Source organism: Platalea leucorodia (assembly GCF_965183815.1).
Source record: "Platalea leucorodia genome assembly, chromosome: 7".
Lineage (NCBI taxonomy): Eukaryota > Metazoa > Chordata > Aves > Pelecaniformes > Threskiornithidae > Platalea > Platalea leucorodia.
Window position 1 is genome coordinate 52,860,664 of NC_138829.1, and position 126,488 is coordinate 52,987,151.

The window sequence follows — 126,488 nt, forward strand, 5'->3', positions numbered from 1 at the left end:
CTCAGAAAAAGACTAAATTGATATGGACAGCAAGAATATCCAGATTCATTACAATTAATGGCAGTAAAAATGTCAGCAGGTGTATTAAACTTCCCACTTCAGGCTGCAGAAAACACTTGAGTCGTTAGATCCAGCTGGAGTGGGCAGGAGGAAGGCAGGGAGGCAGGTCCAGCTCCAGCCCTTCTCCAGCCTCCATCAGAGGTTCCTGCTGCAGAAAGATGATGTGAGGTGGGCAGAGGGCTGATGTGCCTTGCTTTGGTGTTCCGTGTGTTTGGACACGGAGCCAGGGCAGAGCCCTGCAGCCGTGGTCACCTTGGCAGTGCTGCCAGGTGCTTGCCCTTCCAGTGCAGCAGCCACCCCCCAAGGTTCAGGGAGCAGCATCCTTCCCTGGAGAGAGATGTGTCTTCCCAAGCTGCACGAGAAGTTGCCTCTGCACGGAGGTCAGGGATGACACACCACCCTCGTGCCTGCAGTGTTGGGAGAGGTGTTTGTGTTCAGTTTTGGGTTGGCTGTACTGCCAATGAAAGCCTCTGGCTGGCGTCTCGGAGTAGTGATGGGTGGTACTTTCCCATTAGCAACTTGTCCTGGGCAAGCATGGTGGTGCTCACATCAAGACAGTTTCACTCCAATAGCCCCAGGGCCTCCGTTTTCACTCTTTCTGTAACAAACTTGGAAGTCCTAATAAGCCAAGCCTGGGATGCTACTAGGAAAAAAATGGTGATGGCTTTCTGAGGTGCCGGAGGGGATCTCAATACAAATTCAAGCTCCCAGCTACATTTCCCATTTGAGCTTAGACAAATCAATTAATCTTTTAGTCCTTTTCTATCTTATAAATAGGATCATTGACTCCTCCTCCTTCCCATCCCTTTTTGCTCTTGTTTATTCATAGTGAGCACTTCAGGGCAGGCTCTATTTCCTTCTGTAGGTACAAACTTTTTCCAGCTCAAGGTGCTGCTGAAACCCTGCTGCTATTGTAAAGATGACATGGGCTCAGCAAACATGAAAACCCCTTTCCCTACCAGGAGCAGTAGCAAGGAGTGGGAGAAAGCCAGAAAAATTATTACCTCTGTTCATGTCTTAGGGAACAAGAATTTCAGGCTCTGACCCATCCTTTTTTTAGATATACCCACTGTGAGTGCTGCCTTGGCTTGTCTGTGAAAGAAAACCTGGCCAGACTCACCACGTCCAACTGTTGCAGAAACCTCCCCTCTAAACGATGATGCCATTTAGCTACAGGCTGCTGGATGGACTTTATCATGAGGTCCCAGTGGTCAGCTGCTTTGCTCGCTCTTCTCTTCCCCAGGGTGGCCTGTCCAATGAGATGCCTGGGGTCTGAGTCCACTTCATAAATGGAGACCAGGACCATGCAGCCCCATGCTGGAGGCTCAGGCATGTGGAAGAGGGAAGCGTGGTTGAAGATGATGAACGGTGTGTGGGCCTGTGGCCTGGACTTCTGGTGCTTTTTTCTGTGGCATCTGCAGGAAACATCGAGAAAGGAGAAATGAAACATTGGGGTATCTCTCTCTGTCCCAGAGCTGGGCATTTCAAATGTGGACATAATATTGCATAAGATAGTCATGCTGGAAAAGGGCTGTGTGTTGATTAGAGCTGTATATTTCAACTGTTCAGGCTTGATCGCACATTTCTCAAAGCTGGTAACAAAGCTTCTGCTGGCCTCAATACTGCTGGAAATCAGACAACTTAGCCAAGGCAATTGCATCTTGGTAGGTACATAGCTAGCAGGACCTAGTAGGACCTCACCATCCTATAATAGTAGAGCATGATCTAACAAGGACTACCTCAGAGTAGTCTCTGTAGTTGTGGAACAAGCTCTGAAGTTAGTAGAAATGGCGATGGAGGAAAGGATTTACTCCTATTAGCCCTGTAAGTGCTTATGCTAAATCCAACACCTGCAGCAAAGCTCAGAAAGAAACAACAGAGAGGAGCCTTTGCAATTGCTTTGCCTGTATTTAATTAGCAAAATGGAAAACAGTGGTTTTAGAGGTACAGACAAGAAGATCTTTTGAGCATTTAAGGCTGTGGGAAGAGTTCAGCGCAGGAGAGACCAGCTCAAGAATTTGAAGTCTGCTGTGCTTCTCCCAATCCCAAGGGGAAACCTTGGACATACAACTAAGAGGGAGAGCAGGACATAAAGTGAGGCAAGCAAAAGGGCTGCCTACCTTCTCACTGTTTGCATGCTAAGCACTACAGAAGGAAAATGGCTGGATCTTCCCCTCCCTCCATTCCTTCAACTAGCTGGATAGTGCAGGGGAGAAACCCAGATAAGACAAGGGTCCAAAATTTGAAGCGTTGTTGTGTTGTGCATCGAATATTGGGTTACGGGAGAAAAAGGTCTCTCTATGTCAGCCATCTCCGGGTAGGGAGCTGTCTACAGCTTATCTGCAACACAGAGCATCTCTAAGGCTGCACTCAAGTGTCCATAGCCTCAGAGGGCCATCTCATCAGCGGAGACTGAAGGACGATAGTGATGCTCTGGTTACATCCCCAAGGAGCACTGTAGCATCCCTGCACCGCCCTCATCCCAGGGCATCCTCAAGAGGAAAAACAAATTGGCTCTATACTGAGGGCAACAGGGCTGTGATGAAGTTTGGTCTTCAGGTCTCTGCAGGGCAGAGAAATGGGATTCAAGTCCTGTGATAGAGGGGAGAGGAGTGGAAGGCATTGCCTGAGAGAAGTAGCTGAGTGTTTCATTAGTGTGATGAGCCAACAAAAGCAGCTCCCATGTCAAAACCCATGGGATCTAACCTCAGTGTGGCAGCTTTCTTGTGAGCAGCAGATGGAGGCAGCAAGGTCAACGCTACCAAGGGAAGGTAGTTCTTCACAGAAGTGTAGTTTGGTGTGGAAGTCCCTGCCACAGGGCGCTGTGGATGCTAAATGTTACCGTGGGCTCAAGGGGAGACTGAAGGAGTGCAGGGAGGAGAAATTCTAAATACACAGAAGCCAACCCCAGCTCAAGAAATCTCTAAGCCATGAATTGGAAGAGGCAGGGTGAGTACAGAGGGGGAGTATCAGTTATCGCCTGTCTTCTTTCCATACTACTTTGTCCTCTGTCAGAGACAGTCACTAGGCTAGACAGACTCGGGGTCTGATTCGGCAGTGCTTGTTAGGGTGCAATGGGCATGCAAGGGACCTTTCTCTCCAACACCTCCCCATCCCTCTGGGTGCGTAAGATAAACGTAGCAGGCAGCAGAATAAAGACTGGAGCGGCAACAGTAGCAGATATAAAACCCTTACTCTTACCTGCAGTGCTTCAAGGGGATGTAGTTTTTGCCTTGAGCAGCCCAGCCTCTATCCTCTGAGAGATGGGAAGCCACTTCAGCGACACAAGCACTTCTCCCACAATGTCCTGTGAAAAGTTCTGAGCAGATAGCCAGCGCAACAACCTCTGCAGCCACCAAGGCCACATATCAACCTTCCTGCAGCTCATGAGTGTGCTCTTGGGGCCTCAGCAGCAGAGACTGAAGGGCCACCACAGTGTGCTGGCCATATCCTGCTCTTCAGTGTTTTTCTTGAGATTGAATTTTAGCTTTTTAAGTTTTTAATAATTGCCAGCATCCGCTCTTTATTTGTTCAGCGTGGCAGTTTCCCTTTCTCCTAGGGAAGAATGGAAGAGTCCCTGTTCTCCCGTGTCTGGATAACCTGGATGTAAGGGCGTCTTCTGAGTTTTGAGTCCAGTGAGACATGACTGCATGAGGTAGTATGGTACAGACTACATCCACATGCATCTGTGCTAATTTTATGGTACTAAAGTACTAATTCTTATAGCACCACGGTATTTTTTTTTTTCTGGAGGGCCACAGGAAGCCCCACAGGCTGTAGACTTTGCCATGTTAGGGTACTATGAGAGCTAGGTCTGGAATTAAATTCATGTTGCTCACATTTTACATCAACTTCCCATGTATAAGGAATGAAGAGATGTTTCTTACAAACAGTTAATTGTTCGGGTTGCTGGACTTGAGATGCCACTCCACTTGTTCTCTGTTATAAAATGCACAACTGTCGTTAGCAACCACTTAAAATACACGTCTAACATTTTTTAATTGCTATTAGTTCCTCATTGGAACACATCACATCTTCATTTTGGGCCATCAGTCTCTTTAAACAAACCAAATGGCCACCAGTGTGATGCGTGGTGAACTCTTGTCTCTGTGGGTGGAGAAGGGAGAAGGTGCTTCAACATAAGCTTGGTCATCAATATGCCTTCATCCTTCCCCAGAGATCTCACCTTTAAGATGCCATTTCAAACTCCACCCCTCTTAAAGTCCTTTCTTCCTGCAGATCCTACCTGAGAAGTGAGCTGGGAGCAGATGGGATCTGCTATCATGAATATCACACAGACGGTCCCCAAGGATGCAGGTTGGGGATTTTTCATTAATAAAATGAAGGGATGGCTGTACTGACATGCAGCTCCCTGGCCACTGTATGGGCACACGGGGTAAGGCCATGTGATGGAGTCATCACCTTTGTAGTCTTCTGCAGCTCTTCACATAAAACCAAGCTTTGGGAGGCCTTTAGCTCACTCAGGGTGACCCTGACTTCCCCCAGCACAGCATTTCTGGAGAATTTGTCAAACCGTTGAACCTATGGGAGAGAGGGGGAAAAAGCGTGTCCATGAGCGTGAGGTGCAGGATGGATCTGTGCCACAAGTGCATCCACATGGACCAGAGCTGAACCTCATTCAAGGGGAGCTACCTGTCTTTAGGGTCTGTTTTCATGTGTTTCCATTCTCACCCATGAGTTTTTGGGGAACTCGGGATTGGGCTGTCATGATAGCAAAGGCCCATACCAAGGAGTAAAATTCAGATGCTTTCTTTCAGTGTTATCACCTGAAAAAACTCTTCTTCTATGCTTCCACCTCTGCTAATGCCCTTCTGCTCTTGGACATCTGCCTGCTGGAACATCAAGCAGCATTCCCTTGCCCTGTACCCTTTCTCAGACCAGCTTCAACAGGCTGTGTGAAGGCCATGGCCCCTCTGATCTTGCTGAGTCCTGCCCTTCCTCCATGCAAGGTTTGCTCCCTGCCAGGGCTGGCCAGAGGAGTGGGTGGGTGCTGGAATCTCCTTGCACAAGGGCATGTCCTCTGCCAGCTGCCCACACTTGCTTCATGGCAGCTTGGGGCCGTCACTGCACATGCTCACACATGGCTTCGGTTCCCTCTGTGTCCCACCTCCACAGCTGTTTCTACAGCATGTGGCTCTCCAGCATGCTGCCATTTCCTACATCTGCTCTAAGCTCCCTGGCTTTGCTGCTTGCTACCACAGGAAAACTTGATGGCCAAATCAAAGGGGCTTTGAAGTAATGTGCAACTGGACACTTGTCAAGGAACATGAGATCTGTAGCAAAACATGAGAATCACCATTCAGGTTCAAACCTACAAGCCATCTAGTCCACTGATGTCTTTTGAAATAGCAATCGCTGGCTGCTCCTGAGAGGGAACAAAACCTGCCAGAGACCATTAAAGGATTACATGCCCCCAGGAAAGCCATCTGTCCCTCGTTGGTTACACCTCTAGCTAACACCTCGCGACCTGTGAGTTTGTACCAACTCTGCAGTACTGGTTTGTCTTTATCTTGCTGTTAGTGCAACTCCAGATTTCTGGGTGATCCACTTCCCTCTGCCTCCAGCTGAGCTCCTGGGCACCATGGTATAATGTGGCAAGAGATTCAAAGTACAAAGACTTCAGCTTCATGTCCTTTCTTACTGCTGGCTCATGGTGTCTGCTGATCATTCACAGGGAATAGCTGGTTTGAAAATGACCTGTCTGCTGTGGATTTCACCAGTAATGTCTTCACTGCCATCCCCTCAGCACACATTTTGAATCCATCCCAGTCCAGAGGATGTCTCACAGCTATCTGTTGCCAAGGCATTCAAAATCCCTGGGCATTCACAGGTACATCTGCAGTGTTATATCTGCAGCTAGACCCAAACCAGCTCTAAATGAGGCAAGTCAGAAGCAGCCAAGCAAGAGTAACAAAGAGTTAGGGAAAAGAGGCTAACAGTAGTTGTAGGCTGTTTCTGCTCACCATGTTATCTCTACTAGAGCTAGCTCGGCTCTCCCTGCACTGTATGATATCCCTCAACTTACTCACTGCAGTGCCATGCATTTACCCCAGGCCTCAGTTTCTGTGCTGCATCCTGCTGCAGGACTGTGCATCCAAGCACATTTCCACAGGGAATGCCTGTGGCAAAGGATGGGAGAACACAGAGCACCAGGAAACACAGATTTCAGGGAAATCAAATCCCCCCTACACCAATACTGCAGAGCCCAAAAATAAAATGCCCAAGAAATTAGTAGGGCACCCCTTTGAAAGCTAAAGTGTTTTAGGGGTTCTAGGCTTTCTGACCCTTCTGGCTGCTGCTGATGGTAATTGGCAATCTTGGTCTTATTCGTGTTGCCAAAGGCCAACCTCCCGGCTGGCTGTACTCTGAGAGGACCTAGTGACTAACCCCCTCTATGTTCCTTGGAGGGGTAAGAGAAGGAGATATCTCCAGAAGCCATCACACATTTCTTCTCTGGTCAAGGCACCCTTTTTTACGTCTACTGAGCTAGCACCCCTTCTCACCTCCAGCTTTAGGGTGCTCTTCTGCACCTTGGCATCCTGCAGGGAGCAGACAAAGTGGTCCCCAAAGGCTGGCCTGCTGCAGTTTTTCACCACCTGGCTTTTCCACTTCTGGACCACACACTGGAGCGTGGTGATGTGGGACGGGACCTGCCTCAGCAGTCAGACCTGGATGGTGGACTCAGCACACCCACGGCTAGGCAGCCCCCAGACCTCCAGGCCAGTCAAAAGCAGCTCACATTGCCCTCTGCAGTAGAGGAGGGAGAACTTCAGTGTTCCCCAGGAGCGGGGCAGGAGCCCCAAATTGCAACTCCTGCTGCTGAGGTCCTCGGTCCTCCTGGAGAAGGAGATGAGGCAGGTGCATGGCTCATCCAGCTCGGTTCATAACACCTCCACCTAAGGAAAATGAGGACAAGAGGAAAAGAGAGATATGGGTCTTTTATAGTCTGGTAGTGTTGAACCTCCCTCCTGTTCCTACAATGGCAGGAAGAGAAGTAGGTGTGTTTAGACCTCGTGCCTTTGCAGTAGAGCCAGGGGACCTGTGAGGGCTTGTGTGGTACCGCCAGCACCCTGCGCATTCCCCTCTCCTGGCAGGTCGGCTCTCTGGCATAGCGCAAGCATCTAGTCATGGTTCAGATCATGGGGAAGAAAGAGCTGGCAAGAGCCTGGCCTCTCTCTGGAGCCGAGTGTAAGCTCAGGCTGGACAGTGAGTGAAATGCACAGCAGAGCCCAACAGCTGTGTTGCAACAGGGAGAGCAAGCACAGCGAAGCAGCTGCTTTCCTCGCCCCAAGTCATGCAGGATGGGCTCTCTTTCAGCCTTTTCCCCCTTTTCACTGTGCTTTCTTTCCGGCGTTGTCTCTTCTCTTAATCAGAAAGGAGCAGCTGCAACCCTCTAATAGCCATTTTGTACTTAGCAGCTGCCAGTGGTATTTTGGTGCTGGCTCCTCTCTCCTGTTGCTGAGCCGGTTCTCACCCCCACCATGGCGCTGCGCAGCAGGGCTGCGTGTCTGGGCTTCTGCCTCTTGCAGTGAGCCCTGGCCAGCTGCGGGAAGGTCACCAGGAACTTGAGGAATTCATTTTACTGGAAACCACATCCAGTAACAGAGACACAGGCTGGAAGTGGAGAAGAAACTGTGTCTCTTCGGTCTCGGGGGAGGGAGAGGAGATGGGAAAGATTTGCAATTGTTTCTTTTGCAGTAAAAATTTGAGAGATGGATAAAGGAGAAGCAAATAGAAGTCCAATTTTGCTCAAGTGAGAGGAGAGTTTTTGCAACATTTTCCTGAGGAATTGCTCTGCCAGTGTTTTCACTTCCCTCAGCAATGGACTTCATAAACTCTGCAACTCTCCTTAATGCACTTGGAAACAGGAGCAAAGGTCCCTGTTGCACACTGTGATACCTTTCTATCTGCTATGTTTTGCTTCCAGCCTGAAGAGCTGAAGCATCCCAGCAGCCCTATTTATGAGAGATCAAAATCTGAATTTGCCATCCAGAACTTACCCAGGCTACTTCTAGTATGCTCTGGGAGGCTGAGGGGCAATGGAGGATGGGAACTGAGCGCACAGGTGCTGTGGGCGGGCTGCAATACCTGTAAAAGCACGGCAGGGGGGCTGGCTGCTGACCTAATGCATCAGTGCTTTGCTCCCCCGTTCCCTGTTGTGTGTCTCTGTGACTGTCTAGTCCTGCCAGGGAAACGGGGACGAGTGGACGTGTGGCCCTGGTGCACACGTGGCCCTGTTACCACACATGAAGAGTTTCTGTTTAAATGGAAGAGCAGTATTTTATATTACATAGATATAAGTGGAAGACCAATATTTTATTTTATATAGAATGTATTGTATTGTATTGTATTGTATTGTATTCTATTCTATTCTATTCTATTCTATGCTATTCTATTCTATTCTATGCTAGTCTATGCTAGTCTATGCTATTCTACTTTGCTTCTCCCTCCATTCCTTTCAGCCAGAAAGTCCCTCTCTTTGTATGTTTTCTTGCCACACGTTTTTGGGTCTTGTTTTCTACCGGACTGTCAGTCAGTTCATTGCCTGAGCCTGTTGGTTTTCTGAAAATGAGAATGGCCCTCAACTTCGCCCTAGCATCGGTGTCCTTGCCTTGATATCTGCATTGCTCTGCTTAGTGGTGTCATGCAGAAGAGATGGTGTTTTCTTCCCCCAAATGCCATTCTCTGCTTTTATCCTAACCCAGCCTTTGCTGTGGCATCTCTTCTCTGTGGGAATAAAGAAAAGCTGAGTAAGTAAGTGCCATCCAGCTTGGAGATGATGACATTTGGAGATGATGATGAGAGTCTTGGAGTGGGATTTTTATTTGGTAGTTTGTGAAAGCCTTTAGAGAGCCCAGAGTTTAAAAACCCCTGAGGATCCTGTCTCTGGAAAGCAGAACGTTTAGATAGGGTACTCCAAAAATTAGTGCAGTAGATGAAGACATTGCTGTCACACGGTCTTTCTTACACTTACATTTGTTTTAGTTCATGCATAGCCCTGTCCTGGAGGGAAAGGTTAGTCTAGCTGGGAAAGATCCCAGTTCAGTGGGAAGTGTTTCTTCCCCCAACACCTGGGGCATGGGTAGGAGGACAGTCGATCCTATGACCTCGCTCAGCCTGTCTTCCTGCAGGGACAGTGTTGTCACCAGCAAGACCTTGTTAGTGGGACCTGCTGATGGGTCCAGTGTTAACATTGCCATCATGCTGGCACTGACTACCTGGTGTGAATACCATATGTTTTAGACTTCCTAGGACAGCCTTGCAACTTGCTTACAATAAAAATCCATCTTGGAGCAGTCTAGCAAGCTGTGCTCAGATGGTGCTCAGGCCTGATGTTTCTGGATGAGAGAAGTGAGGCGATCCATGGTCACGGCTTGTGACCTTGCACAGCTGAGAAGCGAAGAGGAGGAAGAAGCAGCTGGGAGAGATAATTTATTTTACTTTATTTTATTTTATTTTATTCTATTTTATTTTATTTTATTATCATTTCATTTCATTTCATTTCATTTTTCTTTTGTAAAAGCCATCCAAGCAGAGTGGGGCTGCTGAGGCTGGGTGACAGGGGGCTGGGAAGAACTGTGGACAGCGAGGAGGAGTTGGTGAGCCTGGCATCACCTGGGGCATGAGATAACAGTTGGGCTGGAGAGGACAGACGTGCTTATGTGTCTGGCCCAGTGAAGAAGCAGCTGGCTTGTAGCAAGGCTACAACATCTGTATGGGCAGGACGTGCTTGTGGGATCCTGTAATGTGTGCCTTGTTCCTTCCTCTTGCAGGTAACAACCAGGGGAGATGACCTGCCCCAGTTTCCCACCTCTTGTCTTCTTGCACACAGAGCCAACTTCATTTTAACAAGAGGAACCTGCTCCCTCACCTGTCTCGAATCAAGTAATGGAGATCTTGGACATGCAGCTTGTCACAGAGTGACTATAACAGAAATGGTGGCAGCTGGAAGCATAAAAACTGAGGACGTTGCTCGCTCAGCTCCTGTGTTTGGTTCAGGGTGGAAGATGCTTGTTGAGAGGAAAGGGTAGCAGAAACACAGGTTCCTGGTGGCTGCTGAGCACTGTTGCCCAATACTTACTTACTTACTTTTTCCAGTACTGTTGCGTTTCTGGAGTTGACACATCTGGCAAGTTAAGATGGCCAGGGCCACCAGGAACAAGAGGATGGCTAATGCCAAGATCCCATACTTCCAGGCATTGGAAAAGGGCATCTGTAAGCTGTGCAAGTTGAGCATGACAGACCTCTTCTGTATTGTGTCTTGCTCCTCTGAGAGAGAGAAGGAAGGCTCAGCATTTCTAGCATTGGCTCATGTTGTATGAGCCAAGCAGGAAAAGGTAGACAAATAAACTGGGCTGTCACTTACACCCCATCCTGTGAATGACAGCCTACAGCAGACCAGGCGCTGCTACACAGATAGATACAGAGATACATAGACAAACTGCAGTTCAGACCCATACATACAGAATTAGTCTCGTTGCCCTCATAGGGACTTGTCAGTAACATCATTTACCTTTGCTTGTGCTCACAGGACCAGTACCACATTATCATAGATCTGTTCTCATCATTGCCACACAGACAGGCATCTGCTGGATTGCCCTGCTTTTGTCCAGAGCAATTCACAAAGCAGCTTATGGTCTTCCCAGATGAAAGGCCATGAGAAATGTGATGCACTTGTGATTTTTTTTTTTCACTTCCTTGATCTCCCTATATCACTGTTTCACAACCGCTGGCTGCCTCCTGGTTACTTGCCCTTCTGCTTATTGCCTTCTGACAATGCCTGACAGCAGATGCTCGGGGACAGTATAAGACTGGGGTAAACACCCAATGATACTTCCCCCCAAAATGTTCCTCCAGCCTCCTGCAGTATGCAGCTAAAAGGGCCTTACTTGCTTCTGATAAGCCTCAGTGGATTTTTTTTTAATTTCAATTTATTCATCCAATTGCCACCTTAAGCTATGTGAGATGCTAGCTTCCACAGAAGCTGTGGGTCTCAGTCTAAATAAACACTTCCCAATAATTTGCTTCCTGAAAAAAATGAGACTAAGAGGAGCCTTTAAAACTGCCCAAGAAATTTAACTCACTACTAACCTGCAACAAGATACTGTCTTTAGACTAGGAAAGCTTCTCCCTAGGAGGGGGCCTTACAACACCACCTCCTCCTGTGCTGACCAGTCCTTACACTTGTGCTTATGAATCTGAGCCTCCTTCCACTAGCAGGCTTAGCAGATCCCCAAAACCTCCAGGCAAAGAACATAGCCAGGTTTTGCCACAAGTACCCATAATGACTCTCTGCTCACCCAGCAGGTACAAAGCCGCTGGTACAGACGGCTGCCCAAAGTCTCATGCATCTGTGATCCTTGGGCATGCTCTCAGCTCACACAACAACAGGGAGTTGAAGTATCAGATGTCTGTCTTGGGGAAGGGAAATAGTAACCGAGCCGAGGGCACCATCGCATCAGTGAGGGGAACAGCACATTTCTGCTGGTGCAGAGTGGGCTCTCATCAGGATGGGGGGATTTTTTGAGAATCTGTGAGCTAAAGACACCTTGGCATTACCAACTAGACCCTGACATCCTCCTGCGATAACATCCTTAAGGCAGAGGAGTCTTTCCTGCTCCCTTGTAAGGGCATGCGCGAGCAAGGGAGGGACAGGAGACCCATGCACTGAGTGCCTTGTCCTAGAAAAGCCTCCTAACACTGTTAACCATCACTGACTTCTCTGTGTGGGGAGTGGAAACTCACATTTTTCAAACTCGTTAACTGGCTGTCATTCACCTGAGAGAAGTTACTTTTAAGAACCTGCATCTGAATTACATAGCAGATATTTAACTAAGAGCACACAGTGTAGTTGAATGCCTCTGTAACCATCACGCCTAGCCCAGCACTCATGGGTAAAGTCAGCTTCCCCTTGCAATAGGTCTGGTATAAAGCAAGCCGCTGCCCCAGCATCGCTAAGTGAGCCAGACCACACTAACATAAGCAACTTCTCTGCTGGCACACACAACAGGGGCAGGACAGGCTTGACACTGCACAAGCATCTCCCTGTCCTCCCCATGGCCCCATCACCTAAACTGGGCTGTCACTTACACCCCGTCCTGTGAATGACAGCCTACAGCAGACCAGGCGCTGCTGCACAGATACATTTGCAACTCTGCCAGTAAAAGAAAACATCTCACCCTTCTCCTCTTTTCCCAAGACCCCTCCAAAAGCGCTGCAGCCCCATGAGAGGCAACCCCAGAAGGTGCTTGGCTTCCCTACTGGAGCACCAACAGCCCTGCCAGGGTCCTGCAGGCTGGGGACATCATTGTATTTCCCTGCAAAACCAAGAGGATCCCCTTCCAGTTCCTCCCAGGTGCCTAACTCAACACTGGGCAACTTAAACAAAAATCATACCTTCAGAAATGGTGTAAAAGCAGATCCTTGGGATCCCTCTGAGAGTGTACGCACGCCACACTGCCACCAACGTGGTAAGAGATTGGTTTGCTGTACTAGAAAAACAAGTTACCACCTGCTCAGCAAGGCAGGAGCCAGTATTGACAAAACTGGCCCAGAACAGGGTGTACATGGGGAACAATGTGGTGGAGAGGCTGCTGCTTAATTCACTCCAGCAAAACTGCAGAGGGCTGGTGTTTTGGGTGCCCACTTGGAAAATCTGGCTGCCAGGGTCACAGTGAGAGCTGCTCGACACCGAGCTCCCTTGCAGCTCCCAGGAGAGGTCCAGCAGGCAGGAAGGAGAAAGGCTGAGCTTCTAGATGCTTGTAAGAGAGCATTTATAACCCCTTGCTGCTCTTGGTGAAACCAATCCATGTTGGTATGTGATGTCCTCTCAGCTCTGCAAGCTCATAAAAAGCACAGGATAAATGAGTGGGCTAAGAGTATGCACTTTTCATCTGGTTTTGCTATGCAGTTGTTTTAACTCTTCTTTCTCTATCCAAAGCAATAGGATCTGTAATTTTTGACAAGTATGATGTCCTGTGGATGTTGGGGCTGGGGCTGTTGCAGCTGGATGCCAGCAGTGAATGGGAAGTCTTTGCATGCACTACTGGAGCTAGTTCCATGATCTCAGCTGTGCCAATGCCATCCCATACCCTTCCAGGGCTGCCAGGCATAAAATCCAGGAGCCTAAAGTTTAAACACTTAGAGGCAATAAGCCATCTGAAAAGCAGGAGTGGTTCTCTCTTTCAGAAGATGGTGCTAAGTTACAGGGAGATTACAGGGCGAAGAACTGTGGAGGGAGGTGGAAAAGGAGGTAGAACACCATCCTCCAGTGCTTTCCTTCCTCCCTCATCTGGTTTTCACTCCTTACCCCACCTGAGCTTTGATGATTTTCCCTGAGAGGCCTTGGATCAGTCCCATTCTGTCTCTCCAGCCTTGGGAGATCTGCTTGCTCTCTATCAAGCCATCCAAATCCGGGAGGATTTCTTCCCCAGAGCATTCATTAACTGACTCTAACCCACCTCGTTGGGATTATAGCTGGCTGTCTTTGATCCTGCTGTAGTCAGGAGACATGGCTGCATGCCATGTAGCATGTCTAATTTAGATTTGCTTTGCATGCTGTGGCACAGAAGGGGGAATGGATCCCCTGGGAGCCTGCTGTGAAGAAAGCAGCAGCTCCCCACTGCAGTCAGGGATGAACAAACCAGTCTTTTTTTCCCTCTTTGTGGGCAATGCCACAGAGAAAACTCTTTGGTGCTTTATATTCTAATTATCTCAAAGTGCAACCTCACTACTTGATTTGTGGATACTGCACATTAGAGATGAGCTGATGCATCTAACCCAGCTACAAGGAGCTCAATTAGCTAAGTTACACCTAGAAGTCATGGCAGGCAGGCAATGTTTCCTAGACAATTACAATATGGCCTGGGGAATATTTCTGTACCCAGAAGCAGAGGTGCTTTAATCATCTGCAAAGCATAATTAGGGTCTGAACTAAGCATCTAAGTGGAGTGTGAAACAAGGCAAAACCAATATGTATGGCATAGAAAAATAAGTTAGGGTAGGAAATGCTGGCTTTGCAGGATACTTTGGGTCTGTGCACTTTCCTGATGACACATTGTGGTTCTTGGGGTCTGATAATTACCAGCAAGGTAGGAAACAGCAAGCAGCACTGGAGGATTTGCATGAGTTGCTTGTAGGGAGCATGTGCAAACAACAGCCGTGCTGGTGCTTTATTTCCCTCTGCGGATATTATGGGCTGCTGTGTGCCAGCCTGACAGGCGGGCAGCCTGTCTTAGGACTTTTTTTGAGTGTCTGCTCTGGAACATCTTCAAGGGCTTGGGGAATTGCCAACAATGCACCTCTCCCATTGCATACCTGCCTTTAATTGCAAACGAGATAGGCCATGACACAATATTGGCTGGTTAAAGTTTCCATCCCCCCAGCTACACGGTCCTGAATCCCATGTGCCACTGATTTGGCCTCTAGCTTGGAAAGGCTTATCATCTGTGCAGGCGTCTGACCCAGTGTGTTTCCTCCTCCTGCTGGGGGCTGCATTTCCTTCCTGGGTGGATGCAGCTGGCTTGAGCTGAGAGAGGCAAGACTAACCTCACGTATTCATAAAGCTGGCAAAAGTCCTTGCCAACCTGGTAATGCATTTGACTGGCTAGCATTTATGGTGTGGGTGCCAGACGAGTGGGAGAAGCGAGGAAGGAGGGGGCTGTGATGCTGTGCCCCAGGAGGAGAAATGCAAGATGTCCGTGGTTCATTTGCAGCTGTGAGCAGGGAAACGGGTAAAGTAGGTCAAAACTCTTCCTGCCTTATGGGGAGAGGGACTTTCCCCCTTAGTTTTGGGGTTTTTTTTTTGTCAGTGTGTGTTTTCCCCGTTGGTAAATGAGATGAAATGGAAAGGAGGTGCTGGGGAGGAAGGGCTGACTGAGGAACTAAGCACACAGAAAGAAAGAGATATGTTGGAAATTATAATGAAAAATCATAATTTTCTGTGCAAAAGGGAAATTCAGGCAAGAAGTAACTCCCTTTCAGACTATTTTAGTAGGGGATTGGGAGTGACTCAGATGGCAAGCACTGTTTTCAAAGAAAGCAGGGCACTGTGGTTAACTCTTCAAGCACAGTTGGCTTGATTTCCCCTTTCAGATTCAACCGGAGCACTGAAAATGCTGTTAGCATCTGTATTATTTGGAGCTGGTGCCTGGGGCTTTGCTGTGCTGGAGCTCCTTCCCGAAAAGCCCAGACAGCAAGAGAGCAGTCAGGGATGCCAGGGCAGCCTTGACATGACGTTCTTCCAAAGCAAATAGCAGAGTTAGCTGGGGTATAACTTGTTTGCATGGCCAGTAATGTTTACTTAACTGCTTCTGGCAACCTTAACTAGAACAGTGTGACCTCCCTGCTCAAGATCATATGCTGTGATGAGTCAAAAATTAAGTTTATTGCAGAATCCTAAACTACTAGCAGAAACCTGAATTTTTAACACCACTGTTGCTGTTACTGACATCTAAAAATACAAACCTGCTCTCTCTGGATTTGAGTTCTTTCTTTGCTATTTGATCTCAAGGGGCATGTTTTTTAAGCTTCTAGTATTTGCTTAAACTTGAAAGTCATACCTGGATTTCTTAACCTTCTATTTTGGCTGCATAATTCTATCTTTAAGCTTCATTATACTAGGTGATACTCAACCCTGGTAAGTAGAAAGTCAGTATTTGCAGACCACTGGTACAGCGGGTCCAACCATTTGCCCTGACTGAGAACCGGAATGTGACTGCAACATCCCAGGAGCTGCTGAGTGCTCCGGCTGTGAAGTTGGTATGAGCAAGGCTTTGACTGCCAGCCTAATATCTAGTCCACATGCAAGGTTTGTGACTCAAATATACTGCCTACTCCTTTTAGCTTAAAATGGTGAAGACCCACATGTCTAAAATGCAGGAGCAAATTTCTCTTTCAACTCTCCCAAGTTCATGGTTGTGCCAAAATTTGTCAGGAAAGTGAGCTGGACCAACTAATAGATGAATAAAACCAGATGAGTTTTAGGAACACAAATCCTCGCTTGAGTCTTGTTTATGAGCACAAGTGCCTCTTGCTACAGTGGCTTGCTCCTGGATCCCAGGATTTTTATCTGGTTTTTAGAGCCAAGCACAAGAATTCACATTGTCCTAAAGCACAGCACATGGTCAGAGTGCGCAGGTTCCTCCCCATCCTGGGTGGACCTGCAGAGCTCTGCTGGGCTGGGCTGGCCTGAGATGCTCCAGGCTCATTGAGATGGCAAATATGGCTCCTGTGGTTTTTCTTGCTGAAGCTGGTAACTGGACAAGTGGCACGTGCTGCAGAGACCTTTCCAAACCCTGTTTGCATTGTTGCAAGGAATGTAAAACCACCCCAGGAACCAAGGCAGGTGTGAGGTTTATCCCCAGGTAGGAGCGCACTGTCAGAGGCTGAATGCCCACGGTGGGGCCATGGTGGTCTGTCTCAGTGCTCCTCTGCCTGCAGCCAGGGAAGAAGAGGCACTTTCCAGGCATTGCAGTGCCGGGGGCCAGCAGCAGTGGTGTCCTGCACTGCAGTGCGAGGGGAGAGTGCCACCCCCTGGGTAGCTGGCACAGGGGATGCTGCGGGGAACATGTCCTGCCAATGTGCAGGTGCTGGCTGCGGGCAAGTTTGGCCCAGGTTTGACTTCGGTTGACGCAATCCTCAGCCCATCCTGCCGGCTAGATGGGGCCGAGGGAGGATTTCCCTGCAAACTATCTCACCTTCAACCTGCCCGACCACAACCTGCTTTGGAAGCAGCCCAGGAGCACCTCCGCTTCCCTCTCGGACATCCTCTTCTACCCACCACACCAGGTACTCTCAGAAATCCACTTCTAATATTTGCTTAATTTTTTGAGAGTGCTGTCTTTACACGCAGCCAGATGCCTGACTTTGTGGCTCCCCCTACATGTGCTCTTGCCCCTCTTCAGCCCTTTCTTCTCCCTCAGCTTGAAATGAGCCTGTGCATGCCAAGTCCAGGAGAGAGCATGAATGCGAAAAGCCTATTTAAGAGCCCCTCAAGATGGGTAGGTTTCTAAACACAAGAACTGCTTCTGCGCTGGACAGAGAAGACCAAATAGCTCTTGAAGCAAAAAGGAGTGTTTTTTTTAGCATTTTGGGCAGCCTCGAGAGAGATGTGTTGAGGAAAAAACAAATCCTATCCTTCACACCTGCCTGAAGACACAAGTAAGCTACTTCTCGGGCATCATTTGAGATATGTGAAGGCTACTGTAGAAACTATGCTTAGGTCAAGGCTTTCCTTAAGTCAAAGAAAAGCCAGTTACAGCCTCTACAGGATGACCTGTGAGCATCACAAGCCAAAGCCTGGAAGACACCTTTAACTTGGGCACCCAGGCAGGATTTGCAAGTGAACGAAACACCAAGTGACTGCTCTAGGAAGAGAGATGTTGGGGAACGGGATTTTTTTTCAGCATTCCTCCTGCAAGGCCACTCCAGGGCGATGCCAGGTTTGTCTCCTACATTTTTAAAGCTACATTCGTACTTTAGTGTTTCCGGTGTGCAACAGCTGCATTTTCCCTTGGAACAAAGTTTATTGAAACTCTGACTGGGCAAGAAAACCCAGTCAGTGTCCCCTGAAACCAGGGGAATGTCTTCTAGGCTTGCTGTCCACCTAGGGCTTTGACTAAGATCCTCTCCTGACATGCTTCAGCTAGGAACTTACCAAAAGCAAACATGTAAAACAAAGTATTAGTAGTATTGTAGTTCAGAAGTGATGGATTGGTCTTAAAGGAGAAATATACAGATTTATCTTATTTTTCTTTTTGTAAGTAGAAGAATGAAGCATTTAATTATTTGAAAAGACTTTTAATAAAGTTCCTGTAGAACCACTCTTGCCAGAGCAAACTATCAAACCATTTAATCATTTCCCATACTAACAGAAATGTACACAGCATCTTTTGTTTGTAGGGAAATAACTTTTCAAGGGACACCAATTTTGAAGTTACATGGCTGAACAGCTGCTCATTTCTTTCTTCTCTAGTGCCTTGGCCACCACTGCTTTTCCAAGAACTCTTCTAGGAAAGGCAGGGGAGAGCTCCATTTTAGATTAAAAAAACATTTGTTTTTTTGGAGAGCCTTCCCCAGAGACCTGGCAAAAGCACCACCCAGTAATAATACAGTAGGTAGTTCTCCTCCTGTCTTTGGAAAGGAGCTCTCTTTAAAGCCTGACTAATGCATTAGAAAGGATTATAGGATTAAAGAGCTCCTAAAGGGTAGAGACCCACTTCTAGAAGATGCCCAGTAATTGTTTATTTCAAGGATAGTAATGCTGCAGTGAAAATGTACAACGTTTTCACGAGCCTCAGAGTTAGTACATCCAGAGATGCACAGAAGGTTGATCAGCTCTCCGGACACCCACTCAGGGAATCCACAAACGTTTTTGGTACAAGCAAATTCTCTATTAAGTTAATTAGCTTTATATATGAAAGAGTTCAGATTAAGAAGAGGACGTTGCTTTGACGTTGCTCTGTAGGCAGTCACCTCTCATGAAATGATCTTCACTTCAGGCTTGGACTCTTCCAGGGCTCTCAGTTCATCATCCACTTCAGAACTCCAGAAAATGTCATACAAACTACACTCAAACAAAAAGGCAAGCTGGTTTAGTGAGCATCCTTCCATTAAGGAAAGAGAAAGACACACAAATGGCCGGTTGGAGAGTGTGGCCCAACAGCCAGAAACATGCCTTATAACACAGGACCCTATTACTCCCTCCCCCGCACCACCTTCTCCTTGTTCTTGGTCCCTATGGACCAAAGCAGATCAAGGCACTGTGGTCATGTTACTTGGAAGGGACAAGGAGCGTTTTGCAAAATGCAGATGGCATTTGACCCCCAGTTGCCCTCAGGTGCAATTCCCAGAGAGCCTGTGCTTGCAGCCCCCCTCCCCGCAGCCCCCAGCTTGCTGGAGCTCACCACCTGCCAGGGGGAACACAAGCAGGACCACAAACATCTCTCACATTAACTGCTGCATGTTGCAGCTGGGATTCCTTAAGGCTTCACAGATCTTCCTGATGCCTTCATCTTCCAGAGAGTTGTAGCTCAGGTCCAGCTCAGTAAGGCACTGCTTGGTAGCCATGACGGTGGCAAGGGTTGCACAGCAGGCTGCCGTGAGATCGCAGTTACCCAGCCTGCAGGGAGAGGATGGAGAGGCCAGTGCAGTGAGCGATGGCTCCAGAGACCAGCCCACCAGCCCATACTTGGGCAGCAGGCGCCGACATCCTTAGCATGGACCAGAGATCCCCGTTAGGCTGGCATCTCTGAGACATCAGCAGGGGCTGGTCTGTGGTCTTCTCACAGAGACAGCCATCCTCATGGTAACTGCCGAACACCTAAAAGTCCTCCCTAAAGCTTAACGGTGTGTGGCTACAGAGGGAGAAAGAATCCTAAGAAGATATTCTCAACTTCAACATCATGCATAATCTTCTCTTTGATTTAAACTGATCATAAATCATCTGTAAGGTTTCTTACTTGAGAATTGCAACCATCTCTCTAAAAAGGGCAACTGAGGCCTCTCAGCTGAGAGCCAAGTGGCTTTAACTGGTCAGCAAACATATCTTTCTGGGCAGAGACTTCAGCTCTTACTGATGTCTCCCACGACTCATCTGCTCAACTCACTCACTGAGTCTCAGGCATCGGAGCACAGCTCTGCCTTCTGTCAAATTGCGTGGAGGAGACAAGTACAGTGCCCTGAGCATCACACAGGCCATAGCCACATCAGTCCAGAGCTCGGTGCCCTTCTGAGAAGGGAACAGGCAGATGGGGAAAGCGAGTCCCACTACAGGGCTGGAGGTGATGCTGCAGCTGGCCTCCTGCTCCTACTGGTGAGGGTGGACCAGCACTTGTGCTGGCACCCATAGAGACTACAGAAAGCAGGAGGCAACTGGTGAATTCAGGCAGGCTTTGCACTGCAACGGGCAGGCATGGGAATTAATGCGCCAGACCTGGACCAGCAGTTCCTCCATCTCAGGGTCCCACCTGAGACAGGCCCTGTGGGCAAGTTCAGAGAAGGGCACAGGAAGCTCTACAGTGAGCTGCTCACAAAACAAAGCAAGATCCCAACAGCCTCCCCACACTTTGCTTTAGATCCTGAAGGTACACTGCACTGTGAACTTACAGTTCTGCATCTGGGAAAGCACCTGTGGATGGCTATGAATGCACTGTCGCATGGGTGACAGCCTGTACTTGCAAGAGACCATGAGTAACAGGATACATGGAAGCACTTGTGGCTTCCATTTACTTGCTAGTGGACTAGTTAAACATCAGTTTGTGGTGCGAATGGTTTCATGTGAGCAAAAAAATACCATGCTACCATCTATTGCTATCTTCTTCCCTCTGCACGCCATTCTTGGAAGGGTAACACAGCAAGAGAAAAGACGACTTCTGAGGGTGAACCTTACCATAGGGACTGGATGTTGCAGTTGGGGTGCAGCAGCCCTTCACACATGAGTTCAACACCTGCATCTCCCAACTTATTCTCACCCATGTGCAGTACTTTCAAGTGCTTGTTCACGCTGAGAGCAGAGCTGACAGCCTTGCAGCAAGCAGTCGTGAGCCCACACTCCCTAATCCTGCAAGGCAAAAGTGACATGAGATCTAGATGGGCATTCTAGAGAGTATCAGGCACCTTTCACTTCTTCACATTTGCTTCACAGGAGCCTGGACAGTGGGAACAGAGGAACCAAAGCCTTCCTACAATCGCTATACTCCTCTCAAACCCTCGCCTGCTCAATCCTTTCTAAGCAGCACCTCTCCCACTCTGTATTTGGGATATCTGTCTCGGATCATGCACCTAGGAAAGGCACCTGCCCAAAAAGCACAGGAATGATCAGAGATGAAGCGTGCTGCTCTCACAGTCACTCTCAGCTCCACTGTGCACTCCTGAGGCACCTCATCAACTCCTAGGTCACCAGGGCAGGGGAAGAATGCAGCTGGGGGCAGGAGCTGAACTTGCAATGTATGAAAGTTCAAGTGCTGCTTGTTCAAGTTCTATGTGAAAGAACAATTTTCCTCTCCTGGCCATGTGATACCAGACCATTCCAGCCTGAAAGGTAATGCTGTCAGCAGAGAGGATGCTGAGAATGGTATATGCCATTAGAGCCTTCTTTTGGCTCATCAATGAGAGAGCTTGGATCCAGTGGAGAACCCGAGATATCTGATCACAGCACTTATTTTGCTATTACATGAGGCCTTTCAAACTTCAAAAGTCTCTTAGCTGCCATTTGTTGCACGATAAAATATATTAGACAGCAGCTCTGCAAGTGATGCTTGGTCTCCTATTGCTTATAACAGGATGACTATGGGGCAGATCTTCAAAGTGTCTACAACTTTAGAAATGCAAATCCATTTAGCTCTGTAAGTCTAAATCTGTTAGGTAACAACTGGCACAAGTTGTTTGTGGAACCATCGCAACTGAGGATCTACCTGGTGGGCATTACTTCACCTACATCTTTCTTCAGTGAGGTCTCCACAGAAGGCAGTGGGTATGTGAAACTTGACAGCAGCTCACCATAGCTCCTGGAGTTTAGATTTGGGATCCTTGAGCGCCTGACACAGCATTTCCATCCCCGAGTCTCTCAGGTTATTGTCTATCAGACTGATCTCTGTGAGGGTCTCTTTTGTACTGATGAGTCTGGAGAGGTCTCTACAGCTAGCACTTGTGAGATCACAGTCCCATAACCTGCAGGGAAGAACAAAATATTACTTTCCCCAAAGAATGACTTAGATTAGAAACAGAGTCCTATTTTAGTATTCTGAATTTCTGGTTACATCATCTCATTTTCTTCTATCCTTTACAAAACCCATTCATGCATCAGACCACACAGCTTTCTCCTTACTTTCCATCTGTTGCACCAAAAGCTCTGTTTGTAACACAAAAATAGGAACATGCAATTCTAGTAGACAGATAACTCAACAGGAAGCCAAGACAACACCATCACAAATTTCCATTCACCCTCTCCCCAGATTTTGATCCAAGCGATTTCAGTGTGGTCCCGCTTGTTCATGGTATCGTCCACCCAGTTTTGAGAACTAATTTGCAGTAGAGACTTCTTGTTTCACTAGGGGGTGTAACTGAGAAGCTTTCCACTTAAGAACAAACCAGCAGCACAACGTAGATAGCTCAGAGGCTGCAAGAGGGATTTAAGTAACCTCTGCCTACCCTTACCATAGCTTCTGGATTTTACAGTTAGGATGCATCAGTCCTTGGCACAGCAGAGCCAGACCAGAGTCCCCGATCTTGTTATCCCCCACAGAGAGATCTATCAGTGATGACTTGTTACTGAGAACCGCGCTAATCTCCCGACAGCTATCGCTGGTTATGCCACAGTTCTCCAGGCTGCAGAAAAAAGTATAGTTGAGTCAGTTGCTGCTCCAGACCTGCTGTGTTAGATACACCCCAACACCCCCAGTTCAGACTGAGAAGGGGCTATGGGCTGGTCCCTTGCTGCAAACCAGTGCAGCTCAGCTGGGTATTGCTAGACCCTGCAAGGCTCAGAAATGATACAGGTATCCTAGACAGGCTCTGGGTGAGGCAACACACCGCTTCTGCACTCCACAAGGCTGCAGGGCACTTTTACTCTGACCCAGCCATTCGCATCCATTAATGCAAGGATCGTTTTTGCCAAACTCCCCTTTTATATCGACCGTCCTTTTTAAGAGGAACTTTTGGCTGTATCACACAGTGAGTCCCTGGCAGCCAACCCCTGCTGAAGCACAGGGGCAAGATAAAATGAATTGTGCTTCTCCTCTAAACCCCCTTCAGGGGCTTTACCCCAGATACGAGGCCAAATCTAGCATCTCTGTTTTGAAGCAAAAAAGCTATCTGAATAAATATACTCAGCTGGCTGGTAATTCAGGGGTAAGAACTGTAGCCACTGAGGGCGACTGCTCCTCTGCTCTCAGATATTGGCGAGCAGTCGTCCCTTGTAATTGCAGGTTTAACCTGGGGTACATGCTCACATTGTACCAACAGGCGTTAAGAGTGAGCTCAGAATCACATGCTAAAAAAGAAGTCAAAAAACCCCAAAACTGAAAGCCCCAGACATTTGCTTGCAGTTTCCAGTTACAGAAATCTGAGCCAGCAAAAAATCTGGCCTAAATTTCAAGCATTCCTGACAATAATTTTTCCTGTCTTATGGATGGTATGACTAGCAGCAGGACTAGTTGCAGTTAGAGATGACCAGCTCTTCCTTACTGTAGTAACTCTAGGTTGCAGCTTGCCTCCACCAGTCCCCGGCACAGCTGCTTTACAGCTGTATCTCCCAGTGTGTTGTTACTCAGGCTGAGCTCCTTCAGGGTGGGCTTGCTTTGCAGAGCGGCATTGAGAGCTTCCACAATATCAGCTGTGAGTTCGCAATACTCCAGCCTGCAAGAAGAAAAGAAGTCCAGGGGAAAACCAACCATCTTCACCACGTCCCGCTACCCTCAAGACATCAGCTGGGCAGAGTGTGTGTTAGCCAGGGCAGAAAACATGCCAACGTGAGTTGAGACCAGGCAACACATGATGAAAACAGAGATAACTGTAAGAGTTTTTAACAGCATCTCCCTGCTCATTTCAGGAAGTGTTAATTCTTAAACTAGACCCCAGGGGACCCTAGCAAGACTAATTACCCACCCCATTTTTACACTAGTCCTCTGTTAAACCAATGCACAGGCTGCCTTGGAACACACGACTGAGTTTTGCATTGCGACACATCATGCAGCCTTGCCACTGAGCCTTCCCAGGAGGAGCTGAGGGCTGCAAATAGGCCTGGGTCCCACTCAGCCATGAAACAAGGACCAAGCGCAGCAGAATCAAACTTTCCCTGGGTGTCTGAGAGGGCCCACATTAACAGCCACCACTGCCGGGGGGCTAAACAAAGCCTATAGGAATAGACACCCAGCTCTTACAAACCCAGCATGAATAAGCATGACACAATTTCAGATAAAACAGGAAAAAATCCACATCTGGCAACAAAACTCCTGCTTGCCTCAAGGGAAAGACAAGCATGACCTGTTTGATGACCAAAAAAGCTCAGTGACTACTTACTGCAGCTTCTGCAGCTTACAGTTGGGGTTCATCATCCCTTGACACAGCACCTTCACTCCAGCAGTTCCCAGTTTGTTATCACCTACGTGCAGCTCTGTCAGGGATGGCTGTGCGCTGAGGACAGAGCGGAGAGTCTCACAGCTGGCACTCGTCAGATTGCAGTTTTGCAGCCTAAAGAAGAGAGGCAACCGGGGTGAAGGAAATGCACCCCCAGCATTACGGAGGCCCTTCTCAGAGAGGTGCATCTGCTGAGGTTTGAGCTTGGAAAGGACACCGTGGCACTGACAGCACGTAACCCTCTAGAAAGCAGTACGTCCAGGTTAGTACTGCTATTTTACAGGTGTGCCAAAATATTTTATCAGCTTGTATTACACCTGTAGCATGAACAATAGTTCCCATGCTTCCTTCAATGTAATCGCTCATACAGCATCTCTAGCCGAAGAAGGATCCACCCCACATTAAGTAGCACTGCAGCTGCTTTATAGAAGTGTTCTCATCATCATGAGACTTATCCCAGAGATAAAGCAATGGCATCTTATGATTTCTTGCCCTCTCTGGAAACGTGATCCAGAGTAGCTAGAAGTAAAAATCTCATCCAACTTGGCTTAAATCCCTGAATATCATTTAGAAGTTTAATGGTATACTATAAGAAGGATCTATGAAACTGATCCTTCAGCACTCAGGCTGGGAGAAGCAGTGGAGGAACCATGCTGGTATTGCTACGGGGTGTTTAGAGTTATCAGACAAGACTTTTTGGCAACGCAGAGGTGCTGTGCATGGTGGTACTAAGTTTGATTTGTGTTTGGCTGCTCTTTTATTCCCTAAGGCACCTTACCAGAACCCCAAAAATGGACGATTATGTTTCTACAGAAGCAAAACAGCCTAATCCAGGCTGTTACTTGAGCATCTGGAGAAGTCTGAAGCTCAGGACAAACTCTCTGAAAAATTACTTGTGTTAGTCTTCCAGTACAGAGTATCACAGTTATTTCTTGAAGGCCCACAGAGAGTTGCAGTTTCATTAGCTTCACAGTCAGCTCTCCCTCTATTTGTCAGTGAGTCCTCATTGCAGGGGGTACAGGGACTTTGAAGCAGGCATATCTGATCTAAAAGGCAAATGATTTTTACAAGGTAGTGTCATGTAGATCCTAGACTCACCTCAGGAGCTGGAGGACTCCAGTACCCTGCAGAACAGATGCTGGACAGAGAAGGCAGCATCATTTGAGGGTCACTGAGGAGCAGGGGCAGCAGCCACTGCCTTTGACTAAAGCTCCTGCACCATGGTTGCTGAGGGAAGCCCACTAATGCTATAACGTGGTGCTGGTGCCTCTGCAACACATGCTGTCTTGAACCAAGCTGGCCCTGCCCAACTGAGAAGACAAAGCTTGAGGCAGAGCCAGCCTAGTGGAGTGCAGAAAGACTGACAGCTCTTGAAACACCAAGGCTCATGAGAACACCCTTTTGCTTGGCTCCTAGAGAAAGGAGCGAGCAAACTGGACCAGACATGAAACGCTGTGCTTAAAACTGGCAGAAGAGCCCTCTGAAAAATGCATTTGTGAAAATGTCAGGTATGTGCTAATAGCAGAGTGGGGCCCTCTGTGGTTGTCCTTTTGTTTAAACTGGACTAAACAGATAATCCAGCTGCCTAGGCTGCGGGAAGATCTCCCACCTCTTCTAAAGAAAGTCTCCGGAAAGCCTTTGCTTGGCTGGGAAAACCCTACCTGTCCTTCCCTTGGTGCTGGAAGACAAAGGAAGACAGACTGATGATCTGGAGTCTTCCAATAAATATATCACATAGATAAAAACTTCTGGAGTTTTCCAGCCACCTGACGTAGGTAATTGCTGAGATGCATCAGCATGGCTCTTACTACCATCACATACTAGTTTGCCTCATGACTTCACCTGCAGCAGACTGCAAGCATGTTACAGCAAGACAATCAATGGGGCTTTACCATAACTTCTGTAGGCTACAGCTTGGCATCAGCAACCCTTTACACAGGTATTCAATGCCTGCATCTCCCAGCTCGTTGTTGTTCAGCTTCAGCTCTGTGAGGGATGGATTCATCTTGATGATGGAGGAGAGATCCTCACAGTTACTGCTGGACAGATTGCAGTCATCCAGCCTGAAAGAGAAGGAGCACTTTAGTCTTCAGGGTTGCTCTGTTCTCCCTGGCTGGAGCATTCCTTGTGAAAGCAAAGTGGGAGATTTACTCCTCTGCAGTCCCTGGGACTCCTCTGCAAGCATGTCTGTGGCCTGCTGGGTGATGCATGGCCCAAACCAAGATGTGCTCTCTCTGCAGGGCTGCAGTACAGGAGGGGCTGGATGGCAGTTCCCCAAGCTATGAACCTCCTCTGTGTTGCGCAAAAGAGGGCACATGGCTCAAGCCACCCTGCCTTGGCAGGGCTTCAGCTGGAGGATGCACCTTCATTTAAACATTGATAGCGACAAACCACCTGGTGTCTGAAGCCTTGTCTAACGAGAGGCCAGCTTACAGGCTGTCAGACTGGTTCTGCACTGATACCAGCCAGGCTGGGTCTTCAGCCAGCCCCAGAGACACCCATCACCAGTCTGGTCTCATGTGGGTGAGTCACGCCAGTCTGCACTGTCTCTCTCCAGCGTGACTCTCCGTACACAAACTACGAGTTTGCAGTGTGGCAGTGCCCTCTCCCACTGGACATCAGCATTTTTCTAGTTGTTGCTAAATTGATGGGGGGAACTGAATTGGAAGGACAGCCGAGGAAAGGATCAGGAGCCCAGGACAGGCAGGGAGGTGTACAGGGAGGCAGAAAAGACATGGGGCAAAAGGAAGGTGTCATGAAGAACCCTACAGCCCCAGGCACAGCCACAGCCAGGACTGCCAAAACTTGCCGGGTCATTTCTCCTTAGACAACAGTATGAAAACTGAGGCTCTAGTAGGCTTCTCCTTCCCTCCCTCCCTCCCTCTGGCAAGAAGACTTGGCTCCCAATGGGATCATGTTCAATACTGATTAAAAATCCCTGCCGCAGCCGCTCTCATCCACTATGTCTTGAGCAGCCCAGCCTCTGCCCAGGAGACAACCATCCCACTGCCTTCTGCCACCCAAGGCAGACCTTGGGATGTCAAGGTCAGGCCCATGAAGCTTGCCTGCAAAAAGCTCCTTTGCAAAACAGAAGCAAGTCACCTTCAACCTGCCTGACTTCCTCCAAGCCATCGCTGGATTGATGCGGCCCACCTGCTCCAGCCCAAGCAAGATGATGCCAGCCTGTGGGGTGTGAATTCCCAACCAGAAGAAGGGGAAGAGTGCAGAAGCCACTCTTCTGAACCCTGTCCTACAGCTGACACTCCAGGAGATGGTTCCCTCACACTGGTTTGCTCAACACGCAAGGCAGGTACTCTTGAAGGCCAAGTGAAGAATTAAAAGTCAATGGCATGTGGCTTGCAAGTGACTATTAAGTAACAGTTACTTGACAGCATCTGACCTGCAGCCCAGTGCAACCTAATGAGCACAGAGAGACATCTTCCCTTTCTTGAGGGAGAAAGACAGAATTACCAAAAAAGTGGTCAAATATTTAGATAACCACATTACCTAGCTGAGTTCTATGGCACGCCACAGAACAAGGGCAGCAATACTTCATACCAAAGGATGCTTATCTGTAGTTGAAAACATTTCACAAGAGGGTGGGGTTTTTTCCCCCCTTTAAATTAACTTTCTTGATAAAAATAGGCAGAATCATTCCTGTTACTGTGCAATTTCTAAGTCACAGGCCAAAAGCTCTGCAGCTGAAAAACACAGGAGAGAAACGCAACAGTTCTTACTTAGAATAGATGATACGCAACTAGTTTCTACCTGATGGTTTTACAGGACTTCATTGTGGACAGAAGTTCAGCCCATCTAGATGGGCTCATCTCTTCACACTGGATGTCAAGCTCCATTTTGACAGTTGAGATAAGATCTGAAAATAAAAAAATATATTAAAAAAAAATCAAACTTATTTTTTTCATTGACTGAGAAGCAACAATCCTCTTCAACCCCCCCAGCTCTCAGCCACAAGTTACACTGTGCAAAGAGGGCAGATTGTGTTTTTCCAACACCAGCCTGCTGCAAGCACCAGTACGAGCCAGCAGTGTTGGCATGATTTTGTCTGGGACTCGGCAAGGCCCTCCTCCAAGAGGCAAAAAGCACACGGATCCTGGAGAGATACGGTAACAGCTTGTTATCTGGAGGCTGCGTGTGTGAGAGTAAGATGCTCCCCTTCCCTCTCCAAGGGAGCTTAACCAGAATGAGCTTTTCGGAGGCACTGGTGCTACTCTCTCACTATCGCAGTACTGAGCCACACAGCCGCTGAGTATTACTAGTGAGGCACACCTGACTGATTGTGGGACCTCGAGCTATATTTAAAATTAGGGTACTTTTGAGAGAATGAGGGTGAATGAGGAAGATGAACATTGGAACTGCCAGGGCTTAGAGTAAAAATCCTGCTGGCCACACGTCTGTATGTGAGAGGCAGGTGGGAGAAGTGTTCCTCCACGATTTGATATCCAAGCTTCGAAAGGTCACGCTGGTTGGGCAAGTCCAAGTACAGAGAAGCTGGTAAGCAGGAAATTTTTTTTTGCTCTGCAGTCAAACTGCCTTTCTGAACTGATGTAAACACTGCACCTTGCAGAGCAGCTCCAGATAAACATGCACAAAAATACGCTAAGGCCAATAGCTGAGCTCTAGGCTGAGTCTACAAGGGATAGTATTAAAGGCAGCACTCCAGTAGGTGGCGAAATGCAGTCTTGGTGTCTTGGCTTTGCTAACGTGACTCAGACTATAGGGTATTTGTAAAAAAAAAAATAATCTCCTGAGCCATCACATTGGCATGTGAACAGTAAAAAAAACGCACCAGGCGTTACGGACTGCCGTTTGTCACTGTCTTCCCCCATCGCAGTCGCCTCCTGCTACCATAAAACCAAGGGTATCCCAAACTAGGCTTTTCACGGAGGCGAGCTCGGTGTCGGAGCACGCACCAGGTCGCACGGCAGCACGTGCCTCGTCCGCGCGCGCAGAGGCGGGAGGTGCCGAGCACGCGCTCCTGGAGCGCACGAAGGAAACCTGGGCGCCGCGCACTGCGTCAGCAGAGCTCCTGCACGTACTTGGAGTTTCCCCTTTCAAACCCAGAGCAAGGCGCTGTTGGAAGTCACGGGCCACCTCCTCAGTGGGTTCGCATCACAGCCCCGCGTGTAAAAGGGCTTGAGTCACGCGGTGTTAAAAAGCAGTGCCGACCCGAGCCAGTGGAAGTAAGCGGGAGAACAGTGCAAAGGAAACCAATTGCGTAATTTAGCGAACACCCCCCGAGTTTGCTCCCTGTATTTTTCCCCTGTCTCACATCCCTCAGATCAAAAAAGGGTTCCACCCCCAAGCTCCGCGCCCCCCTACAAGCTGTGGGAGAATCCCGTTTCGAGCACGGGCTCGGTCCCACGGCCGCGCGCACACCCGCCATCGCTGCCGCTCCCTGCCCGGTCACCCGGCTGCAGGCAGCTGCCCGCTTTGCCCACGAGGCTTCTTCCTCTCCCTCCCCCCCGCCCCGTTCCTCGCTCCGCCGCTGCCGCCCAGGGCCGAGCCCCCCCGCTCCCGCTCCCGCTGCCGGCCCCCGGCCCCCGGCGCCCGGCTCCTACCGCCGCTCCGCCCGCACGCCCCGCGCAGCCGCCGCCGCCCGCCCCGCCCGGCTCCTCCTCCCCGGGGCGGCCGGCGGCGGCGCCGAGCCGAGCGGGGCGGGGCGCGGTGGGGAGGGCAGAGCCCCCAGCGCGGCGGGGCGGGGTCTGTTCCCTTACTCCCCCCTTTCCCTTTCTTCACCCTTTTCCTCTTTCTCTCCCCTTTTCTTCCTCTTTTCCTTCCCTCTTCCCCCTTCCCTCCCTTTTTGCTTGCCCTCTCTGCCACTTCTCCCCCTTTCCCCTCTCTTTCCCGCCTTCTTACCTTTCCCTTTCTTCCCTTTTACCTGACTTCTCCCTGCTTCCCTCTTTCCCCTTCTTTTCCCCTTTCCCCTCGTTTCCCTCTCTTTTTCCTCCCTTCTTTCCCCCCTCCCCTCTTCTTCATCTGTTTCCTCCAGATCCTCTTCCTTCCCTCTTTTTCCCTGTGTTCTCCTCACTTCCCTCTTTTTGCTCTCTTTTCCCCTTCTCACCTTCCCCTTTCTTCTCTATTTCCTGTGCTCTCCCCACTTCCCTCATTTGCCTCCCTTCTTTTCCCCTCTTTTCCCTCTGTTTTCTCCCTTCTCCCCTTCCCTCTTTCTTCTTTTTCTTCCCTTCCTCCTCTCTTTCTCCCTTCCTTCCCTCTTCTTCCTGTGCTCTCCCCACTTCCCTTTTCTCTCCCTTTCCTCCTTCTCCCTCTTCCCCCCTTCTGTCTTTTGTTCCTTTTCCACCCTTCTGCCCTCCTTTTCTCTCCTTTCCCTCCTCTTTCCCTGTTTCTTCCCTCTTTTTCATCTTCTCCCTCACTTCCCTCTTTTCCTCCCTTTCCCCTTTCCCCCCTCCCCTGTTGCCCCTTTTTCCCACCCACCCCTATCTCCCCCCAGAGCAAGAGCACTGGGATATGCAGGAAACAAGACAGGAGAGGGGGAAATCCCTGTAGCGAGGGCATGCACACGGGGTGGGAGGATCAACCATTAAATGGGAAGATGTCCCCCCTGGGCTGGCAGGGTAACCCCTGCCCCACGCTGGGACCTGGAGCACGATGGGGATGCATGCAGGTCACCCAGGGGAGAGGCAATATGGGAGGGAGGGGTCTCAACCAGGGGAGACAGGACCCCCACTTGTACTGCCCCGGGGAGGTCGGAACTGGGAACTGTTTGAACTGGGAACGACAACAAAAATATCCATTCCTTAGTGGTCTCCCTGACTTCCAGCTTGCCAGGGAGCTGCGTATGGGGGCCAGCTTGGAGGGCCTGGGATGTTCCCCCTCTCCATCCCTTTCACCAGTCCTATCCATGATGCATCTTCTCTTATATTCTGTCTCCCTCATTAGCGCAACACGTTGACAAGCAGACGAGCTGCACCTCACTGGCGTAAAGGCCTCTCTTCTAAGCTGTTTGAAATGAAGCCGTGAGAGCAATGGAGGATGGGCGCGTTGGAGTTTTGCTGCTGCGATGACTGTTGCCCTCCCTGGGCTTTCCCCGTGCTGCTGCACCCACCCGATCCCAGTGACCAGCAGCTTGCCTGCACACCCGTCCCGCGGCGGGAGCAAGGGTGCCAGCGCCTGGCCGGCGCTGGAAAGCATTCGTCATCGCTCGGCTGGCTTCCTCCTCCGGCTGCCAGCTACTCCCTGTCTCCCTATTGTTTCCCAGTACTTTTAGCCCCAGTAAAAGCTCATCCAGACTTTCACAAGGCAGAGCGAAGAAAGGTTTTGAAGTGCCGAGAGCTTTCTAGGCAACACGTTGAGTCGCCTCCCTTCCCCGCCCCCGCAAATCTTAGCTTCTCCCCCAGTTTCTTCTTCCCACAAACACCCCATCCCCCTGGCTCACACAACAGTTCAATTAAGCACAACCAGCCGTTCCCTACAAAGCAGCCTCTGCGATGTACGGCTTTAAAATCACTATGTGCTCCTCCCCGGTAAGCAGAAGGGAAAGTTTAGGGAGTTTAAGAGCCCGGTTTTGCTGCAGATACATACCTCGCTCTTCTCGGCGCTCTGCGGGGAGCAAGGAGGGCAGAGCTGACGCCTTCCTGCTGCCGTTACTACGCAACCTCTGCTGTTGTACACATGGTGCCTGCTAGAGGGAGAAAAGCAGTTTTGGGTTGTGATGGCTTTTTTCCTCCCAGGGCAGCTCTTCAGGGGCTCACAGAGCCACACTCCATACACGATCGTACCTGGCTTAGTGACGATGCAAACATCCCACAAAACTTGATGACGGCTTTAACTTTTTACCCCTGATCATGTAGCCACTTGCCAGGGTTTAGCCCAGAGCAAGGGAGTAGTTGCCATTGAAGGATCCATCCGAAAATGAGGCCGCCACAGTGTTAAAGTGCGGATAGAGATGCTGGAGTTTGCAAATAGTTTCTCCATTCCTCAGACAAGCCCTGTCCCGCCTGGACGGGGAGTGATGCTGAGCACATTACTGCCTCCCTGCCACTTCTCCTGGGAGTTAACCCCCCGGGCAGGGGCTAGGGCATGGGCAGCCCCCTGCTCCTGCGCATGCTGGATGCTCACACAGCCTGGAAGGGTCCCCTGGGAATAGCCCTGGTCATGCCTCCCTAAAACTGCCTCTCAGCAGCAAGCAGAGCCCCCGGTCCTACACCTCCTCCTCCCAAACTCCCGCTAGCTCTTCCCCTCCCTGAGGATTACCCTGCCATCGCTCAAGCTTCATTGCACGCTAATTGCAGGTTGAAGTAACCCACTTTCTCCCCCCCATCCTCAACAGCATGAAGATTAATTAATGTTGCAATAGACTGCAAATGAACCAGAGGCAGAAGGCCAGCTCCGTTTTTCCCTCCCGCGGCTGCTGACGCCAGCAGAGGAGATGGCGGCGCAGGCTGGGAAGCACAGCCTTTGTTGCACCCCAGGGGGAGAGCTAGAGGTTTTCCCCCCAGCTGCCTTTATTATCCTTCTTCTGGAGGAGATGGGAACCGACCACCAGAAGAGCTCAAAGAGCTAAAACCCACCTTCCTTAGTGCCCAGAAGAAAGCCGAACGCCAGAGGGTGCACCTCTTCCCCATTCCCTCCCAGGAAAGACAGGGTCGTCTACACAAAGGGCCTGCTAGAACAGTCCTTGGGGCCCTGGGTCTGACCTGAAACCTGCTGAACCCCAGCCACGAGCCTGGGGATGGCACAAGCTTCTGGCTTCGGTGCTTGCCAGGACGCTCCGTGGCAGGCAAACAGGTGGGGTGCTGCGGCTGGTGAAGGATGTCTCTGCCCTTCTTGCTTAGCGTGATGCTCTCAGGAAGAGCACTAGTGTTAGGAAGTAAGTGAATGCTGGCAAGAGGTTGCATCAACCCCTGGTCCACCAGGTAGTTTGAAATCAGATTCCTGTCATTCAGCCCAACAGCAAAGGTGTCATTTCCACTGCTGGCACCCCACTGCTCTCGGTTCCTGCTCCGCTGCCAATGTCAGGAGTTGCCAAAGGACAAAGTCTAGTGTTTGTTAGAGGTTTCAGAGTTGTTTATGTCACGTGGACCTTTGGTAGACCTCCTGCCCTGGACAAAGCACCCACTACATGCTGGTCTACGCTGGTGAAAAACTAGATTTACAAGCCAGGTAGCCATGCCAAGATGTTATCAGCTTCTACCTCCCTGTCATACCTTTGGCTGCCCTCACTGTGGGGACAACAAAAGGCATTTTGGGAAAAATCTATTGCCCTTTCCCCAGCAAGCAGGGCCAGGCTGTCCTACTCATCGAGATACACACAAGTCCAGAGGAAACTATGCAAAATGGGGCTGAGAAAGCCAACAGCAAACGCTGATGAGAAATGCATGTGCATGTCTTTCCACGGAAACAGTGGAAGACTCCTGGTGTGGAAGGTACATCCATTTGGGCATTTGCACAGACTCAGGTCTGACTCCCTGAGGAGTCTGATGGTGACGTCTGCCCTGTGTTCCCTTCTCCTTTATCACCATTTCCCCATGTCTTTTTTGAGGTCGCTCAAATTTATCTCCCCTTTTTTAGGGCCTCCCCCTCCTTTAAGCCTTTGTACCAGGAAGGGAGACCACAGTGGTGCCCGCCTTTCCCCTGCCACTTGTGGGCACGGCTGGCATGGACCCAGCAAGGGGAGGTCTTGCGTCCTGGGATCTGGGGAAGCTGAGATGTGTCTCTATATTTAAGATGACTTTGTTTTAAAACTAAATTTACACACATAACCCTAGAGCAAACTTACAAAAGGATACTTAAATTTAGCTCATTAGCATAAGCTGAAAGCTTTGCCTTTTCCCCCTCTAGCAGTTTCCCATTCTGTCCTCTCTGCTCTCATGATGCCTCTGTGCATATGCTTAATTGCAATTAAAGACAATAAAATTTTCAGGGTAGTGACAGATCTTTTGCTAACTTGACCATGCGATGCAATGGTCAGCAAATTCATGTAATGAATTCAGCCACAGCGATCAAACAGCAAGTCATAAGCATGTGCCCAGCTCCACTTGTTGCACTAAGAGCCTTGTTTTAACTCCTACTTGATCCATTGCTGGAAGCCATTTGTTCCTTGAGCTTGTGTGTGACTTGAAGTAAGGCTTTGTAGGGGGAGGAAAGGCAAAACTTGGGTCATTCTTGAAGAGCCAGCAGGCTGATAAAGCATTGGGGAGCAACAGCATCTGTGGAGCCAGAGTGGAGAACCCGACGCTACAGCTTAGCTGATGCCTCAGGAGCAAAAAAAACAGCAGGTCAATAAACAGATGCTGGTAGCGTGTGGCTGGGAGCTGCGAGGTGGCTGAGCAAGTTTTGGGCTCCTTGGCAAATACAGGCAAATGCTCACCCTGACTTGCATGTGTGCACGCACACATATGGATGCTTCATACTGTGGCAGCTCATTATAGATTCCCACAAGAAAGGCATTAGGGAGGAATTTTTAGCTGTTCTGATGTGGTCATCTTGTTCTTGTAAAAGAAAAGTTGGTCTCTTCATTTCATGCTGATTTTATTTTTTGGGAGGTGGGAATCATTATAATGAAATAGTGCTGTGAGTGTATGTGTAATAGTTTATCCCTGCATATACAGTCTTTCACTGTGGGTCCAGTGAAAACGGGGCCCCAAGAAAATGGGGCCTTCCAGATGTGTTCATCAACCACTGCATTGCACTGACCTGCAGAAAAAGTATGGTCAGGGGACTTTTATCGCCCAACCCTGCTTTTCGTTTGCATCTTCTGCCTCAACACGTGGCAGTTGTTGCCTGCCAGTCTGCAGAGGGCGATGCAGCATCAGTTTGACCAGACTTACGGTCCTTTAGTTTTCTGTCATCCCGAGGTTGCCCGTGGTCACCAAGATATTGCAGGGGTTGAGGGCTGAGATGAGGCCAAAGCTACAGGGGAAAATGAGAGGACCAGACCATAGACACAACTGTATTTCACAATACAGTCTTTTCATGCCGGCTGCGTAGCAGCTGATGAAATAGGAGACTGCAATGGATTTCACTTTCCTGTTAAATCCTGCTGCATAGGGAAGACTCGAATCATTTGTCGAAGCTTTGAAGACCATTGTAGCAACAGCTGGTTATTTCATGAGTTTGTCTGGGACTCAGAAGGCTGAGTGTAAATCAGCTTTAAAAGTCAAGAATGACATCTTCAAGCTAAAAAAAACCCAGCAACCATACACTCATCTGTTTTTCACACTTCAATTTGCATGTTACCATTGCCATTTTCTGGAAAGGACTGGTAGATGTCCACTGCCAGTGGAGACATCTCTCTCTAGTCTCCATGCGACTACCCATGAGAATTCATGGGTATTTGTGGCAAATAATCACTTTGAAAAACCACTGCATCCTCTCTTCAATACAGTTCTTCTTTGGGCTATTGGGAATTAATTGGGAATTATCTTTTTAAACATCCATGCTGCCTATAAAGAAGAGCAGTGGGGTTAGAATGACTTTCAAAGACCTGCAGAAGTTGAAGAGTAAAATAGACAGGACTTGAGCCTGGGGTATGGCGTGGCTATAGATGCACAAAAAGACCATAGCTAAGTAGTGCTGCTCTGCAAAAATCTCTGCACATGAGATTTATTTAGACAAAAAGAGTTTCCCCAGGTTTATTGTTTTTAAAAGGAGACCCAGGAATATTAAGGCTTCTTACTCTTTCTGAAGATGCAATTTGATGGAAGGATGCTGCAGAAGAACTTGGTCAGTCTGGAAGGCACCCACTGCTGTTCTCCACCGTGCCCCCAGTCCTGCTTGGGGATCTGATGAACGTGCTGGGAAGTCCCCTGGGATTTAAAAGCATGGGCTCCAAGCCAGATCTCTTCCCTCATCAACACTCCAGGGCTCGGGCGTGTGCTCTGCAGGAGGGTGAGCCTACCCCAGGCCCACTGCAGAGGTCTGGGGATGGGATGTTCTGCAGTTTGCTCGGGTGTAGGCTGGGGGCTGTGAGCAGCTTGAAAGCTGAATTCCACTCTTTGCCATTGAAATTTGTCAGAAAGGTAATTTCCTCACACATGTAACTGGAGAAAGTGTGCGGAATTGTTTTCCACCGTTGGTTTCCAGTTCAGCCTGTGACTGGGATGGAAATGCCAACAGAGTGTACTCCTATGGGGTTGGGGTTTTTTCACGATACACCTTCAGTTTTTAAAATCCGCTGTCTTTTTTTAAAGCATTTGATTATTCCTTGTGACTTGTTGCAGTAGAATAATAGAAGAATGTGAAGAATTTTAATATTTGCCTGAACTTTGCACCTGGATAAATTCACTGGGCAAAATCTTGCTAGTTTTTTGACTAAATGGCACAAACATCAATGCCTCCTTGAGGTATTTTAATTCCTTCGCAAATTTACTACAGTCAAATGAGTATTTTGGCTCTGTCGGAGGCTCCCAGGAGAGGGCATCTCTGCGGCTCTCTGGCTCCTGGATGGGATGAGCAGGTGAGGGCTGCGGCCGCAGCTGCCGAGGGAAACACCGGCGGGAGCGGGTGCTGCTCCCTGTTGCAGGCCTTGTGCAATATAAAATGAGCAAGCAAACGGCCCTCTTGCAACGCCGTGCATACAGTAGGCAGTTCTCTGCTTGCCTTAAACCACAGGTTAAGTAAATGTACCTTTAGGAATTTTAAGGAAGCAAATAAGAATTTAAGGAATTTTTAAGAGAAAAGCAAAACGCATTGGTTGGGTCGCTAAAGCAGAGCTCTGCGGCCTGGCCACCAGGGAGGAAAAGAGACTCTGGAGAATGCGGGCATCGATCCCGCTACCTCTCGCATGCTAAGCGAGCGCTCTACCATTTGAGCTAATTCCCCTGCTCCGCCACAGCTCCTCCCGCCGTGCCTCTATTCTCTTCTCGCGAGACGCCGCGCGGCGCCGCTAGTTGCCCGCCTCTCTCGGGGCTTCCACTGCGCCTGCGCGGGGCGCGCCGGCTGGGGCTTGGCGGAGGCGCGCGGCGGGCCGCGCTGGGCGCGCGCTGGAGGATGCGCGGCGGCGCCAGGAGCTCGCGGCCGCCCGCGGGGCGCCCCGCGGTGAGCACCGGAGCGGGCGGCGTGGCGGGGCGGGAGAGGGTTTGGGGCGCGGCGGGGTCCGCCCGGGGGCACGGCGGCGTGCGGAGCCAGCGGGGAGCGTGCGTGGGGAAGCACGGGGGGGGGGGGGCGGTTGCGAAAGGTATGTGTCTGGGGGCGACGGGGGGGTTGCAGGGGGCTGTAGGCGTGGGGGCATCGGGGGGGACGCGGTGTGCAGAGGGCTGTGTATCCGGGGGCACCGGGCGGGGTTGCAAAAGGCTATGTGTCCAGGGGCATGGGGGGGGGGGGGGGGGTTGCAAAGGTCTGTGCGCCCAGGAGCATCTAGGGGTTTGCAGAGAGCTGTGTGTCTGGGGCACCCCCGAATGGGAAAGCATGAAATGCGAGGGGGTGTCCACAGGGCTGCACGAATGGGGGCCTCGGGAAGGCTGCAAAGGGCTTGGTGGGCACGGGAAAGCATTTTGGGAGGTGAAGGACTGCAAAGGGCTGTGTGCTTGTGGGGGGAGGCTGCAAAGGGCTGTGTGCTTGGAGCGGGGGCTGCAAAGGGCTGTGTCCCCAGGCGGGGGCTATGTGGAGGGTCAGAGCATGGGGCTGTGCACCTGGCAGAGAGTCTGCCAGGGGACTGGGGGGGTCCTCTGAGTCGAGGTGGAGTTGCATTGAGGTCAAAACAGAACAAACCAAAACCCAAAGACTGTTTCCCCCCCACTGGATGAAGCAGCGTAGGAGCTGCCCGTGATCACCTTGGTTGCTGTTAGGGGAGGCTTTGCCTTCCCAGCAGCCAGGCATGCTCCTTGGGGGGACTGGGTGGTGAGCCTTCACCTGCCCTCCCCAGCCCTGCTGCTCCCTGGGGACGTGCAGGGTGCAAGAGGTATGGCCTGGGTGCCCAGTGGGCAGCTGGGGGAGCCCCCAAAATGCCTGCTGCCTGGGACGTAGCTGGCAGTGCTGGTGGGACAGCTGGGTTTGGTCCCTGTGGGTGACAGGGGCACTTGGAGATGCAGCAGCTCAAGTGCCTGAATTAGTGAACCTGCTGCTTGCAGTTGGTTTCCCCCCTCCTTGCCTTGCAATACCTCCTTTAAAAACAACACACAAAAAAGTGAAATCTGGCACCATGGTGAATCGTGAGGTCTTTTCCCTCAAGAAATGGTTCCGTTTGCTCTTGTGCTTCAACTGAAGTTGAGTTAAGGGCAACATCTCCTTGTTGGACAAGGAAGGTGATGCTGGGTCTGGAGCAGGGATCTTCGGGTGCACATCAAAATGGCGGATGAAGGCATGTGCTGGAGCCTTCTGGGGAGCTGCAGACCAGCTGGGATTTGGTGCCCTGGTTTTGGCAGGAAAAGGGGATGCGCTCCATCAGGGCATGCATAGCAAAGCGTGTGAGAGTGTTGGGACCTTTCCCTGCCAGCGCTGTGCTGAGAAAGAGGAGGCTATTCATGGGCTTGATGCTTTAATTTAAAGCTGTGTTCAGCAGGGGCGATATCCAGGGTTTAGTTAAAAACCTGTCGTTCTAGTAAAGGGCTTGCCTTGTGCTCAGTCAGTTTTCTTCCCCTCTGATGTTCTTGAATAAGAAAAGGCAAAACCGAACAGCAGTGAAGGCCAATGCAAAAAGCTTTCTAAACCAAAATGATTACAAAATCGCTTCTGTTGTATAACCACAGTGGTGGCTGCTTAACACCTTGCTGTTTGGAGAGCAGCAAAGTCCTGGGCTGAGCTGGCAGGGCTGCAGGCAGTGATGCCTGTCCCCAAATTATTGTAATTCACTGAGCAGCAGGGAAGTTGGAGCGAGCGATGGGACCTGCTGCAGCTTTTGCTCCATCGAGCTCCTGGGTGCTTTACACTGTTTGCTCTCCTGAAGTACTTTTGTACTTCTATCTCAGCTGTGTTCAAGCCATTGTTCTGTTGGATTCAAAAGCACTCTCTTGTCAATTTTATACCCTTCTGAAGGGATTTGCCTTAGTTCTTCCCCTGATGTATAAGTTACATTTTTTCCTGGATGCATTTGCTGAGCTAGCCTCCTTCAGACTGTGAACTTCTGATGCAATACTCCTATATATCAGCAGCTTTACAACTGAAAAATAGATTTTTTAAAAAATTATTTATTTCTTTTCCTTGACAGGTTCCAGTCTGTGAATGGGCTCTGCCTCTTGCAGAGTTTGTTTAATAGCTTCTCTGAATGATATGTTACCAAACTACTTAGAATTTTAAATTTGCTCCTCTCTCATCCCTTTCAATGTACTCGTATGTTGCATCTTCCTTTAAAGGGCCTGTGAAGCATGATCTTAGCCCTTCGGAAACTGTCCTGCCTTTCATGGATCTTTTTCACGGTTGTGAGCTTCCTTCTTGGGTTTTTTTTTTTTTTCAGCAGAGGAAAGATTGGCCAATAAACATGTTCTAAAAGACACATTTATCTTTTAAAAAAACCCCAACAGCAACCAAACAAGCAGGCAGCCGCACCCATCCAGCAGTATGATTTCTTATCTTGGAGCTTGACTCATAAGTCTGACAGCTTCTTACCTTTATCATTATTTTAAAAAGAAAGTTGTTTTCTTAGCTAAGCTATTCCCCTGGGTGCCAGACTGAAGAGTGTTGCACGTGTGTCATTTCTTCTTCTGATGTCCTCCTGTCTCTTTTACATGACCCTGAGCTGCAGGACCCCGTAATCTTGCCCATAAGCTGCTTTTTTTTTTTCCGATATGCAGAAAATAGGGAAATGCTTGAAAGTATCTCCTGCTGGCAAATCTCACCGTCGATGCAAGCGATAGTGTTTCACCAGCTCGGTTTTGCAAAACATCAAGTCGACTCTGTGGAGCTGGAAAAAATGTTTCAGGCTGTGTTTTGCATAGATGCTCTCAGATGTGAGGTTTCACCGCCTGGGTGTTACATGTGTTTTTCCTGTCACGGGGCAGTCTGCCTCCCTGAATCATTATGTTGCTGAGAGCAACTGGCAGAGCAAATGCAGGGGCAGAGGGGAAGAGAGGACTGCCTTCAGCCTTGCTTCATCAGCCCCAGTCACAGTCTCCCTCATTTGCTCCTTGTGTGGTTTAATAACAGGGTTGTGCAGGATCTTTTCTCACAGCAAAACCGCTTTTTTTTCCTTTCTTCTTTTTTAAGAATTAAAATCACACTGAAGAGTGCGTGCTAAGATCGACTTTGAAACTCAAAGCCTGTTAGTCCTTCACAGTTACACTGGAGTAATTCTTGTGCTTTCCTCTCCTGCATTTTAATTACAGGAGAGAGTAGTTCAGCTCCCACAGCTCAAGCTGTTGTAAGAGCACATCTATACTCTGCAATTAAGCTTTCCCCTTGCTATCTTTTACTTGCTTTGGCAGTGCTGTGCACCTGGGTCTCCATACCTGGGGCAAACATTGTCCAAGTGCTGGTGAATCTCTGTTTTCTCCTTATGCTTCCTCCCTGCCAAGGACAGAGAAGTCCCTTTGCAGGTGACTTAGAAAAAACCCCACCTAAACAAACCTACTCTCTGCAAAGAACAGCCCCCAGAGATGCTGAAGTTGCAGTGTTATCGGTGGAGCTTTGCGGTAGGGTTGCTTGCTGCATCCCCTTTAGCTTTCGGCAGCCTGTGGCACTCAGTTGTCCGTTTTATTGGGTAGTACAGGGGTGGTTTAAGGGGCTGGTTCACGCCATGCTGCAAGTCTCTCGGCATGGGAGTGCAATAGCTGCCGTGTGATGGAAGGTAGTTTTATAGCCTGTGCAAGATAATCTCTAGTGCTGAGGTTAGCAATCTTGGCTGTTTGCTACGATATGCGTACCCATTTTATGTAGCAGTGGGTATTTCTGAAACAACTATTCAGACTCAAGGCTTGCTGTGTGATTTTTGAGGTGGATGGGTGCTCTTAGCTGTGGGTTTGCTTTGACACCCTCAGCATCAGATATTTCCAGAGGGACTGGTGCAGATTCACCTCCCTTAAGTGCCTGCTTGAGCACCAGCTGTGCTTCCCGGCTCAGCATCCTACCCGGTTGCTCCTGCACATGCCATCCCCCTCTGTGCTGCAGGAGAGCTAAATTGGGGTTGGAAGAGAGCTGGCAAGAGGCCTGGGTGTTCCTAGAAAGATATTGATTGCCCTGGACAGTCCGTGTTTATTTCTTTTGTTTCGCTGGCTCTCGTCACGGGGTCGGGCTTGTTAGGGCAGCAGCTCGTTGGAGGATGGAGAAATAGTGCAGGCTTTGCGGGTTGAGGCTGGAGCAGTGCCATCCCAGCCCGCCTCTCTCAAGTGTTAAGTCTGAAGCAGCCTGCCTGGTAATTCCATTAATGGGAGTCTAGTTCCGGAGAGATAAATGTAATTCCAGTGTAAAGCCAATGCTCGGGCTCAAATGGAGAGGATTTGCTTGTTCTCCCGGGTGTGCCGCTGTGAGTAATGTACTCCTGTATTACCCACAGATGATGTTTAAAGTCTAGATATCAGCATAAAGACCGGGCAGTGATAAAAAAAAATTGCTGATAAATCTGCATGTGAAGAAATCCTTAGCTCCGGAGCCTAGCTGTCTCTTTGCAATGGGTTTTACCAGGAATAAAAGTTTCCTGCTTAACTCCTGACATGCAGGATGACACAGAGCTAAGCAGCCATCCGATTCAGGAGACAGCTTGCATGGGATATAGCCAGAATGAGCTCTCTGTGTGTAATCAATGCAGAGCAAAAATGATACCCTGTGTATATCACACCAGAAAGCTTGCAAGCACATCAGAGCTAGCCACCACAATTGCAAGTAGCACAAGCTCCTCCACATTTTTGGGTGGCGTGGTCCACACTTGAATTCAGAGATTACTGTCCTGGCCAGCTGTTTTCCCAGCTCAATTTCTTTTTTTTTTTGCAGACCACATCTTCCTGTTTGCAGTTGTATAATACCCTTGTGGCACCATCAGCGAGTCTTGTGTTGAAAAGGAATGGTTAATTGGGATATTTTTAGCTCTCCTTGTGGCTCGGATCCTGGAAATCAAACACAGGAGCCAGCACCGTTCAGCTTTATGCAGAGGAGTTTCCTGTGCTGCAGGCGGCTGTTGAGCAGTTGTGTCCAGCAGGGTGGGAGCTCACAGTGCCAATGAGCCCCAGTTCTGTGGTACCCCAAAAATCAAGCAAACAAGGCACTTGCCCCCACCTTTTGGAGCTCAGCGCAGTATTTTCCATGTGGGAAACTACTTGTCATCAGTCCAAGGGGGGGGAAAAGGTCTGTGAAGAGGAAGCAGGTGCTGGGGATGCTCAGCCCCCCAAGTGCCTCCATCACACCAGCTTTGCCTGTGTTGGTACAAATCTGATCTCCTTAGGACTTGGGGCCCTGCTGGCATCCTGACAGCAGAATTAAAGCCAGCTTGCTCGGAAATGCTTGTTTGTTGGTGTATTCAGCAGCTTGCCGATGCCTCCTCTGCTGTAAGAGGTGTGGGGGAGATTTGCTTGTTAAGCAAAGTGGGGTGCATGCTTTGCCAGTGATATAGCAGCAGCTGGGACAGCTGTCCAAAGTCCACAGGCTGCTCATGCATCTCTTACTTTTCTTTGCAGTAGCTGTTCAGACATGCCTGGCTTCTTTACGCACACACTTTGGGCCAGCTCCCTCACCAGAAATTGGCAGGATCTCATTAAGACTCGCCACTTGGCTCGAGTTTTTAAATCTCCTGCCTCCCCTTCCCTTCAATTCTGTTCCCCAATCAGTGAGTATCATGCTTTGCATGCCTTTCCCCGGCTGCTAAAGCTGCAGCCTGTCAGGTGCATGGAGGGTGTGCTGTGGAAAGCCGTCTGGCAGTTGCCTCAACCAAGTGTGCGAGAGCCATGGCTGCTGCTCACCGCCGCGGTGGCAGGATGTTGGAGGGATGCAGCTATCGGTCTGAGCTAGTGCAATTGCTGTTCACAATTTTTTTCTTCAAGTTTCCCCCATTTGCATCGTAGCTGACTACTCAAGTTTTAGTTTAGTAGCATGGTTTTCTCTTCCCAAGATAAAATTTTTGTGTCTCCTTTCCTGCTTTCATAGCTCTGACATCTGATTTGAGCTTGAGTGAAGCAAACTTGCACTGATAGTGAATTGTGTATCTTGTGAAACTTTTCAATGCAGAGTAGATGCGGAGGGAACAGGTAAGAAAATGACCTACATGTTTAGAAATTCAATTTCTCAAAAAATGTTGTGTCTGTGGTGTCTTGTTCTTATTGTTTCTCTCTTTCCCCTCCGCCCCCCCCCCCCCCCGGTTCTACGAGTCAAAACTGGTCATGAGAGCATGGTTGTCTGAATGGGGGGGACTTATCAGGGAGGATGTAATATGTTTGTTTCCTTTGGGTGGTAATAAAGTGGGTCAAAAGTGTTGCGTGTGCTATTGCTGCTGATTACAGTGCTAACCAGATAAAATTACTGAAATTGTTTCAAATTATCACTATTTTCTTTGCTCCCTGACTTGCTGCATGACTTTCACAGGAAAACATGTACCTGATCTGCAAAGCATTGATTTTCTTGATGGCTCTTCCAGCCGAGGTACAGGGTTGAGCCACCTTCTTGCTGCCTTGGTACAACAGTTTGGGTGGCCAAGCACTGAATTTGTTCTTTACCGAAGTATTTTTGAGCCATATCTGCATCCTAATCTCATTTGCTGTGTGGCTGACCAGGCAGTTGTACCAGCACAGCTGTGGAGGAGCGGCCTGAGCTGCTGTGGACTGACACCCCTCACACTGCTCCCTAGCAGAAAGGGCTGGTAGGACCATTGCTTGGCCTCCTGGAGACTCCAAGCCTGTTTGCTCTAGATGTCTAGAGGCTGAGCAAATAGAGCCTGATAGCATTGTCCTTCTGACTGTCTTGAACTTATGGGGTAAATCCCACAGCAGGCTCTGCAGGTCGTGAACCAAGGATGCTGAGCAGTGCTAGAGATACCTTGAACAGCACGACATTTGGTGAGCAATGTTGCCTCAGTGCTGGGCTCTATCAAGACACCTGTTGAAAAGCCACAAGCAACTGGACTTGGCATTAATTCATGTTGTGGTATCAGGGAGTCAGCTCCTCTGGGTCTTCTCTGAGTTTTTGAGGCTGGAGACTGTCTGATGCTGTGTTTGCTCAGCTTTGGGGCGTTTCAGAGGTGACCTGGTGGTTGTGCTTTGGTACCTCTGTGTGGTGAAGAGATCTGGCTGGAGGCTGCTCAGAGTCTCCCATACTGCAAGAGAAAGACGCCATGAGATACAGCAGGTGGAATTTGAAGTTGAATTGGGAATGGGGGATATATAACATATAGCTGAGAAAACCAATAAGCTTCAGAAGACCTTAACCATTGAAGGGTTTGAACTTGTTTCCAGCTGACATGTTTAAAATGTGATTAGCTGCCTCTTAAAGTGGGATGCTGTAATCCGGTTTCCGTGGAAAAAAATGGCATGGTGCATGTGTAGAGACAAGGGGTGGACTTGGCTCCGCAAGTGTGTGTTGCTTTTGGGCTTGGTCTGTAAATCCCCTCATTTATTCTGGCGTTTTGCAGACCAGTGAGAGTGCAAAGAGCTTTCTTCCCTGCAGCGTTGCCGTCACCATGCTTTTAACGTCTGAGGGTCCAGATGGACATCGTTGTTGTCCTGCCCTCTCATGCACCAGCGCTCAGTCCAGTGGCGGGCAGAGGCCTGGTGGCAGGCAGAGCTTTTCCCTCCAGCGCAGAGTGGAGGGAACAGGAGGGAGACGGGGGGATCTCTGCCCCTCTTTGGCAGTGGTGGACTGTTGTCAGCCCCCTGTGTGCCTAAGAAAATGGTTTTCAAAGTCATCTGTTGGGATTTTACAGGGACCTCTTCCCTTACTGCTTTCCTGCCTTGAGCATGGATGCCGGCTGGATCTCCACTGTCCTCTTTCTGCGGCATGTCAAAGTGGTTCAGTCCTTGCGGGATTAAGCAGTTATCTCCTGCAGGGTGCTGGATCTGGCACGGGGGCAGCTGGATGGACAGGGAGGTCCATCCCCAGAGAGGCTGGGCAGGAGGGGTAATTGCCCCTCCAGCCCTTGGCTGGGAAACACACCCCTGATGTTTAGTTTTTGGCTCGAACAGTGCTGCTAGTCCATATTCTCCGACTGCGGGAAGTGTCAGGCTTTGAAATGAGAAGATTGTGTTAGCTGGTATCCTCCTTGAGCTGACAGAGCATGAATTTAGCTCTTCTTGTTTAATTTCAAGAAATTATATTAAGAAATGAGCAAAAGAAGCTGTGCACCAGAGGCTGCTCCTGCTGCAGACGTCTGCTTGCAAAGCTGTGTTGCAGAGTGATTCCTTGTGGTGCTGCAAAGCCAGTGGCACCAGCCAGGAGGCCTCTCGGGAGGTGCAGCTGAAGGGCTGTCTTGATTGCTTTGGCAGCTCATCTTTTGAGCCAGGCGTGGGCATTGCTTCCATCTATTCTCGGTGGTCATTTGCATCTTGGTGAGTGCAATGAGCTGCTTTTTCCTGCAAGCCGAGAAGCTGTGCTCTGCCCCAAGTCCCCGCTGCCAGGAGGTGGCATGCAGGTAACTGAAAGGTCCCTGGCATAAATGTCGCATGCGCGATGGCTCTTGTGTCCTGCGTAGCATAGCTCTGTGGTTACAGCTAGCTGCAGCTAACTTCCGAAACTCTGCTCTGTAAAAATTGGCCTGAGTTAATCCGTTGTGGTTTGTTTGTTTTTTCTTTAAAACTAAGATAAGATGAATTTCTACACAGGTGAAAGCTTGAGGTTTGTAATAAAGTCCATGATTTTCTTAAGGATGCTTTGGGATATTTCTGGGGTGTGCATGTGCTCTGCATGGTAACAGTTATCAGGAAAACTGAGAACGGGGCAGTTGGAGATGCGTAGCTGGGTAATTGATTTTAGTACCATGGAAACTCAATTTGAGTAGCTTTGTGCTTTTTCTGGTGCGGGGAAAAAAAAAAGCTGCATTTAGTGGAAGAGCAGCTCTGGGTGTTTCTGTGAAGGGTGTTTAAAGGAGGCTTGACTGTGAGGGTTTTAACTGTGCTCGTCTGTTCGTGTCGAGAGCTGGCGGAGTTGGTGGTTTCGGTGAGGAAACAGCAGCGATCTCAGGGAAGGCTTGCCTGGGGGCCCCAGGGCAGCTTCATCAGGAGCTGGTGTGACTAATGCTGTGTAAACTTAGGAAAACAAGAGAGGATCAGCTCTGCCTCTGTCACCCCTGTAAGGAGCTTGGGGTAGGGGAGCTCTGTCGGACTGCTGCTGGGATGTTTGGATGGTACCTCTGGGGATGCCGGTGCATCAGCTGCCTCCACTCAGCACAGCTTCGTGGTGTGTACTTCTTTAGGTGGGGATTGTGCTCTGGCTGGTTTTAGAGGTGAGGTGGCTGGCTGGGTGGTGAAGGCTTGTGCTGGCAGCCCCTCCGGTACCCTGAGCTGCACCTGGGTCCGTTAGGACCCCTCCATCCACCCCTGTGCCAGAGGAGGAGTGGGATGGAGGTGGAGGGGGCTTGGACAAGCCAGCCTGTGGGGACTACGCAGGGCTGTGCCACGCTCTCCCTCCGCACTCCTTGTGGTGTTGAAGGAGGTCACATCTGAGGATGAAGGGCTGGCTTAGAGTTTGAGCCTGTGCTTGTGTTTTTCCGTCCTTATTTTCCAGCATTTCTCTGCAAGGAATTGGAAAATCCCTTCTGTAGGCTGCCGTGACAGCCTCAGGAATGTCCAGATGGATTTGAACTTTGGTGCTGCAAAGGGCTTTGCGTATTTATTTTCAGCATCCTGCTGTCTGCTTTGCTTAAGAGCTTTTGCTAGATCCTTCGCATATGCTTGTCCTTGCTCCTCTTCTCCTGAAAACCTTTCAGCTATGGCAAAACACACACAAAAAAAAATCCCCAAACCTCTTGGAGAAATCTTGTTTTACCACTATTCCTTAGTAAGCTGTGAGGCTTGCATAGCTGTGGTGTGTTGCTGTTTGGGTGCATCAGCCTAGTTTGGAGACCTCAGGGAGCACTTCATCAGGCTGTTTTGGGTGCGTCTTTAGAAAAATGAGTGGCTGGGCACATTGAGCAGTGAATGGAGCCATTAATGTTTTTGAAGTGACTTACCACTGTGCAAAGACAAAGCTATGATGGGTCGAAGCACTTGAAAGCCTCATCCAGGTTTCTAGATGTACTGCTGTGCCATCTTCCTGAGGTCGTGCTCCCCATCAGCTTTAGCAGATCTCAGGCTGTTCTCCTGCCAGAAATCCTTCCCCTTTACTTTCTTCTTTCTGGGATGGCTTCCAGTTGGATCAAGCAAGCGATGGTTGCTACCACAAGCGTAGAGATGACTGGGATGTGTAGACAGGGGAGAAGCGAAAAGGCAGGACTGTCTGTTTTGGCAGCAAAGGATAGTTTTGGATCAGTTAAGCTGACGTGGGAGTGGGCATGGCTTGCTGAAGGGCAGCCCTGTAGCCCCTGGTAGAGCATATCCTGCTTCTGCCCCAGTTTCTCTCCCTGTGAAAGAGGAGTAAGGATTGCAAAGTGTGTTAGTATTTCTGGGACGCTACAGTGTTGGTAAAGTCCTTTGAGGTGCACTGCTGACTAATGGCTTCATGTACATACTGAAAACGTTCAGCTTCCCAGTTAACCCAGGGGAGGTATCCCTCCAGGAGGAATTTCAGCACAGCTTTTAAATAAAATCTTCTGCTGAACGTATCAAGGAGAATATTAGATTGAATATAAGGGAGAAATTTTCTACGATGAGGTGGCAAGGCACTGGAACAGGTTGCCCAGAGAAGTTGTGGATGCCCCATCACTGGAAGTGTTCAAGGTCTGGTTGGACGGGGCTTTGAGCAATCTGATCTGGTGCAAGATATCCCTACCCATGGCAGGGGGTTGGAGTAGATGACCTTTAAAAGGTCCCGTCCAACCCAAACCACTCTGTGATTCTATGATTTCTCTGCTTAAATATGCTGTAGACCAGGGCCTGATGTGTCAGTGCCTCTCTGGGAGCAAGCAGGACAAATCCTGCTGTCCTCTTCTCCTCTAGCCGTACAGCTAGGCGTAGGTTTATCTTCCTGCCTGACTTGTTAAGGGTCTTTTCCAACCTTAACGATTCTATGATTCTATGATTTATCTGACCCATCTTGGGCTGAAAAGCTGTTGTGTTAGGTGCTTGTTGCAAGTATGTTATCGCCTTGATGATGACTTCTCAAGGTCTGTTGACTGGGGAGCTGGCGTGGTTTTGGTAACTCTTGACATGCTAGCCGCATCTGAAGAGTTCGTCGTGTGTGCTTGTGTCGAAGGGGGTTGTGCCTCTTCCTGTTAAAAGCAGTGCAGACACTCAGCCTTGCTGTTGGTTATGAGGGGCCAGAGCTGTTTGCTTGAGCTTGAAATTGCTGGTGTTGCAAGCTCATCACGGGATGGGGGGAGAAAATTCGCATAAGCCTCTTAAAGGAAACTTTATTATTTCTCAAAGCTGGCAGGAAACACCCCATCCCCCTATTCAGGCTTTAAAGTAGGGTTTCTTTTATGGTGGGTGTATCTGCTTGTGACAGGGGCATTAGCAAAGCTGCACGGTCAGGCTTGGGGCCTGGCAGGTCTCCCAAGGTCATGCGCCTGCTCTCTTGGCCAGTGCCACCCTTCTCTTTTACTGCCTATGGCATGGGGGACTTCTCTGGCTGCTCCTGCTATGCAGAGCTCTCCTATTTCTCTGCCCCATTGTTTTGCTTGCACCTTTCACTCCTGATCTGGTGATGCTTCCTTCTCCCTTTGTAGGTTGCCCAGTATCACTCAATCCTCTGCTCCTATGCTTCATAACTTTTTTTTTAAAACTCTGGTGAATCTTTATTTGCTGCATTAGATGAAATAAAACGTTATCGTGTCTCTGCAGCACTAGTTCAGTCTGACAACAAGCAATACGTTGTGACATTGAGGTCAAGGACAAAAAGAGGTTGCTGGGGTGGTGACACCAAGAAATGCATATTTTGGTGAACAAGTTGGAGCTGCAGGAAGGCAGCAGAGGAGCTTTGCTGACATGAGTGTGTCATCCATGCTCTGCATTGCCGAGAGCATGGTCATGTTGTGTCTCTAGGGAGGAGCAGCCCTGGGGCAAGTGACAGCGCTGGGCACTGCGAGAAGGGAGTTTGGGAACGAGGGGCTGATTCCCTAGGACTCAGCTGTGTTTCCAGTATCTCTGGCTGCTGTGGGACAAAATGCTTTGCCTGAGAGCTGTGGTTGCTTTGGGAAGGCAGGCCAGGCCACCCTCATATGGGTTTGATTAAATCCAGCAGCCAGCAGCACTTAGAGAAGCTACAAGCATCTCTGTTTGCCTTGCTCAGCAGTACCAGGAGGCGAGGAGTTTGAACTTTGCTAGTGATGTTTCTGCAATGTTGTCTAATAGTAGCCATCGCATTGAGAAATTTGTTAGAGGAAAAAGGAGCTGGAGGAGGAAGGGAGAAAAGGTTGTCTGCACAGCAGCCATGCTGCTCTCCCCCACATGCTGAGCCCTGGTGCAGGAGTGGGTTGATGCCAATGCAGATGAACTCCTACAAAGCTATGCAGCCCCTTTAGACGTAAGCCATGTGAAGCTAAGGTATGAATTTCCTTGCTGGGGGAGGAAAGTTGTCTTTCCATACTTTTATAAATAAACTGTGACTGAAGATTATTGGCCAGGTTGGATTTGTCATGTTATTTCTGTCCTTGTAGAGACTTTATATTCTACTGCAGAATGGTGTTCAGTTACTGCCTTCAAAAGAAAAATAGAAGAGCTTCCTGGAGGTACATAACTTGAGTAAATAACTTGTGTTTTGGCTAGAGTGGTAATATAAAGCAGCAGAGAGAGCAATTATAAATGGTGATGGAAAATTTGTGCTTGAGGCTGGAGTCCAAGGTCTGTGCTGTGGTCTTGTGGTCTTCAGCATTGTTTTCATCCTTAAAAATGCCTTCAGCCCTTCTGTAATGGGAAAGGAGAAAGGGGAAAATGGGGGGCCGAATGGATTACGGTTTTTCTCAGTTCTTTAAATACCAGCTGGCAATGGCTGACATCTGTGAGTGACCCACAGAGACTAGGGAAAACAAGCAAGTCTCTTTTTCTCAGTCCAAGGTAAACCAGTGCGCTGCATGAGTAAGTTTTCTTGCAGTTCATAACGAGGTCCAGTTGGCAGGAAATATGTGAGACGTTGTCAGGCTGATCCTGTACCTTCCCCTTGCTGGTTTGGTGTTTTGACTGGAGAAGTTGTCCCACCCTGTTTCCTTACCTCCCCCGGCTTCCAAATCCTCTCTCTGTTAAAACCCGCTTGAGGATGGTTGTTCATCCACCAGGTCGTTGCTGTCCCCGAACTGTTGCATGAACAGAATGGGAAAAGTAAAACCGTATTAGACGTGGTGACCTTTGTATCAGTTGTATCATCAGAAAAACGTCTCCTTATGGCTGCTTAGATTTGTTTCCAGTAAAACATCTTTTTTTTCCCTGATATCTATTCTTTGGCATGCAGCAGGCACTTTGCATGCCTGCAGCGTGGTGCTTCTGCAGCCCACGGAGGTGACTTCTGTCACAGCTTTTGCTCAGTGCTGCTAGGTGTCTTTTGTGTGACTCATGTATGAAAGCTTTATAAAGCAATCAGTGGGAAATATAAAACCGTTTATATTATGAAATCATAATGATGAATCAATAATAATAATAATGAAAAAATGGAAGCAGCCTGGCTCTAACATCAGATGAGGTTAATTTGCTCTGCAAACTAGAAGAAATTGCACAAGTGCTGTGGAGCAGATCTTCAGCAGCATCTCAGAGAGAGGAGTAGGGTGGTCGTGCAGGTGACTGCTTCCATCCCTTTATCAGCCTCTTTTCTGCCCTGTACTTAGACATGAACTTCAGTTGAGGAGGCTTTGCTGGACAAACAGCCTTGGTTTGGGACTCATTGGCTTGCTTTTTACATTGGCTTCCTTCTGTGATTTTGGAGAATTCCCCTGACAGCCTCATGCTGGGTACCTCCGCTGTGGTGCCAGGGCTAGGCAGGAGTGTGTTCAGGGCAGGGATCTAACACCCTCCCATCTCTCGCGAGGTTGCCTTGGCATCCTTGCCTTTCACCAGCCAGTTGTTATTAGTGTCACTAATTACTGTTCTCTCTAATGCTTAAAGGATTTGCCAGTTCCTGTATGCCGATGGGGATCGTGTTCTGGCTCCTTGTCAGTGCCTTAAGAGAAGCTGATGCTCTGAACAGGTATGTTTGCCACGCTCTTGGCGAGGGGGAGAAGGTCTGTATGTGTCCAAGAGTGAAATGTGTGCAAAGTCTGCCTTACGGGTGTGGATTGACAGATACTGTGGGAGAGACCACTCCGCAGTGAATAGTTTTCTTCCGTTCAGATGTGTTGTGAAAACATCCAGGCAGAAGGTAAGGTTTGCACTTAGCTTTGCTGACAGCCCTCTGAGGAAAGCATTGGAAAACACAGCATTGCTGCAGAGCAGCTCCTGGGAGGCCACGCTCCCTGCTAATGCAGGCACAGCCTTTTCCTTCCCATAGCACCAGCTGGGGAATCCCGGTTGAGCTTGCAGCTGCGCACGCTGCTACTGCGCCCTCCTGCTTTGCTGGCCTTTGGTAGCTCCCCTGTAGCATGTGTCTGCCCGCTGCCCTGAGTGGGGGTGGGAGGAAGCTGTTTTCATGTTGGTATCCAACCATGAACAAATCTGCTGTTGTTTTCTTAATGTACGGCAAGAACAGCCTGTAGCAGCTTATTCCTTCCTGGATAATTACTGCTCTGCTCTGCCACTGATTGCTATCAGAAGCAGTGGAGTAGTGTCTCCACTGCACTGCCCGGTGCATCCTTTTGCCCGAGTTATTTGATATATTTATTGCTTTAAGGCATCAGTGCTCAACTGAAAAATCTCATCTGTGCTGTCTGCAACTGTTCAGCACTGTAAGTGGGTTGCTTGATTAAGTTGTAGTCACCGAGATGCCAAACATGCTTTCAGTAATGCCCCTCACTGTACTAGCAGCAGGTCCGCTTGCACCTTGATTTCAATTCCTGCGTTGCTCTGAGGAGGAGAAAATACAGGGCTGGATTGCAGGCTACTTTTTTATTACCTGGAATTATGTTCCCAGCTGACCAGAGGTGTGTGTGCAACTACTGGAATTGGAGTGGAATATTTTGCCATTTGTGGTCGCTCAGGGGAGGTCTAAGAAGTGGGTAGATGGATGCTACCGCGGGAGCATTGATGGACAGGGAGGGATTGGACTGGCACACCAAGCTCGAGCCTTCAGCTTGCCATAAGAGCTTACAGAGCAAAATAAGCTCCTCTGCAAATGTCCATCCCTGATGGATCTCATCCCAAAATGGCATTGCCTTGCATTTGGCCTGCCTGAATGGTCCATTTGATTGTAGGAGGACATAACCGTAACTCGCTGCATGAAGTTTTCTTGATCCCTAAAAAAGTGAAATGGATTCATTATGGAAAGCAACCTTTCTTGAAAACCTGGTTCATCCAGGACTGTCTGGGCGGCATGGCGAATGCGCTGGAGGAGTAGGAGTCAGGGCGGAGCCGTTTCCACCTCATTCCCCTGCATTTCCTGGGGTTTATTGCACCATGCAAGCAGACTTGCTCTCCACTTCGGAGCTTAAAGCAGAGCTGGTTAGTAGAGCACTGCCTGTGCTTCCCATGCTAGCCTTCTCGTTGTACTTTCCTTTTCTTAAATTAATTTTCTAGCGTAGAAGGCCTCTTTTTTAAAAGGGAGAACCATAATGAGAAGGGGAACAGCAAAGGCGGGAGTGCCTCCATTTGCTAGCAAGCTGTCGCAGGTGCATCTGAGTCAGAGGGAGCGAGCACTGAGTCAGTGCCCCAGACTCCTGGTGACTCAGGTGGCAAAAGCGCAAGTCATTCTCCTACACACCTGAATTGCAGTGAATTTCCTGTAATTCCTGAGGGTTTTGCATCATGTAGTGGCCGTGTAGGGAGTGGTGTGTCATCCTCTTCCTCCGCTATAGGTTATGAGCAGCTGCGTTCACAGGGGGTACAGGCAGTGCCTGGTGGCACTTCTCTTCCTGCCAAAACAGGTGGAAACTTGAGGACCCTCAACCCTACCTCTCCCTCAACCCTACCTCGCTCCTTTTTTTCCCTGTTTTTTTTAAGATGGGACAAGTCACAGTAGTTGCAGCTGTCTCTATATTGAGCTTGATGAGATTCTCATGCAAATATGGAGGTTGTGTTCTCCTGGCAGGTCTGCTTGCATGCATTATCCACTACATCATACTGGGAAGGGATCTATTTTCTGAAATGTGGTTTATTTTTAGTCAAGGCTTTCCCTGTCTAACTGGCAAAAGTTCAGCATTTGCAGTGCAATTTGCAGAAGAAGCAATTTCACCAAATACTCGGGCTGGGGGAAGGGAGAGGAAATGTCGTATTAGGTAGTGAAAAAGCTAAATGCTGACTTGAAAAAATAGCTTGAGATGCTGTTGTGAGAGCATAAGGATGGATAATGGAGGTTGAGAACAGTGTTGCGTTTGCTGCAGTGAATGATTCAATCTGGGTTGCTCTTGGTTTTCCTTGCCACGGCTGCCACAGAGGTTAACCAATAGTGGATGGATGGGAACTGCTGTTCATGGTCTGGTGGTCAATGTAGCCAACCTCTTGGCCTGACCCTGAGCAGTGAGTTAGCAAACTCACCTTAACCGCAGTATCCGTGGGAAGAGTGCATCCATGCAGTGCATTGCACTGTCCTGTTGCGCCCGCACTTGGGGCCACTGGAGGCTTGCTGAGGGTCAAGCTTTGGGATGATACAGGCACTATCATCCCCATGTTTGAGTACCTTTGTCAGATACCCTGAAATGAATAGGGTGGCGCGTGGGATGTCCTGGGGCAGTGCTGCAGCTGTCTTCCTCTCCTCCCCAGCTGCTGCTCCAGGGAGAAACTGTCTTCATATGCCTCGTTGCTTTCACCAACTGCTCCTAACCATTCTGGGTCTTGAACTGGCTTCTCACATGAACAACTACCCTTCAGAGGTGCAGAGATCTTTTCTTCTTGTTCTTGCATCTCCCCTGACATTTCCACCACTCCTTTTACAGAGGCATCTTTGTTACTGTTAGCTGTTAATGCTGCAAACACCAGACGTCTGAGGGTGACACCAGCAAGTGGATGACTGTGTTCAAAGCCTTTGATACTTACTCTGACAAATTAGGCTTGGCTCCACGTGTGGGCACATAAATGATTCGTTTGCTGCTGCAGGTTAACTCCTGCAGTTTGCTTTATCCTTCTTTTTTTCCCCCCATAGCAGGTAATTGCACAGCAGCTTTGTCACGGTTCCATTAAGAAAACAAGGAGAAATTGTTGAGTTTCAATTTTCTTCTGAATGTTTGGAAACCAGAAGAAACAGGGGAAGTACTGCTAGGATTTTAGGTGTATTCTGCATTCAATCCAAGTGGGTATACATTGCCTGCAGGTAACAGAGCTTTATTTTTGTGAAAGAATTTAAGTGCTGTTTCAGTCACTGCGGTAGAAGCACCAGGAGAATCAAGGTAAGAGCACCCATCAACTGTCTAGAGCAGTAATCTTCCCAGGGGGAATTAATCTAATTTAACCTCATAAAAGAATTTATGCAGTGGGGGAAGTCTCTGCCATTTCCTGCTGAGCTTCCTGAGAAGACTGGGAGAAATTAAGTGCCAAAATGACCCTCTTCTCTCTGGGGGGGCTTATGGTTTCCTAAGACATGTTATTATCTTGCTGTTGAAAGACCATCTGTATCAGCTGGCAAATTAGGATTGTTGTAGCTACTCAGTTTTCCCTGGTTCCCTGGGGACTTGCTCGTTGCGAACATATTTGCAAATCCCCTGTGCATGTGGGATGCAGAACATCTTGCATGTGTCCTGGTGTTGCTGCAGCACTCGGCCCCATGCTTGCCATACCCCCGATGACTTGTGGATATAGAGGTTTCATAAGTTTGAAGCTTTTCCTTAGGGAAAGTTTGTGTGTGGTTCTTTTTTGGGGTGTTTTTTTTCCCCTTTCTCTTTTTTTCCTTATATTGCTAATTATTTCAGGGGAACTCCTATCTTATTAGTGCTTTCTCCCCAAAAAGTATTTCTCTTCCTCTCTGTCTCTTGCCCTCAGAGGCTGGAAGAACCCTGATATGTTAGGAAAGCCAGTCTCTACTTTAAATGGCCTTAAGCATGTGAATATTCAGGGACAGATGGAAATCTGGGAGGGCTGCTGGTAGTGGGCAGGGGGAATGGTTTTAGCCCTGATACTTGCATATTCTTCAGGCAGATCCCACTGTGACTCTTGATGAAGTTTCCCTTTCCTTGGCTGACTTGTTGGAAAACCCTTTTCACTCTGAGTTTCGTTTGGAAAGAGAAACACCCACATAGATGGCTGCTTTTCAGTTGTCATTCACGTTGGGATTTTTTATGTTCCTTTTTGCATTATCCTCAGGTGAAACCCAGGCTTGCTGCCAAAAAACATATCCCAGAATTAGAAAGAAACTAAACACTAAGGATATTCTGTTTTTTCTCTCTAAGCTAGAAATGCAATGGGCTATCTAATATTTTATCAGTTCACAAGGGATTGTGTTGCTTTTTTCTTTTTGGCTGAGTTTCCATGTAGTTCACTTGTTTGTTTTCCTTGATAAAAGATACAGCTTTCATTAAGACTTGTTTTGGCTATGTTTTGCTCCTTGCTTGAGACTGTCTGAGCAGTGCCGGTTTTTGTAGACAAATGCCAGTGCTCTGCTTTGGAGACCTGCTGGTCTCATCTGATAAGGGTTTGGTTTTTTGGGTTTTGTTGTTTTTTGTTTGGTTTTTTTTTTTCTTTTTTCTCCATCCTAAGCAGCTCTCAGAAGAATTGCTGGATTGTTAAATAATAAGAAGTATTTTTAGGTCTCTGAGATATTGTAACTGAAGGCAAGGGAAGGAGAGCAATAGTGTTGCTGGAAGGCTTGGATTCAGCGTGCTGGTGGTTTATGAAACTGAAGTTACAGCCTCTTGCTTGGATCCCTTGTTGGGATCCAGGATGCTATGGATGGCGCAGTCCATGTGAACTCCAGTTTTCTGGCCATACAGGATCTTTGGTCTTGCATTGCTCCTGGCTTTTTAGCCAGTGGAGGAGAAGCAGAGTTAAGTCATGGCTGGCCGGCGTGCAGCTGTGGTTGGACTTTACTCTCTAAGTGCCCTTGAGAGTATGCTGGAGGGTCCTGCACCGGGCTGCCAGGGTGCAGGAAGACAAGGCTGAGGAAGAAGGTGGAAATGGCAACCTGAAGGCAAAGGTTTCTGGTGGATTTCTAGAATTGCAGCTTGCTGTCCACTTCTTTGTTTATGTTCTCTAACCCTTCAAGATTGCTGTGGCAGGGCCTGTGGTAGGCTTTGGTAGGCTGGAAACATGCTGGTGCAAGGAGGTGGCCGGTACTTCCAGGTGTATTATCTTGTTCCTGAAATACTCTTTAAATTCTAGGCTAGCTGTTTTTGGGGCCTTGCTGGCCATGCTTTGAGTGGAAATAGGACTGTCAGGAAATAGGCTGCTTTAGGAGGACAGGGACTGGTACATGCATGGCGTGCGATGATGCTTATAGTGCTGCCATCAGCCCCCATGTGTTTCCATACCTACGTGTTGCACGGTGAGGATCACACTGAGGAGAAGCGCAGTCTCCCAGTGATTTAGCAGGTTGCATTTGAACATGCAGAGATTTATCACTGCAAGACAGGTAGTGGCGTAAAAGATGCCCCCGCTGTTTCTCCTGCAATGAGGATTTTTTTAAAGGAGGGATCTGTGGAAGAAGGAGATGAAGCAGCAGACAGAAATTTTCTTTAAGTAATGGGAGGGCAAGTGAGATGTTTGCTGCTGTTCCTGTCCACAGCCCCATATTTATTCCACGTGCGTGCCGTTCTTGGGAGGGCCCTCACCCTTTATGTTAGAAAGTGTAGCTTATTTCTGAGACATGGGAGGATGGAGAGGGGCTCACATGGCTGATGAGGCTCCTCCTTCCCTCCACAATCATTCCTTCATTCCTTGTTTTCTGCCCCCAGCATGGTGCTAAGCAGAGACAGCCTCGAGGCGTGGTGCCAGCAGCCCAGGCGTGGCAGCTGGGCTGGTCCCACGCCTGGGTGGGAGCCATGGGAGGAGCAGGGTGGGGAGGACTGGGGGCTGCATCCCTGTGTGGCACGGGTGCCAGGAGCTGCCAAAACCCCCATGCTGGGTTTCTGCTAAATGCACTCCTGGATTAAACCAGGCGAAAACCAGGCTTGTGGGAGCTGGGATAAACAGCTAGACCATGGTGATTTTCTCTTCGGTCTTTATTTCCTAGCATGCAATTTCTGTAATTCCTCTGTGTTACTTTTATCATCCTTGATTTCTAAAAGTATGTTTTTCTTTTTCTTTCTTTCCTGAGGGTTTTGGGCAGTGTTTGCCAAAGCTATTGTGGTGGGCATTTCCCCTTCTCTCCCAGCAGCAGCTTTCATTTATGAATGAATAGCTCTCAGCATTGTTCACATTGTCTTCCAATTTTATGGGCTCCCCCCCCCCCACCTTTTGACTTCGACTAAAGCAGACTCCTAAATGCTTCTGGAGTCCTTCGGGTCACTATGCAGAACATATTTTTTTCCTGTTACAGAAGGTCTCGTATTCAAAGCTCCAGGCAGAAAACTGCTTTTGTAGTGCTCATATTTGAGTTTCTGAAAGCATGATTCTTGCAGGCTTTTTGCTTGGGTTTTGGCCAGGTTTTAGTTAAGATCGTGCTAAGTTCAGCTTTAAGCAGGACTTCATAAGCTTGATGGAGCTGACTTTTGTTGAAACATTTCTAATGACATAACAAACCCTGATACTTCTGGTTTCTACATGGCGTCCCACATGTTAAATCTGTTCTACTCTTCCGGCCCAATGCCTACTTCCCCCCTCAATTCCCTCCAGAAATAAAAGGTTATTATTAGGATCTGTATGCATGTGCATTTACCAGGCTTGACATAGCTTTGCACCCAAGTTTATCACTTTACCTACGTTGAACTCAGAAGATGGACCCTATGCGTTGAACTCGGAAGATGGACCCTATGGTCAGCATGGCATACATCTGCAAACCTGCCTTGGTTTGTTCAGAGCATGCTCTTACGGCTGTGCAAAGACTTAGGTTTGCTTCCCTGATTTAAAATAAGCTGCGATAATTTCTCCACTCAGATTTTTTTTTTGTTTTTGAACTGAATATCTTTTAAGTGAGAAGTGGGCTTTATTTGCATTTTTGGGTTTTCCCCTTCCCCTTTCAGCACTGAATACCGGTGAAAGGCTTTGGGTTATACCAGACCGGGTGGATGGAGACTAGGATATGTCTGACTTCTTCCCCTCTCTGCTAACAAACATTGATCTTGTCAAGGGGGACAAGATCTCGTCTCCCGTTGGGTGCTGGGAGTCTGCTGATCCAGCAGTGGGAGGACTGCAATGAGCAAACTGCTCAGGGACGGGATGCAAGCCACCCACAAGAAGTCACCGAGATCTTCTCAACCGCCAGCGAATTACCATGACCTTGCAGTGTTTGCAGCTTGTGATCTGATGCTCAGGAGATAAGTTTCCTGAGTGTTAACCGTTTTGAATGGTGCAATCCCGGTACTTGCCATAGCTGACCTATGTTCTGGTTACCTGTTACCTGTGTTCTAATGAACAACATGGTCCTCAGCTATTGTGCCCCTTAAGATAGAAAAAAAAAAAAAAAAAGGGTGGAGGGGGAGAGTGGGACACATGTAGAGATTAATAACCTTTTCTCAAGTCACTGTTATCGTTTATCCTTTGAATTAGCTTTTTTCCAGTGTAACACCAGAATTTTGCAATAAAATCCACATGTGAGAAACCAGTGGCATGTCTTCTAGTCAAAACAGCCTCTATATAGTCATCTGGCTACTTAAATGGTCATAGAGAGATGTTTGGATTAAGCAACTAGAGGCCAAATACATGTTGAATGAATTAGTTTCTCCCCTTTATACTGTAATGACAATGCCATTAGAGAAACCACGAGAGGACCATTTCTCAGAGCATCTCTTCTGAGTTAATGTGTTTAAAATTGCAAACTTGAGAACTTTTAATCACAGTTAAAACCTTTCTGGTTTTTTGGGAAGACGCTTTTCCTTGGTTAGGTTTTGTGGCAGGGCAGCTGTAGTATGCGTGTTTGCTGCTGGTGATGGGTTGGTCTTAGAGCAGAGGAGGTTGTGTCCTCCTGTTTCAGCCCTTGACCTCTTTTCAAGTCATGCCTTGCTGTGTCAGCCCCTCTGAGAAGCTTGGTAATAGGTGTGGAGGGATATTAATTACTTTTCTTCAAAATTATGCAGTGCTTGCTTCTATTGACCTGGAGTAGTACTCCAAGCATGGTAATGACTTTTATTTCCATAGGAAAAGATGCACTTTTTTTCCTTCTTTAACATCATTTCACTTAAGGTTGCTCTAAGCAGCTGTTTCTTTGGCTGTTTTCAGATACCAAGCGAAAAATACTGGTGTTCAGCCTTGAGAAGGCTTTATGTGTAGGTTAAATGAAGGAATAATTTAATGAAGGACCTAACCATGTCACTGCAGCATCCCTTAGATAGGAGTAGTCATTTTTAGCTGTAGTACCTAAAAATGCAAAAGGTATAAGGTAAGAAGTTGATTATGCTTCTCTTTGAAAAACCTGGTTAGAATTAGAGGTCAATTAAAAAAAATGAAATTTTCAGAAGGGCTTGTAATTGACAGTTGCTTAAATCCTGAATTCAGATAGTTGTCTGAGTATTATTTCTGAGTGAAAATGCCATTTCCTTCTCTTTCTGCCACCAAAATTGGGGATGGCCCTTCAGGCCTCCAAGACTCCAAGGTGAGTAGTAGTCATCTCTGTGCTGCAGTGGTTTCTCTCTTTGACTCTTTTTGCCTGGTGGCTGGGTTGTGTTTAAATTAGCTGGTCCTCTACCTCAATTAAGAAGCTCTCTTGGATAAATGTTTAGTGTTAGCACCGAGAGAGAATATTTCTGTAAGTAGCCTGATGCCAAGGCTATTGGTATGTTAATTGGGCAAAAATATTAAGGAAAAAAAAATAATATCAATGGACTATACAGCTTGCTTGAGCTTTCTAGCCTTAGAGGTTTGGCAGGCGTGTTGTGAAAGAGACTCCTGCTTTCCTGATGGAAACCCTTTGGATTAAACTTTGAGTCTAGGGACTTTGTACGTCTGGTATGGAAAAGCCTGCAAGCATACCCAGCTTGCAGCGTCTGTGGAAAAACCAGCTGCTGTGTCTGCTTGTGAGTGGTTGTGCTGGGGATCTGCCCGAAAGTCTGTTTTTTCCATTGCTCGAGCACAGTATCAGGCTTGGCATGCTTTGTCATGCAAAATAATGTGGATAGGGTTTGCAGTTGGCACACCTTTTAAAGAGCCTATTATTATAACCTTGCCATAATGCATTAATTATGCTGTTGAGGTAATGATAGTCATATAGCTAAAATGCCACCTATACTACCAAGGATCACTTTGGTTCTGTCCTTCCAATTTGGCATGCTGCAGAGGTACAAGGCAGTTCTGTTCTGCTGTACTTGCTCCCTCATCATGTTTGTATTGGTATCCATGATAAAATAATGCCCTGCTACCCGTAATAACATTGCAAAAGCTGCAAGGATGAGGTGTGAGAAAACAGACTTGCTGTTAATAATTTAGAAGCTAGATGCCTAATGCTTTCCTAATAGTTGCAGTTGCACACATGAAAATATGATTTATGTATTGATATGATACAAACACCCTGCAAAGTGCATACAGTGTGAATTTTCACCTATGTAAAACTGTATTTGTAGACATAACTATTCATGTTATACTTAACTATTAATATATCTAATGAAGAATTGCCCTGGATATTGGACTGAACTTGAAAAGTCACAGCGTTCGTGCTTACTGAATACTTTATAAGCTGTATTGATCTGCAAATTGGGCAATCACCTTCTTTTTGGTGGGAAATGTGACCTACCGAAGACAAGTCTTTGGATTAATTTCAGTTGCACATTATTTTCCTTCCAAATCTAGAATTACGATTTATAAAAGTAGCAAGGAGATGGATGCTTATTGGATGCTCTTGAGTTCTTGAGAGGATTTTTGGAATACCCTCCGCAGCGAAGAGGTGAGGAGCCGTCAGCCTTCTCTAGTTTGGTGAGCTTGTCCCCAGGTGTGCTCTGTCTCCAGAGCAGATGCTGGAGGGCACCAACTCATTGCGTGTTTTGCAAGCTCTGCGCTGAAGCATTCTACTTGGTTTGAGATATATGAAATTGCTGTATCTTTTCCCTGAAGGCTGAGCTATTTGCCTGCCCTGGAATTGAAGAGAAAAAAAAACCAGCCGTTCGTTATTAGCAGATCAAGAGCAGTCTGCCAGCCCACCTAATGCATGGGTTATGCCACAGCCCAGAGCTGGGCTTTTTGTTAAGAGCAACTCAAATAAGAGAAGCAAGCAAATCTCTGAACAAAACAGAAACCGAAACTAACAAAGGAAGCATCTGCTATTCAGATGAACTGATATAGGTGAGGGAGGAAAAAACAAGTCATCAGAGACCTCCAAAGGCTTGCTACTTTGGCCAAAAACCTGCCGTTTGGAGATGGCAGGCATTTCACAGTCTGATGATGGTGATGCAGGTGTTCCTATGGCGCAATCCTAGGCAAAAGCAGGCTGGGTGATGAAAAGCAGCGGAAGATGCTGAGCCAGGATGCAGGAAAGCCGTGTCTTGGGTCTTGCTCCGTTTAGACGAGTTGAGATGCACCTCTCCAGGGCAGCTCCATTTCTGCTTTCCACCGTGGTGTCGATGCAATGAGAAGTACAGTGGGCAGGAAGAGAACCTGGTCCCAGCAGTCGCCTCCATTTTTGGCTTGCATGGTAAAGCAAGAGTGCAGCGCCAGTGTGTGGCAGCATGGAGGGACTTGCTTGGCTGCTCTGCACGAGCATCTCCCCATGGCGGTATGGTAGGAGCCCTGGTCTGCAGGACACTTAGCGTCGTGCTGAGGTGAGTTGGTTTATTTGAAAGTCTGACACAAGGCAGAGATGCTTAGGTTAGTGTTTTTATTGCTATAGAATTGCTAATACTGGGTTAAGGATGTGGCCCTGCAAACACGGGAGCTGGAGGGCTGTTTGTTCTGGTTACTCTCCTACCTTGTACCAGTCAGGCTTCTGGCAACTAGGAGAAGAAACAAGAGGAAGGGTTGTTTTAGGTGGATGCCAAATGTAAACAGCAGGTACAATATGGCCGTAGGCTGCATTGTCAGTACGTAAATCTAGTGAACAGGAGAGAGGACAGACTGCTTGTATTGGCACTGCTGCTAGCTCTCATTTTCTTGCAGCTAGGGCACCCCATTGATGGGATGTCCTGGTTTTAACCTTGTCAGTGAAGGGATTTGTCTGCCCTGAAGCATAACACATTTCTGCATGCGCCTTTCTGTTAGCGAAGGGTTTCACACCCATTTGCTGAACGGACCTTGCCAGCCCCGGAGGTGGCTAGTGCCACATCGCTTATCTTTACCTCTCTGTGGAGTGAGAGGTGCCTGGCCCAGTTGTTAATTGTGATCATCACTCTCATTATTAGTCTGTAATGTCCGTAGAGCTCAGAGCAACTGGTGAGAACATCCTCATAAAATTTTAGTAACCTATCATTTTAATACCTTAAAAGTCTTGGCTCCTTGTATTCAGAAGTGAGTAACCTGATGTGAGAGTGCCTGGTTGCTCAGTGTGTATGAATGCTTGAAGCAGCTGCTGAGAGTGGGAAGTACAGGAGGAGCTCAGAGAAACAGGAAGATTTGGTCAGCCTCGTTGGAAAGTAGCTACAGCGGCGAGTGAATGCTTCCTCTTACGTGCACACGCAATTTCTGACATCAAAGCAGAAGGCTGACAAGGTGCCATGGCTCGGAGGGCAGGTTCTGTGTAAAGTCCTTATGATTTCCCCTCTTGAGGCAGAAGTGGCTAAAAATATTCAGAAGAAGAGACTTCCACCTGATTTTTGTTGCTGCTAATTTGTTCTGGATGGTTGGTTGCCACAGGGAGAAGGATCATTGATCTCTCCGCTCTGTATTACTGGTGTTGCATGTGCTCCTGGTTCAAGGGAGATGGAGATGTCCTCTGTGCGAGCCATTAACCTGTTTCCCGGACCTTGCTGTGTTCATGCATCTTCTGACAGAGCAACCCTAAAGTCGAACTGATCAACTTCCTCCTTGCCGTGAACGTTTCCGCTATTAATGAGAGACATTTTCATTTTGGAGGAAAAACATACCCAAAGCCGCCGTGGCAGGTTTGCTTGTGCCAGGGTTCAACTTGGACACTTGGTCAAACAGAGGAACAGCTTGGAAACAGTGCCCTGGTCCTTCAACTGCCAGAGGACAAGTGCAGGAATAAAGTGGCTTAAAACTCCCTCTATTCAGCAGTATGACACAGCACTGTCTTCTTATTCCTTGTGTGTGTACTGGTTTTTACAGCCTTCCAGCATCATCCACTAATTAATGGTTTTGGTAAGTGTTTGCTGTGGAAAAGCTGTGGTGTAGAAAGGTGATCCTGGTGTTTCTTCCTGGAAGCTCATCCTGTCTGGTGGCATGAGAGTTTTGTAAGCATGATCTGCTTGTTGCAGTATCTAAGATTGCAGTGGTCAATGTGGCAGGGATGTCCAGGCAGATGGAGATGCCTCTTGCCCTCAGATTTCCTCTGTAAAGCTTGTGGCCCATTAATAGTGAGAGTGGATGCCTTTTGTAATGGGCTGATGGTTGTGGATGCAGGATAAATTTTGTGCAACTCGTTGGGGATCTCAGTCCTGGAGTCTGAACTGCCTTTACGTTGAAGGGTTGCTGCACTTGTTCTTGTCCATTTGAACACTTGCAGTTTCTGTTTCAGAGTGACAAACTGTGGAGAAGACAGGACATGTTGTGTGTCACTGCTTGGGGCTCTGCACCAGAGAAAATAACATTTCCCCTCCGAATCCTCTGCCCAGGAAAGGTCAGGTGGTGGTTGTTCTCTGCAAGGACAGTTAGAAGTATTTGTGACCCCTCCTTGGTCGGCTCATATTGCAGAGCCCTAGCAGAGATGGTCTGTTAGGATGCCAGGACAGAGGGCTCAAATGCTGAAGCCCAAACCTTTCCCAGCTTTGCTGTAATGCCAACGTATGGTAGCTCAAGGGTGGAAGACCTGCCACGTTGGCTCCAGCCAAGATCCAACTTGGCCAGTATCCCCCCCATAGTGATGACCAGAGTGGATCCTCAGGGAAGGAGAATGAGTTGCTGGGTTTAACAGCTGCAGACGGTCTTGGTCTCCTGCAGTTTGCATGTTACTTTGCAGACACTTTCTGTAACTTGCTCTGAGTAGCAGAACACGCCACAGCCCAACTGTGGGTCACTTGGAAGTATTTCCTCCTTCTGTTTGACTTTTAATCTGCTGTCTCATGGTCTTTCACTGTGAACAGTTGTTCTTGGTTCCTAACATGGCTTACATGACACCAGTGGCTCCTGCAGGTTGTTTTGTTTCTTGCCTCCGTACATAGATGCCTTTTTTTGTGATACCCATGGCCTAATACTTCATGACAATACACTGTCTGCCTTGACTGTGCTGCTCTGGAGCCTGCATTTAGGGAAACGCTTTGTGGATACTTTGAAGAGGATTAGAACTGACCGTCTAATTGGAGAGAAAATAGGGTAATTGCAGACTTTGTTGAAAAAGCGTCCTGTGCTTCATTGCATTGACTTTCTTGCTGGAGGAGTTGTTGAACATGCTGAAGAGAAGGAATTTGGAAACATGCCCACATGACCCCACATCTGTTACTCAGCAGGCATTTTTGTTGCACATCTTGCATTTATTCTCTTGCTGAAACATTAGGCAATTTATCAGTCTTTCCATTCTGTAGCTGGACACCCCTTTTGCGCTGTCTGTCTTTCCAGCTAAAAATGAAGTGAGAGCGATGCTTGCTAACAGCATGATCTCAGCGGTTCATCTAGAGGAAGACAGAAGTTGGCTGCTCTCTCCATTTAATCACTCGGTTAAAAGTACTGAAAGCTGCAAACGAACTCGTTTCAGTTTTCCATATGCTATGATAAGAAAATAACCAGCCCTGTTTCTTCAAAATTGCCAGAGTTGATGTCCATACACATAAAAATCCAACACATCCAAGGCCCAACTCACAGGTTCCTATTCAAGAACACTACTGCTTGAGATGGCATGATGGAAGTAATAATGCATCCAGTGAATTGATTGTCATGCTTCACAATAGATAGTACGCTTTCCAGCAGCTTAATTTACTGTGGTGCATGGGCAGGATAGGTCTGTGTTGGCTGTGGGTTTTTTCTGGTCTTCCTTCAGCAAAGATTTTTCTTGCATGTCTATGGATTTCTGCTTTGTGCATAGAGAGGTATTACTTGGTATGGACTTTGGATGCAAAGGGGAAGCTGTGCCAGTTACCATGAACAGTGAGGCCTCTTGCTCGAGGGGACTGATGAATGGAGCAGGCTAGAAGTTAAGCCTCTGAATCTCTACTTCTGTGCCAAGTCTTGTGTTTTCTCTGTGCTGGTCCATGTTGAGAGGATTGGAGATCCATCAACAGCAATAGAGTAGAAAATGCGTGCTGACTAGTTTTGGTGAAACTTTTCCTGTGTGTCTTGGTTTCTCTTTCCAATGGGATTTCCTTAAAACTCTTCCCCCCCTTCCCTATCTTCTGGTGGCTGGTGCTAGATCAGATTGAGAAGGGCCTTTGTCCATGGCAAGGGCTCCCAAACACTAAGATGACTAATTTAATTGATGATGGGTCTGAGCAGAAGTGATAGCTGTCTGTGTGGCTGAGTGCTGATGGCTTGGTGGGACTTCTCCTCTCCTCTTGCTGTTTGGGTCATCCCAGCGTACAGGTCTTGGTTTCCTGGGAGGCTTGCATTTGCTGTGCATGCGGGATTTGTTCTTCACCTGGGACCAGAATGTGACTGATGTTACTTTAGGAATATCAGCAGCAAAACCAGGCTGCTGTCATCTGCTCTCCAAAAAGCATTTGGTTGCTGTTTCTCCCCTATGCCACAACAGAGCACAGCAGACTTTTCCATCTCTTGCTTGAAATGCAAGTAGCTTTCTTTGGTCTTCTGTGTTCCTGAAGAGCCTTGTGGCAACACAACACCAAAATTCTGCCCTTCAGGTTGGGGTATGCCCTGAAGGGAGGAGGAAAGCATGGACCAAAGATGACAGATGTTATTCATTAAACAAGGCGACTTGCCACAGTGTGGTTGGCATTAGGAGCTGAACTTCCATGGGGCTTGGTGTGCCCACGTGCGATGGAACTCGGCACAGTCTGGCTTTGCAAAGCAGAGTCAAATGCTGTTGGAGAACTTTCTCCTGACCTTCTGCCTTCCTGTTGGACCAAAGCCTGCCAAGTGCCAGCCTTTGCCAATCTGAAGTCAAGGGGCTGGTGTCCCACAAGGTACATGGCGCAGGGGACGGAGGAGCCTTGTGGCAGGTTGGGAGCAGTGAGGATCTGCGGTTGTGCTGAGCGTGTTACGTACCCGTGTGCCAGAGAGTGTCTGTCAAGGCTTGGGTTTACAAACAGAGGAGCTCCTTAGTTAGGGCAGCCAGATGATGTGGCAGGGGGCCCAGGTTTGGGTAAGCTTTTGGGCAGCTGCTTGAAGGAGGAGGCAACTGCTGAAACATTCATAAACTTGACTGTGAGCAGACTCTTCCCAGTTGCCTCATCCGCAGTGGAGACAGGGGAGCACAGCCAAGAGCTGCCGTACTCATGCCAGTGGAAGCGGCAGGGAGCAGCCTCAGGACCCTGCTGCTCCCTGACATGCTCCTCTAGGTTAATTCTTTTTGTTAATTCCTGTAACAAACTTCTGCCTTCAAAAGCCTAAATGACCAAAGGTCTGCCAAAGCAATGCCAGAGTGGTAGCTTTTTCTGTGTGTCCATCCCCCCCCCCCTTTTGGGTTTTTTTTTTTTCCCCCTCCTGTAAGGTTCATATGAAGGAGAGTGCTCTTAGAGTCTCAAGAAAAATAGCAACAAAACAATGCTAAATACTGGCCATAAAAAACATACTTATTTGCTGCATGCATGTCACAGTGGCAATGGGGGCGTCTCATGCAAGCCCCTCGTTATTTTAGCTTTTTTTTCTTTGCTGCTCACATAAGTTTAAGACTCTTTTTAATATTATTCCCCTGTATTTAGAAATAAGGGCACAATAGTTCAGGCTCTGAACACCTTCAGTCTTTGCATGTCTCACAAGATGGCTAGAAGGCATGCTGGTACCTGGTTTTACAGCCCTATGTCCAACACGAGCTAGGCTGACCCATCTGGTTTTGAGCATTTTGCCAAATTGTTGTTGTCTTGTTTTCCTTTACAAGCTTTCTCCTGTTTTCCTCCTGAAAAATAACACAGTGGATGGTGGCAGGAGCGGAATCAGGGAATTCAAAGTTAACTGCTGAGCTTGTCCTCAGTTCACCCCTCTCATATCTCTCGCCATGGCAGCCCACGTTAGCAAAGATGATGTTTTGTTAGCCAGAAGAAATAAATTTTCTGCTGCGTGAGGAATCGGCTAATCATTACATGCCTTGGAATCGGCTAATCATTACATGCCTTGGTTTCCCCATTTAAGAATATGTTCTTTAAATCTTTAAAACTGCCTGTCTTCTCCCAAGCTTGCGTCTCTGTCAAACGTGCATGAATTTTGTTATAAAGTCCTCTACAGCAGTGCTATCGTGAATCTGATGCTGTTTGCTGCAGAGAGGCGCAAAGTGTCTTTCTGTGCACCATTTGGGGAATAGCCCCCTTAACAGGATAGAACTTGAAGTTTTCAATTTTTTTAATTTTTTTTGTGGGGTATTTTTGCAGACATTGTGGTTAAAGGCTTCTGTTTTTAAAACCTTAAATCTTGGAACATGGCTCAGTAACAGTATGTAGCGGAATTTGGCAAAAAGCCTGCTAAAATTGTATGTAAGGGATAGTGGAACAGTTAGGTCATGTTAAAGTTGTTAGACTTTCTGCTGCTGGTGTGTGTAGTTTGTTTTTGTTTTTTTTTTTAATGAATGCAGAGCTATGAATGTTTTTCTTTTTTAAAAAACAAATGATGTGCCTTCCATCTTAGACAAATGTCCCTTTTTTTTGATGGTGTTTTTTTCCTAGTTAATGGCTTTTTTTAGTGGGAGCTGCCCTGTTCTTTCCATCTGATCTCTGTGCCCACACCTCTGAATGTTTCCATTTCAGAAAGGAGATGGATGCTGGTGCCAGCAGATGAACTTCAAAAGCTGCCATGCAGGGAAGTGTTACAGTTCTGAGGCGCTGGGAATGAGCAAGGAAAAAAAAAAAAAAAAAACCACCACCACCAAAACCCCTTAAACTTTTACTGCCATGCAAAGATAACAGAAAAACTTGCTTCTTGGTTCTTCTGGTCCTTGTCATGCTAAAATACTGGCACTGAATAATCCTGTCATCCCCTAAAAAGAATTGGAGAGATTTAGGAGCCCTCAATAGAAAATATGATGTTTTACCTATTGAATGCTGCAGTTGTGCTGTTGTGCTCAGTGACTTAAAATGGGACTTTTGGGTGCTGCTTAGCTGCAGGACACAGGTAAGGTCTGTCTTTCTCCATACGCCATCATATTGCTGGTGTTTTTCACACTGCAGATCCAAGTGGTATCCAGTAGCCATGCTTGCCCCCATCCCTGGTGCCCAACACCAGCCATCCTGGTGGAGCCGAGTTTGAATTAAGCAATGTTTTTCTGTCCAAGCCTCCTAAGAGTCTATTGAGAGGGAAGGGGAATGGCTTTTTTTCAAGAGCAGCTGAATGCAATGCCTTAGTTACCATGGTTTTTTAAATGGAATACTTCAGAGGATGTACAAAAGCATCTTTAGCACTTGCAGTACAAGGAGAATGAAAGGACCTAGATTATGTCAGCACTGCAGCGGAGGCTTAAATGAGTGTCATTCATTTATTGTTAGGAAATGACCCAATATGGATTGTATTTATGGAGTGGGAGGGGAGAATGGACCTGTTTCAGATGACTTCTGAGCCTTAAATGTACTTACAGGCTTTGTGTAGGCATTGCATTGGCTCCCGCTGGGTAAACAGAGCCCTTTGGATGGTGTTCCCCGTGTACTGCGCGGTCACGCGTCCTGCCCTTCCTGGCTAGACGTGGCGCTGCCAGAAGGGCTTGATTCATGCCATGTCTCTCTGCGCAGCGTTGATTGGATGGGGAAAAAATGAGTTGTCGGACAGAACCTGCCCAGCTGATTTTTATTTATTTTATTGCATTTTCTTGCAAGGCTTTTAAAGCCTCCAGTTACTATATAATTTGCAGATCAGTTCCAGCCAAGCAGATCCTTAGCTGAACGTTTTGGCCCTGCAAAGGACTGGTGAAGGTATTAGGTCGTTAAGTCTGCACACAGCGGGATGCTTCTCTTTTTGCTTTTTTCCCCTTTCCTGTAAAAGGATGGGCAGTCTGTTTTAAGCACCACCTGTGTCACGGTCTTCTGTCCCCTTCTTTTCTCCTGACTGAGATGGCAATGAAGAACTTCCTTTTCATCTTGAAGGACACTGAAAGTTGGGTGTTAGGGTCCGCTGCCGCTGTCTGCATCTCCTTCTGGAAGGCTCCCACCTGTCTTGTAAACAATTTTGGTCCTGCTGGGAGGAATACACCATCTGTAGATCCTGTGAAGGATGTAATTTCTCGAATTATCTTCTGCCCACTCCCACCCCAAGTGTTCCTGTAGTCATTACATCAAGCTCAACCCTGATGATGCAAACTGCTTTGAGAAGTGTCCAGAGCAGAAGCTGCTGTGGGCTTAAACCCATCTGCAAATCGGGGGGAGGGGAGAAGATAAACAGGGAAAATTCATGAGGAACAGGAGCTTGGAGAAGCTCAGCCTTTCCAGCAAACACTCCTTTCTAGTTCAGGTGGGCCTTGTGTGAAGACTGGTGGAAATCTGAGTTTCGTTGTAAATGTGTTAGCATCACTCCCATTCATTTCAGTGGAGCCAGGGTTGTCTCCTCCAGCTAACCAATGCTGTAAGCCTGTGCCTCTTCCTCTGGAGAGGCAGGTCTGCCTCGCATCCTCTGCAGCCTGCAGGAGGGAGCCCTTTCCCCATGAAGAGGGGAGAAAGGTATCCATCCCTTCCTGCAGCCGTCCGAGTAAGGCACAGGCTGGTCTGCTCCAGGGGAGCTGCACCCCAGCTCCGGTGGGGTTCAGCAGGGTGGTCACCGGAGCACTTGCTGGAGGAGGAGAGGGCTGCAAGCACTTGGAGGGACTGTCTGGATTTGCTCCTTTGGAGATACCATCAGCTGCAAAGCCTGGATGCGTCCGAGTTCTGATGCATCCAAACCCAGGCTGCGCTGGCACCAGCTGACTGCTGCATTGAGGGAGGTTGTTGCTCTGTAGGAATCAGCATCCGATGCTTTTAGGTTTGCAGAGAACCTGCTGGCTGGGAAAGTTTTCTTGTTTGTGGGCAAAAGTATCGAAATTATGTTAAATGCAGGTGTATTGCACAGCTGGAGGTGAGGACAGGTGGATGGTCTCATGGGGCACAGTCCCTGGGGTCTGCCAGCACACCAAGGTCAGAGTGGCCAAGTCGCCTGCAGCAGCTGCAGAGTTGAGCATGTCGGGGCAAGCTGGCATTTCCCCCTTTCCCTGGCTTTTCCGGGGGTAGGAATGGCAGGTTTTGATAACTAAAGGCTTCGTGCAGAGAAGTCTCTCTGGTGTGGGAGATGTGAACCCAAGTTCAGGCCAGGCCTGGATGTGTCCCTTTTCTGTCCATAGGAGCTTTAGGCTGGTTATTGTGTTCAGTTTGTTTTTCTTCCTGAATCAAATTTGATAATGCTGGTCCAAGTAAAGGATAATGAAAATTAAGTAACTTGCCCTATCTCTTACACAGCCACTGCTGTGTATAGTTAGTAGTTTAATGAGAAATGAGGCAAGGCAGAGCTCATTTTGCTTTCCTGTGACCAAGCTGGCTCTGCGGGACTTAGGAGTAAGATTGGATAGCAATTGGGTGTGATGTTGTGGTCTTTAGGGCAAGACCACAGGAAATCCATTGTATTCCTTTGAACAGGATGGAGCATTTCACGTGATTGTTTTTTTTAAACTTTAATTCTGTAATCTCAATCCATTATTTTATAGCAGGAAGACTTCCTAAGCTTGGAAATATATTTCATGTGCTCCAGGAGCAAAAGACTCCATCTTGGTCTGTCTGGGGAGCTCTGGCTTTCCCGCTGGTGTGGGACATCTTGTTTAGCAGATGCTGGGGGCTGCTCTGCCGAGGGCAATGGATTGAATCACCTTTAACTTGCATTAGGGCTGGAGGCTTTTTTTGTTGCAGTGGTCTGCTGCTGTTGAGAGATGTTGTCTTTCTGGCTCACCTCCAGGGTATGTTGTGGGCTGTGTAGTGCTTGCTGACACAGACCTCCCCCAAACTTCCCCTCTGCTGTGTCTCTTGTACCTGAGAAGTTGCTTCAAAGCAGCTTTCCACTGCATCTTCCCACTTAATGAAATCTGTCTGTAGGGGCGGTCTGTCATTCATCTGTCCTGACTGGTAAGCTGACTCCTTCTAGAGCTCACTGGGATTTCAGAAGGAATAAAAAAATATCTTTAATGTCAGTGGCTTTGCATCAGGAGGATTATTACTTTTTTCCTTCGTCCTGACAGCTTTTCTTCTAGATTTTCAGGCATGTGCAGATTATAATTTAATTTCCTCTTGAATTTAACAGCTGTAAAAGGACTAAAATCGGCGGCTGGTTGGAGTTGTGATTGGGGATGCAGAAACTTTCATGCCCTTCTCTTCTAGAGCAGATAATGCTTCAGGTGCAAAGGAAAGAGGAAAGCTGTTCTGTAAAGCAATCCGCTGCACGTTTGCAAACAGAGTCCTGTTTCAACCCCTATGGGGTAATGTTTTGGGATACTCTTTTAATCTCATGTGTGACCCTCAGCTTTTAAAGAGCACAGCTGAGTCTGCTTCGTTACCTTGCCAAGTCTGAGTCGCGTGTGCTGTGGTCCACAAGCCTGGAGAGTGGCTTTTCTGCCACTGCACTTCTCCCTGATGCTTTTAACATGGTTTCAGTGCAACACCCCTGCCTGCTTTTCCCTAATAACCTCTTGCCCTGTTTCAGCTAAATTTTTATGGGGTAGAAACCCTGCAGAGTTAATTTTCTACTTGCTGGAGAGATGCAGTCCTAAGTTAACGGCTCACCCTGAAGGAAGACAGATGGGACTCTGGCAGCCCTGTCAGCTTCTCATATGCCAGCAGCCCATCAAGGGTAGAAACAGTATGTCTGGTGGCTCGTCACTGGAGATGATGAAGAGGTTATTAGTGTATTCCACAGGGGTGGTAAGACTCAGGGGATGCAGGGAATGACTCCTTAGAAAGTTGGGCTGCAGTAGTTAAGGTGTCCACAGAATAGCTCACACCTGCACCCCACTCTTACGTCTTGTTTGGAGGTTGGGGGGCGGTGGAGCCACCCAATGCCCTGCGGCGCAGATGGGAGAGCCTGCGGATGAGCTGTGGCGCTGCCACGCGAAGCGGGTGACATCTTTGAGCATTCCTGGCGTGGCTGGGTGAGGAAGTCCACTGAGCCTGGCGCTGGCTTGCTCATCCCCTGCGTGGGCTCCGGCTCCTTGCTCTTGTGTCCTGAAGCCCCGGGGGAGCATGTGCTCTGAGGCTTCTGCAAGACAAAGGCAAAGTGCTACAAACCACAACAGCTTCCACTCTAAAAATACCATAAAAGGCTGTGTCCTTAGAAGCTGGGCATGGGAGCAGTTCCCACCCACATTACTGCAGCATGAGTCACTAGGCTATTGCAACCGCTCTCCATGTGGATGCCCGGCTGAAGATGCAGCGAGGAGCAGAGGGAGGAAGGGGAACCGCTCTGTAGCGCTGTGGAAGTGATGAAGAGTTACGAAGAAGAGGATGACACGCAGGCACGCATGAACTCAACTGAACTGCCGGATAGTTTTGATTTCGATAGTTTTTTTTTTTTTGAGAACTTACAGCAAATGCTGCTTGCTGATGATTTGAGCTTAAGGTGTTTGCAGCCAAGAGTCTTCTGAATATGCAGGAGCCCCCAGTTTGCTTTTAGGAAGCACAGTAATTACCACATGAATAATATGAAGCTGGAAAACCCCTCTGATGTGGAAGTACGTTTTATTTACTCTCTTTAAGCAAAGTTTTTCTCTCCCTATCCTCCCTCCTTGTCTTCATCCTTCTCTCCCTACTCTGGAAATAGGCTGCACTTCCTTGTGACAGATGGTGTAAAAACACATCTCCCTTACGTTACATGCTGCTCTTACCCATGCTTTTTATCCAACATGCAGGTAGTAGGGAGTAAATTTCGGTTTGTTTTGGTTTCTCTTCTGAGACACCGCCCACCTGCCCTGGCCCCGGCGATGGTATGGTTATTGTTTTCCCTTTTCCTTCCCTTCTGCTTGATGAAGTCTTGGCTATCGGGGTTTACCGGATTAAGTTTGTCAGTGGGAAATTCTATAAAAAGCTTCCTTTATTTAGACACCAGCCCAGTAATGACGTCACATGGGCATGTCTTCCAAGTTCCTCTGGGCTGAGCGGATGGAGGGAGGCGGTGGCCGTGAAGCTGAGCCCTGCCTCTTTCCCAGTGCATCCCCGTGGTCCTGCTTGGTGGCTGTCCTTCAAAATAACCCCAATCCTCCTCCTCCGCGGAGAGCACAGGGAGGTCCCCCAGCAGACTGGTGCGCCTCCTTTAGCAAACTTTTTAACAGTATAACATAGGTGTGGTTGTCTTCCTGCTCATCGCTTCCAGGTTAGTCCTTTGAAGTGCTTTTTGATGGGTATTCACCTTGGCTTCTCAGGGAAGCAGCAGGCTTGCAGGCTCGATATCTTTGATGCTACTAAATTTTGCATCAGGCCAGTTTCAAATAACTTTGACAGGGGAGCAGGTGGACTGAAGGTACAAATGCCTGCATGGACAGGCAGAGAGTAGGAGGAATGGGCACATATGAGGTGTGCTGCTTGTTTTATGGTGAAGGGAAGGGGGCAGCTGGGGGGGACAGCAGGGCAAGAGTTGGCCACCGAAGTAAGGGACTGACAAAATTATTTTTTTGTGTGTGGTTTCTTAAAAAAGTATTGTTTTGAGCATTTCTGAATGGGGGAAAGGTGTATATTTGTTAAGGGTTAGAAAGGAAAGAGTGTGACCTGGACAAGGTTTCTAGACCTTCTGAAGAAGTTGTTCCTGGGTTTCATTTATATCTTTGGAGGGAAAAGCATGCTGTGGTGCGCTAACCTTCCCTTTGTACATGCTCAGTTTGTTAAAATGTTAGCACAGGCGTTCCCTTACCTGCCTGCAGTAATTCCTAGGTATTTTTCTACGTGATCAATAAACCAGAGTTTATTTAAGCAATGAAATGGCACAAAACTATCTGCTGGGAGGCATTAAATTGACTCTCTTCATTCTGCCTATCCTACTGTTGAAGGAAGCCATCAGGTTGCTGTACATAATGACTATTTTGCTGTCCACCAAACATTGATTACACTCTTTAGAGCTGAGTGAATTTTGGGCAGCAGACTGAGTAACCAGTTCAGTCTGTCCGTAATGCAGATTTTTCCAGTCCTACCTAGGATCTAGGTCAGACGAGAGGCGGTTTCCAGCCCTGTGCCTATGCTTGCTCTGCTGCTCTGCTTGTTGACGTTATCTCCTTCCCACGTTCTCCGCCTCGATACTCCGAAGTATTAAAAAATAAAAATAAATCCATATTGCACAAACACTCTGCCACTCGGTATGGGTGGCCAAAATACTTTGTTCTCTTTAGAAAGTTATTTTGCAAAGTTAGATTGTGCTAGAAGAAAAAACAGATTTGCAGATGCCAGTTTCAGAGAGTATCTTACCATCAGATGGCACACAAAAGCGGGATCTTTGAGGCAGCAAACAAGGTATTTTCCCAAGGTCTCTTGTGTTCCTTGGAAAGAAAATCTAGTGTTCAAAATACCACCTTAATTAAAAAACAAACAAACATGTTTTTACCATTGGGAAGTGACATCTGATATTGTTTTCTCTAAAGAAGGGGTGTGGGGATCGGGTATTTTTAGCTGCAGCTATTCTCAAGTTGTTGTTCTTTCATGACCTTCTCTTAATAGCACATTTCTCTAACAAACACTTTCATTAAAGTTTTTGTAGTTCCAGAAGCTTTTTCAGCCAAAGGCGTGTTGCTGGGGGGAGGAGAAGATGGACGAGCAGCCCACGGGCAGGAGAAGTATTGAAATCTGTTTTCTGGTGGATTTTGGCACCTAAGAAGGTGCAGCGTTAGAGTTGTGTGCATCTCGTGAGGGACCTTTCCCAGGACAGATGGGTGGCTGGTGCTTCAGCTTTTCCCCCAGCTGCAGCAACTATAAGATTGCTACTGCATTATTCTTAAAAGCAGTTTAGAATGGGATCAAAAAACTGAATTTGAAGAAAAGGTTGGAAGAGGAAAGCTTGGACAGAGGAATGACATGCTGATGGAGATGCTGTAGTGCAGGAATCCCATGGGAGTGCAGGTGTAAGGAATGACAGCTTACATTTCGGGTCTTTGTGTAGTGGTTTGGGCTGTGGCTGACTGTCTGGAGATGCTTGGGACTTACCTGCAAATGTTGTTGTCTCTGAGATGATAAGAGAGCCAACAAATTCCTGTGTAAAACCTGAAGGTCATCTTCATCAGTCCACGGGCTGTTGGGCTTCTCTTTGCCTGATGTCTGTGGACTGAAAAGCCAGCACAGATCATGGGGGTTAGATGAGCTGGTCCTGGGCTTTTGCAAACATCAAAGTGGCCATGAAAAAGCTTCTCAAAGAGCAATGGTATAAAAAGCAGGAGAGGAGAAGCATTTTTAGGTTGGGTTGCTGATGCTGTCTGTGTCTTGGTAGTTACCAGCGGAGATGGTCGAGCTTTCCAAAGCAAACTGCACAGTTAGGTGTTTCTCCATGCTTGCCTCTGATGACACTGGGTGAGGAAAGCAATTAAGCCGAGTGTAAATATTAAGTACATGCCACGTGACTGCAGGCAGGAGGAAGGACAGGCAAGAGGTATCTGTGCTGCATCCGTGGTGTGCTGCAGCGTGGCGGTGGGCATCGGGGAAGCTGAACCCTGATGTGGGGCTGGAGAGGTGTCTGGCTCAAACTGAGCCTGGGGAAGGGACAAGGAAGGTGTTTAAGTGATTGTTTACTTGTTTATATATATTTTTTTTCCTCAATACCCAAATCAGTGATGAGGCGTTTCTGCTGATTGGCAATAAATGAAATGAAGGAAACATTCCCTGAGCTGAGACTGTGTTGCCAACAAGTCCTTTCATGCTGTGGTGTCTTTTTAGTGACCACAAGCACTGTCAGAAACGACAGCCTAACCTACCGAAGGTGTCAACACCGCACATGGTCACTGGCCCAGCCTTGAGTAAGAAGGAAAAAAAAAAAGGGTTGTTGCTCCCCGAAACACCAAGCCCACATCCTGCAGCTGCCGGCAGGGGAGAGCGAGGCTGCGGGGGTGTGGGGATACTTGCAAGCCCCACACTGCTCCGGAGCTGGGCAGGACTTGCCACAGTAAAGAGGATCTTTCTTGGAAGAGGTTATGGATCATTTAACACCAGAAACTTGCCAAAGTGGTCTTTTTTTTTTTTTTTTTCCCCCTGTGTTCTTGGACCAAGAATTTACTTATTTATTTTGAAGCTCATGCTTTCAGAATCTGTTCAGTCTTTGGTAGAGCCTCATGCCAAAGCGATAGCCAGAGTTAAGACCTGACCTTTCCTCTTCTGGATGAGACCTCCTGGGAGCTTTCACCAGCAGATAGTGCAGGGCTGGTGCTGAGCTCCTGAGGAAGCGTGTTGTCTGTGACTCTGCATTTTCCCTTGTATGGGTTTCGGGGTACGGAGTGGCTGTCTGGGTAATGCTTTCATTGCAGGGAACTGCCACATGTGTACGAAAGCTGGGCTTGGCAACAGCTGTGCTGGGCAGATTTCAGTTAGGAGTTTGCAATGTGTCAGCTTGGGTCGTGGTAGTTGAGTATTTCATATCCTGAATAATACTTGGACTTTTGGTGCCCTTCTTGGTTTTAGGATCTGACACTTGATACTCTGGTTGCTTAAAAAAATAATAAAAATTAAAAATAAAAAGTGACCAAGTGTGTGCATGCATTCAGTGCTTTTTTGGGAACTGTAAGCTTGGCACTGTGTTTTTATATGACTCCTGTGTTTAACTCCGCATCACTCATTGGTAGGAGCTCCACGGGCTTAGTGCCTGGTGTGAGAGTGTGTCCTTTGGTCGCTGAATAAAAGAGCAGCATCAGCAAGAGTGGAAGTTTCATCCGGGTGGTTTTGGGGTGAAACATGGTGATAAGGGATCTGGCAGGAAGGAAGCGTGGTGCGTGGTGAGAAGAGAGAAACAGCAGATACTCAAAGTATGATACTCAGAGTATGATACAGCAGATACTCAGAGTGGGTGGGGTATCTTCTGGAGATGGTCTGCAGCTAGAAAACAGGGGCAGCCACTTGAAGCCAGGTCAGTGGTGCAGAGTTGGCCCTGTCTCTTCAGGCCACGCAGCTGGAGCATCATCTCCTCCGCAGGACATGTAAGGTGATGGAGGAGATGCTGGAGCATGCAGTCCCCAGCAGGGATGGGGAGGGCAGGACCAGGCTGCGCCTGGGTCTGGGCTGGATTTGCCAGGTAGGCTCTGAAGGGCCTCTGTCCCAAATCACCCCTGCTGCTTTTCGTTGGGAGTGAGCCTGTTTTTCTACTGAAAACCCTTCCGAAACAAGGAGGGGAGAAACAATCTGTGAAAGCAAATATTTTCTGATAACGGTGAGCAACAATACAATCTTTTGTTTTCTGTCAATGGAAGGAAGTGGAGAAACACGTAATAGCTTTAATGCAGCACAGGCTTTAACTGCTGCAAAAGAGATTTAGTGCTCTCCCTCCTGTAGTGGTCCTAGGAGAGGATCTGGTGGGGAGATAGCTATAAGGACAGGATAAGCTGCTTAGAGCAGGTGGGAAAGGCACTGCTTTTGTTTTGCTGCAGCTGTGCATCTGTCTGAAGCAGGTGCTGAAGGAAGGTCTGTGACCAGTGAACAGAGATGGGAATCCAGGTCCGGGCTTACATGGGAACTGGGAAGATGGCCTCCTTGGTTTGTACTCAGCCAGGACAAGACTGAAGCAACTGTGCTTCAGTTAAGTGTGGGCTCACAGAGGCTCCTCTCTACTCAACTAATGGTGATGATAAAGAGCGAACCAGCTCTGATCTCTGCTCTCTGGAAAAATCCTTCCTGATGAAGGACTTGATGTTTTGTAAAAAATAAAATGCAAAAAAAACTCCCATGCAATTGCTATTCTGTTTTGAAGATCTGGAGGCATGTTTTAACTTGAGCATGGATCTTATTCTTTGTGTTGGCCCCACTCTTAAGGGAAAAAAAAAGTGATTTCTTTGTGCCTTTCCTATCAAAACACCCCTCACTGCCCTCAGATGCTTTTTTTTATTGACAAATTCCCTTTTCCAAGCCTTGTACAGTGCCGATTCTAGCTGCACTTTAGTAGGGTGCATTCAGCTCTCCCAAGTTTTCATGTTGGAGCAGGAAGGTTCCCACTTCCCAAGCTGCCAAGTAAATCATCATCCTGCTTGCAAATCTCTTGTAGCAATTGACTGAAATTTTGTGTTTATAAGTGAATATGTTTTAAGTGAACTGTCTAGTTGTTGCTTTATTGGGTGAATGTTAAAGCATTTTTAAGGTAAATGCATCTTTCAAGTTCAAATTATCCCCCCACCCCGCAGCTGAGCATGTCTTCAGCTAGGTAAGACTGCATCTTGAAACAGAGGTGATACCTGAGTTGTGTTCTTTTGTTTCCTGGGCAGAACAGCGTCTGCTGCTGCTTTTACGGGCAGCCTTGCATGGGTCTCCATCATACCAAATGTTTGTCTTTATATCACTGCCACAGGCTCTCATCTACTTAAACTTCTCCCTCTGCTTTTTATCTCATCCGAGAAGGGGTTTTGTAGTTTTTTTAGTTCTTCCATGCGTACTGTCAACTTCCCCATGCAAGCTCCAGCTTTCACTAGAAAAACCCTTCTCAAACATTTTCATTAACAAACTTGAGCCCTGCTGTGGTCTCCTTTGACTTGCTTTTATCCTGTTTCTGTTGCTGCCCATTATTCACATCAGAAATGCTGAGGACATGGAAAACAGTGAACATAGGTAATGGATCCACTGTGGTTTTGAGCATTGTTTTTTCTGGAATTCCTTGTGTTCTCAAGCATATTTGATCGAAGGTGCTGCCCGAATGCCTCTGAAAAACTAGAAATGGAAAGATGACATCTGGTTTGATGTCTGCCCAAGTCACCTGGCTCACTTGGTACTGGGCTCCATGATGGCACCTGTGGGTTCGGGTCTACACCAGACCTGCTCGGGGCTCTCCATGCACCACATGGAGCTGGACTCCAAACATGTGCCTGGCGCAGGCCGTCCATTGTGCTGCCTTTCTGCCTTTGAGTCCCTTGTGGGGTAAAATGAGGAATGAGCCAGATGAAGTGCTTGGGCATGGCATTCTCCCCCCAGAAACAAAGTTGAATTCATGCCTCCTCTTGATGTTGTGATCACCACAGGAGGTTTCCAAACCAGGGGTGGGGAAGACACTGAGTCCGAAAACCTGAATTTCTGGTTCACACTGGTTTGAGGCAGCGTAGGGATGCTGGGGGCGTACGTCGTTACACAGTGGTACATGCCATGAAGTGTGGCAGTGCTCTGCCATCTCCCTGACTGAGGGGTGCGTGCTGGGGGCTTGGCCTTGCTGCCGTGGGTCAGGGGAAAGTGCTGCCGTTGTGGTAAAGCCCGTGAGACGGCAGCAGGGTGACATGAGCAATCCTTGCCGAGCCCTTCAGAGGCCGATGTTTAGCTAATTAGGAAATACCCCAAGTGCTGAGGGTGCACTTGCAGGGAAAAAAAGTGTCACTGGGGGCTTTGGGGTGGACATGGGGCTGGTGGAGTAGGCGGGAGGACTCATTTTATCCCCCAAGCACATGTGCAAAGGCGCCAGCTGTTTACACCCACTGCACTGGGGACCAGCGTGGCTTTGCTCTGGGACTGAGGACTCCCCGTGTAGTGACAGGGAGATGTGCTCCGCAGTTGCACGGTGTTGTGGTTGGTGGTATGGACTCGGACCGCAGTTTCAGGGGCGCTGGTTCAGCTGCTGTTGATGGCCAGGAGCTGATGCTGCTTTGCTGCTGGTCACTGCCCGGCGTGGCACCTCACCAGCTGCCCGCTACCAGCACTAGGGATTTGCCAGTGACCGGGAGGCTCGCATCCTCTTTCACACTTAGCTCTTACCAGTGTCCAGCACCAACCCACCCGGTTGCATTTCCATCGCTCCCCTGAGCATCATTTCATTGCACTTATATCTAAAGTACAGAAACTGTTATTGCAATAATATGGCTAACCAAAATATCAGTACCATTTCATTTTCCCGGGTTGGAAGGTTGCATGTCTGTTTCAACCGCAGCAGTTTCAATGGATACATTTTTAGTGTCAGGTTTAGTTTTACATTGACCACAGTAAAGTGGTAACAGCCCAATACGTTGTGAGTCGTAAGATGTATTTTGAAGCCCTGACCAAATGACACAGATGTTGATTTCAACACTATTAAAGAAAAAATCAAGAGCTCTTGAGTTATTTTTATATTGACTCCTAAGCTGGCGAGCTGCTTTTAGCAGGGTATCCTACAAGACCATTGCTGTTTCATAAGCTGGAGCATTATGTCTGCCTTGAGTATTCACCTCCAGTTGGATTTTATAAACATGTTTTCCACGAAGGGAAGAGGGGAGGTCTTCTTGTGTGAGCAGTTTCCTCAAAGGGAACACAACCATTAAATTTTCTTGTTTACATAAAATGTTGCTTTTGCACAAAAAAAAATAGCAAAAATTCCTGCGACTGCTCAGTTGGGGTAATTTTAGGAGTTATCAACAAGCAAAAAGGAAGGGAAAGGTTGTGTTATAATTAAAAAGAGATTGCTTTCATACTCCTTAAAAAAATTTGTTTATCCTAACACTGTCCTGCATATGGTTCAAGACTCTAAAAGAGCTTTGGGAGACATTTTCTCAGTACTTTCCAGTGTCGGATCAAATACTTGTTGTTTCCCTGAAGTTTTCTATTACTGGACATATTTGCGTGGGGCTTTGGTAGAAGAAAAGATGTTAACAACAGCTCGCCCATTGTTGTCCAGAGATGCTGTTTGAAGGTAATGCGAGTCCAAGGTACTGCCAACAAAATGGTCAGGGAGTGTCCTCTGCCAAATACAAATAATTTACTGCATGGGGTTCTGTATTTGGAGGCAGTATGAGCTGATTAAACTCATTAAAGTGGTTGAAGGAATGAGGGTGGTACTCAGAACCTCATTTAAAATACATATTTTCCTAGGGTGGTTGAACATTAGTCTGCATCTGGGTCAGGGTCAGGCTAATGGCTCAAGCTGCCTCCCCTCCTAGAAATGGGGTGCAGCCAGGGGCTCTGGCAAGTGGTGCAAGACCCATATGGTCAGCATAGGTCTCACTTTAACTCAACTTGTATATCTATAACTTATAAATCATTCACCTCAATGATTATTTTGGGTGAGTTTTCCACAGACAAGCTGCATCTCATTGTTAGTGGATTTTTAACTTCCTACCCATTTATTTCATTGGCTGTCCCAGTGACTTTATTTAGTGGTACATTTGTTATTTCCTTATTTGTGTTTTAAAAAAGATGCTGCCTCTCTGTGCCAAGGAAAGCACAGGGTGCTGGCAGCATGATAGCTTATCTTTGCATCCTTGTTCTTTTGGTTTTGGCTAGTGACCATCGCTAGCTCCACAGTGCCCAGGATGACATCTTAGGTATCACCAGCCAAGACCCATGTCCTCAGCCTGCTGCTTCGGGTATGCGTTAGGTGTGGGTGGCCTCTAGCTGGCAGCGGCTGCCAAGCCAAAAAGCAGGAAAAGTTTTAAATAGCAAAAGGAGATGTAATTAGAGCTTTTAGCTTACCTAAAATTGCCATGTATAGCTGGAGGCAAGAATGACCATGGGGATGGTAAAAGAGAAGAGTAGCGTGTCCCATGGTGTTGCTACATGGACCAAAAAGAATAAAATACAATATTTTGAGAGGAATGCGTGTCCAAGTAGAGAATGACCATCGTTGTAGCTTCCTTTTGGAAGTTTATGGTTAAAGAAATGTAAACTCCTCTTCCAGTCTTAAGCAAACAGAAGCAGCCAGTTCCTAAGCTCCGTGTTTATACAGTTTCTTTCCATGTCAGTGCATTACCAGAAAAAAGGGGATATCCCCCCCCGCCCCTGCTTCTCTGACCTTTTTATAGACACTGGAATGGAGGAAGGAGGGAATGCAGAGAGAAAATTAATCTTCAATTCCTAAAGCAGCAGGTGGACTTTTGCATTTTTCAGTTTACTTCTCTTTTTTTTAATGAGAAATCATTTAAATAATGATGCTTTAAAAAAAAAAAAACAAAAACCACCACTCATGCATTTTGGGGCTTTTGTGCTGTTTTTTGTTTGTTTGTGTTTTTTTGCTATTGTCTGGAGAAGATGAGTTCCTGTCAAGAAGAGCTTAAAAAAAATGTTTGGATGCTCTTTTATTCCCCATGAGGTCTAAAAATAGAAGCTGACGAAGAATTGCTTGTAGACTTGCTGTTCTGCTCGGAGGGTTTAGCTTACGTTTAAAGCCGCCTCTTCTGACATTGCAACAGCTGAGCTTTGCAGAAGCACCAATGCTGGGCTTACTGAGCATAAGCAGGGAAGAGAGCAAATCTCTTTATGAGCCCTCTTGCTTTTCTTCTCCCATCTCCATCCTTGGGCAGAAGACCTTAACCTGAGCGCCAAGGCACAGCACAAAAAGACGTATGTGAAAATGACAGTGAGACGTAAGTGCTGGGAGCACCGGAAGGATGGTGGGGAGAGGGCTGAGGTTTTATTTAATGGCAGCGCTGCTGTGTACGCTGGTAGTGTTGGGGGGTGGATAGCATGTAAATGCAGCCTTACGTAGTTTTTTAGTTATTTCTATAACTAAAAGATTTGGCCAATGTATTGGGGTTTCACGGTATTGCCATAGTATAGTGGAAAAGTATTATCATCGTTGTGACCACAGCTTGCCATCGTACTTTAAAAGCTTGGTGCAAATTGGGAGAACAGAGGGAAGTGTACATAATCTGCATTATAATGTGTGTAAGCCTCATCATAAGCTACTCCGTGATAATGTATATATAATGTAATCTGTGTTATAGGTTACTTGATGATAAAGGTGGCCACCTCTGAAAGGGTGTGAAGTCTTCTGCACTTTGGGATCTCCGAGTCATTGTGTACTCGGAAGGGTGACAGCGGGGAAATTCAGCACAGGACAGCCCAGGAATGTGGGAAAAGTCCATTCACAGGTGCTTGTGAGGAGGATCAGAGGAGGGGTGGTGTTATTAAAGTGGCTGCTCGTGACGAAAGTGAGCTGTGCTTCCTTTCCCCAGCATCAGCACACACTTCCCTCTCCCGGCACTTGCTGGCTTCAAACAGAAGCATTGCACTTTGGGGTGATGTCTTGATTTCACACTTGTGAAACCAGTGCATTGGTTCTCTGGGTTGCTTAAGGTGAGAATTAAAAACTTGTTTTTAAAAAAGTGATAGCTATATGTTGGGCTCTGGTGTCCTTTGAACTGTGTTAGCTGTTTAGATGTATCTGGCAGGAACCGCAAGTGCTGGAAGGTGGCTCAGGTGGTGCTGCTCTTGCCAGCTCTTCCGCCGTGCGAGTCGGTGATGTTGTGTTACTGGTCTTATCCTGGCCGAAGCCTCATATGCTGCTGCTTCTTTTCACCCTAGCTTGTTCCTGGAGGAATGGCCTGGACCCCCCCATTGCATCCCTTCTTGGCGGCAAAGTGCTCTTAGATAGGCTGAAGTTGGGTCTAGTACTGTACCTTTGTCTTGGGCAGGGGCATATTCTGCCTGCTGAGTTGCTGGTAGCATGTGTCTGCTGGTACAAAGGTGTGATGGATACTGAGATCTGCATGGGAAACCCCTCCATCCCCCAGCACTCAATCAGGCCAGAAGATGGGGTGAAACACAGCTCCCTGCTGCAAACCAGGTGCTGGGTTGTGTCTGAGCTGAGCATTCCTGGAGAAGCACCCCGGGCAACGTGATGTTGTGCAGCTGGAGGCACACAGGCTGGTTTTCCAGTACACGGCATGTATAGTCGGATAGTTGTAAAATTCCTGCCCAGCCCCAAACAAAGTCCCTATAACGAGTCCTCTGTTAGCGCAAATTCATGCTGGGCTGGGCTGATGCTGAGTTGAGTGGGGAGGAAACTCATCCTGGAAAACCCACCGAATCAACAGATTCCGAGCATGACCCACACCAAGGGTTTTCTTGCAGCACAGATGAATGAAGTTTGCTTTCTGCCATTGAGTGCCTTCCCGTTACAGCCTGTTCCTTCCCCACCAGGCTGAGATGCTGCCTTGCTACCCGCTCCAATGGGACCTCCCTTTCCTCTGTGGGCAAAGACCCCCTGTGCTGATAAAGCATAGAGCCTCTGCTGTGCCAGAACTGGAAAACTTACCAACTTCTTATTTCCTTTGCAGTGAGCCCGGGGGAAGAGAGAGCCCACGTGTGGATTGCCTCCCGCCTTGCCTTTTCTCCCAGCTGCTCGCAGTGGGCTCTCATGCCGGAGGAGTGGAGGGTTGAGCTGCCTCACTGAGCTGGGGCAGCACGAGTGAGGCCAAAGGACATTTGGCTGGTGGGCTGCAGCGACCGGGGGTCCTTGCACCCTGCAGCAGAGACAACCAGCTCCTGCCAGGTAGATGCCCACAGGGGAGAGGACAACTCCAGCTGAACTGATGCATCTCGGCACCTGATACCAGGCTCAGGTAAGGGCACATTGCTTGGAGCCGGGTTGCGTTTCCACGCTTCCTTCTCCGAACTCACGATCTGGCTGCAGAGCAGAATCGCCCCAAGAGCCATCATGTGCTGTGGGTATGCATGCTAATAAATCAGCAGGATCTCATCTGCAGTGATGCTGGACATTCTGGCTTGGGACATTGCTGGTGGCGTCAAAGCAAGTTGCAGTGGAGATTCTCACTTGGGTGTTCCCAGTGCCTCTGCTAAGGGAGGTGAGCGTGTTTTTACCCAGCACAGCATTGAGCTCAGTTTCGGATACAGTGCAAGTTTACTGGGACAGGAGCTCATGTGAATTTTCACATCTGCGACTCATATAAAGTGATCTATGGGCAGTCATTTTCAAAGACCCCGAGACAGTTAAAACATAAACCTCCTTGCAATTCAGCTGGCTTAGTGCTCCTTATGCTCTTAAAAAACTTGCTGTGTGCTCTTGAGTTCTTGTTGTAGTCAAGGAAATAAACATGCAAACAGGATTGCCTGTATCTTGGTTCATCCTGCTTGATAGTAATTTCATTTCTGAAGTCGTAATTCACTTTGTGAGTGCAAGCCTGATTTCCTTTTCAGTAGCAGGGTTGTAAGTGAGTGCCAGGTTTGGGCCAAGATTGGTGATGTGCAGTCCAGTGACGTGTTGTTTTGAAGCTGGTGCCTGGCTGGGGCATTTGCAGTCTGAGTTTATTAATGAGAGAGGAGCCGCGGATGGGGATCAGCAGAAGTCCTCGATGCAAGTGCATTGAGTGTGTTGTCCATTTTGGGATTGAAATTTGGGTTTCTAGTAAAAGATACTGCGGCAGCTGTGGTGCCGGAGGTGGGGATGCTGGCCGGGCTTGTACCAAGACCTCGGGAGCAGCTTGACTTCCGCGTGGGGAGCAGGGTCTCGCGAAGCAGAAGCTCTGCCTGCAGCCGGCGGCGCGTGGCCGTCACTTCCTCCTGCCGCTCGTCACCTCCCGGGCACACAGCCCTGCGTGCCGGCGCCCGCCTGCAACAGCCCGCAGCTCCTCCTGGATGTCTTGGGAGGCCCAGAGGTTTCCTTAGGCCGTGGCGATGCAGTTGAAGCAGACCCAAAGCTGTGCTCGTTTTGGCTGTGCTTAGTAGGTATGTGCAGTGGTGTAACCCCGTGGCTTTGCTTTTGAAAGGCTTTAAGCGTGTGGGAGAAGAGCCTCTGATGACAGCTGCCCTTGGCTCACAGCTGTGGACTGTGCCCCCCAAATTATACCAGGCACCCAGGATGGGGAGTTTGTTGTGAGCCAACAGTCTGCGTGGTTTGAAGCATCTCAAGATGCCTGTTTCGTGCACTTAAAAAAACCCTGATAGGGTTTATTCAACTTTTTGCAGCTTGCTTTAGCCGCTTTGTAAGCAGACTGTTGCACCGCTTCGCGTGGCTGGTTTTATTCCAGGGCGTGCAAGCGCACAAGTCACTGTTACAACTAGTAGTAGCTTTACACGTAAGAGCAGTACTTTGCTGGGAAGTGGTGCAGACTGCAGGTGCGCCTAATGCAAGGGTCTCACCTCTTAGCAGATGTTGTGTAAGCATTTCCACTTGCATAGATGCATGAGCATTTCCTTTAAGCCTGTTCCCCTAAAGGAAAAATTGCAGGCTTATACCATAGCTAAATATACAAAACGCTATGTTAAAATGTGCTTTTAAAATAGAACATGAAACAGAAATGGCGACTTGTTGAGTTTCGGCAGTGGTGGTTATGGCTGTAGTAAGTACGTACTTTTTTGACTTTATTCCACAGCAGTAGTTTCACTCTGATACAGGCCAGCGTGATGTTTAAGTACGGTGTGTCAAAGTTTGCCTTTTTTTTTTTTTTTATTTCCTTCCTAACAGCAGTCTCTATTAATAGTTAATTGAGCACATTCAAGACTCCGACACACCTTCACCTAAACTCATTTCTTCTTTTTCAATGACCTTCTGCTTGCAATAGCATGCAGAAAAAAAAAAATCATATACATTTCCATGGGCTTGGGTGCAGCTGGACAGGTTACTGAAGCAAAAATGTGAATTTTACAAGTTTTGCCCTGGAGATGGAGCATGCTGAGAAGGGGTGCAGGCAGTTGAGATGACTGCTTGCAGGAAGTAACTGTTAAGATTTTGTAACTCAAATGTATTTGGCCGTATGCCTGCATGATGTTTACCTTTAATTTGCTCTAACTGGTAAATGCAGCAGGAACAGAGAAGTAACCAAAACATATAGTCTGTAATCTCAAGTGGCTTGAGTAGATACTTTTCTACAGTGTAAAATATTTAAAAATTGCGTTCCAGAATATCCCCAAATCCAGCCCAAGGTTGAGAACGTGATGCTATGCTGTACTTCCTAAAAAAAGGAGATTTTGGTGAGCAGAGGGCCGCAGACATGGCCTTGGCAAGCGACCTCTGTGGAAAGAGGTGTCAGTGTCTGTCTTCTGCAGGCACTGGCACAGAGGGAGTGAACCAGGCAGGGTGATTGCTAACGGATTTATAAGTGGGAGACATCACGTTGTGGTTGGGGGCAGCAGGGGATGTGTGTGTCCCCGGGCAGCGGCAGTAGCAGCACTGCTGCTGGGCTGTGGGAAACGCTCGGTTCCTCTTCTGGGCAGCGAGCAAGGTTGCAACACGCAGGTTGGGTGACTGGTGACCAGAAGTTCCCATGCTCCCGGCCAGGCTGGTCCCGGCGGGTACCACCCTGCACAGGGCAGCAGGAGCTTGGCAACTCTTACTGGAAAAATACAGGACTTTAGAGGGAGGGTAATAAAAGTAAATCTGATTTATGGATAACAACTTTTGCACCAAGTCTTGGATTTTTGATGCAGACGCCTTCTTTCTGCTGCCAATACTTGAGATTCCAGCTGGTGAATTAATTTCAGGAAAGTTGTTCTCATCCAAAATTTGGATATTTTATTTCAGGTTTGCTAATGGCTGGATGGTGTTCAATGCAGGTAGGCAGTAACATGCATTTTCATTAAGCATCTTTAGGCTTACTATTGCTGGGATTAATTTTTACTTCCTTAAATTGTTAACTGGAGGCTGCAAGTTTTAGTGTGAGATGACAGATTGTGGGGTTTTTCAACTCATCCTTTTTGAAAGGAACTAGTTGGTAACTTTGTTTCCCAGTTGAATTTAAGTGTATGTGGCTTGGGGCTTTCTGTTGCTTACATCCTAGTAAATTTATCTGATACAATTCTCACATTGTTCACATTTTCTTACCATTCCTGTTCATAACTGCTTCACCTTGTGTGTTTGTCATGGGAAAGAAACCCTGTTTGCTGGGAAAATACAGTACTCACATGAGAAAACTGGGTGGCAGGCTTGAGAAAGTAATTTGAGTGGTGTATTTAAAAAAAAAAGTCTTCAGTCTTACATAGGTATATGGAGAAGCATGGCAGGTACAGGCTGCGGCTGTTTATAGGTAGCCTATTTATATCAGGGCAGAATGATGTGTTTCGTCAAACTCTCCAGAAAATAAATGTCTGAGTAGTTTTCATATATACAAGTTGTCATTTCCCTTAAGGAAATGCTATAACTTCATGGTGTCAAACTGCTCTGGAGTTTGAGTATGCACAGAATTAAATAATAAAAATATCCATATTCAATATCTGTATTCAACATAGGCTGTTACAGAGTTAAGCTATATTCTGTTCCCTCTCCAGAGTACTTTGAAAATCACCTAGTCGAGCATAGCGTCGCCTTTGTACTCCAAAAAGCAGCAGTATTGCAGTCAGACACCAAGGCCGGTGCAGCCACTTGCCATCTCCATCCCTCCCACTGCCATGAACCATTTTCTCTGCTTTCAAGTTTTTTTGTAAATGTGGACTTTTGCACTGTTATAGTAGAAAGAGAAGACAAATGTGCACATTCCACACATGAGATGCAAAACTGGCTCCTTTGCACCAGTCTGGTGTTTCTGGCTGCCGAGAGGCTTTTGCAGAGGCGGATGCCAAAATATATGTGGTCTTACTGCTGTCTTCTGCTGTGTAAACCCTCCCGTGTTACCAAGTCGCTCTTCCTCTGGTTATTCTGTTACAGAGTGTGGTCAGAGATGTTCAGAATATCTTCCACTCCATAAACGTCTTGAAAAATTGCTCATTTAATTTGACATACAGTTTATTTTTTCCCGCTTGTCTACAGAATATTTGTATTTTTATCAGCACGTAAAGGATCTCATTTGAATTCTTTGGCCCCATAACAACCAAAAAACAATGTCAGAAGTGGGGGAATGAATTTGCCTTTGAGTTAAACTTTGCAGAAGATAGATGTGAGAAGGAGCAGATGCAGATATATTAGATGACACCGTGAGACAGTTACTCAGACCTTGCTGCTTTGAAAAATGAAGCTGCGATTAACATGTATTGAGGAAAATTCATGGGAACATCTGATGTAAGAGCTGCAGCTTGAAAAAATAAGAGAACAAGATAGATACACTTTAATATTTCTATCCTTGCTCTGTTTTCATTGCAGAGTCAACAATGGGGAAAGATACACCGATTCCTGCCGTGAATTTAAAGAGTTTGCTTTTTTCCAGTGTCTGTATAGATGAGCGTAAAGCAGTGAAGTGCCCGTGCTGTTGGCTGATAACGTGTTGCAGAAGAGCTGCCCTGGTAGCCCTGATTACTGCGTGTGGTTTAATATTTCTATCACACCGCTGTCAACCAGGAGCGATGGCTGCTTTTGAAATGAAGAGTTAGGGAAAGACAGATCTCCCGGCCCTCTCCATCTGCACCTGAAAGACACAGTGGCAGTGAGCAGGTTGCATTAAGGAGTTGGTAAGATGAGACAAATAATAGCTGACGGATATCTGAAAGTGCAGAGAAGTGGGCTGAGCCTTGGAGAGCGCTGATGCCTTTGCTCATTGTATCTCACCCAGGTTTTTTTATTGCTCTTTTTTTCCCCTCAAGGAAAAATCACATTCTTCAGATCATCCCAAGTGCAACATGTTTGGCTGCTCTGGCTCGTCCGGTGCCAAGCGCTGCTGCAGCTGTCTGCGCAGTGGCTCGACAAGATGCAGCTTCAGCCAGAAGCTGGGGTAGTGTGTCCTACGACAAGCACCCTTCAGGCTCCTCCTGAAGGGAAGTCAGGATGACTCCTGCTGTCCATTAGAGAGCTGCAATGGCAGCTTCGAGTAAACTTGTTCTTGAGCAGCTATTGCACAGTGTTTTGTCTATGGGTAGCAATGCTCCTCTTCTCTGCAAGGAGGTGGTCACCAGCAGTTTGGGAAGGGATCAGAGCACAGCAACGCAGGATCCCAGGTGCTCCAGGGAGCTCCTTTCAAGCCCTACAAGAAAACTCTGGACTGTATTATTGTTGTTGTTTAGCTTTCAGATGTTCTGGGTGAATCACTGGATCATTCATAGTGCGACAGTGGGGAAAATATTTTAAGGCTGTGGTGACTGTTAACAGATTTTTCCCAACCCTGCTGAGTCTTTTTACAGCAGGCAAAATAGGCAAAACCTCCTTAGAGCAGGCAAAATGCAGTCCACCTTACAACAAGCTATTCTAAGAGGCTTTATACTCTCAAGTGTTCAAAAACTTTTCCAAACGCTAAGCCACTTGCAACTGTGGGCTAAAATTATTTTACCTCTCTGGTCTTGAAATGCATAGTATCCATCTGGGACCCATGGAGAGTCAGCAGGACTCTGAAGGACGGAGCCATGTAGGTGATAACACAGCATGACTTCCCAGTGCTTACCCTGTCTGCACCAAGTAGGGTTTTATAATTCATAGCAGAAGTGTGGAAAAACTTAAAACGATTTTAAAAAGCACTGGGAGAAAAGGGAGGATACCAGGAAAATGTATAGCTCTGGGGCTGGCTGGAGTTTGTCCATTTACAGAGCACTTGAGAGCGTGGTCAGTGGGCTGGAGACGAGGCCATCCCTGTTGGCTGCCTGTCCCTACTGCCGTCCTCTGTGCCCGGGGACTGCCACGGCCAGGACTGCACTGCGGCAGCATCGCTCCCGTAGCCCGAAGGTTTGGGTAACATGGCTTGCGGTAGCCTGGCTTTAGGTGGTGCCATAGCTGTTGTGTGGTCTGAGCTGGGCTGGCTGTGGCTCCATAGAGTTTCAGAGTACGAGGGCTTGGTAGACCTTCCCTCTGCCCTTTTCATTGCAGCCAGCCCTTGGGGACTGTGGTTCCCTGGAGATTTTGTCTGCCTGTGTTTTCTCCTCAGTGTGTTAGATGAACCATTTCCCTTGGTGAACAGCGAGAAACTAGTTATGGCTTGACAGGGAGGATGCTTCGTTGGACTTGTACAAGGCAACACTCAAGTTGCATTTGACGTGGGAAGTTATCTTGCTCATACGCATGCATATACGGGATAATGTGGGAAGCTATCTTGCTCATACATATACATATATGGGATGAAGCAGAGCAGTGGGCACAGACCTCAGGGAGCTAGACTGGGTCTTGTTTAGACCAAGGCTGGTCCAGAGTAGATGGGGACTCTGCGGTCATCTTGCTGCTGTGTTGTTTTTCTTTTGGGGGTTGTATAGAAGGTAACAATCTAGAGGCCAATTTACTTGTTGCATGCATGCTTCAGTAGGCAAAAACTTCTCCTTTTGTTTTCTCCTCTGATATTAAATCTGCCTTTGGATGCCCCTACAGAGCATCTCATGACTTCGTGTCCATAGCTGAGGGCAAGAGCATGGTGGTTTGCTGTCATCCACACAAACGCTATGCTGTGGAGTGCCCAGCTGGCACACAACGTGTGCAATGCAAGGGCTCTGTGGCTGGTTTGCATGTCTCGATTTAAAAGCATGATGTCTTTCATACAGGCATGTGTGTGCCTAAGAACAAAGGCACGGCGTGTTGTCTTCCAGCAGACAAGACTCCCCCTTGCTCAAATTCAGTTGTGTCCCCATACAGAGAGTGGGGAGCTGGCAGTCCTGCTGTGTGCAGGCAAGCTCCATGCGTGCTTTGTACAGGGGCTTTTCAACCTCAGCCTAATTTTAGCTATGGGATACAGCTGGAAGCTAAACTTGTCAGCAAAGGTTTTTTCTATTAGCACTTTCCTAAAATATTTCCCATGCTATGTACACATTTACTTATCTACTCCCCCCCCCCCCCTTTTTTTTTTTGCCTTACAGCTTCTGACATGAAGAAAGATATAGAGTCTTTAATAGCCCAGGAAAAAGCAGAGATCGTTGCCAAGTATGAGAAGGTACCAACCTCGTGTTTCTCCCCGACATGCTCGCTAAGGCTGAAGCTATTTAATTGATTAGGAATGCTTCAAATAAGAACTTTTGCCTCCCTGCAGGCATTGCCTCAGTAACCCTCATGCCATCAGGCTTCGTGCTGGCTCTCCCTACTTGCTTCTGCCTGCACATCCCCTCTCACCACATCCCCAGTGTTTCTCGCAGATCCCGTGTATGCTCAGCACGGATACTGAAAGGTCCTGGGCTTCTAGTGCTTCAGTGCTCCCTTAACACCAGGATGGCTTATGCCTAACAGCTCTGGTTTCTCTGATGTACAGCCCTTCCCAGCCCGTAGCAGAGGCACATCAGGCACACTGGATAGGCTGAACTTGTGCATTTTTCTCTTGCCTGTGTTGTATTTGTCTCTTTAGAGGAGGTTTTGGTCTCCTGGCTCTATGCCTTCTAGCGTGCGGGGAGGGAGGGAGGGATGCCGGCACTGGGGGCAGGATGCTGGCACTGGGGCATTCCCAATGCTGGGGCCGGCTCACAGGTGTCCTTTCTGCTTTCAGGGCAGGCAGGAAGGAGCTCAGATTGACCCGTGGGAAGATGCCAATTTCACACTGTATAAAGTTACAGACCGGTTTGGATTCCTGCAGTAAGTCCTCCTGCCCTCTCCTGTGCTCTCTGACCCACGTGTCTGTGTGGACCATCTATCTGCACCAGGCATGGCAGACCCAGTGTCTTTCCTATAAGCTGCTCTGTGGCTTGGCTCGATCAATCCCAAATGCAAGAGGAAAAACTAGATGTGCCTCCTCCCTCAACCACACATGTTCAAACACTCTGATGCTTTGAATCTGCTGCAAGGGAAGGCTCAGAAATGGTTTCCCATCATAAGCCTGGTGTAAGAAGGTGCAGGCTGGTGCTCCTGTGCCTCTGTGGAGGCCCACGGTGTGTTGCAGAGGGAGAGGCTCTTGCGTTTGCACCTGATGATTCAGGGAGGTGTAGGAAGAGATGAGACAAGGTACCTGATCATTCTCAGTTCCCTTAGAAAATCACCATCTTAAGTGAGGAGCAGATGAATTCGATGCACACGCCGTGCCTGGGGAGAACGCTTAGAAGTACTATTTTTATTCCAAATCAGAACAAAAAGTTATAATAGTAGGTGGCTTTTGTGCAGGAGAGGAGTTCAAAGCAACTGCTGTCCACAAATCCCCCCTCGCCCACTTTAATTGCTGATCATGTGTTTATTGAAGAGGAGCTTTATGCCCAGGATTTCCAGCGATGTCCAGTGCTTGATTACCCCCTGGCAGCTCCTGTAGGGTGGTGGGGTTTTGGCTGGTGCTTCCTCTGCCTCTTCCTCATCTGGGACAGCTATGGGAAAGGCACGAAGCTCCCAAGCCATATCTCTTCAGCTGCCCGAGGTGGTCCCTGAGCTGCAGCACCCTGTGCTCCTCCGCACCCTTTCTTGCCCATAGAGTAACCAGTGACCCCTTGCTTTTCCAGTGAGCAGGAGCTGCCGACCCGCACGGCCTTGGAGGAGAAGGTGAGAGCTGCCAGCTCTGTCGTCATGGGTGCTGGAGCCTTATCACACCAGCTGGGGAGGGGACGGTTTTTGAGGAAAGGAATGTGCAAGCGAGAGTGAAGCAGGCAGCCAGTGCCCTCTGGTCGCTGCTGCTGGTGCAGAGGTGGGAACTCTGCACGATGCCCAGCTGTTGGAGCTTTTATTTTGCTGGGTCAGGCATCTCCCCTTCTCCATGCTGCACTGAAATTGCACCTTGTAAAGCAATTTTGGGCTTTTTCCTCTGCTTTGGCACAGCCCTTAGCGGCTGCGGCTTGAAAAGGGGATTGATTGCATGTGTGGGGGGAAAGTGGTGGAGGTTGTAGGTAACTGTCATCTCCATCCTCATCTCCCTGAGCTGGGAGCGTGTCCTCTGTTAGTATCCTGCTAACTGGGACTAAATAGCATCTCGTTTCTGCCAATCTGATACGATGATACAATTTGAGGCTAGCTGAACCTGCAAAGATTTTTGTTGTCAAGGAATACCCCTCTTGGAAATGCTTTCTCTATGTTAAGCCTGGGTGTCTCATCGTTTTTATCAATGCTGCTTTAATTACCACAGGTTGAAATTACCAGTTCCTACAAGCACCTGTGGATTATTCCCAACCCCAATGTGAGGTCTTTGCATAGAAGTTTAAACCTAAAGAGAATGAAGTTTCGTGTTTTCAGGAGGTATCTTCTGGGGCTTTTTTTTCTTAAATTTGTCTTGTTTTCTTCCCCCTTGCACCAGCAAAAACAGCAGGAAATCGAACGTGTGGACAAGTGGCTAAAGATGCTGAAGAAATGGGGCAAATACAGAAACAGTGACAAGGTAAGGAGGAAAAGAAAGAGCACGTGTCTGGAGGGATGGGAACGGTGCATCCTTCCAATGAGTCAGGCTTTTGAAAAGCTAACAGAGAAACCAGAGATCACTGGAAAATACTGCCTAACTCTACCTGTTAGTCTTTAATATCTTAAAACTTTCCTTGAAGTTACTGGGTTACTAACTGAGGGAAAAGTCCTGTTCTGACTAGCATAGTTTTAAAAATGGTTTCATAAATGCTGCTGGCGTGTTTGCACTTCTGCTTCCCTGTGCAAGCAGGAGCACAGCAGAGACGTTCGTGTGCCTGGGTGGGTCTCTGCCCTGAGAGCAGGGAGTGTTGGACGCCACTGGTGGCTTCTGTGTCTGCCTGGGAATGGCATGCGAGATGTGACTGATACAGTCCAGCTGATGTTCCTCTAGGACATCACCTAGATTTTGTATTTTGCTCCTAGCTGTGCCTGTGAGAAGCCCCTTAGGTGCTTAGTTGTTAGATTGTGTGCACCCATCTGTGGAAATCAAGGATGGAGACAGCAACTTTGTGTCTTGGCTATGGTGTTCAAAATAAACTCTGGACCAAACACCACTGCAAAACTGAGTTATTTTTAATAAATAATATTTGTAATATGTTCCTATTACAAACCTCTTTAAACAAAAACCACTTGAACCTAATGACAGGACCCTTGCTGGTTAAGGAGAGGATCATCGCGTCTGACCTGCTCTGCTTACAGCACTCTGTGCAGGAGAGCGCTGAAGCCCAGCATCACATTGTCGCCATGGCCTCTGCAGCCTTCTTGTTCGGCAGGAGGAGTGGGTTGTGTGGCTGTATTGCTTCTAGCTCCTGCTGAGAGTCGTCGAGAGAAACTTGAACTCAGTTAAAAGGTTGTGCAGAGGATGTCTGCATAGCTGCAGAGGGGACATTGAGCAGAGCATCCCCCTTGCCCAGCCATCCAGAGTGATGTCAGGTTCACCCAGCCAAAGACCATCTGTAGTCTCATCCTTTTTTTAAAAAAAACAAAACCAAACCAAAACAAAAAAACCCCCAGCAAACAAAACACACACACACACACACACACACACACACACAAACCCCCAAAAACAAATGAAAATCTTCTCTTCATTACAGGAGAGATGGGGTGGAGATGGGTGTGAGGTTTTATAATCCTTCTGTTCACTTCAGGATGGTTCTAATTATTTTGTTCATCGGTGCTGCTCCATGGGCAAAAACAGGGGCTCTCCCATGGCTTTGGTTTTTCTAATTAGAAATTAGCACTAATTGGTTAGTGGCCTTGTGGGTAAACCACCAAATTCCAGTAGAGTGCAGGGAATTCCTTCAGGTCCTGGAGGATGTTTGGGATGGGTAATGATGAGTGTTTTTAGCATGCCTTGGCTTCCCTGGGTCTGCCAATGGGGACAGACAGGATCTGGGGTGAGGGATGTGTGGAGCAGTAGTGATCCCTGTCTGTTTTTTGGATTTACCCTGATAATTAATGGGTGTGTTAAGCATGCTGCAGCTGACATTGCTCTGGTCTGCTGGATGGCAAGGGGCTAGACTGGCAAGCGGGTTTTGAGGGTCTTTGACTCAGAAAATCACAGAGCTCTTGTAATGGAATAAATGATGTTATTTATAACAGCCTGTAAATGGTTGATGACTCTTGGGCACAGACGTGGCATTGTCCCTGTGCTGGGGGACTGGAAATGGCGGTCTCCCCTCCCAGCAAACGGAGAAGCAGTGGTTGGCCCCAAGCAGGGAAGGAGCACTCTGGTGACCCGGTGGAGTAGAAAGGAGCTTTGGTTTCAGTCCCGTCCAGCCTAACGCCCCGCTGCCTTGCGCCAGTGCAAGTGCAGGCAGGAAGGTCTGTGCATTGGAGCAGCCACGCAGCGCTAAGTGCAAAGACCCTGAGAGGCACAAAAAAAGTGCTTTAAAAAATAATAAAATTAGGTTGTATCCTTCACCTGGATGTGCAAACCCATGCTCTTGTGTCGGGAGCATGGAATCTGTTTGGAGATTTCCTGCTGCCACGGCTGGATACAGCTCAGATGTGGCATTTCAAGGACCTTATGCTGAGATCACAGTCATGCCCTTCAGATGGTTATGGTTTTTTTTCTAGCTGAAGTAAATGTGACAAGCCTTTGATCTGATTTTTCTGAAGCGGAGCAAGTTGGTTTTGTTCCCTCTCTGAGCACTCAGGCTGTCACATCTGCATTGCACGTTTCCTTCAGGTTTGTTTTCGGCACTTCGCTGGTGTGATGGAAGCCTGAGTGTCACAAGACAGCAGCTCTGTGTTATTTTAATAAAGACTAGGATGTCATCTTTGAAAAAAAACTCTTACTGAAGACAAGAGTGTTCCCTTTGATGTTCATTTTGATAGACTGTGCTTTATTAGAGGGGAAAATAATCTTGTTGCAGGAATCCCAGGCAGTTTCACAGGGAAGCTGCCCTGACTTTGACTCTGCTCGAGTGATGTAGAAACCCATCTTATTTTCCAGGCTGGGACTTTCTGGACTTCAGGGCCAACCTTTTGAGTCCCAGTTCATGTGCTGGAGGTGGCAGACAGCTGACCATATTGAGTGCTTGAAGAGGGACTCTTGGCTTATCAAGCAGGCTGTTGTGTTTAGCAGCATCTTAGTACCTGATTGGGGCTTAGGTGTTTGTCTCGGCTTCTGTGTTGTGAAATGTCAGCAGGAGCGGGAAGGTTGTGTACCCGTCCAGGGCACTGGCCTGAAAGCAGCCACCCATCAGCAGGTGAGAAAGCAGCTTTCTCAGACCCGCAGCATGAGCCATTGCCAGAGAGCAGCAGGTTTCTGTTCCACCACCTGCTGCCAGTGTGCATCCCCGTGTGCTGCTGGTTGCAGTCTGGGTGTTGTGGCTGTCACAGATGATAGGAAATGAGTCTGGAAAAAAACCTCAAGAGGAGGGCCTCTTACAGTCCCTGGCCCAGGATGGCCTGGCTATGCCTAAAATCATTCCTGGCATAACGTGTTTCAGGATGAGCAACAAATAGGATTATCTTAATTAAAGTGGTGCCCTGGGGTTCCTTGTGCTCATCACCGCATCAGATCTGTCTCCATCTCTGTTCTAGACACGTTTCATAGCAATCTGATTTAATTTCAGTAGCAACATAAACAAAAAGTGACACCAGCACAATTCCTCACATGGATGGGGTTAGACTGATGCAATGGTGCCTTTTCCTGGCTGTACTGCCACAAGGGAAAGGGTACAAAAATAAAGGGAGTCCATGCAAAGACCACACTATGCAGAGTTAAGGTACATCAAATCTGCAAAGTGGTGCTAAATTGTGTAATTCAGGGTTCAGCACAGGGATGCTCAGGTGGTCTGTGTCCTCTTCACTGCTGTTTTAAACATGAGTTTAAATCCCAGCCTGACTCTGCTTGGAAAGGTTAGGAAATGGCTGGTGCCATGTAAGAATATACACAGTTAAGGCAGCACAGTTTTGCAGAGGAAAAAAAAGGCTGTGCTGCGTGCGCTCCAACAGCAGGATAATTTATTCATCGTAGCCCTGAAATAAGTGGATTTCAGCCAGAAGTGTCAGTCCTAGGAAGAGGATATGACCTTTCCATTATTTGCAAGCTGCTTCTTGCTGCTGGCCATGTGGGATGGGACCTTTAGAGAGGGATGTCTTGGGCTAGAGATGTCTGGTTTTTAGGCAAAGCCTGTCTTTGTGCATGGGGATAGCCTTGTCTCTGCTAAGGTCACGGGAGTGCAGGACACTTAATCCAGTGCATGCCAGCAAAGCGGTTTAGGATGAATCGGGGCTCTGTATGGACTGACATGGACCCCCAGGAGCAAATAATCTGCTAAAGCTGGGGAGAGCCAGCAGACATTTGTCATGGCAGGGTTGGCTGAAGTCAGGTCTCCTGCCCGCAAATGCCATGGGAAAGAAAGGGGGTTGCGCCTGGGAGCTGCAGGGTGACTTCTGCTGCTGGTTTTTGCCATTTTGGAAAGGCAGGTAGCATTTTCCTCTCCCCAAAGGTAGCCCTGGTAATAAATGTAAATGCCCACTCACAACATCAGCTTTAGGATTTAAATTTGCCCCTGCTTTGCTGCCAAAGCCCCCACAGACCTGCTGGCACCCTGTCCGGCATAGCCAAGGCTCCAGCTGCAGGGACAACAGCTGAGTTGGGAGCAACCATTTCTTCGATACAGAAAGAAAACCATGTGCAGCAAAGTCCAGGCTGCCAAGTGTCTTGCACAGCCATGTCATCAATCAGCCAGCTTTGTGGTGCAAAAAAGAAGTCCTCTTCTACAGGGTGGTTGTGGTCACGGCGGTGGTGGTGGAGGCTTCACCCACCACTCCAGGTGAAGATTTTCACAGCTCAGGTCCCCCGGCACATCACTGGTGGAGGAAGTGAAGGAGTCCTTCCTCTCCAGAAGGATTACTCTGAGTCCTAAAGGAATTGAGGAAGGGGCACTGCCCCCCGCTTCAGGGTGTTTAAGATGTATGGTGGGTATATGGAGAAGTTTGAAAGTGAAATTGCCATGCATACCCAAAATTTGGGCATTACTCCTGCAGTCTCTTCCTGCTGGACCATCTATATGGCTGAGAAGCTAACAGTGAGAGGCTCCAAAATGTGAAAGCGGGCTGAAATGTTTATATTGTGCTGTAAAAAACCAACGCACCCTTCCCAAACCCTTTTTAACTTCAGTGCCTTAACTACTGCAAAAAGATATCCTGTGTTTAAAGGCAGTGACTCCACCCCTCTAATTAAAGACCTGGAGCACTTGGTTGGGTACTTCTCAGAGGAGATCTCTGATGCAGGAAGATGGAGCTCAGGGCTGCACTTCTGTAGTCTTCCCCATCCCATCTACTGGAAAGAAAGTACATGGGGAGGGGAGAGATGGGGATAGGGTGACAGTGGCCTCTGTGCCATGAGCTTTGTATGTTAAAGCCTAGAGAAGGAAGATGACCCTATGGCAAAACCCAGAGCAAGTTTTAAACACTGTGGGTTCAGTCCTTGGCTCTGACACAGCCTTTCTACACAGCACCTTGAGCCATCGCTTCGACCACCAGTATCTCCATTTGTGAAATGGGATGATGTCTGTTCTTCCTGCCATGCGTTGTTCTGTCTTGTCAGTCTGCATGGGGTATGCTCCAGGTGCTCTGATCCCATCTGTAAGGGCTGAGCGGTTTATAAGAGACAGAAGATGGTGACCTTGAGGGTTGTTTTTTCTTCTCACATGCAGCAGGAGTTGCCATCACCTGCTGCCGTCCCTCCATCAGTTCATCCCAGTGTAAATGCTGCTTTTAATGATAACTTCCCTGTTTTCCTTCAAGTTTCACGATGAAGGAAAATTGCTCATTTTTTTTCCGCGTGACTCACAGCTCTGAGGTTTTATCACTTTCACGTCTGGAGGCGGTGGGAGGAGGAAAGCCCTTGGATAAATAACAGGGAGGCATTTCAGTTCAGTTCCATCTCAGCATGTTTTCCCCTCTTCCTGCCACACTCTCATGTGGAGAAAATCATTAGAGACATTTACTATATGCCAGTGAGGGTTGCACTCATTTAAGTACAACAATACCAGCTCTGGGAATTCAAAACAAAATTATTTTTCTTCCCACGGAGCTCAGTATCATCTTCTACGTTGGCAGCTGTCAGTTGGTCTCTCCTAATCTGTTGGAAATAAATTTTTTCTGAATTGGTGATTTTATCTGAATTGGTACCTACTCCAGTTTCTTGATCCCATCTCAGCATTTGCTTCGTGAAGTCACGAGCGCTTGCGGGAGCCAGGTTTTTGTGGGCGCCTTACCGGTACCACTTCGGGGACATGGTTCATCTAACCTGTCGCTTTCTGTCTTCTGATGCATTGCACTTCTTTTGTCCTGATTTAATGACTCTTGGGGAATGGGAATCTCTTGTTCGTCTCCTCGGTCTTTCAGCCATGGGGATGAAGCTGTCTGGCATGGCGTGGAGGTTTGCTGTCTTCCAGAAACACCTCCTCATGTGAGACTGGACAAGCAGGAGTGGCTCTTCTGGGTGCACACACGGTGAATTAGTGATGTCCTGCTTAAAATGCAGGATGCTGTTGAATGGGATGGTGGCCTTCTGTGGGCATGTGTTGGTAGTGAGATGCTTCTTAGGGGGCAAGCTCTTATTTGGTGCATACAGAGGGGAGGGCAGGATCTTGCAAAGGATGGAAGGGTATGGTCCTGGCTATGCATTGGACCTTCAAAGCTGGTGCTAAGCAACACCTGGGGCAGAGCAAGCATTTGGCAAGTGCCGAGAATGGGGTTTTAAATGTTGAATCCACTTACAGGATCAGGATACATTACACTGACAGTTTCTGTGTCAGCAGAAATACTGAAATATTTGCCATGATGTGGTGGAAAAGTGTTGTAACACGCATCTAGTTCTCCTAGTACTACGTGGTGGTCTTGGCATTTATTACATAGCTATTTTATATACTTATTTTGACTGGGATAATGGTGTTATTTCTTTGCTGTCCCCTAGCCTGTCTACTTGAACCCTACCTCCTGTCTCGTCTCATACTAGCTCTTTGGGACAAGAGCCGTCGCTGCTGTGTTTTGCACTTGGTAGGCGCAGTGCTGCCATGCAGATGGCAACGAAATGAGGAGCATGGGTCTGTGCATGGGTCTGTGCTCTTGGAGGCTGTGAGCCCGGGTGGATTGACAACACAGTGCCATGGTTATGGTCTTTATAACCTTGTGCATAGGCTGGAGTTAAAAAGTCAAGCTAGAAGTGCAAAAGCTGATGATGCGAGATGGGTCAGAAAGGAAAGGTAACAGGAGCAGATGTTCATATTGGTGTAAGAGATGCAAAGGCAATGTGGCAGGACCACGTCCAGAAAACCTTCTGTTAGGATCTTGATGCTTCCCCATGAATTGCAGCCCTTCTCTTGCATTAGCCTGAAACATGTGAAGCAGAACACTCTATGGAAAGACAAGAGGGATTTTGAAGGAAGTTGAATGCGTTTGTACTAGGCAATGCCAGATTGCGTGGTTGGGCACCGCCCTGCTCAGCCCTGAGCTCATTCCCATGACCAGGAGTCCGGCACCTCTGTCCCCTCCCAAGGAATTGCCCGGTCCTGAGGGATCGCCGTGTCGCAATGTAAATCCCCTCCATGGCTGGAGCTTGGGCCCATGCAGCACGTCCTTCAGCATACCCCAGGGTCCTCAGGAACCTGGAGGAGTGCTGTGGTTGGCTTTGTAGTGCAGCTGCAAGGCATTTCACGGGTGGGATGAATGAAAGGGTGGAAAATATTAAGAAATGAGGCTTTTTTTCTTTTTTATGAAGCTTTTCCTTTTAATGAGAGAAGTCGGGGTGGAACAAAAGCTCTTTTTTCTGTTTTCCATTGGAATTTAATGGTCTCTTTAGAGAGAGAGGGCTTTATGATGAGAAAAAAAGGGAAGAGGCATCTGTGAGATGGTGTGAACACGTGGAGGCAGGAGGAGGGACACATGCACGTTTGTCCCCAGTCCCCCTCCTTGCTTGAGGAGTATCCTGCACGTTCAGGGAGAGCTCTTGGTGTAGCCCACAGTATCCTTTGCCGCGTGTCAAGCCGTAAGAGTTGCCGTGGACACGTCCCTGTGGCTCTCATGATAAGGGCTCTCCTCTCCAAGGGGAAATGTATTTTTCTCCCAGTCCCTGAGGATCCAGGTGAGAACAGCCGTGCCAGGTCAGATCAAGGCTTCAAAGCCAAGGGTGCTGCATCTGGTCCTTGGAGAGGAGTCCAAGGGCAGGCTGGTGTACATGGAATGTAACTGCTGTGAAGCACCATGTATAAAGGGGATGGTCTGTGTCCAGCTCTTCTAGTAAGGTCAAAAGCATGACATACGGCTTGATTTTGACTGAGTAGGTGTCTTTGATGGATGCAGGTGCTCAGCTCATCCATCAGATTGGATGAGGCAAGCAGAGGAAGCAATTGGTTGGGATGTCCAATCAGATGGCTGGTGGTCCACAGCAGCAAACCATGGAGCAAATCTGTTCTGCCACCAGCAGGACCAGCTCACCTTGCACACATTTTCTTTCCTGCAGATGTGCCGGCGAGTGTACAAAGGGATCCCGCTTCAGGTGCGAGGCCAGGTCTGGTCGCTTCTGCTGGATGTCGAGAAGATGAAGAAGGAGAACGAAGGAAAATATGAGGTATGGGCTCTTCCTGGTAAAGACAACGGGAGCAAGGTGATGGGGAGGCTGGTTTGGTGGGGCTTCACCAGCTGGGGCAGGTCGGACCCGTGGGGGAGGCAGGTGTCTCCATCTCCACCCACATGGGCAGGAGGGAAATCAGGGTTCCTATGGGGATGCTTTAAGGGGTGGGGGGGACACCCAGCCCTTGCATCCTCCCTCGCAGGGTAGTGGCGTGTGGAGCGCCCTATAATGTATACTGGTGGGGGGGCCCAGTCCCATCCATGAAATGCTGTGACCTCCGAGAAGGAAAGACTTAAAATTAGTAAGGACTGAAAATGCAAAGGGGATAAACTCTTTATCCGTGTGTGTATATTAGGCTGGGGCCTTTTAGCACGTTAGCCAGCTGCTTTCCCTAATACTCTGGTTCCATTTATTCTTCTGGAAGCTGTGAGCAAAGATGCTGGCGGTGTTACTGCATCCTTAGGCAAAGATGCAGGGAAGAGGGAGGGGAAGCTTAGCAAAGGTAGCGCTCGCAGTTCCCTGAGCTCCCTGGAGTGATGCCGAGTAGAGTACGCTGAACTGGGTCGGTGCTGGATGGGGGCACCCCAAACCTCTCTCTGTGCTTGAAAATTTCGCTCGGGGTGTTTTGAAATGAGCAGCAAGGTCAGAAGCCTTAAACCAGCTGACAATGGGTCGTTAGTCGAGAAATCCAGTTAAGGGTGAGGTGAGGGCAGGTTTTGCAAGCTTGGGGAGGATTTCTGAGCACAGGGTCCTGGCTTACAACTTAGATATGTAGCTGGAAGTTGACTGGCAGCGATGGAAGAGCTTGGGTTGAAGTGGCTTTAATCTTCCATCTTCAATCTTTTTATAACTGTCTTGAAAGTTTCTATTAAAAATCACTATTAAAAATCAAATAAAAATATTTTTTCTATTAAAAATCACTTATTTTTCTCTGCAGATAGGAGAAAAGCCTTCCTTATATTGCTTCCTACCAGAGCACTGCGTGCTGCAGGCTTGGATTCCTTGGTATAAATTAAGCAATTTCTGTAGCGTGCATTGAACAAGAACCTGAGTGAGGGGGCTTGCTGTATTTTGTTATTTTTTATTTCAGGCATCTTGGTTTCTTTTCTCCTGTTTCCATAGACAGCATGTGGAAGCCTTTGGTTGGTAATTAACTTATTTTCCAAACGTGTTATGATTTAGCTTGCATCACATACCCAGGCAAGGATCAGGGTATTGTGGAGACAGTTACGTTTCGGAGGCAGGAGGTTGAGTGCTGCTTCCAGCAGGTGTTTCTAAAAATCCCTGCCTATTAAGCAGGGTGATGCTAACACTCGTTATAGTTAGCGAAACGTAGATGTTAATAGTGAGATGCCGCTGGGATGGAGTCACGTGCAGGGGCTCGGGGAAGGCGGGCTGGGCTCACAGCAATAAGCAGATAACAAAGCTCTCCCAGCACGCAGGTCCTTATCATGCTCTCTCCCTCGAAGCTGTGCTGCGCAGGCAGGGAAGCAATCCAAACAAATGAAAGTCGCAGGGAGTTTTATCTGTGCTCCAGAGGGGTCTGCGATAAACAGGAGCTTCAGGGCTAATAGGCTTTGCTGGATGCAAACCCCCTACAAGCTCATCTTAATCCTCCTCGTCTTTGGTGCCACCTGCTGCCAGTAATTAGCTCTCCCCTAATTTCCTCCAGAAGAGGCGTAGCGCAGGTCCTGGATGAGGGGTTTTGCTTTCAAGAAGGGACCAAGCCTCAGCCCCAGCCCTGTGTCCTAGAGGGGCTGGTCCCAAGGCCACCCCATTTCTCCTTGGGGCATGAACCATGGCACAAAAGCCTGGCTTTTGCATGTGCCTTGAGTTTTGAGCATGCCACCTGGCATGTGCCAGGTGATTTATCTTTTTTTATACACACTGCTCCCTTTGTAGAGTTATTGTCCCCTGCGTTTGGGCTGCTGGAGGAGCTACTTTTCCAGCCAAGTGGGATACCTTGCTCCCTGTGTCCGTGTTGCCTCTGGAGTGATGCAATTGAAAAGCCTGGTTCAGTTACTAGTACTTAATCTTATCCCAGCTGTCCTCCTAGTTCTCCATGCAAGTCTCCGAGTCTTCCTCAAGGCCATGGCAGCTCAGTTGTCCCTGATGCTGCACGAGCCCACAGGCTACTGTGGGACATGCCACACTTGGTTTCAACATGGGTGTGATGCTCTGCCTCCCTGGGGTTTTATAGCCACAACTGAGAGGGCTTGGGGAGACCTGAGAAGGCAGCAGAAGAAACGTACTGGCCATGGGGCAGAGCAGAGGCATCCTGGCTTTTACCTGCTGCTTTGTAAAAGGTCTCTGCGATGGGACCTCCAGCTTGCCAGCCTGTCCTCTCCCACTGGTTTGCAGGGCTCACAGCACTAATGAGCTTAGCAGAGCATCTGTGGAGCCCCTAGGTTACTTAAACAAGGGAAAAAAGGAGAACAACCTGTCCTGGGCTTCTTGTTTACCATCTGCAGAATTAATAAAGCCTCTTGGGTGCATGGAGGTGACAAAGTGCTGTGCAACCTCGCTGCTATTCAGATTCAGTGACCTAAAAAAGCCCCAAAGTAAGGGTTTTTACTTTAGGAGATTTCTGTGTTGTTCTGGCAGGGAAAACAAGAGGGCCTTTAGCAGGGAAATTTGAACTGAAGTGACCAGTTGCATGTGAATAGTCATCTTGTCTCAGGTAGTCTGCCTGCTTTATAGAGGGCAAGGAGCCATAGGATGCAGAGAGCACAGGATTTACAGCAGAGAAATTATGTTGCTCCTCAGATCTTCATTCCATTGTCATTTTTATCCTCCCTTGTCTTGTGCAGGCAATAATTCAAAATAGCCCCTGCACTATTGCTCCTTCATACAGCTGCTTTCAAGGTTGGAGTTAATATTCCCGAGATGCTGTGACTGCCGTGAGCCTTGGCTGTACTGGACGCATATCTGGGTGCTAATGACTGTCTGATGTTCCCCAGAGCTGATGTGGCCACCTTGGGAGGTCAACAGCAGCCTGGAGGTGCCTTGTATCAGGCTGACAAGCATTTGTAGGATGGCAGCTGCTGGAGCAGATGATTAAGTATCTGTGCAGATGTGCTATTTTCTGTCTCCTGTGTGAGCAAGAAGGGGTCCTGACCCTGGGCTCCAGGCAAGCTGGGCTTGCTGCTCATCTGCACTGCCCCTAACCTGCCAGTGGATCTCAGGCTGCCTGAAAACAGTCACAAAATGCATTTTATTAATGGAATTAACCCTGGAGAGCAATTGCATGATCACCAGTGGTATCTAAAGGCTGTGAGATGAGATGCTTGGCTATAGCGTAATGGTCCTTGCCTGCATGCACAGGGCTGAACAGTGGGTTACGAATGGGACTACAGTGGGATTCATCCATGGAGCATCTTGAGCTTGGGACTCTGAGGGCGCAATTGGTTGAGGTGGGATTAGCTGTGGTTTGAATTTCCTTTTTTTGCAGTGAACTTCAGTCCTTTATCTGTGTGATGCTGCCTTAAATGATTAGCCAGCATGGGGGGAACACAGGGATTCTTGGTTTTGAATTTAGCTTCTGTTCTGGACTCTGCAAGTTCCTTAAAATTTGTACCAGTCCAAGGGAATACCCCAGAACTGGTTTTCTCGTGGTAACTCCTTAAACCTAAGATGATTCTCCTCTGCAGGGGAGGTAGTAGTTGGAGATCACTTCATAGAGTTCATCGTAACAGTTTGGACTTTATTATGACTGAGCCTCTGAAAAGCTCAGGGACTCGCTGCTTATGTCTGCACGTTGGTTATGGAAGTGTATCGTTCCTTAAGCACCAACAGAGGTCCCGATACTTTACGACAGCCAGGGTGGGTACCACAAGGAAATAAAAATAAATCAGAGTGGAATTTAATTGTAAAGGTTTTAGATTCTGAAGATTCAGTATCTGCATTGGAAAATGGGCGAAGGCTGGGTTGGCAGCTGCCACTGTTGTAGCGTGTGAGCATGGGCCGTGGGCCAGCAGTGCAGCCAAGGGGCCAGGGATTCACCTCTGGGCTGCAGATCGTTCTCACTGCAAGACGGCAGCGTCCCCACATCGCTCTGCAGTAGCTCTGTGCAGCTCACAAGCTGCCATTCCTGCTGTGGGAAGCATGCCTTCTCGCTGTGTGGAGAGAGGTGTGGGCCGAGATGGTGTCTGACTCCTTCCTCTTTTCTGTCCCTCTCCCTTCCAGCAAATGAAAGAACAAGCAAAGAGCTTTTCATCGGAAATCAAACAGATAGATTTGGACGTTAACCGCACCTTCCGAAACCACATCATGTTTCGGGATCGCTATGGAGTGAAGTGAGTACGGGAGGCTTCACGTGGCTGTACGGGTATCGGCACCAGTGGGTGTGCATGGGATGAGCTGGATGGGCTGGCCAGCAGGCCCCGGGCTCACAGCAGCTCACAGCAGAGCAAAGCCATCTCTGCCTGTTCCACAAACCACCAGCACGTGGTACAACCCACAGATGTTGGGCTGCTCATTCTCTCTTTGGACAGGTCCACACTGGACCATGTTGAGCCCCAGTTCTTGAGCCAAGCATCAGCCTGTTGTGGTGCCTTCTCTCCCAAGGTGCTAGGGTTGCAGTTGCAGAGGGCTTGGTTTGGGATGATGGGATGGGGCTGTCAGGAGCTGGGTGGGATGGGGCGTACATGGCCTCCACAACAGATGGGGTTGGAGAGGTTTGACAAAGTGACTTTGTCACTTGGATGAGTAACACCTGGCTGCCCTACACAGACGTACGGTCTGTGAGGAAGCCAGCACTGCATATCTATATGGTGATGACTCCTTTAGCAAGGAGGGAAGGGAGAAAGGAAGATACTAATAAAATGGTGGCAGTGCCTTCCCCCAGGTTGTGTAACACTTATGCTTGGATGGTTGCAAGTCTAGTTAAAAACCCACCACCACTCCAAACCTGAAGAGCGGGTGTGTTGAACACAGTGCATGTGGGTACATGCATGTCTCTCCGGGAGACCTGCTGATGGAGCAGGATGGCTCAGCCCCACTTCGCGGGGCCATTGGGCACACCCCCCTGAAGGAAGAGGTCCCATCCCATGTGCCCATCAAGGTGCTTTCTGGTTCTGTGAGCCCTGCTCCTTGCAAAAGGCATAAGTACCAGCTGGCTGGGTGTTTTCAGAGCCTTTGCTCTCTGTGTGTACGTGTTGGTGTGCACACAAAGCTGGAGACCTCACGCTCAGGTGTTTTAATATCCTTCTTTCTTCCCAGGCAACAGGCACTCTTCCATGTCCTGTCAGCATACTCGGTTTATAACACCGTAAGTAGTAAGTTAGTCAAGTTAAAGTGAATAGCACTGTGCTTTATTTTTATTTATATATATAAGTATATATAAAAAAAAAAAATTAAAAAGCTTTATATATATTTATGTATGTGTATACATGTATGTTTGTGTGTGTATATATATACACACGCACACACACTCCCCACATTTAGCCAGTGGTAATTCCAGTTTTAAGTCTCAATACTAGTTTGTACAGACAGCTGCAAGACTCGCAGGCAGCACAAGGCTCTTTGCACAGCTGTTTCATTCCCTTGTTCATTTTGTCACCTGGTAAATGACATCTGGCAGACGTGGTTTGGGCGAGTGTCAGCAAAGAACAAGGGATTGCCCTTTGGCTTTCCAGCAAGACTAGCCTCCTGGCTGAAGGTCCATTATGTTTCTGACTTCTTGTCATACACTGAATGGCATCCTTGTTGAAAACACTGATTTATTACAGTGAACCAGTCATTTTTAGCTGAAGGGCACAGGCAGAATAAGCCTAAATTAGCAGCTGAACCTACTGCCTCCATCTCCAGGAGGGGACAATTACCCCGGAAGGCACAGAAGATGCTCAGGGGGGTTAGTCAAGGAAACAAAGACCCCGCCTTCCATCATACCAGATAAATGCTTACCAGATTTATTTATTCTTTAATTACTTCAGTTCTCACATGGCTGAAGAAATCCAAAACAACACATGCTGTTTATCATCCCACCCCCTATTCCTTGAAGTAGCTGCAGGCACCTCTTATGTTGGGGTTTCTGTCCCTCACCCTCCAGGCTTGAGCAGGGCTGGTGGAGGGAGCGGTGTGGTGGGGCCATTGCCTGCAAGCCCCTCACCTCCCGCTGGAGCACCTGCTAGAACAGGTCTAGAGGAGGACCATGAAAATGGTCAGAGGGCTGGAACACCTCTCCCATGAAGAAAGGCTGAGAGTTGGGGATGTTCAGCCCAGAGAAGAGAAGGCTCTGGGGAGACCTTATTGCAGCCTTTCAGTATATAAACGGGGCTTATAAGAAAGAAAGACTTTTTACCAGGGCCTGTAGTGACAGGACAAAGGGCAACGGTTTTATACTGAAAGAAGGTAGGTTTAGATTAGGCATAAGGATGACATTTTTTACAATGAGGGTGGTGAGGCACTGGAACAGGTTTCCCAGAGAAGCTGTGGATGCCCCATCATTGGAAGCGTTTGAGATCAGATTGGATGGGGCTTTGAGCGACCTGATGTAGTGAAAGATGTCTCTGCCCATGGCAGGGGGTTTGGACGAGATGATCTTCAAAGGTGCATTCCAACCCAAAGCACTCTGTGAGTCAGTGACATGGTAGATGCTGTAGACTTAAGGAAACCGTGAATTTGGACATAAATGATAAAGACCTTGAAACGGGACAGACCTTGAAAGAGGAGAGGGAAGCATAGACAGCCTGACCTACTTCTGCAGCTTTAGCATCGTGGTGGAGTCTGGTGGCATGGCAGCACATGTGCCCCTCTTGGCTTTTGCAGGAAGTGAGCTACTGCCAAGGGATGAGCCAGATCGCAGCCATCCTCCTGATGTACTTAAATGAAGAGGATGCGTTTTGGGCACTGGCACAGCTGTTGACCAACCAGCGGCATGCCATGCATGGTAAGGCTGGGGCGGGATGCGGATGGGGGCTCTTGCGACGGGAGGGAAGGCTGTTTAGGTTGGTCAGTAGAGCCTTGTTTCTCCTCACATACTTGTTTAAAGCGAGTAAGGCTTAATTATGTGCCGACGCAACCCGACTATGGAGCTGAGCTTCACTCTTGGAGGCAGACAAGTTCATCACAGAAAATGTGGTTTATCGTCACTGAACTTTAGTGCTCAGTAATTAACACTTGCACAGCAGTGCTTCCCTCCAGAGTGCCTTGGCCCTTGGCAATCAATTAACTCAAGGTTATGAGTTTTTAAGAAGTCTCACAGAAGTACATCCAAGAGCATCATGTAATGCTCCATTGTTAGCATGCTACAGGCTATGTGCCCTTATGTTTTTATGAAGATGTAATTCCACCAAATGTGCTGTATTATTTTACTTCAGACACATTAAAGATCCTTTCATCTTACTTGTGGTTAGCAGTAATCTCCGCACAGAGGGTTATTTTATGAGCGGAGGGCTAAGTCTTACGGCTTGATAACTCCAGACAGTCTTAAACGTGTGTCCTGCTAGATTACGGAGCACTGCACAAGCTTGTGGTGTTCAAACATCTTCAGCTTTTCTCTGAACCTTGGTAAGCACCAGCACGTATTCAGAGAGGTCTTGGCCAAGCCAAGTCTCAGGCGGGCAGGCGGTGAGGGGGTGAGCGCGTCTGCTGTGCGGGGCTGGGGTGAGAAGGACCAGCTGCGGTTGATGCTGAGGGTGCTGTAGCACCCCATGTAGACAGGGTGAAGGGCGGGCTCTGGGAGGGATGCCAAGGGAGGTAGCTGGGCACACTGTGGTCCAGCTGACTTCAACAGGCAACACAGAGGGATGAGTTTCTAGAAAATCAGGCTGCCCCCATGACTGCTCCAGAGCTTTTCTGATTATTTTATTTCTCTCATCTTTTCTCGTTAAGGTTTTTTCATTCCTGGGTTCCCGAAGCTGCAGAGATTTCAAGCTCACCACGAGCAGATTTTAAGCAAACTGTTTCCCAAACTGAAGAAGCACATGGTATCTCTTTGCTATCAGTCTCCCTATACTAATATCGTGTTTTAATGCTAAAGCAATTAGTGTAATGTTCTGCAAAATAGATGCACAACTGAACAGATTTCTAACTGCGTAGGACTGCTTCAACTGCAAAGAGGCAAGCGTTTATTAAATGGGGCGCCTGAATCTTGCTGAGGCAAATGGTTATCATTTCCTTGCTGGTCATCACTAGTGTAGGGATGGCTAAAATCTAAAGTCTTCCTTAGGAAAGCCAGGCCGGAAGGCTCCCAGAGCCTGCAGCAAAAGGAGCTGTTGCATACAGCAGTGAGGCTGGGCTGTGTTCTTACACCAGCTGCAAAGCCCAAAGGGTGATGCTGGACTGTCTGGAGTCTTAATTCAATAATTATTAGCCCCAAGTGCTTGCATTTAATGGCTTTGCTGTTGTTTAAAGACAGGAGGTGATAAGATTTGCTGTGTGTTTTGTTGCTTGGGCACATCCAGTTGTTTTTGTCTCTAGCAGATGGTACAAACCCATTTGGTGGCTGGAGGAGCATCTACAGGACACATCAACTGCAGTCTAATGTCTAGGCAACTATTCTGCAACACCTGCTCCCTTTTTTTTTCCCCTTGTCCCACCTTGCATTTGCTGTAGACAGCTGGTATTCAGTAGCCAGACTCCTGAAGGTTTCTTATGCTCCCAAGGGGCTCAGTGGCCCGTCTCCAGGAAAAGCTGTTTATATTACCATCATGTGCAACAGCTCTTGCTTCGTGCTGCAAACAAGCCAGCCCCGGCCATATAAGTGAAACAGAGCCAGGACAGGTTTTCACTTAATTATAGCCACAGGAGTGGGGAAACCTGGCGGGGGGAGGATGGGAATAACTCTCTGAAAGCTGCTTGTGTCTCCTGGCTCCCAAAGGCTCACCAGGCTTGCAGGTGCCCAGCACCAGCCAAAAGCAAAGACCGGAGCCAGCCATTAATCCCATGGGCTTCTTTCTCTTCCCATCCCCACTGCTTTGCTGGCTTTGCAGCAGTGGTCACATCAACTTTGTGCATGTGCAGGGTGCTGTGCATCCCAGCACCAGCCGTTCCACGCCATCAGCCGTGCCAGAAAAAGCAAAGGTGTGTGTGAGCGCTCACTGGGTGCCAGGCAGGGATGGAAAAGTGATAGACTGGGGTGATGTTGGTGAGGTTTTTAAGAGTTTTCCTTAGCCTGTCAGGCTGTCCTGCTCCTGCAGCAGCCATGCTATGCAAATGATGTAGTGCTAGCAAAGCCACCTTGACTATGCAGGTCTGGATTTACCCGTGGGATACTTGGGGTTAATCATTTTTGTGGTGCTCTGAGAGGCTCATATGGGAATTGCTATGGAAACAAAAACACTAGTCTGCAAGGAGTGCTCGTTTTGGTTCCTGGAAGGTTTTTTGTAAATCCCTGGAGTAGATATTAGGCCAGAAAATCTTCTCCTAGAAATCCCTCTCCAAAGTTGTGGCTGAAGTCTGGCCAGGTTGAGGATCAGGTTCAATGAATATCTTGGGCAAAGGGCCAAAGCAGGGCTTCAACATTGGTATTTAAAGCAAGGGCTTTGTTGGGAGACAAACTGCAGCCAGATCCTGCACCCAGACCCCAGCCAGCCAGCCAACCAACCAACCTCCCCAGAAGCCCTATGAGTTGCTTGAACCTCCAGCAGCCAGCCTAGTGAAACGCCTCTCTTTGCTGTCTCCTCCTAGGACAAGGAGCAGATGACTACAGGGATTTACACGACCAAGTGGTTCCTGCAGTGTTTCATTGACCGGGTGAGGATGCTCTGCAGGTTGTTTGCTGCTCTGCCGCTTGCATGCATGGTTAATCCGCCTGTTTTTTTGAAAAAGCATCATAATTTGAGGAAGGTCTTAGTATTCTGTACAGTGAGATATTACGCACTCTCATAAGGCAGAAAAATTAATAAGGGAGACACTAAAAATAACTGCATGTCACTGATGACAAGCCAATTCCTGCTGCCTCATCACAAGTAGTCACTGGGACATGGCTCAGCAGCAGCAGTATAAGCTTCGAAGTCGGGAGAGATCTTTCTCTTGCCCACTGGCACTGCTGCAAAGGCAATTAACCTTGCTTTGGCTCTGGAAACAGCATAGGCAGAAGAGGAGCTGGAGGCACAAACCTGAACAAATAGCACTGCAGCAGCTGCAGGCAAAGGAGCGGGCTGGGCACTGGAGACACATGAAAGCGTGAGAAAATTGCCCTGATTTGTCCAGAGCTAATTTGCTAGTCCCAAGCCAAGACTGCTTTATTTTTAGGGGCAGCATTGTGCTTGCACACTTGAATGCAAGATCCCGACTTGCTAATGTTTATGACATCTGTGTGTCCCCAGTCTCAATTTTCTGCTGCCCCGTCTCCTATAGATGACCTCTTCCCCTTGAGAGGGAACTCACTGCTTTGCAGTCTGTCACTAAAAGCTGTATAAAATGCAAAATCCCTTTAACTGCAGTAACATGTGGTAAAAGCTGCAATGGCCAGTCAATGCCAAGCTCTGGAGAGTTAAGCGCAGCATCCTAAATTTGAACTTAAATGTCACAGTAGGACTAGTATTAATTTCTGTGTTGATGAGATGCCTTAAATCTTTGCTGGGAGATGATGGGCTGCTCCATCATTTTGGATATCAGTTCGCTCCTGTTTGTCAGATTGGGTCCGAGTGCAAATGAAACCTCTTGGAGAGGTTTTTCTAGCAGGCAGAAATAAGCCTATGTATAAGGGAGACCACTTCTCTAGACACCACAGGAGTGATTTTTTTAATGCTTAGTGAAGCACCATTGGGCCTTCAGACCTATCCCATAAATAGCCCTTCATCTGTTTGGGCAATTTGGATGGATACAGGAGTGGTTTTGTGTACCCGCAAAGCTGAAAAATGATGTTCCCTCCAGGGTAGGGGAATCCATGTGCTAGTATGCCCATGTGGAAAGTTTCTCCTTTTTCTGAATTCGCGGCCAAGTTTTAAGTACTTTGGCGGCCACCCAAGGGTGTTAGCTTTAAGGCAAACCCACAGACGATAAAATAGGTTTTTGTGTTATAGATGAATCCTGGATATCCAATGCCTCACCCTGTTGTCTGTTTTGGTGCAAGGGGATGTAGCGATGCCACCAACCTCTGTATCATGCTAACGAGTGTGATGCTAACGAGCTGGTTTTTGTTTGTGTGTTTGAAACAGACCCCCTTCACCCTCACCTTGCGGCTGTGGGATATCTATATCCTGGAAGGAGAGCGGGTGCTGACAGCCATGGCTTATACCATCCTCAAACTGCACAAAAGTAAGGTCCCAGCAGAGCACGTCTTGTATGGCAGAGGTGGCACCATGCTGGGCCACCCTTGTGCTGCCGACCTGGAAAGCCGTGCTGGCCACTACCAGCCTACTTGGTGCCCTGCACTGGCCCCAAAAGGCGCAGTCCTGTGCCGATGCTCCAGGGAGGAAAGGAGATCCCGCAAGGGTTGAAATCCTGCACTCAGCACACAGCAAACCCCACTTGAAATGCTCCCAGCTGCCCCTTTCTGCATGCTCTGCTCCATACCTTTTATCAACACCTTTTTAGGGGCAATACAGACAGCAACCTCTGTCTGCAAAGCTCTATGTGGCAGTTCAGCTGAAAAGGCTGTAGAGGGAGAAATAGACTGTCCAGAAATACATCTTCAAGTATCCCATTTGTTTGCAAAGACTGGGAAACAGGCAGGCAGGCAGAAGTTTCAGCCTGGCTGTGAAATCATCTCTCTTCCCTGAGGAATGTGTGGTGCAGATCAGCATCCGTGCCTGCATCCTGTTGCTGCCTGCATCCCATCCTTGCCTGCATCCCTGGCGTGGGTCAGAATCCCTGCCTGCTGGCTGGTGCAGGTTGGCATTCCTGGCTGGCGGTGGCAGCTGCCAGCAGTGGCTGTTCGGTCTGATGCTCAGGGTCTATCTCATGGAGCTTTTCCTCCTCCTAGAGGTATTGGTGAGAACTTCTAGAAATGCCCCAAAATGTGCATCCTGGTCAGCACAGGTCCCAGCCCCCCCATCATCCTGCCATTGCTGAGCTACTGCCCAGAGGTGGCACAGATACATAAATGTAAATAGACAACCCTGAGCAACAGTGGGAAGGTGGGAGAGAGGCAAAAACGTTCAGGCTGTCCCAGCCCAGATTGGGAACAGCAGCAGAATCCCAGATAAAACCAAAGCAGCACAACCCACGCTCATGCTACCCTGCAATTTGGCCGTGCCACTGCCATTATTCCTTTCTACCATCCCCCAGAGCGCTTGCTGAAGATGACGCTGGAAGATTTACGGGAATTTCTGCAGGAGAAAATTGCTGCTTCCCTGCAGTACGAGGACGATGCCGTCATTGAGCAACTGCAGGTGTCGATGACTGAACTGCGCAAGATGAAATTTGACCTCCCCCCGCCAGGTGTGTAGAGGGGAAGGCAGGCAGCCCAGCGGGAACGGCTGGTAGTACCCATGTCCCCTGGGGACCAGAGCATCCCTCTGGCATGGCTGGGAGCCAGGGCAGCCCAGAAGGGCTGGCATCCGCTGGGTACAGCATCTGCCTTCCCTGCAGTTGGAGCATGCTGGATGCAAAAATGAACTGATGCACAGTTTGGGTTTTATTTTGTTTTCTCTGCTTCCAATGCAGCAAAGCCTGAGGAGTTCCCACGGAAACCCCTGGGCCTGGAGCTCTCCCTCAACCCAGTAGCCATGAAGGGCAACGTGGCAGCCAATGGCCAGAACGGCCGGGTGGGCGAGCACCCCCCAGACAGGGAGCCCCATCCGCACAGAGGTCCTGGGGCACCCGGAGGAACGACGGCGGTGGAGGCGAGGACTCCGACCCTCCAGGGCAGTGAAGCAGCTGAAGCAACAGACATTCATTTGCATCCTCCTCGCGGGGGGCTGCCGGGAGAGGAGGGTCGGGTGGAGCCCACCAGGGACGGGCAGCCGCCGTCTCTTCTGAAGGCAAGTGAGATGCAGGCTCATCATCACCTGCCCACAGCCCTGCCTCCGGAGCAGCCTCTTCTCATTCCCGGCCATGCTGTGGCGGACCATGAGTCAGTCTCCCTCCCTGCCCCAGCTGAGCACGGCTCCTTGGACTCCTCTCTCCAAAACATGCCAAGCGCTCCCGACTTGAGCACTGCTGAGCTTTCCGCTATGGACCATGCAGTATTGCAGGCAAATCCTGCCGCCCTGCTGGCTGGAGAACAAGCATCTTCCCTTTGCAAAGAGAAAGCGCTTGACGCACCTCCTCATCCTCTGCCGGGCAGCTGGCAGCGGCTCTCCAGCGCGTTGCAGCACAACGGCTCCCCTGAAAGCAAGCATGGGGAGGAGACAGCCGAGAAGCACTGCAGAGCAGCGCTGCCGGACAAAATGGACTTGAAGCGCTTGGCATCCAAAGCTGCATCCACGGGGGAGCTCACCAGCCTGCAGCAGAACGGGCCAGGGAGTGCCACTAGCACCACTCACTGGCCCGAGGGCTTGGGCACGCTGCCCACGCACGGGCTGGTGGGCGGCAGCGTGCCCATCTTATCCAGCAGCGAGTCAGAGGCAGCAGGGCTGGGCAAGGACTGCCCCTTCCAGCGGTCACCATCCCCCACAGTGGAGGGGAACAGCCCCCACACCATTATCACAACCACCACTCCCCTCCACCTGGCCCATGCAATGGAGCAGGACTTCTCGAACAGAAAGCAGGTGGCATTGCCTCTGCTGGAGACTGGATGTCCCCTGCCTGCCACCTCCATGCCACCACCTCTTGCGCTGGACCCGGAGGAGGTAGATGCCCAAAAAAGCATCCAGAAACCATTAAACGCACTGAAAGCCCCACGACCACCCCTGAGCCCCAAACCAAAATTCCTGCCACAGGTTGCCAAATCCCATTCGGAGAACAGTTTCCTTTCAGGCTCTCCTTCCCTGGCAAAGCTACCCAAATCGGTGACGTTTTAGAGGGGATGGGGGGAAGTGAGGGAGAGGAAGTGGGTGCTGGAGCAGCACCCTCACCCCGTTTTCGGGACACCCCCCTTCAGCAGGGCTGTATCGGGGTGACAGCACAGCAGCCATTGCCTGTCAAGCTGTGCTTTGGTACGAGTGCCCGGTGAGGAGATGGAGCGGTGGCCGCCAGCACGAGGAGGCACCAGCAAACTGGGTTTGCATCTTTCCTATGGACAAATTGGAAAGCGCTTTCATTTGTTGTTCCTCAGAGCTCCCCAAGCCTTGTCACATGTCGGGGGAGAGGCAGGGCTGGTGAACGTGTTGCGTGTTTTCTTCTGCTTGTGCCTGCCATGGGTACCCATGGCCATGGAAGTGGGAGCAAGGCGTAGGAGTCCGAAATGCTTTCTTTAAAGTACCTGATCAGTGCAGCCAACAGCATTGCTTTCAAAGGCCTTTGTAGCAATAGACCTTTATTTCTTTTCCCAGACCCACAGTTGTAGGCAGCAGCATTTTCAGGCAGGGCCATGGCATCCTGGCAGGGTGCAGGCAGCCCGCTGCCTCCTCTATGCAATTCCACAGAGCAGTGCCCAGCTGTAGCCGGCTCATGCTGTGGTGGTGAATGGTGTCCCGGAGCGGAGGTTTAACAGCTGCTGCGTGCCTAGGGGGTCTTCTTGGTGTGACCCCAGTGGAGAACCACCAGCTGGGTGGCTCTTTCCCAAGGTGACAAGGACAGCGATGAGAAGGACAGTTGAGCCTGGTTTCAGGCCGAGTGGCCTTTCTGCTGGCCTTTCCCTCGCAGGTCCAGGGTGGTGAGCAGGCTCACTGGCTTTCCATTGGCTGAGCAGGAAAAGGGGCTGCTGCCTTGGGAAACCTCCTGCCTTCACTAGCAAGCTGCTGGAGGTGTGAGTGTCTAATCACAGTGCCCAGGCTAAAGCCTGCTGTTATTTTGAGCAAGTTAAGTGTCAGGGTGGAAATGGCATAGGTGTTGGGGAAGGGGAGCACATTGCCCAGAACCTGATCTTAGCCCTTCTGGTTTAGTTCACCCAGAAATCAACAACCAAGGAAGGAAACCTAGGCACAGAGGTTTGGAAGACGATACTGTAGAACATCAGCATCACCACAGCCCACTGCTGAGGAGGTAACATGATGGGTGCCCACGTGCCCACTTGGCCTTCATCCATGAATTCCTGGTGGCCTGTCCATCTCCTCTTCATCCCAGGGTGTCACTGCTGCACAGCCCAAACCATTGGCTGGAGGTGTGCAGGGACCTGGGGACAGCTCACCCCACTGAAAGAGCTGGTCCAAACTCCTGTTCCAGTATCTACTTCACCCCTACAGGTGAAGGGACTTCATCAGGAAGGAAGCAGCGGGAGATAAACTAGTCCCGATGTGCTGTATGTGACTCCACTGTCCAGAAGGGGCAGCTGCAGATGCTACCTTAAGTGGGACTGCAGGTGAGATTCCCATCCCTTCAACAGTGACCCTGGGCCAAAAGCTCCTTTAAGTTCTAAGGAGCCTTTGAAAACTGTGTTTTATCTCACAGGCTTTATCTCACATAACCTGATCTGAAGCCTACCTGGAAGTCCAGCAGAAAACTTCCACTAAAATACTTTCTGGGTTTTATCAGTTTGTTTTTTTTGTTTTTTTGTTTTTTTTTTTTCTTGTGTGCATGTGGTGGTTTGTGTTAGCAGCAGGGAGAGCACCAAAGGGAGCACCCCATCTTTGTTTGGATGTAGCCAGCCAGACCACAACACCCTCAGCTTCTGTTGCAACCCCTGCTCTGTTGGAGGCTCTTCTGCTGAGTCTCCAACCTTGCTCATCCTCTCTCCCTCTGCAAAGCAGGGATAACCCTATTAGCTACCTCACAGGGTTGTTGTGAGGCGTCGAGAGTTGCTCTTTGAGAAATGCTGTATGAATGTTCAGTATTTGTGTTTTGAGACACCATGGGTCCTTTCTAGGACAACAGTGCTTGAATTAGTTTTAATTTACAGTTTTCAGTAACCGTGCAGTAGTTAGTTATACCTATTTGTGTGTTAAAATACTTGGGCAGTATTTCAGGACAGGTATTGACTGGCTTTTGCTAGCAGCCCACTACCCACTAGAGCTCGCAGGGAAGCAATGAGAAGCATCTGAGGGCTGGTGGTCACCTCTTGGCTTGGTTTCTGTAGCTTGGGAATCTGTCCTCTCCTTGAAGCGCACATAGGACTCCTGCTAACACGTCTGAGCATTTGGCTCACATGTGCGAGAGCTGAGACCTCTTTCCCCTCATTTTTGACCTTCCCCCTCTCATTTCAGGCTCCTTACACAGTGTGTGCCTGGGATGTTTTCCAGTATTCACATTTAAAAACGCGGTTTGCTCTAATTTCAGAGAGATGTCAAATGCACAGTACCTATCGTGTGGTGTTTAGTGCACGGTGTTCAACAAGAATTTGGGGGGGGGGGGGGGGGGGGGGGTGTCCTCCCCTCCAAGCCCTAACGGGAATCAGTCACCTCCAAGCCTGGGGGAAGCCACCAGCAGGTCTCAGTGACCTTTGGACCAGGCAGACACAGGCTCCCCATTCCCAACAGTGTGCTTCTTGCTAGGAAGGTCTCCGAGCTCCTCACTGTGCCACCTAAGAAGCTTTCTCCAACCTGCAGCCCTGAAAGCTGGCAGGTTTGGGATGAGCTCCTGGGGCAAAGTAGCCCAATCTGGCTGGGAGCCAGCAACATGCATTGCTTTCCGTGGAGTGATGCTCTCACTTCAGCACATCAAAGCATAATCTAGTAGGAGATGACCGATCCTCTCTCCTTCTCTGCCTCTTGCTGCAGATGAAGGTGCGGCCGTGGTGGGTCTGTGGCAGCAGGGGTGGGCAGGACATGGCTCAGCCTCAGGTCTTTTGCTGAAGGGAAGAAAGGTGAGGGTGGCAGCTCAGCAGGACAAATAACTAGCCCAAGCCACTTGAACCCCTGCCCCAGCCTTCTACAATGGCCTCAGCCCCGTAGCAAAAGCCATTCTTACAGTGAGCAAACTCAGGAAAGCGGCTCCTCCCATCCTTGCCCTCGCAGCCCTGGGACAGCTCTTGCCTCGCTGTCTTCCATGTAGTTTTAAAGATCGATGTTGTGGGGTTTTTTGTTTTGTTTTCTTTCAGTTTGTAATTAAGCACTTTGAGTTGGCTGCAGTGCTGGTAGGCAGCAGGAGCCACAGGGACCGGTGCTGGGGACCAGCTCCAGCCTGGGATGGTGGTCAAGGTCAGGGTCTCTCGGCTGTGCACTTTGAGAGCCTGGCTACCATCTGCTTTTCTTTTTAATTGCTATTCTTGTTTACAGCGTGGAACATTTCCTCTGTGACTCTTTCTAATGTATTATAATTGTTATCTTTAAAAAAAAAAACAAAACATTTTTATGTCTGTGCTTTTTATTTTCTTTTGGTTTTGTGGGTTTTTTGTAGGGAATTTATTGGGGGGGGGGGGAGTCAAGCATTCCTTTTTACGCTGATCGAAACAGACTGTCTAGAGTATTTGATGCTGTGTTTTACATGGTTGTAATGATAATGGTTAAAGAAGTTTAGCATAAAATCAGACTCAACAACATTTCTTACAGCGACAGATGCTGCAGCAATACCAGTTGCCTTCTCCTGCTGGTTCTTACCTTGGCTCACCAGGTGTGCTTCAGCTGCAGCGGGTCCAACCTGCTCCATCTCTGCCTTCCTCCCTGCTTTTCCACTGCAGTTAAATCCAGGCATCCCCAGCAGCAGCGGAAAGAAAACTGCTCCTTTCTGTGTACCGCTGTCCTCTCCTGGCTCACTGAGCCAAGGGCAGCACTGTGCCCCCAGCCCCTGCGCATCCCTTCTGACACACAGCCAGTGACCAGCAGCCCTACCACGGCTTTCTTTTTTGGCTGAGATTCTGGGTTTGGAGTTTGTTTTCCTGCCCGCGGGCAGCACTGGGAGGGCTGCACAGGACGGGGAGCGGATGGATGCAGCTCTGTGCACAGCCGGTGGGTGAGTGGGTGGGTGCGACTCACCGTGACGCTACGTGAGTCAGGACTGAGTCATGCTTATGCCAGTCACTGGGAGCAGAAGCTGGTGCTGCTCGCAGCTGAAAATGGATTTTAAAAAGCTGTGTGTGAGCAGCACCTCTGACACACCCCAAATTTTGCAGCCAGTGCTTCCTGTGCTGAGATGGCCACGGTTACTGTTGGCTTTGGGTTGTTAAATTTGGGCAGTATTCTGGTTTCCCCTAAGAGAAAGCTGTCATTTGGTACTTAAGCTACAGTAAACATGGGGTGATCTGTCTGTACCAGAGCAGCACAGAGGGCACAAAGACTGAGAGCAAAATGGAGGGGCCAGGATTAGCTAAACGCCACCCTAGGATTTAAGGGCAGTGCAGGAAATGTGGCATCCCTGTGCATCACCTGGTGGGTGCTGTAGCCTGGTATTCCTGCTTCTAGCAGTGCTTCGCCTAACCTAAAAGAGGTCAAACAGGAACAAAAAAAGCTCCTACCTTGTTCTCCAGTGTCCTTAAGTTCGCTCATTTATATTAACTGGTTAAAACCTGGTCTGCAACCCTGTGCAAAAAAAGCCAGCACCAGTAAGCGCCACAGTGGAGCAGCGGTGTAGTGAGGACACAGCTGTCAGTATGTGTCCCATATCATTTCACGCTGGATGCCAGCCCAGGGGTGCTCCACTGCAAGCATGGGTGGGACAGCCCTGAGCTGGAGTGAAGCAAACCTCGTCTCTCCCATGTTCCCAGGTGCCCGCAAGCAGCCCAGCTGCACAAGCTGCTTTGTATCACCTCCTGGCCAACAGCCCCGGTGAACCTGTTGGCTTTCAGGCAGCATGGAGGAAGCAGCCGGTTGGGACCGGGTTTGAACAGCTGTGGCAGTTACCTACGTGACAGGCACCGCAGGGTTTAGGATATGGCATTTATCCGACTGCTGGGACAGATTCAGGTCTGTGCTGCTGGCAAGGGAGGAGAGTGTCCAGAAGGGTAGGGTTTCCCCCAGGGAAGGTGAGTTGTGCTGGGTTTCAGGGATGTGGCAGGCAGAGTCCTGTTCCTCTCTGAAACAGCCTCAGTTCACTTGGCCATTGAAAAAAAATGGAGTAAGACATTGCTTACTGGTAGCCTTGGTCCCTGCACCCCATGCATGTGCCGGTCATGGCCTCCTGGCTGTGGCAGGGTGCTCTCACCTTGCCGCTGTGGGGACTGGGGACAGGCAGGGCTCTACCACATCCCCTGACAGCATCGTTCCGGCTAATGCAGGAGCCACAGTGGTACCCAGCTTTGAATGGGTGCTGAACGGGAATCCCAGGTAGGGTTTTGGGGCAGGGCTCACAGAGGACGTGCCAAGCACGCACTGCAGAGAGGCCTCCCCAGAGGGAGGCCACCCCTGGGACTTGCCCACCAGCTAAGCCTAGGACCTCCATCCCCTACCAGAGAAGTGAAAGACCTCAGGGTGGACACAAGCCATGCCCGGTGTCCAGCCTAGGCTAAATGCCTAGCCTGCAGCTGGTGACAGGAGCAGCAGGTCACCGGCATGCTCTCCTGCTGCGGGAAGGTCCCAGCACAGGAGGTGCTGGTGTCCCCAAGGGGATGGGAGTGCAGACAGCCCCTGCACCAGTTGAGCAGCACCCCCTACCCCCTCCTATGTCTGCCAGGGCCTGGGTGCTGCTCCCAGGGGACCAAGAGCAGGACAGCTGTGTAGTCCCAAGCCCAAGCTTACCAATACCCATTTGCTGTACGGCACTAGGACCAGTGGCAAATGAACTCTGTAGAAGGTATCAAGGCTGCTGCTTAAATCCCAATGGCCTCGTCAGCCAGGGACCAGTCCTCCCACTGCCTCTCCCTCTGCACTTGGCATTTGCCAGTATTCCCATTAAATTCCCCCTTTCCCTGGTGGAGCCACTGCTCTCATCATGGCTTTCCAACCACTCTTAACACCAGTTCTCCAGCTCCCAGAGGTGGTCTCTGCCCAGAAACCACTCTAACACAGACCCACAAGCCCCGCAAGCTGTGCTCAGCTATGGTGCCCTGGCAGCCCTCTACAGCTCCTGTCCTTCCTGGCTAATGAACAGCCAAACCAGCAGTGCCAGGAGCTGGGACAGGCAGGCAGCCACGTCTCACCCTATCGCTCCCTGGCTCTTGGCCGAGCCATGGCTGCGCTCCTCATCCTCCCTGCCCACCACCCACCACCGCGAGGAGCTCAGCAACCCTGCCGCGTGTCTCCGCAATACATCAGCGAGTCAGCACTGAATAATTGATGCTAAGTGGAGCCTGGAGCAGAGCCAAGCTGAGGGAGGGAGCAAGGCTTTGGGCTGTTTTAGGCTCTGGTCCCAGGACGCAGTGGCAGGAGAGAGATGGGTGTGCTGTATCTGAGAGCTCTGCGCCCCAGCCTGTTTGGCAGAGGCAGTACCAGAGTTCAGCTGGGCCTGAGAGTCTTCCTCCTCTTTGACCTGCTGTGCTGCTTGCCTGATGCTCACACGCTGCTGTGCCAGTTGTGTGCTGCTGTGCTGCTCGCATGCTGCCCATGCTCCTCGTGTGCTGCCAAGGGGCTGTGGCAGCGGTGGCTGGGAGTTGGGGAGCAGAGTGAGGGCACAGAGAGCACAGGGCGTGCAGCCCCCAGCCCCAGCAGCCTTGGCTGGGGCTGGTACCTTGGCTCTGCTAAACCACAGACCCTGTACTCGACCCACAGAGACAGCAAGTCTCACCTGCCCTAGGGGGAATGAAGCTGCATGTTGTGTCAGCCCCATCTGCCTGTCCCAGTTCCCACCAGTTGCCGGTGGCCAGGATGTTTGCTGTCACATCCTCTGAGCAACGCCGCCCCCTTCCTGCAGTACATCATCAGGTACAAACCAGCACACGGAGAAAATAAACAGCCCAGCAGCTGAAAGAGGCAGGTCTGACCCCTTCCCAAACCACCTCCCAAATCCTACCACCTCAGTGGCCAAGGAAGCCCGCAGGGCATGCACCAGCATCCTCCTGGTAGCAAGGCAATCATGCTCACCTTACAGGACGTGGGCACCATGACAGCACAGGAGATAAGATAGATACACAAACCAGAGCTGAAACAACTCGGCCAACATCTCACTAGGAGAGACAGCAGCTGGTCCCACCCCACGAGCGTCCCTACTCACTGGCAGCCGTTACAAAGGAACCCAAGATGGGGATGGCTTTGAAGGCGCACACAAAAGCACAAGTCCAAGTGACTGGAGTCACTAAAGCCTGGCTTATTTAGCCCTATTCTTCCCCGCAGTAAAACAGGCTCTTCCTAAGACACAGAGAAAGGTTAACTAAGAAACTTCCATCCTTGCTCCAAAACTGGTATGAGGTCCCTAGAGGTACCTGCGGATAGATGGGGTGCGATACCACAAGCCCCTGCTTCCAACCACCCCATTAAGAGCCTGGGCCACTCTGGTGCCCTGGAGGCCACTTGGTTCAGCCTCATGCCAGAGCCCTGCTCCTGGGGTATCTAAGCCTGCAGCTCACTGACTCAGGCAGGCAGTTGCTTGGGAAAGCTGGTTCTTGGGTGGCTTGGCTTACCTTTATGGCTCCTGGTGGAGCCAATGAGAAGTGATACAGAAGTACTACTCAGGCTGGAAAGGTCTGCAGCAGTGGACTGGACTGTAGTCCAGAAAGGAAACCTGGTCTGCTCCTCCTTACCCAACCATGCTGCAAGTGAGAAGGATGAGGCCAGCATTTAGCCAGGCCTGCTCTGTAAAACTCAGCCTTTCATTCAGCTACCCCCACCCCTCGCCTCTAAGGTCTCTCTCCAGCAATGAGTCATTGCTGCCAGCTCCTGCAAACTCAACCCAGATGCTTGCCAAAGCCTTCAGCAAGCACCATGCGCTCATCTGTTCTGGAGTCACCATCTCTGCTGGCTTAGGAAAATGCTTCTGTGGAAGCCCTCACAGACCAAAAGGCATGAGATCTGTTCCAGCACTTAATCAGCAACTTTAAGGACTTGTAAGCAATTTTGTCAGTTGACTCAGATGTAATGTCTCTGGAGCCCCAACCCCTCTGTAATAGGGTGTGGGGCGCTTGAATGATGTGGCAAAGAAAAGCTTATACATCAGTCCTGAGACATCTAGACCTGACCAGACCAAACCAGACCAGACCTCCTCAGCTATTCTGTCATTTAAGTACAGGTTCAAAGGTGGCACTCCTCCATCACAGGAGATGCAGCCTCAGCAGATAATCAGGACAATGCTGCCTGAAGCCTTCTCAGAGGTGGTGGTCACACATGCCCCAGATCCACAGCACAGCACCAAGTTTAGTCCATCCTTGCCGTGACCAGCAGAACAGATCACAACAGCCAAACGTGAGCTGATGTGTCCAAATATAGCAAAAAGCTTACCTCTATGGACTTTTGCAGCTTCCAGCTATGCAACTGGAGTGGCTCTACAGAATAACTGCATGTTCTGCTCACCTAAGCTCGTGCCACGGAAGCAGAACTGAGATGGGCAACAAACTCCTTGTCATAAGGGAAACAATTGCAGTATCTGAAAACATCTTCCAGTCCAGGTACTTCTAGAACAAATGCACCTTAAATAACCATCAAAAATGGTTATTTTGGGAAACGGGAAATGGGAAAATCAACTAAATCGATTCCAAACCCAGCAATTCCTTCTCCAGACCTACATTCACTCTAATGAAACTGTAACCCTGATATTACTTTCAGACTGAAGAAGTTCAGCTAGCAAGCAGAGAACACATTGTGACCTCATATACTGACATCCTGCCTGTTATGACCAGCAAGTTGCTATCCTGTACTCAAATTACCAGCACCAAGTCAGCAAGTGAAAACGCCAAGTCCAAAGTAATAGCTCCACCTGAGAGAAGCGATACGATCTGGTTTTTGCCCACCCCAAAGATCAGATCAGAGCTGCCATATCTTACTGCGCATTGAAGATCTGTCATGATTCTCCTGAAGCCAACCTCGTGGAACAAAGATGCAGTACTACATTAATACACGATCAATACATGATTTCAGGGGAAGACCTGTGGTGTCAAGCTTTTAGCACCTCTTTTTGCTCCCAACCCACCTCCAACTTTCAGCATGGACTTGAACATTGACCTGAGTCAGGGTTCCTTGTGATCTTCTAATTACAGCAAAAAGCTAACCAATGGTGCTTCCAGCTTCTGAGATGGCCACATTACTGACGAGCACTGTTTGACAAAGGGTGCTGGCTGCCTCGCTTCTGCTGGGTGCAACCCACAAAAGGAATGAGATGGGTCTGCAACCTGCCAGACTTGGACCACCACCTATCAGCCTGGCCCTCCTAAGATGCTTGCAGTCTCCAGTTCCAGCTCCTGCCTGCCTACTGGATTTCTGAAGTGCTGTCCTGTTGTAGCAGTCCTACCACCTGCACCAAGACGGAGGTGTACCCTGGCTCCTGAAGAACTTTTAGGTCCATTTGCAGAACCCCAGTGACTCCTAGCACATCTATGTCCGCTTTAGCCATACATAAAATAGGATTATAACCAGCCACCCCAGAAAAGAGACTGTCAATATCTGGAACCACTTGAAGTGTACAACAGATCAAAGCTGTGAAGTTTCAACTAGACTCTTCCACTGGGAAGAAGCGCCTGTCTGGTGCCTGATGGTGTGCTGCTAAACACAGACTGATGGCTGAACCACTGATGAAACAGCTCATCTTCAGCACTCCTTAGTGCAACAGCCACAAAGAGTGGCCCAAGGAAGCAACAGTATTTTGCAACTCGAAGACACTCAAACAAGCTACAATAACACATGTGACTTGATCAGACCCAGAGCTTTGCTGAGCAAGCTGGAAAACCTCACCTTGAGGGGTGCAGAAACCTCTCTGAAAGGGAGATGCTTATACTTTGGCTTGCTGCTCCTGACCAAACTGCTGAAGGACTCTGTATTCCGGCCAGTGCTGCTCTAGCACACCCTCGCCAAGACATGCCAGCCTCTTGCAACTGCAGCTGGTGCCTGCCCTGTGAAGACACCTCACCCCTGGTGCTCCCCGGAGCTCCTCAGCTTGCTTGACCATGGCTCCCGGTCCTTGACTGTGGCTTCTGGCTCCCAACCAGAAATAAGAGGATACTCTCAGTGGTTAGAGCCATCCAGAACCCAGTCCTTGAGAGAGCCCCAGACACTGAATGTCAGAGCCCCAGACACAGCATTACTTCTCATCTGAAGGCCTCCAGAGAGACCTATCCCATCCGTCACCAAGAGCCTGGTGAAGGATGGGATGAGGTCTATTGCAGA

At 48.6% G+C, this 126,488-nt stretch overlaps 2 protein-coding genes across 8 annotated transcripts; one reads left to right on the plus strand and one right to left on the minus strand.

Moving 5' to 3' along the window:
- Positions 1-17,899: 17,899 nt before the first annotated feature.
- On the minus strand, positions 17,900-31,752 carry RNH1 (ribonuclease/angiogenin inhibitor 1). 3 transcript variants are annotated; one of them, XM_082317350.1, is made up of 10 exons: positions 31,717-31,752; positions 27,925-28,030; positions 26,049-26,219; positions 24,100-24,270; positions 23,266-23,436; positions 22,237-22,407; positions 21,580-21,750; positions 20,471-20,641; positions 19,031-19,201; positions 17,900-18,646 (listed from the first exon to the last, which is right to left on the minus strand). In XM_082317350.1, exons 2-10 carry the CDS (start codon positions 28,008-28,010, stop codon positions 18,559-18,561), a joined length of 1,371 nt encoding a protein of 456 aa, XP_082173476.1. In that variant the 5' UTR covers positions 28,011-28,030; positions 31,717-31,752; the 3' UTR covers positions 17,900-18,558. The 3 variants fall into 3 exon arrangements, with proteins under 3 accessions (XP_082173476.1, XP_082173477.1, XP_082173475.1); XM_082317351.1 differs by lacking the exon at positions 31,717-31,752 and adding an exon at positions 29,736-29,771; XM_082317349.1 differs by lacking the exon at positions 31,717-31,752 and adding an exon at positions 28,964-29,191.
- Positions 31,753-37,105: 5,353 nt separating this feature from the next.
- On the plus strand, positions 37,106-119,622 carry LOC309593633 (USP6 N-terminal-like protein). Of its 5 annotated transcripts, XM_082318502.1 has the most exons (18): positions 37,106-37,173; positions 51,168-51,249; positions 84,535-84,819; positions 87,738-87,769; positions 89,289-89,593; positions 91,910-91,983; positions 92,527-92,612; positions 93,461-93,500; positions 94,246-94,326; positions 102,331-102,438; positions 106,627-106,736; positions 107,662-107,710; positions 109,210-109,330; positions 110,275-110,369; positions 112,072-112,137; positions 113,547-113,646; positions 114,619-114,771; positions 114,997-119,622. In XM_082318502.1, the coding sequence occupies exons 6-18, from the start codon at positions 91,918-91,920 to the stop codon at positions 116,292-116,294; spliced, it is 2,373 nt and encodes a 790-aa protein (XP_082174628.1). In that variant the 5' UTR covers positions 37,106-37,173; positions 51,168-51,249; positions 84,535-84,819; positions 87,738-87,769; positions 89,289-89,593; positions 91,910-91,917; the 3' UTR covers positions 116,295-119,622. The 5 variants fall into 5 exon arrangements, with proteins under 5 accessions (XP_082174628.1, XP_082174626.1, XP_082174627.1 ...); XM_082318500.1 differs by lacking the exons at positions 87,738-87,769; positions 89,289-89,593; XM_082318501.1 differs by lacking the exons at positions 37,106-37,173; positions 51,168-51,249; positions 87,738-87,769; positions 89,289-89,593 and adding an exon at positions 73,651-73,733.
- Positions 119,623-126,488: the final 6,866 nt, after the last annotated feature.

Coding starts and splice junctions, on each gene's coding strand:
- RNH1 (XM_082317349.1), bottom strand. CDS start 29,003: ATGGGGGAAGACAGTGACAAACGGCAGTCCGTAACGCCTG. Junction 28,031..28,963: donor ACGGCAGTCCGTAACGCCTG/GTGCGTTTTTTT, acceptor TTTTATTTTCAG/ATCTTATCTCAACTGTCAAA. Junction 23,437..24,099: donor TGTAAGCTGCAGAAGCTGCA/GTAAGTAGTCAC, acceptor TTCTTCTTGCAG/GCTGGAGTATTGCGAACTCA.
- LOC309593633 (XM_082318502.1), top strand. CDS start 91,918: ATGAAGAAAGATATAGAGTCTTTAATAGCCCAGGAAAAAGCAGAGATC. Junction 92,613..93,460: donor GACCGGTTTGGATTCCTGCA/GTAAGTCCTCCT, acceptor TTGCTTTTCCAG/TGAGCAGGAGCTGCCGACCC. Junction 109,331..110,274: donor CCAGCGGCATGCCATGCATG/GTAAGGCTGGGG, acceptor TTTCTCGTTAAG/GTTTTTTCATTCCTGGGTTC.